Source organism: Mobula hypostoma, chromosome 8, assembly GCF_963921235.1.
Source record: "Mobula hypostoma chromosome 8, sMobHyp1.1, whole genome shotgun sequence".
Lineage (NCBI taxonomy): Eukaryota > Metazoa > Chordata > Chondrichthyes > Myliobatiformes > Myliobatidae > Mobula > Mobula hypostoma.
The window spans coordinates 130,546,085-130,663,068 of NC_086104.1; the positions used below are offsets into that span (position 1 = coordinate 130,546,085).

Genomic DNA, 116,984 nt, shown 5'->3' on the forward strand with positions numbered 1-116,984 from the left:
AGGCAACCAGAATTCAACACAATACTCCAAGTGGACTAACCAGGTTTATAGAGCTGCAACACTACCTCACAGCTTTTGAACGCAGCCTCCAGACTAATGAAGGCTAACACACTACACGCCTTCCTTAGCACCCTATCAACTTGCATGACAACTTTGACAGATCTATGGACATGCACCACAGATTTCTCTGTTCATCCGCACTGTGGAGAATTCTGCCATTAACCCTGTACTCTGCCTTCAAGTTTGATCTTCAAGAGTGTGTGATTTCACCACACTTATCTGGGGATGGAAGTCTATCTGCCACTTCTCAGCCTAGCTCTGCATCCTATCAATATCCCGTCGTAACCTGTGGCTAACTTGTACTCTATCCACAACACCACCAACCTTAGTGTCATCTGCAAACCTACTAAGCCACCTTCCCACTTCCTGAACCAAGGCATTTATTTTTTTAAAAAGTCACACAGTAAGAGGTCCCAGAATCGATCCCTGCACAACTCCAGTGGACTCTGATGTCCAGGCAGAATATGTTCCATCTACTACTACCCCTTGCCTTCTGTGGACTTTATGCATCCAAATTTCCCTGGATCTCATGCCTTCTGACTTTCTGATTGAGCCTCCCGTGTCAAACACCTTACTAAAATCTATATACACTACACCCACTGCTCTACCTTTATCAATTTCTTTTATCACTTCCTCAAAGAATCCTGACCCGGATCTGGGCCGTACCTTCCAAATATCTGGACCTGCCTCTTGAGTTTTTTGCCCTACCTTACTTTCCATTTTTTATTTTCTATTTATGATTTATAATTTAAATTTTTAATATTTACTATCGATTTGTACTCCAGGGAGCAGGAAGCGCAGAATCAAATATCGCTATGATGATTGTACGTTCTAGTATCAATCATTTGGCAACAATAGAGTATATGTAGAGTATATACGTAAGAATTCAGTCATTGTAAGGCATGGTCTGGCCCTCACAAATCCATGCTGACCATCACTAATAAGACTATGCTTCTCCAAATGCTTGTAAATCCTGTCTCGAAGAATCCTCTCCAATAGTTCGTCTACCGTTGATGTCAGACTAACTGGTCAATAATTCCCAGGATTGTGCCTATTACCCTTCTTGAATAAAGGAATAACATTTGTTACCCTTCATTAATCTGGTAATACTCCTGTGGCCAGTGAGGTCACAAGGATCATCGCCAAAGGTGCAGCAATCTCTTCCCTCACTTCCCACAGTAACCTGGGGTATATCCCCTCGGGCCCCACTGATTTATCTTTCCTAATGTTCCATCTTTCTTTTTCTAAATGTCAACATGTTCCAGCACATTAGCCCATTCTGTGTCGAAGTCCCTCTCACTGGCAAATACTGAAGCAAAGTATTCATTACTGACCCCACCTACTGTACCTCCTCTGGCCCCAGGCACTTTCCCTCATTCATCCCTGACTGATCCTACCATCACTCCAGTCACCCTCACGTTCTTCACGTACAAGACTAACGTAAGACTTTGTTAACCATCGGTTAGACCACAAATGGAGTACCAGGCACAGCTCTGAACACTGGGAGATCGGAAGGACACTAACTGTATTGGAGAGGCTGCAGAGTACACGAACCAGAACATTAGCAGGGATGGAGTGTTTCAGTTATGAGCAGAGACTGCAGAGGCTGGATTTGGAGTGGAGGAGGTCGGGGGAAGACCTGATAGAGGTATACAGCATTCTGAGAGACATTGGTAGGGCAGACATTATCCAGAGCTAGAGAACACAGGTTTAGAAAAAGAGAAAAGGGTTTGATAGGGTTTCTGAGGAATGTATTGAACTTGGGAACTTGGGAAGGTAGGGAAAAGTCTTCTCACTACATTTAAGAGAAATCTAGATGAACATTTGAATCGACAAGGCATTGAAACTACTGATCTAGAGCTGGTAACTGAAATTAATATAGACAGGTACCTCACTATCTGAAGTCTGAAGAGCCTGCTTCTGTGCTATTTGTCTCTATGACTCTACAATTCCGGTCACCGCGTTACAGGAAGGACATCGAGGCTTTGGAAAGGGTGCAGAAGAGTTTGTCAGGATCCTGCCTGGATTAGAGGGCGTGTGCTAAAACGAGAGGGCGGACAAACTTGGGTTACTTTCTCTGGAGTGGTGGAGGCTGAGAGGGAGATCTGACAGAAGGTTATAAAATTCAGAATCAGAATCAGGTCTAATATCACCGGTATATGCTGTGAAATTTGTTCACTTTGCAGTAGCTTTACAATGCAATACATGATAATATAGAAAAAAAAGGCAATTACAGTAAGTTTATATGTATATCAAATAGTTAAGTGAGTAGTGCAAAAACAGAGGTAGTGTTCAACAGTTCAATGTCCATTTAGGAATTGGATGGCAGAGGGGAAGAAGCTGTTCCTGAATCGCTGAGTGTGTGTCTTCAGGCTTCAGTACCTCCTTCCTGATGGTAACAGTGAGAAGAGGGCACCTTTTTAAGGCACCGCTCCTTGTACACGTCTTCGATACTATGGAGGCTAGTGCCTGTGATGGAACAGACTAATTTTACAACTCTCTGCAGCAGCCCCCCCCCACCCGCCAGAGCGGACAGTGAGGCAGTCAGTCAGAATGTTCTCCACGTACATCTGTGGAGATTTTCGAGTGTTTTAGGCGAAGTACCAAATCTCCTCAAACTCCTAATGAAATATAGCCGCTGTCTATGCCTTCTTTATAGCAGCATCGATATGTGGTGGGTGCCTGGAGTGGTGTTAGAGAGACAGATACATTAGGGACTTCTAAATAGGCACATGGACGTGAGGGAAATGGAGGGATATGGACATGGTGTAGGCATAAGGGATTAGCTTAGCTGGCTCTTTGATTACCAGTTTATTTGGTTCGGCACAACACTGTGGGCTGAACAGCTTGTTCCTGTGCTGTACCATTCTATGTTCTAAAAATTATTTTGAATTTTGATATGTTCCACTCCCACGTCAATCGCTGCACAGCACTTCATTCATGTGGGTTGCTAATGAGAAAGGAAAACAAAGTGTAACTCCAGATCAGGAGTTCTTCATCTTTTCTCTGTCATAGACCCCTTTGTCAGTCTGGTCAAGTCTTTGGACTCTTTCTCAGAATAATCTATTTAAATATATAAAATAAAATCCATAGGATTACAAAGGAAACCAGTTATATTGAAATAGAGTTAACAAAATCTATTTTTAAAATCTAATTTGTGCTATATGTGTTTTATTAATGCTTTAAATAACAGGACTACACATTTCAAATATAGACAAGTTAAAATTAAATTTTTATTTGTAAGAGTCATTTCGGCGTGAAGGCTGTTGTCGAATAAGAACTTTAAACTGCGAGGTGGTCTTTGACAAAGCAACACGCAGGTCATGTTGGGCATCCAACTGCGGGGCTGTCTGCCCGGTAAATCACCAACTTAGTCGCACAAGCATCTGCAGACAGAAAGACTGCGATCACGTTTGATCTAGCACCTGGTTCTGTAACAATCGTAATTTCGAAGTCGTGGTGATATTTTGAGATATTTGTAACAACTGTAATGCGATAATGAAAACACTGCTAATACTACTGAGGTCTGTTGCCAACATTCATAAATAAAGGAAATGCTAAATTTCATTTGAAGCTTGGTGAAAATAAAGATGTACATTTTTTTTCCTCATCCAAGTTCCGAAACCCCCCGGAATCCGTGGACCCCAGGTTAAGAACCCCTGCTCCAAAAGGGCAGAACTCACGATACATATTTGCAAATACACAGGAGAACAGAAACAATGAATTCGCTAGCGTTCGTAATCAGTGAACTGAAAGAAAATTAATTCACAACTTGGCATCTGCCTACCAACAGTGATCCCATTCTGAGGGTGGATGATTATGCTGCTTGCTGCTGTTAGATTCCAATTTCTTTAGAAGCTGCACCGTTCAGGTCGCTTTTCCTCTCTCTGCTCTGCTTACCCAGAACATGGTGTGGTTGATATATATTTCGAGGAAAACAGTTTTAACATGCTTACTCAAATTAACCAATCCAATCACAAAAGAAACACCGAAACTGACAAAACTTGTTCCACCAGCTGACATTGAAAAGGGAGATCGATCGCCTCAGGCGAATGAACGAACGGGGGGAGCAACGAATCACGTGACCGAGTCTAGTCAGCTGCGATCGGGATGCCGCAGAGAGTGACGGTGGCCTGTAGAGGACAGACGCCATAACCTGCTCTCAGGTACTGTGCATTGCATATTCGGGAAAGTTTCCAATACAAACAAAAACTCTGGCTGTTTCCTGAATACTTTAAGAAGATAAGCTGTGGTTTGAATTCAGCGTGACTAGTTTACTGTTCCAACTCCAGTAAGAGGTGTTTATAGCACGCATAATCTCATGTGATATCTGTTAATGCTTATTATTCAGTCAAACACTTGACCTTTGCTGCCAAGAAGAACAAGATCATTCGGTGCCCGGGAACACCACTACACGGCATAAGGAATAGGAGAGTGAGGCCACTCAGCCCATCGAGTCTGGCTTATTTTCCTTCTGAATCCAATTCTCTCCCCGCTTTCCCCATAACGTTTGATGCCCTGAGTAATTCAGTACTTATCAACCTCTGCTTTGCGGATGAGACAAGGATAGGCGGAGGGGCAAGTAGTGCTGAGAAAACAGGGAATCTGCAGAAACGCTAAGACCGGTTAGGAGAATGAGCAACGAAAAGTGGCAAATGGAATACAGCGTCGGGATACAGTGTGTGGGGTTGTATCTGTGACCGTTTCACCAGTCCGTTCTGTGCTTTGCAGAGACTCTAGAGAAGTTCTTCCTACCCCCCCCCCCGATAGAACACGAAGCAAAACATGTTTTCCAGCACAGCATGTTACTTGTCAACTTCGGTGGGGAACGAGACATCCGTCTCTGAGAGTGTCCCTGACGAGGGAAAACACGCACAGTGTCGTTAGTCAAACACTGGGGTGGGTTGGTAGTGTATCATTACCACAGGACCAACAATCCAGGATCAACTCCCGCCACCCTCTGCAAGGATTTTATCCGTGCTCCCCGTGACCGTGTGGATTCTTCCGGGTGCTCCGGTTTCCTCCCGCATTCCAAAGGCGCACGGGTTAGGGTTTGTGAGTTGTGGGGCTGCCCCTCCCGCCCTTCAGTCTTCACCCCGCTGAGGATCGGCACTGGCGCACCTCACGGGTGTGCGCTTCGCCCACTGCCCTACCCATGACCGTGTGGCTGGGCACGGCTCAAATGCCACCGGTAAATGTGCCGACATTGTTGGCAGAATCTCAGATGGTAGCGAGAGCGCGTACAGGAGCGAGATATACCACCAGGTCGGCATTGATTTGCCACCTCATCAATCGTAGTACAACATAGAAACTGGGCCCTTCAGCCCATCAAGTCCTCCTTGCCCTTTTACACCCGCCCAATTCTATGCTCCCACATTCGCTTCAACTTCCCCCAAATTCTACTAATCGGCACAGACGCTGGACTTCTGGTTAGGAAGTCGAGGATGTAACAATGATAAACAGTTCACGTATTTCCGCTGCAGATAGACAATGCAGGGTAACGTTCACCCTTGATTAAGCCTCGATCAGATGCAGGCACATGAGACTGAGTGCACTGTGCGGCCAGTGCGGGCCACTCTCAGGAAAGTGCCAGCTGCGGAGCCCAGTCCGTCCTGTTCAAGGACAGACTGAGCAGTGAGCACTATGGTGCGCTGGGACGTTGTCCACCCATCCCATTTCAAAATGTCCAGTGGCCTTGGCGTTCCAATATTTTGCTCTTGACCCGCCCACTGGTTGCTCCGCCCCTCCCCTTAGAGAAAGCAGCCGGGGTGGGGGTGGGGCTGACGGCGGGGGTGGGGATAGGAGTTGGGGTTGGGGGGGAATTGGAGGGGGTGACCTCTGGATTCACACAGCCAGAGATCAGGGCATTCTGCTCAGACGGACTGGGAGAAGGAGTCTGAAGGCAGTGAGAGGACTTGAGCACTGCCATTACTTCCCACGCTGGATGCGCATTGTCCTGGCATAAGCTGGCACCATGCTCCTACCAGAGTGAGAGAGGGCAGTCAAGGCGAGAAGGAATCAATCGTTCTCAGTCAGGGTCAGTGTTAGACGATCCATAGTGAACAGCACAAACAAGATGCTGAAGGAACTCTGCAGGCCAGGCAGCATCTACGGAGAGGAATAAACAGTCGACGTTTTGGGCAAAGACCCTTCTGAAGGACTGATGAAGGATTTCCAGCATGTGAAGAATCTCTTGCGTTCATGAGGAGTCCTGATGAGTTAAGCAATTAAGCAGAGTTCCTTCATGATTGGAGGCCCCCTCTTTGAAAGGAGACGTGTCGAACATTACAGTGGACTTAAGTCACTTATATTGACCTACGTTGACCGCACCTTTTTCCATAGATGCTGCCTGGCCTGCTGAGTTCCTCCAGCATTTTGTGTGTGTTGCTCAGATTTTCTCTTGTTTGTATATTGACCATGCGTTAACCTGCATTGGCAGTCGGAAAGTGGTGGGAGTTCAAGTAAATCAGAAACTGATTGATGGTCTGAATTAGTTCACAGTGATATTAGATTAGATTATGAGAACACTCAGACCTCGTTTATTGTCATTTAGAAATGCATGCATTAAGAAATGATACAATGTTCCTCCAGAAAGATATCACAGAGACACAGGACAAGCCAAGACTAAAACTGACAAAACCACATAATTATAACATATAGTTACAACAGTGCAAAGCAATACCATAATTTGATAAAGAGCAGACCATGGGCACGGTAAAAAAAGTCTCAAGTCCCGATAGCCCTATCATCTCACGCAGACGGTGGAAGGGAGAAACTCTCCCCGCCTTGAACGCCCAGCGCCGCAAACTTGCCGATGCATTGGAAGCACCCGAGCACAGCCAACTCTGAGTCCGTCCAAAAACTTTCAGCCTCCAATCAGCCCTCCGACACCGAGCACCATCTCTGCCGAGCGCTTCGACCCTGCCCCGGCCGCCAAGCAAACAGGCAAAGCCGAGGACTCGGGGCCTTCCCCTCCGGAGATTCTGGATCACACAGTAGCAGTGGCAGCGAAACAGGCATTTCAGAAGTTTCACCAGATGTTCCTCCGTGCTCTCACGTCCGTCTCCATCAAATCAGGATTGTGCACAGCACCCTACTTGACAGATTACAGATATCATTCACCGGAGTGGCCACTGCGGCCTGCGTCGCACCGCCATCTTCTCTGACTTACAAACCGAACTACGTGTGGAACAGTACATAGTTAATAACAGGACCATATGCTACCTCGCCTTCAAGGAAATGAATCTCAAGGTAGTAAATGGTGAAATATTCATATTTTGATAATACATTTACTTTGAACTTTGATTAACAGTGGTTAAAACAGCAGAAGGGATCGAAACACGAGGAAGCCTGCAGATACTGGAATTTCAAGCAACACACATCAAAGTTGCTGGTGAACGCAGCAGGCCAGGCAGCATCTATAGGAAGAGGTACAGTCGATGTTTCGGGCTGAGACCCTTCGTCAGGACTAACTGAAAGAAGAGATAGTAAGAGATTTGAAAGTGGGAGGGGGAGGGGGAGATCCGAAATGATAGAAGAAGACAGGAGGGGGAGGGATGGAGCCAAGAACTGGAAAGTTGATTGACAAAAGGGATATGAGAGGATCAAGGGACAGGAGGCCTAGGGAGAAAGAAAGGGGGAGGGGGGAAAACCCAGAGGATGGGCAAGGAGTTATAGTGAGAGGGACAGAGGGAAAAAACAGGGGGAGAGATAGATAGATAAATAAATAAATAAGGGCTGGGGTACGAAGGGGAGGTGGGGCATTAACGGAAGTTAGAGAAGTTAATGTTCATGCCATCAGGTTGGAGGCTACCCAGACGGAATATAAGGTGTTGTTCCTCCAAGCTGAGTGTGGCTTCATCTTGACAGTAGAGGAGGCCATGGATAGACATACCAGAATGGGAATGGGATGTGGAATTAAAATGTGTGGCCACTGGGAGATCCTGCTTTCTCTGGCGGACAGAGTGTAGGTGTTCAGCAAAACGATCTCCCAGTCTGCGTCGGGTCTCGCCAATATATAGGAGGACGCATCGGGAGCACCGGACGCAGTATATCACCCCAGCCGACTCACAGGTGAAGTGTCGCCTCACCTGGAAGGACTGTCTGGGGTCCTGAATGGTGGTGAGGGAGGAAGTGTAAGGGCACATGTAGCATTTGTTCTGCTTACAAGGATAAGTGCCAGGAGGGAGATCAGTGGGAAGAGATGGGGCGGATGAATGGACAAGGGAGTCACGTAGGGAGCAATCCCTGCAGATAGCAGAAAGGAGGGGGAGGGAAAGATGTGCTTAGTGGCTTCCCGTGGTAGTAAATGGTGAAATATGCATATTTTGATAATATATTTACGGGATCCTACCAGAAGTTGGTGAAAGTGCTCTTGGGCCATTGTGCACAGTTTTAGTTGCCCTGTTATAGGAAAAAATGTTATTAAACTGGAAAGATGGTGGAGAAGATTAATCATGTTGTTGCCAGAACTTGAGGGTCTGAGTTTCATGTTCCCCGTAAATATTTCACCTTTCACCCTTAACCTGTGACTTCTAGTTCTAGTCTCATCCAACCCCAAATTTTCTCCATAGGTATATTCTGTGGGTTAACAGAACTGAACACAATATTCCAAATCAGGCCTCACCAACGCCTTATGCAACTTCAATGTAACATCTTAACTCCTGTACTCAATACTTCGATTTATTTATTTCCTGTTTATTAGTACTACTTACTTATGAAGGCCAATGAACCAAAAGCACTCCTGAAGCTCTCAAAATGTCAGAAGCAGATATCTCTGTGCCCAAATCATCAGAGAAAACTCCTTTGTGATGTAGGCATTTCCCACGAGGTCAGAATTGATTTACCACCTCATCAGCTGTAATATAGCTTGGCAACGGGCCCTTCAGCCCGTCAAGTCCACCTTGCCCTTTTTACACTAGTCCAATTTTATTCTCCCCACATTCGCTTCAACATCCCCCAGATTCTACCACCCACCTTCTGCCAAAGTGCATGGCCGTACACTACGGCTATATTCATTAGGAGCTGGAGGAGATTTGGTATGTCACCATAAACACTCACAAGTTTCTACAGATATTTCTACATTCTGACTGGCTGTTTCACCATCTGTTATTCTAGTATGGCGGTGCTTCTGTAAGGATCGAAAGAAGCTGCAGAAAGTTGTAAAATTAGTCAGCTCAAACATGGGTACTAACCTCCGTAGTATCCAAGACATCTTCAAGGAGCGGTGTCTCAGAAAGGCGATGTTCATCATTAAGGACCCCCATCACCCAGGACATGCCCCTCTTCTTGTTGCTACCATCAGGTAGGAGGTACAGAAGCCTGAAGGCAGACACTCAGTGATTCAGGAACAGCTTCTTCCCCTCTGCCATCCGATTCCTAAATGGACATTGAACCCGTGAACTTTACCTCACGATTTTTTTATTCCCTGCTTTTTGGCACTACTTATTTAATTTAACTATTTTAAATTATATATATATATATATTTACTGTAATTCAGTCTTTTTTCTCTCTCTATATTATCATGTATTGCATTGAACTGCTGCTGTAAAGTTAACAAATTTCACGACATATGCCGGTGATGTTAAACCCGATTCTGATTCGGATGTACCGAGGTACAGTGAAAAAAGGTGTTTTTCATGCCTTCCATACAGATTATTTCATCGCACCAGTACATTGAGGTACTACAAGGGGGAAACAGCAAAGGAATGAAGAATGAAGTGTTGTAGTTACAGAGAAGTTCAGTGAAGGCCTTGACTAAGTGGATTGTAAGATCAAGAGTTCATTCTAACATGTAAGAGGCCCTTTAATGGGGCACCAAGAATTGAATGCAATATTCCCATTGCGACCTAACTAGAGTTTTATAAAGCAGCAAAATAACTCATTGTAACACCAGAGTATTTATTTATTTTATTTTTTAATTTGAGATACAGCGTGGAACGTCCCTTCCAGCCCTTCAACCAGCAACCCACCTATTTAACCCGAGCCTAATCGCAGGACGATTTTACAACGACCAATTAGCCTACTAACCCGTACGTCTTTGAACTGTGGGAGGAAACCAGAAAAAAGCCCACGGACGCGCAGGAATGAACTCCGAACTGCAAAGTTGTGCTAGCGTATTGCCAATTGCTCCGCTACTGTGGCGCCGCGGTAGAAGCTGTCCTTGAGCCTGGTGTTGTGGCCTCCCAGGATTTTGTACCTCCTGCCTGATGGGGGGGGGGGGCGAGAGAGGTGAGACCGTTCAGGTTGATTATGATGGTTGCTTTGAGGAGGCAGCAAGAACTACAGACAGAGTCTGTGGCTAGGAGGCTGGTTTCCGCGATGGGTCGAGCTGGAGCTGTGGTTTCTTGTTGTCGTGCTCAGAGCAGCGGCCACGCCGAGCCGCGATGCATCCAGATAAGGACGCTGTCTATGTTGCGTCTGTTTGGGTGGATATGCCCGCTTCGCTGCCACTGCTACTGTGTGGTAACCGGAATCTCCGGAGCAGAAGGCCCTGAAATCCTCGGCTTTGCGTGTTTCAGCGGCCAGGGCGAGGTCGAAGGCACTCGGCAGAGGATGGCGCTCGGGAGGCTGTATCGGAGAGGCTGGTCGGAAGCTCGAAGTTTTCGGACGGATGGACTCAGGGTTGGCTGCTTCCAAGGCATCGGCAAGTTGATGGTGCCTGGAGGTTTATGGCAGGGAATTTCTCCCTTTGCCGCCTGCTATCGGGGACTTGGGAGTCGATCGACTCAGGGACTTTTGAGACTTTATTTACCGTGCCCATGGTTTGTTCTTCATCATATTATGGTTTTGTTTTGCACTGCTGTAACTATATGTTATAATTATGTGGTTCTGTCAGTGTTAGTCTTTGGTTTGTCCTGTTTTCTGTGATATCACTCCAGAGAAACATTGTATCATTTCTTAATGCATGTATGCATTTCTAAATGACAATAAAAAGAGGACTGAGTGTTCTCATAATCTAATATGTGGGTGTGAATACAAGTACACAAGGGCAGCATGGTGGCACAGCGGATAGCGTTGCTACCCTACTCCGCCAAGAGTTCCAGGTTTAATCCAGATCTCTGTCTGCATGGAGTTTGCATGTTCTCCCTGTGGCTACATGGCATTCCCAAAGATCTCCTGTTTCCTCCTGTCATGTATTTAATAGAAACATTAAAAACCTACAGCACAATACAGGCCCTTCGGCTCACAAAGGTGTGCCAAACATGTCAGTGACATTTGAGTAATCTTGTATGTGTTTGTGTGTGTATGTGTGTATATTTGTATACAGGGAGGGGAAATGCTGATGAGAATGTGGGGAGAATAAAATGGGATTGGTGTAGGAATAGTGTAAATGGATGGTTCATGGTCAGCACAGAGTCAGCGGGCCAAAGGGCCTGTTTCTGTGATGTATCCCTATGACTCTCAGTTCACCTTTTCTTTACCGATTAACGCCCTCCCAGAAGGCGCCAACAGGAATTGTCAGACTAAGGAAGAAGAAAGAAAGATTAGCTTCCCTTGTCGGGTGCACATCGAAACATACGGTGAAACGCATCGTTTGGGTCAACGGCCAACGCAGTCCGAATACGTACTGGGGGCAGCCTGCGAGTGTCGCCGCGCTTCCTGCACCAACGTAGCAGCCCCACAACTCACAAACCCTAACCCGTGCGCCTTTGGAATGCGGGAGGAAACCGGAGCACCCGGAAGAATCCACGCGGTCACGGGGAGAAGGAACAAACTCCTTGCAGACAGTGGTGGGAGCTGATCTTGGGTTGTTGGTCCTGTAGTAATGATACACGACCACCCCACCCCAGTGTTTGACTAACTGACACTGTGCGTGTTTTCCCCCCATCAGGGACACTCTCAGAGATACTCCCACCCCGGCTGCTTTCTCTAAGGGGAGGGGGCGGAGCAACCAGTGGGCGGGTCAAGAGCAAAATATTGGAACGCCAAGGCCACCGGACATTTTGAAATGGGATGGGTGGACAACGTCCCAGCGCACCGTGGTGCTCACTGCTCAGTCTGTCCTTGAACAGGACGGACTGGGCTCCGCAGCTGGCACTTTCCTGAGAGTGGCCCGCACTGGCCGCACAGTGCACTCAGTCTCATGTGCCTGCATCTGATCGAGGCTTAATCAAGGGTGAACGTTACCCTGCATTGTCTATCTGCAGCGGAAATACGTGAACTGTTTATCATTGTTACATCCTCGACTTCCTAACCAGAAGTCCAGCATCTGTGCCGATTGGCAGAATTTGGGGGAAGTTGAAGCGAATGTGGGAGCATAAACTTGGACGAGTGTAAAAGGGCAAGGAGGACTTGATGGGCTGAAGGGCCCAGTTTCTATGTTGTACTACGATTGATGAGGTGGCAAATCAATGCCGACCTTGTGGTATATCTCGCTCCTGTACGCGCTCTCGCTACCATCTGAGATTCTGCCAACAATGTTGGCACATTTACAGGTGGCATTTGAGCCGTGCCCAGCCACACGGTCATGGGTAGGGCAGTGGGCGAAGCGCACACCCGTGAGGTGCGCCAGTGCCGATCCTCAGCGGGGTGAAGACTGAAGGGCGGGGGGGGGCTGCCGCGCTTCCTGCACCAACGCGGCAGCCCCACAACTCACAAACCCTAACCCGTGCGCCTTTGGAATGCGGGAGGAAACCGGAGCACCCGGAAGAATCCACACGGTCGTGGGGAGCACGGATGAAATCCTTGCAGAGGGTGGCGGGAGTTGATCCTGGATTGTTGGTCCTGTGGTAACGATACACTACCAACCCACCCCAGTGTTTGACTAACGACACTGTGCGTGTTTTCCCTCGTCAGGGACACTCTCAGAGACGGATGTCTCGTTCCCCACCGAAGTTGACAAGTAACATGCTGTGCCGGGAATTGTTTTGCTCCTTGATCTGTCAGGGAGTAGGAGAAATGATTCCAGTGCCTCTGCAGAGCAGGGAATGGACTGGAAAACTGCTACAAGATCCAGCCCATTAGGACTGTGCTGTACTTCAAGGGGTATTGTTAAAACCTCCAGGTTGCCTTTTCCTTAAGTTCAATGAGGAATGGCGGTTGTCCGTCGCAGCTGTGGAAAAGCCATTGCACTCGACCTTGGAAGTCCAGGTCCAGTGGAGCGTGTAGTCGTCACAGACTGGGGTCTTCCTTGTTTGCATGGCTTCTGCGCCTTGTCATGCCCCTCGTTCTCCACGAGGTGTTGCAGTTCCATCTTCCTGGCCGTTGGATCTCACTGTAGATCTCATCCACGCAATCAGCTGATTTTACACGCTAGGTCAGGGATCTCCCTGTCTCACCGGGGTGTGCAGAGACCGGCCACCCTCACCTGGTTTAGCCCACCTGTCGAAACAATGTGTCAAGGTGTGTGAAGGTACCGCATGCAGCCACTGATAGACGCAGGTGAGTTGTGAGTGTCCAGTGGGAACCAAAGGCGAGTGAGCTGCCCCAGACTGGATGTGATGAGTCCCTTCACCAGAGGTGCTACCCCTCCCTGGACAACCCATCCACCCCTCAATCAGGAATACAGAGAGAAAGACACACACACACATCACACATCACACACACACACACACACACACACACACACACACACACACACACACACACATATGCATACACATACACACATGCACGCACACATTCTTGTGCTAGACTCTACCAGTTCAACGCACTAGTTCCATCTATCACCACTAATCGTTTGGATACTCAGAGGCTTTTTCCCAGGGCTGAAATGGCTAGCACAAGAGGACACAGTTTTAAGGTGCTTGGAAGTAGGTACAGAGGAGATGTCAGGGGTAAGTTTTTTACGCAGAGAGTGGTGAGTGGTGAGTTCATGGAATGGGCTGCTGGCGATGGTGGTGGAGGCAGATACAATAGGGTCTTTTAAGAGACTCCTGGATAAGTACATGGAGCTTAGAGAAATAGAGGGCTATGGGTAACCCAGGGTAATTTCATAGTCATAGTCATACTTTATTGATCCCGGGGAAAATTTCTAAAGAAGTACATGTTCGGCATGGTATTGTGAGCCAAAGGGCCTGTATTGTGCTGTAGGATTTCTATGTTTCTAATCCCAGGCCTAATAGAGTCATAACTCCATTGTCACGTATATATTGAAACATACAGTGAAGTGCTTGTGTTAATGACCAACACAGTCCGAGCATGTGCTGGGGTCAGCCTACAAATGTCTCCAAGTTTCTGCCACCAACATAACAGGCCCACAACTCAGCAACCTTAACCCGAGCACCCGTGGAATGCAGTAGGAAACTGGAGCACCCAGACAGTTTCACACAGTCGCAGGGAAAAGGTGCATACTCCCTTCAGGCAACAGTGGGTATTGAACTCCAGTCAGTGATCACTAGCGTGCTTCCTCATCTATGCCGCCATGGTCCTATATACCTCTGTCAGGTCACCCCCCCTACCCCCTGTTCGCCTGTGCTCCAGGGAATAAATTCCTATTCTATGCAACCTCTCCTTGTAACTCAGGCCTCTGAATCCACGCAACATCCTGGTAAATCTTTTCTGCACTCTTTCTAGTTTAATAGTTTTCTTTAATGTGTTCGTCCATCGTCGACGTCGATGAGGACCTCGACACCATTATGATGGTGTCGAAACTAGCGAGTGATTTGGATTTAAGTGAGGGAGAGTTGCGCAGCGTCAGCCTCACTCTCTCTTCCCAATTCCCATCTGGGTCCAGTGGCAAGACGGCTGGAGGTGGGACTAGGCGCAGTGGATGACCAGGACGTCTTCTGTGTCTTGTCCTGCTCTACATGTTCCATGACACTTGCAGAGACCGCCTTCTTGACCGTTGGACCTTCCATTGGTCTCATCCGCTCAGTCTGCCAGAGTCTGTCTTCACATGCTGGGGTAGGCAACTCCCTATCTCACCGAGGGTTTGAGACCCGTCGGCTACCCTCACCTGGTTTAGCCGGCTTGTCGAGGCCGTTGCCCAGGGTATGGCCGTTGTCGCATGCAAACAGCTACGGGGAGCCACAGGTGAGAGCTGAGTGCCAGGTGGGGACCAAAGGTGTACTAACTGCCTTGAAAAGGACGCGACATGTTCCCCCACCAGAGGTTCTACCCCTCCCTGACACCCCATACACCCCTTCTTTAATGTAACAGGGTGACCCAAACGGTACACGATACTCCAAGTGCGGCCTCACCAACATCCTATATAACGGTGATGTAACTTCCCAACTCACGTTCTCAGTGCCCCAGCAGAAGACTAACATGCCAAACACTTGCTTCACAGACAGAAACTCCACTGCAGCAAACAAGAAGGCTCTACAGCGGGTAGTCAAACCTGCCCAGTGCATCACCAACACCAGCCTACCTGCCGTCACGGACATTTATTCAGAAAGGTGATGGTAAAGGGCCTGTAATAGCACGAAGGATCCCACCAACCCCATTCATGGATTGCTTGACCCACTCCCATCAGGGAGGAGGCTACATAACATCCACACCGGGATCACCAGACTCCAAAACAGTTACTTTCCCCAAGCAGTAAGACTGATCAACGCGGCCACCCGCTAACTCACCCCTCCGCACGTCAGCTGTGGTGGTAGTTAATAGTGTTATTCCTAGGCACTTAGTTAGTCACTCCCACATGGGAGGAGTTCACATACTGTACAAACAGAGTTATCAGTAAATTTCAGTTGAATATCCTGCATGCTGGTGTGTTAGTGTGCTCTACACCATCCCTCAAAGTAAAGGCATCTGTTAGTCTTGCGAGACCATGGATCTGTGCCTGGAAAGTCTTCACTCTCCAGGTCGCAGGACTGGGCAAGGTTGTATGGAAGACCGGCAGTTGCCCATGCTGCAAGTCTCCTCTCTCCACGCCACCAATGTTGTCCAAGGGAAGGGCATTAGGACCCATACAGCTTGGCACCAGTGTCATTGCAGAGCACTGTGTGATTAAGCGCCTTGCTCAAGGACACAACACGCTGCCTCGGCTGGAGCTCGAACTCACGACCTTCAGATCGCTAGTCGAATGCCTTAACCACTTGGCCACGTGCCCACAACCCTCAATAACGAACACAACATGGTGTCAGGAGTGGTTGATTGTTGATTAACTTGGGCTAAAGACCCAGTGAGATCCCAACAAAAAAGAAATCCCCCCCCCCAAAACTGTTCTTGTTCACATATATCTATGAAAAATATCCAGAGATTTAACAACCTAAACTGCCTATGCTAGTTGTATGGACCATGAGCTGAGAACTGGCAGGTTACAATAATCTGTGGACGACTAGCCTGGGGAAGTGTACAGAGACACAGACGCAGCAGAGAAGTCAGTCAAACTCTCAGGGAGAGGAAAGAAGACTTTGTATTCTGAACAAATAAAATAATAAATGCGCAAACAAGCAAATGGGAAAATGGAGCAAATACTTGCAGTCCCTACAACTACTTACCCAAGACATTTGATTTGTCTAAACTAGAGGACCTTGGGAGATGGCTCTGACACTTTGAGAGATTTAGGGTTACAAGCAATCTCACTCAGGCTTCAGAAGAGCACACTGATATACTGCATGGGTGACAAAGCAGATGACATCATGGGTGGATTAGAACTGACAGATGCTCAGGAAAAGTAGTACAAAACTCTGCAGGACAAATTCAAAGACTATTTCACAGGAAAGCAAACTGTCACATATGAGAGGACAAAGTTTGGCATCAGAAAACAGGAGACAGATGAAAGTGTAAATTACTTTATCACAGCATTGAATGCTCAGCTAGACAACTGTGCATATGGAAGTCTGAGAACTGAGCTCATTAGAGGCAGGATTGTTGTCGGGCTACTAAACATCAAACTGTCAGAGAGGCTTCAGTTGCAGGCAAATCTCAGAAAGGCAGCGTCCATTATTAAGGACCTCCAGCACCCAGGGCATGCCCTTTTCTCACTGTTACCATCAGTTAGGAGGTACAGAAGGCTGAAGACACACACTCAGCGATTCAGGAACAGCTTCTTCCCCTCTGCCATCCAATTGCTAAATGGACATTGAATCTTTGGACACTACCTCACTTTTTTTTACTATACACTATTTCTGTTTTTGCAGGTTTTTAAATCTATTCAATATACGTAATTGATTTACTTGTTTATTTATTTTCTTTTCCTCTCTTCTAAATTATGTATTGCATTGAACTGCTGCTGCTAAGTTGACAAATTTCACATCACATGCTGGTGATAATAAACCTGATTCTGATTCTGATTCCAAAATCTCGCATTAGAGAAAACTATCACTATGGTCAGGCAGAGTGAGAATGTTTGTCAGCAACAGGCAGAACTCAGGCATGAAAACGATGCTGAGGTAAACCGAGAAGTTGTGCAAAAAGAAGGATACAAACAAAGTGCTGGAAGAAAGACTACAGAAAGAGTTGACAGTAGAGCTCAGCTCAAACAAAACAGGTAAGTGAAACAAAGGGCAGGCAAAATGTCCAACTGCAGGAGATGCAGCAAGATTCCATTCCACATCAAAGAGATCTGTTCAGCAAAAGAGTGAAATGCTACCAATGCAATAGAGTTGGCCATGATAAAACCAGTATCATTCAAAAACAGTTCTTCTGGAGGTCAAAGAAGACCATGATTCAGACCCCGAAGAGAGAGCTTTCCTTGGGGCTCTGGATTCAAATAGACAAGGCTGGTGTACCACGGTTCAGTTGCAAAAGGAGGCAGTGACGTTCAAAATGGACACTGGGCCAGATGTCACAGCCATCCTCAAATGTTCAGAAAACGGGCGTTATGCTAAAGCCAACAAATAAAGTGCTCATGGGCACAAGGGAGCATAAGATCAGTGTGGAAGGAATGTTTACTCCTTCCATCCGTAAAAATGAGAAGCAGTTCAAAGAGGTTGTCAGAATCTCTTCTCACCACTACTGGGACGACATGCCATCGGGAAGCTGAAGCTCATTGCAAGAATGGATTCACTAAACAATGTTCGGGGGCAGGAGAAGTACCTGGAGTCGTTCACAGGGCTGGCGGCACTGAAAGAAGAGTACTTATCCAACTGAAGCCAGGAGTGACACCCTACTGTCTGACCACAGTGAGGCATATACCTATCCCATTGATTGACAAAGTCAAAGCTGAACTTGAGAGAATGCTGGCACCTTTCTGGCGTTTCAGGGATGGGTATGTTTGCCCCCTTGCCACCTCCCACTCCTGGCACTCATTCTCTGCCACCTGTCCCACACCCCACTCACTGTGTTCAATCCTCGCCATTCCCATCATTTTTTGTACGACTCTGAACAGCTTCATTCCTTCTGTTTGAGGCAGTGCCATTGGACAGGGAATTCCAGGATTTCGACCCAGCAATATATTTCCAAGTCGGGATAGTGTGCAACATCCTACAGGTGATGGTGCCCCACTGTCCTTTCCCTTCTTAGTGGTAGAGGTCACAGGTTTGAGAGTTTCCCTTGGAATAATCCAGCAAGTAATGACAGTGCATCTTGTAACACATCACAGCCTCTGAGTACCAAATGCAGAATGAATGAATGTCGAAGGTGGATAATGGGCACCAATCAAACAGGCTTCTTTGTTCTAGGCAGCATTGAGCTTCACAAGAGTTGCAGGAGCTGCACTCGCTGCTGGCAAGTAGAGTTCCGCCTTGTAGACAGGGGAAGGCTTTGGGGTCGTAGTCATAGTCATTATTGATCCCGGGGGAAATTGGTTCTCGCTACAATTGCACCATAAATAATTAAATAGTAATATGTAAATTATGCCAATAAATTATGAAATGTCCAGGACCAGCCTATTGGCTCAGGGTGTCTGACCCTCCAAGGGAGGAGTTGTAAAGTTTGATGGCCACAGGCAGGAATGACTTCCTATGATGCTCTGTGTTGCATCTCGGTGGAATGAGTCTCTGGCTGAATGTACTCCTGTGCCCAACCAGTACATTATGTAGTGGATGGGAGACATTATCCAAGATGGCATGCAACTTGGACAGCATCCTCTTTTCAGACACCACCGTCAGAGAGTCCAGTTCCATCCCCACAACATCACTGGCCTTACGAATGAGTTTGTTGATTCTGTTGGTGTCTGCTACTCTCAGCCTGCTGCCCCAGCACACAACAGCAAACATGATAGCACTGGCCACCACAGACTCGTAGAACATCCTCAGCATCATCCAGCAGATATTAAAGGACCTCAGTCTCCTCAGGAAATAGAGACGGCTCTGACCCTTCCTGTAGACAGCCTCAATGTTCTTTGACCAGTCCAGTTTATTGTCAATTTGTATCCCCAGGTATTTGTAATCCCCCACCATGTCCACACTGACCCCCTGGATGGAAACCGGGGTCACCGGTACCCTAGCTCTCCTCAGGTCTACCACCAGCTCTTTAGTCTTTTTCACATTAAGCTGCAGGTAATTCTGCTCACACCATGTGACAAAGTTTCCTACCGTAGCCCTGTACTCAGCCTCATCTCCCTTGCTGATGCATCCAACTATGGCAGAGTCATCAGAAAACTTCTGAAGATGATAAGACTCTGTGCAGTAGTTGAAGTCCGAGGTGTAAATGGTGAAGCGAAAGGGAGACAAGACAGTCCCCTGTGGAGCCCCAGTGCTGCTGATCACTCTGTTGGACACACAGTGTTGCAAGCACATGTACTGTGGTCTGCCAGTCAGGTAATCAAGGATCCATGATACCAGGAAAGCATCCACCTGCATCGCTGTCAGCTTCTCCCCCAGCAGAGCAGGGTGGATGGTGTTGAACGCATTGGAGAAGTCAAAAAACATGACCTTGTGCTGGGTGGTGTGGCGATATTGAGTGGGCTCATTATAGAATACTAAACTTAAGTCAAAACCTTAAGCCTTATCAGTGATAAGTGCCTTCTAATACTCTCACTTTAAGGAGATTAAACAGTATCAATGTATTTCAAAGATTAAATTACTTAACTGTTTTATTCTCTTTCCTGAGCTGTCAATTGTCACTATTCCAAGGAGGTGATTAGAGAGATTGAGGTGAAGGAACCCTTAGGAGGCAGTGATCATAACATGATTGAGTTCACTGTGAAATTTGAAAAAGAGAAGCCGAAATCTGATGTGTCGGTATTTCAGTGGAGTAAAGGAAATTATAGTGGCATGAGAGAGGAACTGGCCAAAGTTGACTGGAAAGGGACGCTGGCAGGAAGGTCGGCAGAGCAGCAGTGGCTGGAGTTTATGCGAGAAGTGAGGAAGGTGCAAGACAGGTATATTCAAAAAAGAAGAAATTTTCGAATGGGAAAAGGATGCAACTGTGGCTGACAAGAGAAGTCAAAGCCAAAGTTAAAGCAAAGGAGAGGGCATACAAGGAAGCAAAAATTAGTGGGAAGACAGAGGACTGGGAAGTTTTTAAAAGCTTACAAAAGGAAACTAAGAAGGTCATTAAGAGGGAAAAGATGAGCTATGAAAGGAGGCTAGCAAATAATATCAAAGAGGATACTAAAAGCTTTTTCAAGTATATAAAGAGTAAAAGACAGGTGAGAGTAGGACCGATAGAAAATGATGCTGGAGAAATTGTAATGGGAGATAAGGAGATGGCGGAGGAACTGAATGAGTATTTTGCATCAGTCTTCACTGAGGAAGACATCAGCAGTATACCGGACACTCAAGGGTGGCAGGGAAGAGAAGTGTGCGCAGTCACAATTACGACAGAGAAAGTACTCAGGAAGCTGAATAGTCTAAAGGTAGATAAATCTCCCCGACCAGATGGAATGCACTCTTGTGTTCTGAAGGAAGCAGCTGTGGAGATTGCGGAGGCATTAGCGATGATCTTTCAAAAGTCGATAGATTCTGGCATGCTTCCGGAGGACTGGAAGATTGCAAATGTCACTCCGCTATTTAAAAAGGGGGCAAGGAAGCAAAAAGGAAATTATAGACCTGTTAGCTTGACATCGGTGGTTGGGAAGTTGTTGGAGTCGATTGTCAAGGATGAAGTTACTTTAGTTTATACTTTATCATCACCAAACTATTGGTACTAGAACGTATTTGATTCTGCGCTTCCCACTCCCTGGATTACAAATATTAAATATTAAAATAGTAAAATTAGTAAATTTTAAAAATTTAAATTATAAATCTTAAATAGAAAATAGAAAAGTGGGAAGTAAGGTAGTGCAAAAAAACAGAGAGGCAGGTCTGGATATTTGGAGGGTACGGCCCAGATCCGGGTCAGGATCTGTTCAGCAGCCTTATCACAGTTGGAAAGAAGCTGTTCCCAAATCTGGCCGTATGAGTCTTCAAGCTCCTGAGCCTTCTCCCAGAGGGAAGAGGGACAAAAAGTGTGTTGGCTGGGTGGGTTGTGTCCTTGATTATCCTGGCAGCACTGCTCCGACAGCGTGCGGTGTAAAGTGAGTCCACGGACGGAAGGTTGGTTTGTGTGATGTGCTGCGCCGTGTTCACGGGTTACAGAGTACCTGGAGGCGTGCGACAATATAGGCAGAACTCAGCATGGTTTCCTTAAAGGAAAATCCTGCCTGACAAACCTATTACAATTTTTTGAGGAAATTACAAGTAGGCTAGACAAGGGAGATGCAGTGGATGTTGTATATTTGGATTTTCAGAAGGCCTTTGACAAGGTGCCACACATGAGGCTACTTAACAAGATAACAGCCCATGGAATTACGGGAAAGTTACATACGTGGATAGAGCATTGGCTGATTGGCAGGAAACAGAGAGTGGGAATAAAGGGATCCTATTCTGGTTGGCTGCCGGTTATCAGTGGTGTTCCACAGGGGTCTGTGTTGGGGCTGCTTCTTTTTACGTTGTATATCAACGATTTGGATTATGGAATAGATGGCTTTGTGGCTAAGTTTGCTGATGATACGAAGATCGGTGGAGGGGCCAGTAGTGCTGACGAAACAGAGAGTTTGCAGAGAGTCTTGGATAGATTGGAAGAATGGGCAAAGAAGTGGCAAATGAAATACAATGTTGGAAAGTGTATGGTTCTGCACTTTGGCAGAAGAAATAAACGGGCAGACTATTATCTAAAAGGGGAGAGAATTCAAAGTTTTGAGATGCAACGGGACTTGGAAGTCCTTGTGCAGAATACCCATAAGGTTAACCTCCAGGTTGAGTCAGTAGTGAAGAAGGCGAATGCAATGTTGTCATTCATTTCTAGAGGAATAGAGTATAGGAGCAGGGATGTGATGTTGAGGCTCTATAAGGCGCTGGTGAGACCTCACTTGGGGTACTGTGGGCAGTTTTGGTCTCCTTATTTAAGAAAGGATGTGCTGACATTGAAGAGGGTACAAAGAAGATTCACTAGAATGATTCCAGGAATGAGAGGGTTAACATACAAGGAACGTAAGTCCACTCTTGGACTGTATTCCTTGGAGTTTAGAAGAATGAGGGGGGACCTCCTAGAAACATTTCGAATGTTGAAAGGCATGGACAGAGTGGATGTGGCAAAGTTGTTTCCTGTGATGGGGGAGTCTAGTACGAGAGGGACGGACTTAAGGATTGAAGGGTGCCCATTCAGAACAGAGATGCGAAGAAATTTTTTTAGCCAGAGTGTAGTGAATCTATGGAATTTGTTGCCACGGGCGGCAGTGGAGGCCAAGTCATTGGGTGTATTTAAGGCAAAGATTGATAGGTATCTGAGTAGCCAGGGCATCAAAGGTTATGGTGAGACGGCGGGGGAGTGGGACTAAATAGGAGAATGGATCAGCTCATGATAAAATGGCGGAGCAGATTCGATGGGCCAAATGGCCGACTTCTGCTCCTTCGTCTTATGGTCTTATGGTCTTATGGTCAGTGGGATCCCAGGAGCAGATACTTCCAGCTAACAAAGCAGATTAAACACAGTAACTTTATTTTAAATGGATCATACTTACCTAGAGAGAAATCCTTCTGTGTGTCCTCATTTTTATAACATCTAACTTCCCCTCTTGCCTTCTGATAATTATTTTGTTTTTTTTCCTTCTGATTATTCACGTAGTAAGATCTCCTCTGCTGATTAGATAAACAGGATAAGCACCTTATTTAATGACAAACGTCCTAATCCTTGGGCCATTTTCTTCTGCTGATGGTAATTGCTTTCTTTTGAGGGCAAGCACTCTAATCCTTGGTGTCTGCTTCTACTGATAAGAACCTTCATCCCTGGGTAGTGAGTTGCTAAAAAGATGAGCTTAGCTGTAAGTGTCCTGGGCCAGGGCAGTGAGTATCTATCACGGGATTCCCATCCTCTGATCTGCTCCTAGATAGAGTCTCGGCCCGAAATGTCGACTGTACAGTCCTGCCTGGCCTGCTGAGCTCCCCGAGAATTTTGTGTGCATTGCTTGGATTTCCAGCATCTGCAGATTTCCTCTTGTACGTGGTTAGTCCACTTGTACTTCTGGTCAATGTCAAGCCCTCAGGATTTTGATGGTCAGGGAGCTGGCAATGGTCATGCCATTGAATGCCAGGAGTATGAAAAGCAAAGTGAAGTGGTAAGCCCCTGTCTTGTTGGTGACACCCATTGCCTGACACTTCCGTGGCATGAATAATAATTGCCAGATATCAGCTCTGACTACAGGAAACATAAACTGTATACTGTGCTGAACAGTTCAACTGGGACCGAACATTGTGCAGTGATCAGGAAACATCCCCACTTCCACATTATTACCAATTGAAGATCACCAATGAAGCATCTGAAGATAATTAGGCACAGGGCTCTGCCCTGAGGGACTCCTTCAGTGATATACAGATGAGTGCATACATTTTTTTAAAATTTCTTTAGTAATACAGCATGGAACAGGCCCTTGTGTCCAATGAGCCATGCCCGCCCAGCGACCCAGCCTGATCACAGGACAATTTACAATGAGAAATTAACCTACTAACCAGTACAACTTTTTTCACTGTGGGGTGAAACCAGAGCACCAGAGGAAGCCCACACGGTCACAGGGAGAACGTAGAAACTCCTTACCAGCAACAACAGGGATTCAACCTGGGTTGCTGTCTCTGAAACAGCATTACCCCACCACGCTGCCCCTACACTACCACGCCGTAACTGAGAGATCTTAGGCATACTGGTGCACAGATGGGTCTTATTGCCAGAAGGTGAGAGTTAAGAAATATGGAAGTATTGTTATAATTGTACAAGGTTCTGGTGAGACCCCACACTGTGCAGAGCTTTGGTCTCCTTAGGTAAGAAAGGATATTCTAACATTGAAAACGGTCCAAAAGAGATTAACAAGGGTGATTCCTACGATGAGGTTAACACGCAGCTAAAGAAAGTAATCTAAACTCTTTGGAGTTCAGAAGAATAACAATGACCTTATTCAAACATACAAGATCCTAAAGAGGCTTGTCAAGAAGGATATTAAGATGCTTCTACGAGTGGGGGAGCCTGGTAAGAGGAGAGGTCCTCATGTAGGGAAATATCATTACTAGATAATGGTGTGGTTGGTTAAACTGGGCTGCAGAAGAATTTGTTTTTATAGAGGATAGTGAATCTCTCTGGAATTCTATATCCCAGAGGGGTGTGGGGGAGTAAATAAAGAGGAAGTAGATAAAACTTTTGAAAGATAAGGGATTTTAAGGCCCTGTGGCAGAGCAGGTGGGAAGGCGGAGTGGCCTACTCCTGCTCCTATTATGTTCTTATTTTGACCTTGTATAGGCTTTCACCTCAGTGTTGCAAAGGTTTACAGAAGTCAAGTACTTTTGAACTATAGTCATTGATGTAAAGTAAGAAACACAATACCAGCGTCTATACAGCAAGTTCCACAAATATCAATGGGGTAAACGAGCGGATAAACTTTATTTTCAATTATGTTGACAGAAAGGTAAATCTGGTCACTAGGGGAAGCTCCCTGCTCCCACATAGTATAATGGGATCTTTTGATTCAAATGTTATATCTCATCAGAAAGTCAGCATTTCCAACAGTGCTGTACAAATGTGGCAGTGTTGATTTTTTCACTCAGTTCACTGCAATGACCTTTGATGACACATGAAATGAATAAAGGATTATCGCTGAGGCAATACTCGCTCCTTACTGAGTGAACAACATTGCCACAGGACACCCTAAATTCTATTCCTAAAGTGAACCATTCAACAGTCTGGATGGAATGTATCCTCAGTGCTTCGGGAAGAAAGATGGAGAGATATTTCTGTAATGTTGAAGGATTGATGGTGGATATGCAATGGCAAGCATTTAAAGGTTGCATGGATGAACTACAACAATTGTTCATCCCAGTTTGGCAAAAGAATAAATCAAGGAAGGTAGTGCACCCGTGGCTGACAAGGGAAATTAGGGATAGTATCAATTCCAAAGAAGAAGCATACAAATTAGCCAGAGAAAGTGGCTCACCTGAGGACTGGGAGAAATTCAGAGTTCAGCAGAGGAGGACAAAGGGCTTAATTAGGAAGGGGAAAAAAGATTATGAGAGAAAACTGGCAGGGAACATAAAAACGGACTGTAAAAGCTTTTATAGATATGTAAAAAGGAAAAGACTGGTAAAGACAAATGTAGGTCCCCTGCAGACAGAAACAGGTGAATTGATTATGGGGATCAAGGACATGGCAGACCAATTGAATAATTACTTTGGTTCTGTCTTCACTAAGGAGGACATAAATAATCTTCCAGAAATAGTGGGGGACAGAGGGTCCAGTGAGATGGAGGAACTGAGCGAAATACATGTTAGTAGGGAATTGGTGTTAGGTAAATTGAAGGGATTGAAGGCAGATAAATCCCCAGGGCCAGATGGTCTGCATCCTAGAGTGCTTAAGGAAGTAGCCCAAGAAATAGTGGATTCATTAGTGATAATTTTTCAAAACTTGTTAGATTCTGGACTAGTTCCTGAGGATTGGAGGGTGGCTAATGTAACCCCACTTTTTAAAAAAGGAGGGAGAGAGAAACTGGGGAATTATAGACCGGTTAGCCTAACGTCGGTGGTGGGGAAACTGCTGGAGTCAGTTATCAAGGATGTGATAACAGCATATTTGGAAAGCGGTGAAATCATCGGACAAAGTCAGCATGGATTTGTGAAAGGAAAATCATGTCTGACGAATCTCATAGAATTTTTTGAGGACGTAACTAGTAGAGTGGATAGGGGAGAACCAGTGGATGTGGTATATTTGGATTTTCAAAAGGCTTTTGACAAGGTCCCACACAGGAGATTAGTGTGCAGACTTAAAGCACACAGTATTGGGGGTAAGGTATTGGTGTGGGTGGAGAATTGGTTAGCAGACAGGAAGCAAAGAGTGGGAATAAATGGGACCTTTTCAGAATGGCAGGCGGTGACTAGTGGGGTACCGCAAGGCTCAGTGCTGGGACCCCAGTTGTTTACAATATATATTAATGACTTGGATGAGGGAATTGAATGCAGCATCTCCAAGTTTGCGGATGACACGAAGCTGGGTGGCAGTGTTAGCTGTGAGGAGGATGCTAAGAGGATGCACGGTGACTTGGATAGGTTGGGTGAGTGGGCAAATTCATGGCAGATGCAATTTAATGTGGATAAATGTGAAGTTATCCACTTTGGTGGCAAAAATAGGAAAACAGATTATTATCTGAATGGTGGCCGATTAGGAAAAGGGGAGGTGCAACGAGACCTGGGTGTCATTATACACCAGTCATTGAAAGTGGGCATGCAGGTACAGCAGGCGGTGAAAAAGGCGAACGGTATGCTGGCATTTATAGCGAGAGGATTCGAGTACAGGAGCAGGGAGGTACTACTGCAGTTGTACAAGGCCTTGGTGAGACCACACCTGGAGTATTGTGTGCAGTTTTGGTCCCCTAATCTGAGGAAAGACATCCTTGCCATAGAGGGAGTACAAAGAAGGTTCACCAGATTGATTCCTGGGATGGCAGGACTTTCATATGATGAAAGACTGGGTGAACTAGGCTTGTACTCGTTGGAATTTAGAAGATTGAGGGGGGATCTGATTGAAACGTATAAAATCCTAAAGGGATTGGATAGGCTAGATGCAGGAAGATTGTTCCCGATGTTGGGGAAGTCCAGAACGAGGGGCCACAGTTTGAGGATAGAGGGGAAGCCTTTTAGGCCCGAGATTAGGAAAAACTTCTTCACACAGAGAGTGGTGAATCTGTGGAATTCTCTGCCACAGGAAACAGTTGAGGCCAGTTCATTGGCTATGTTTAAGAGGGAGTTAGATATGGCCCTTGTGGCTACGGGGGTCAGGGGGTATGGAGGGAAGGCTGGGGCGGGGTTCTGAGTTGGATGATCAGCCATGATCATAATAAATGGCGGTGCAGGCTCGAAGGGCCGAATGGCCTACTCCTGCACCTATTTTCTATGTTTCTATGTTTCTATGTTCTAGTTCTCCCTCCGTACAGGGGAAATACCAGAAAACTGGAAAATGCAGAAAGTGTGGGCAGTTTTGTTCAATCTCTATGGTAGGACAGCTTTTAGAAACTGTAGCTCACTAAACCGCACTTGGACAAGTTTGTGTTACTAGAAAGGGAGCCAGCGCAGATTGCAATTGGTTTCATTAGTTAATAGAAAAGGATTAAAGATTAACTTTACTTGTGAAATGTGTTGTTTGCATCAGTGACCAATGCAGTCCGAGGATTGTCCTGCGGGGTTAGCCCACAAGTGTCAACACTGCATGCCCGCAATTTACTAACCTACATGGTCTCAGAGAGAACGTACAAACTCCTTACAGGCAGTGTCAGGAATTGAACCCTGATCGTGATCATTTGCAATGTAAAGCATTACATAAGACCATAAGACAAAGGAGCAGAAGTCGGCCATTCAGCCCATCGAGCCTGCTCCGCCATTTTATCATGAGCTGATCCATTCTCCCATTTAGTCCCACTCCCCCGCCGTCTCACCATAACCTTTGATGCCCTGGCTACTCAGATACCTATCAATCTCTGCCTTAAATACACCCAATGACTTGGCCTCCACTGCTGCCCGTGGCAACAAATTCCATAGATTCACCACCCTCTGACTAAAAAAATTTCTTTGCATTTCTGTTCTGAATGGGCGCCCTTCAATCCTTAAGTCATGCCCTCTCATACTAGACTCCCCCATCGTGGGAAACAACTTTGCCACATCCACTCTGTCTATGCCTTTCAACATTCGAAACGTTTCTAGGAGGTCCCCCCTCATTCTTCTAAACTCCAAGGAATACAGTCCAAGAGCGGACAAACGTTCCTCATATGTTAACCCTCTCATTCCCGGGATCATTCTAGTGAATCTTCTCTGTACCCTCTCCAACGTCAGCACATCCTTTCTTAAATAAGGAGACCAAAACTGCCCACAGTACTCCAAGTGAGGTCTCACCAGCTCCTTATAGAGCCTCAACATCACATCCCTGCTCCTATACTCTATTCCTCTAGAAATGAATGCCAACATTGCATTCGCCTTCTTCACCACCGACTCAACCTGGAGGTTAACCTTAAGGGTATCCTGTACGAGGACTCCCAAGTCCTGTTGCATCTCAGAACTTTGAATTCTTTCCCCATTTAAATAATAGTCTGCCCGTTTATTTCTTCTGCCAAAGTGCATAACCGTACACTTTCCAACATTGTACTTCATTTGCCACTTCTTTGCCCATTCTTCCAATCTGTCCAAGTCTCTCTGCAGACTCTCCGTTTCCTCAGCACTACCGGCCCCTCCACATACCTTCATATCGTCAGCAAACTTAGCCACAAAGCCATCTATTCCACAATCCAAATCGTTGATGTACAATGTAAAAAGAAGCGGCCCCAACACAGACCCCTGTGGAACACCACTGGTAACCGGCAGCCAACCAGAATAGGATCCCTTTATTCCCACTCTCTGTTGCCTGCCAATCAGCCAATGCTCTATCCACGTATGTAACTTTCCCATAATTCCATGGGCTCTTATCTTGTTAAGTAGCCTCATGTGTGGCACTAACTGTTCCCACACCACCAGGTCAAAGGACAGCTACTTCCCTTCAACCATTGTGTTCTTGAACCATCGGCATAACCCTAATCACTGCAATTTAATGAGACCATGACCACTTTGATCACTCAGGTGGACTTTGCTTTTTGCTCTAATTATGTTCTGTCATGTGAAAATTGTGTTTAATTTAATGTTTATCCTGTGACTGCTGCTCATATGATGCAACATGCTTGTGACACTGCTGCAAGTTTTTCATTGCACCAATGCATACAAGCTTCACTTTGACTTTGACCTTGAAGGCTGCTAAAGAGAATGCAGTAGATATCATCTAAATGATCCTCAAGGGGGGATATTGGGACAACTCTTTTATTATATATTAAGTTAACTTATATGATGTGTACTTCACACAGATGTGCAGGATAAAATTTCCAAATTTTTCATTAACACAAGGCTTGGCAATGTGCGAAACAGTGAAGAGGTGAGTAGAACAGCAACCATTGGGACCCAATGGTAACACAGCATTAGAGCTTTCATAACATTGGCTACAAAATCTGTAATGCTCTGCGGTCATCACAGCTGGAAATTCCATTTCTCGGAGTTCAATTCTGGCACTGTGTGCAGGGTGTTTGTACGTGTTGTGTATTTAATATTACAGTATTATTGGAGTAATATTGTAAATATATTGTTTGATTGAGCATTCTTTGTTGTTTACATAATGCATTTTAGGTTATTTGTTAAAATAGGTAAATGGCGTATGTCATCATGCCACCAGGTGATATGCGCTCATCTCGCTAAAAGTAAAAGAGAAGTATGCACGTTTATCTCCTACACTCCCTCATTTTCTTGCAGACATTTGATTTTTTTTTAAAGTGCAGCATAAATGGCTGAGTAATAAAAATCAGTACAGCAAGGCTACCTAGGCACTCAGTGTTACCTGGATGACGTCATTGTTACAAGGAACATCTCCAAACTCTCAAAACAGTGTTAAAAACATCAGAAGATTATGGACTCAGAGCACGACACAAGTGTGAATTCTTTAAAGTAAGCATAATTTATGACCTGAGGCCAAAGGACATGTCACAATTGGCATTCTTTTTAGGATTTGGCCATTATTATAACCGGTTCCTGCCAAACCTGGCTACTGTGCTCCACCACTTGAATTCATTACTGTAGATCGAGATCGGCAGTGTGGGATGGATTTCAAAACGGTAAAGGAAATGGTGATGTCGGACACTGTACTCACACATTATGATCCACACAGCCCAGTGAAGCTTGCCTGTGATGCCTTGCCTTATGTTCTAGGTGCAGTTATGTTGTGTACTGTGAGTGATGAAAGTGAAAGCCTCGTAGCCTTTGCGTCACGTTCCCTTACCGCTGCAAATAAAGATTGACCTTGAGTCTGGTTTGGAGTGTAAAACATTTCAACCAGTACTTGTATGGGAGAGAGTTTATCCTCATTACTGATCATCGATCACTAGTGTCCATTTTCAATACACAGAAGGGTGCTCCACGAACAGCAACAGCACAAATCCAGAGATGGGCTCTGTTTCTTGGAGGACACAATTACAAGATTGAATTCAAGACTATAACTAATCATGGAAATGCTGATGGAGTGTTCCATTTACCCTTGGAAAAGGAAATATTGGAATAATTTACAAAAAAGGGCACTCCTCTTGACATACAGCATTCTCCCTAATGCAAATCGAAAGTCTCCATATTACGGCAGAGATGACCCAAAGGGAAACTAGAAAAGACCCCACACTTCCTCAGATCTACGTGGCCACCCAAAATGGCAGGAATATGCAGCAGAAACTCCAGTTCCCCCATTTTCTTTTACCAGTACCAGTATGAACTTTTTGACAGAGCCTTCTTTTTGTGGGGATAGGGTGTTGTTGTACCATCCAAGCTGAGAGCTAAAGTGTTGGAGGAGCAACATGCTGATCATCCAGACCTGGTTAAAATGAAAGTATTGGTTCGAAGTTTTATCTGACTCGGGATGCTAACATGTCCGGAAGCTGCCAAGGGCAGTGCCTCTCCATCCCTGGTAGATGATTCACGTAGATTTTGCCAGACCATTCACGGGCACAGATTTCTTGGTAGTAGTGGATACAGTTACAAAGTGGGCAGAAGTCTTCCCAATAGCCCCTATAACAGCCTCGCACACTGTGGATGTGTTGTGAAGCCTCTTCTCAAGGGCTGGAGTTCCAGAACATTTAATCAGTGACAATGGACCACAGTTTGTTGCGGGGCAGTTTCAGTCATTCCTAAAAATGAAAGGAATACAACATATTACATGCGCACTATATCATCCAGTTACAAATGGCTTGGTGGAAAGGTTTATCCAGAGTCCAAAAAAACACACTGCCAGCAATGTCAGCAAAACACACTACACTGACTCTGAATCAGAAGTTCACTAATCTCCTCTTTGCATATTGCAATGCCATACACTCCACGACCAACAACTTGCCAGCTGTGCTGGTCCTGGGTCATCCCTTGCGTTCACGCTTGGATCTCCGCAATCCCAATTTTGGAAGGAATGTGTAGAATAAACAGCTGAGGCACATTGAGAGCACCTCAGACAACGTTCGACTCCTGGACAAGCAGTCCCGGCGAGATGATCAGAAGTGGGTTCTCGGAAAGATTGAGGACAGAACTGGACACTGCCGGCTGGTGGCGCAGTGGCATCAGCGCCGGACTTCAGAGCGAGGGCTCCCGAGTTCGAATCCAGCCGGCTCCCTTGCACGCTTTCCATCCGTGCTGGGTTGAGCGTCGAGCTAGCAATTGGGCCTCATAAAAATAAGGCAGCCTGCTAAAAAAACACCATCATGACGGCGTCCCGATGACTCCACTCGGAGTTAAGGGTTTTCTTCTTCTTACTGGACACTCTCTTACACAGTGGAGATTGTGTCTGATATCATCTGAAGATGGCACATCAATTGGTTGGCGAGAGCAGAGGCAATGGTTCGAGAAGAAAGGTGGCCACAGCTATCAGAACCACTTCCTGCAGTCCCAGAGCCAACTCCTACAAACACCATGGAGCAGGCCCCTGAACCTGAGATTGTTTCACGGCCACAAGTCTCACCCATCAAGCAGAGTGATCCCCCTTGTCAGGAGAAACATTATCCCACAAGAATAAGAAAGCTTCCACAGCGATTAAACCTTTAGACTTGAATGGGACAATTTAAATATTACTATGCTGTAGATGTCTGCATATAGTAGTTGTATTATATAGTACACTGTACATATAGCTGAGATGCATTCTCTACTGAGTTGGAGTTTGTAGCTAAGCAGGGAGGAGTGCTGTGTATTTAATATTTGATTAATATTGTAAATATATAGTTTGATAAGCATTCTTTATTGTTTACATAATGCATTGTCGGTTATCTGTAAAAGTAGGGAAGTGACATATTTTATCATGTGTTACATGCGTGCCTCGCTTAAAGTAAAAACTAAATTAGACTTCTATTCCCAGCTCCATCTTTTTCTTGCAATTAGATTTGTTTTTGAGTTACAAAACGTAACAGTACAGTCTCCGCGTAACCGCATGGGTTTCCTCCAGGTGGTTCAGTTTTCTCGCACAGTCCAAAGATGTACCGATTAGTAGGTTAGTCGGTCGTTGTCAATTGCCCTGTGATTAGGTTAGCGTTAAGTAGGAGGGCTGCCGGGTGGCGTGGCTCATCAGGTCAGAACGGTCTGTTCAACACTGCAGCTCTATATAAAATTTAAAAAACACACCGATAAACTCTGAATGGGCAGAGGGCCCAGACAGAGTTCAGTACTGAGAAATGGGAAGTGAAACCTTTGGCGGTGGGTGAAAATAAGGAAGGACAATATGAACCAAATAACAGATTTCTAACAGAAGTGGGAGGGCTTTCGGTCTGCATAACATCTTGAAATTAGAAAAGCACATGACAGGCTGGTTAATAAAACAAATATAACTCAGAGATTTATAAATAGAGGTGTCGGGTACAAGGCCAGGAAGTTATGTTGAAGACACAAGAGACTGTAGTGTACTGGTTAGCACAATGGTTTACAGTACAGACGACGGGGCTCAATTCCCACCACCGCCTGTAAGGAGTTTGTACGTTCTCCCCATGATTGTGTGACTTTCCGATTGCCAGTTTCCTCCCAAAGACTACTACCCGTTAGTAGGTTAAGTGATCATTGTCCCAGATTAGGCTCAGATTAAATCAGGAGAATGCTGAGCAGCATGGTTCAAAGGGCCGATAGGGCCTATCCTACTCTGTATCTCAATAAGTAGATAAAGAAATTTGCTGGAAAGACTCAGTGGGTCGAGCAGCATCCGTTGGGGGAGGAGGAACTGTCGATGTCAGGACTGAGAGCGGAGAGAGGTGGTGGTAAAGTGAATAGTGCGTGTGGTGAGACAGGGCCAGACTGGGGGTGAGGGCTTCCTGAAGGATGGCAGACAGACGGAGCCGGATAGGGAAGGGAGGGGTGAAGTTGGGAGACAGAATCCGGTGGATGATAGAAGGAGGAAAACAAAAGGGAAGATGGATCCAGACAGGGACTGAAGAAGACAAAGGATGTTGGATCTGCTTAGACCGCAAGCAGAATCAGGTTTATTATCATCAGCGTGTGTCGTGAAATTTGTTAACTTAACAGCAGCAGCAGTTCAATGAAGTACATCAGATAGAAGAAGAAAAAATAATTAATAAATAAATAAATAAATAGATTACAGTATACATATATTGAATAGATTTTAAATTGTTCAAAAAACATAAATTATATATATTTAAAAGTGAGGTGGTGTTCACAGGTTCAATGTCCATTCAGAAATCAGATGGCAGAGGGGAAGAAGCTGTTCCTGAATCGCTGAGTGTGTGCCTTCAGGCTTCTGTACCTCCTACCTGATGGTAACAATGAGAAAAGGACATGCTCTGTGTGCTGGAGGTCCTTAATAATGGACGCTGCCTTTCTGAGACACCGCTCCATGAAGATGTCCTGGGTACTTTGTAAGCTAGTACCCAAGATGGAGCTGACTAGATTTACAACCTTCTGGAGCTTCTTTCGGTCCCCACCCCCCCATACCCGACAGTGATGCAGCCTGTCAGAATGCTCTCCACAGCACATCTATAGAAGTTTTTGAGTATATTTGTTGACATATCAAATCTCTTCAAACCCCTAATGAAGTATAGTCACTGTCTTGCCTTCTTTATAACTGCATCGATATGTTGGGACCAGGTTAGATCCTCAGAGACCTTGACACCCAGGAACTTGAAACTGCTCACTCTCTCCACTTCTGATCCCTCTCTGAGGATTGGTATGTGTTCCCTCGTCTTACCCTTCTTGAAGTCCACAATCAGCTCTTTCATCCTACTGACGTTGAGTGCCATGTTGTTGCTGTGACACCACTCCACTAGTTGGCATATCTCACTCCTGTACGCCCTCTCATCACCGTCTGAGATTCTACCAACAATGGTTGTATCATCAGCAAATTTATAGATGGTATTTGAGCAATGCCTAGCCACACAGCCATGTGTATACAGAGAGTAGAGCAGTGGGCTAAGCACACACCCCTGAGGTGTGCCAGTGTTGATTGTCAGTAAGGAGGATATGTTATCACCAATCTGCACAGACTGTGGTCTCCCGGTTAGGAAGTCGAGGATCCAATTGCAGAGGGAGATACAAAGGCCCAGGTTCTGCAACTTCTCAATCAGGATTGTGGGAATGATGGTATTAAATGCCGAGCTATAGTTGATGAACAGCATCCTGACATAGGTGTTTGTGTTGTCCAGGTGGTCTAAAGCCATGTGAAGTGTCATTGAGATTGCATCTGCCATTGACCTATTGTGGCGATAGGCAAATTGCAATGGGTCCAGGTCCTTGCTGAGACAGGAGTTCAGTCTAGTCATGACCAACCTCTCAAAGCATTTCATCACGGTAGATGTGAGTGCTACCGGGCGATAGTCATTAAGGCAACTCACATTATTCTTCTTAGGCACTGGTATAATTGTTGCCTTTTTGAAGCAAGTGGGAACTTTTGCCCGTAGCAGTGAGAGGTTGAAAATGTCCTTGAACACTCCCACCAGTTGGTTGGCACAGGTTTTCAGAGCCTTACCAGGTACTCCATCGGGATCTTCTGCCTTACGAGGGTTCACTATCTTTAAAGACAGCCTAAAATCGGCCTCTGAGACAGAGATCACGGGGTCATCAGGTGCAGCAGGGATCTTCAGAGCTGTAGTTGTGTTCTCCCTTTCAAAGCCAGCATAGAAGGTGTTGAGTTCATCTGGTAGTGAAGCATTGCTGCCATTCTCGCTATTGGGTTTCGCTTTGTAGGAAGTAATGTCTTGCAGACCCTGACAGAGTAGCGGTACATCCGATGTCAGCTCCAACCTCGTTCAAAATTAAGTGGGACATTATTTTCAATCATGGTCTTCAGGCAGTGGAAAAATGTGAAATTCTGGAAGAGGTGAAGAAATGGATTACAGTGATGATTTGAGGGATTTCACAGCGACAGATTGACAGAATTCACAGACCAGAAGGGAGAAGGTCACAGTGAGAATTAGGATTGTGGGGAGATTTGAAAGAAAACTACAAGATCACAGGTGGTTTGAGCAAAGTAAATGGAAGTTCAAGGACTAAACGGTCTCAGGTTTAACGTTTTGAGCAAAAGGTACAAAGAATGTGAGGGTTTTTTTTACAGAGAGTACTCAGGAGCAGGAATTTATTGCTCATGAAGGTGGTTAAAAGCATTCCCTCCCATTAGAGTTCTCAAAGGGGAGTTGGATACTTGAGAAAGAATGATTAGCATGGTATCGGGGAAGGAGAGGGAAGTAGAACTGCTGTTCTCAGAGCAAATGCAGACCCAGTGGCCCGACTGGCCACCTCTGTTGAGTTCTCAGTCGACATAATCTCTTACTAACTCTTCCTTCAGTTAGTCCTGACGAAGGGTCTCGGCCTGATACGTCGACTGTACCTCTTCCTAGAGATGCTGCCTGGCCTGCTGCGTTCACCAGCAACTTTGATGTGTGGTGCTTGAATTTCCAGCATCTGCAGAATTCCTCTTGTTTCTGTTCAGTTCTGATCTGTGATTCCAAATGTTCTCTGAGGAGTAATGTCAGAATAAATGGGATAAAGGATATCAATTGGCTGGTCAGTGGTGGTGTCAGCTCATTGGGATGGTGGCAATAGAGTATGGGTCGACTGACTTCTATTTGGTTTGCAGATAAAAAGTCATTCCATTGGCTTCAGGTATCCTCTGCCTCGCCATATTGTTTATGAGATCATTAATTAATTCCAATCTCACTGTCCTCAGTTCCTAATCATTGCCATTCTCTGCACGCAACAGTCCTACCTCATGCCTACCCCAGGTACCTCTTTCCCTGATAAGCACCCTCCTCAAGAACAGTAAGGGCATGACAACTGTCCTTAACATCACCAGGTTATGGGCAGCCATGCCAGTTATACTTCCTAGTGGGGTACCTTTGGGCTCTGACAGTCTTGGTTAGCGTTCATTGGTGTAAGGTTCACACGTGAAGAATTGACATGGAATGATGAATGGAGACCTTTTTTTATTTAAAAGAAGAGATTGTTGTACAAAAATATTAACTTGGCTTGTGGAAATTTTTTTCCAAATGGTTATGGGTATCGGCAGTCCCGAGTCTGATGACTGGAAGGCAGACAGACCACTCCTTGTTCCTGAAGGACCCAGATACCAACGTTGACGTGTCGTTTCAGAGCAGGTTGGAACATCTGTTGGTTGACGCTCCTGGTCGGACAGAGTAAAGCAATAGGGTGGCATCTTTAGTCTGGTTCTGCTCATTAATCAGGATCAGTGATTTCTGCTGATAATACTCAATCAGTTCTGGAAGGTTGTTAAAGATCTAAAAGCAAAAAAAAAAAAGAGTGAGTTAGAATAGGAAAGCTGGTAAGACTTCCTAGGAAAGACCCTGGCCTCGAGATGCAACATCTAAAACATACTGAGGAGACTCTAACCAGATGGTTTTGCTACTTTCAGAGGTGCCCTCCCTTCGTGACTACTTGTAGAAAGGAGGATTGGGAAGGAGACTGAAACCAAGAGATGAGTGGTGGGAATGACTGAGATGGGGAGAATTTCATCAACAGGGAGCAGGATTGAAGAGGTGAGAAGATCAGGAGAGGTGATGGTGCGAGGCAAAAAGAGGCCATGAAGTGTCCTTGGCAGGTAAGGTTAAAGAGGATCCTAAGTTATACATACAGGAGCAAGAGGGTAGCTCGAGAAAGAATGGATTCCTTAGGGATAAAGATCTATGTGTGGAGCCAGACAATGTGGGAGATGTCCTAGATGATTATTTCTCATTTGTATCCACAAGGAGAAAGAAGTAAAGGATAGTGAGTTCAGGGAGAGATGCATTATTAGTCTGCACTATGTCAGTATTAAAAAGATGGAAGTGATATATGTCTTAGAATGTATAAGGGTGGTCGAATCCCCAGAGCCAAGTAAGATTGATCCTAAAGTGGTATGGAAAAACAAGGAAGTGGAAAGCTCCAGTCCTGATGAAGACCAGCCATAGGTAAAGCACCAGAAGATGGAGGAGAGTGAATATTGTTGCTTTATTTAAGAAGGGTATAGTTGTAATGCAGTTTGATAAAAGGAGGGCAGGAGATGTCCATATGGACGTTCGTAAGGCTTTAAACATGGTCCTGCTTGGTAGGCTGGTCTAGAATGTTAAAATACATAGATCTAAATTTGGCTTTGCATTAGGAGACATAAAGTAGGAGTGGAGGAAGTCAAAGTTCAAAGTAAATTTATTATCAAAGTCCATATATCACCATATACAATCCTGAGGTTTGTTTGCTTGTGGGCATACTCAGTATATCCAAGAACCATAGCAGAATCAATGAAGGACCACACCCAGCAGAGTGGATAAACAAACAATGTGCAAAAGACAAAACAGTGAAAATACAAAAGGGAAAAAAGAGATAATGATAAATGAATAGGCAATAAATATCAAGAACATGAGATGGCAAGTCCTTGAAAAGGAGTCCATAGGTTGTGGGAACATTTCAACGATGGGGCAAGCAAAGTTGAATGAAATTATTCCCATTGTTTCAAGAACCTAATGGCTGAGGGGTAATAACTGTTCCTGAACCTGGAGGGGTGAGTCCTGAGGCTCCTGTAGAAGAGAGCATGACCTCGGTGGTGGGGGTCCCTGATGATGGATGCTGCTTTCCTGCAACTGCACTCCATGTAGATGTGCTCAATGGTAAGGAGGGCTTTACCCATGACGGACTGAGCTGTATCCACTACTTTTTGTAGGATCTTCCACTCAAAGGCTTTAGTACTTCTATACCAAGTGGCAATGCAACCAATCAGTATATAGAAGTTTGTCAAAATTTTAGATGTTATGCCGAATCGTCATTAACTTCTAAAGATCTGAAGGCACTGCTGTGCTTTTTCTGTAATTGCACGTACGTTAGGGCCCAGGACAGTTCCTCCGGAACGATAGCAATGAGGAATTTAAAGTTGCTGACCCTCTCCACCTCTGACTGCCGGATGAAGACCTCTGGTTTCATCCTCCTGAAGTTGATAATTAGCTCCTTGGTCTCGCTGACATTGAGTGAGAGGTTGTTGTTGTGGCACCACTCAGCCAGATTTTCAATCCCCCTTCTATATGCCGATTTCTCACCACCTTTGATTCAGCCAACGACCGTGGTCTCGTCAGCAAATACAAATATGGCATTGGAGCTCTGCTTAGCCACACAGTGGTAAGTGCAAAGCGAGCAGAGCAGGGAGCTAAACACACTGCCTCGTGGTGCACCAGTGCTGTTGGAGACTGTGGAGATGTCTTTGCCAATCTGAACTGACGGGGTTCTGCAAGTGAGGAAATGGAGGATCCAATTGCACAGGGAGGTATTGAGGCCAATGTCTTGAGTCAGTAGTGTACCACAGGGGTCAGTGCTGTGTACAACATTGTTGCTTGTGAATTCAACTTACCTGTTAATATAGAAGTTATGATGAGCAAATCTGTAAATTACAGGAAAGTCAGTGATTTATGGCAAGGAAGGCTGTCTAATTCTACAGTGGATGTAGGTCAGAAGGAAAGCCGGGCAGATTTGATGCATTTTGGGAAATTAAGTAGAGGTAGGACATATACAGTGAACGGTAGGACACTAGGGAATCTAGATGAGCAGAAGGAGCTCGTAGTATTAAGTTCATGATTCTGTGAAAGGAACAACACAGGTAGATAGGGTGGTGGTAGGCTGATAGCCGTATTCTGAGGTCAGGACATAGAATATAAATTTGGGACTTCATGTTGCATCTATAGATAATTCCTGTCTAGGCCGCATTGGGACATTGGGTGCGTTACAGGGTGCCACACACTGTAGGAAGGAACGCAATTGTGCAGAGGAGATTCCACCAGGATGCTGCCTGGATATTAGGACTTTAAATATGGGAAGGGACAGGATAGACTGGACTTGCTTTTCCTGGACTGAAGGAAGCTAAAGGCTGATCTGATCATCGTATATAAGATTGTAAGAGGCATAGATAGGGTAGATACTCAGAGTCCATTGGTAGGGGTATCAAAATCAAGCGGGCATAGGGTTAAAATGAGAGGAAGAAGATTTAAATGGGACCTGAGGGATAGGTTTTGTTATACAGAGAGTAGAACGTGCTGCCAGAGGAGGTGGTGGAACCAGATACAATCACTATGTTTGGGATGCATTTAGACATTCACTCAAATAGGGAAGGCAGAGAAAGATGGTCCTAATAGGGGGAAATGGGACTGGTATAGATGAACAAAATGGCTGACATGGACATGCGGACCGAGGGGCCTGTTTCTGTGCTGTACAACTAGACTATATAACTTGGAATATCTCAGCACCTGAATGATTCTAGACCACAAGAAAGGCAACAGTCTCCCCAGCATATTTTCCAGTCCATAGCCATGCCTTATTGTTTCATGAAACCAGGCATGCTGATCATTTCAACAGGAATTCTGCAGATGCTGGAAATTCAAGCAACACACGTCAAAGTTGCTGGTGAACGCAGCAATCCTGACGAAGGGTCTCGGCCTGAAATGTCGACTGCACCTCTTCCTACAGATGCTGCCTGGCCTGCTGCGTTCACCAGCAACTTTGATGTGTGATGCTGATCATTTCAGCCAGTTTGCTAGAACTCAGCTATTGTTTGCAGATTAAAGGTTGCAATGCGCGTTGCCGCTGCAGCAAGGTCACCACGAGAGGGACGGGCAGAATCCATGTTGTAATTCAAGGTCACTTTTCATACTGACGATGAACTCATGGGCAAACCTACAGAGGCGGACATCAAGAGAGTCCCATTACATTGAACAAAGGCCGGTCGTGGCTAGATCAGTTCATGATATAAAAAGAATGAGCTACCAGTGGAAGAGATAGGTACAATAACAGCATTTTAAAGACACTTAGGTAGATATATGGATAGGAGAGGGAATGGGCCAACCATGGTGAAATGGGACCAACTCAAGCAGACAACCTGAGTTGGCATGGACAATCTGGGCACACCTGGCATACAACTTTCCATGCATATTAAGATGAGGAACAGCCTTGGTGTTCATCTTCTACTCACCTTCTCTCCTGCCTTTGCCTTGCCAAGAATATAGTGACTTCTGAATTCATTAGAGCGAATGGGAATGTTGAAAACTTTTCTCCGGTACAACACTGCCAAAGTGTAGGGTTGGTTTCTGTTCCCTCTTGAACTGGGTCGCACTAGGAATGCACCATCCTTAGGTTTACAAAAAAATATGCGTTATTCATTACAAGATACACTCTTCTTTCATCAGCTGATTTCCATTGACTCAATTCCCTTTTGGTTAAAACGAGCAAGGATGTAATGCTGAGGCATTGGTGAGACTGCACTTGGAGTATTGGGAGCAGATCTGGCCCCTTATCTAAGAAAAAGTGAGCTGGCGTTGGAGAGAAGGTTTGTGAGAATGAAAGGGTTAACATACGAGGAGCATTTGATGGATCTGGACCTGCACTCACTGGAATTTGGAAGAATGGGGGGTGGTAGTGGAATCTCATTGAAACCTATCAAATATTGAATGGCCTATAAACAGTGGACGTGGAGAATGGACCTATGGTGGGGGAATCTAGGACCAGAGGCTACAGTTCCTTCTAAACTCCAGGATATCCCTTTAGAACAGAGATGTGGAATTTCTTTAGCCTGAGTGTGGTAAATCTGTGGAATTCATTGCTGCAGATGGCCATGGAGGCCAAGTCATTGGGTATATTGAAAGCAGAGGGTGATTAGTAAGGACATCAAAGGTTATGAGGAGAAGGCAGGAGAATGGGGTTGAGAGGGATAATAAATCAGCCATGATTGGAGGAGAAACTCATGGGCGGAATGAGTTAATTCTACTCCTATGTCTTATGGGCTTATGGAAAGTGCAAAAACCCACCAAACTTGAAAGAAGTATGCAAGATGATATGTCAGTACTGGAAAAGTGTACACGTTATGTAGGGGTTGTGAGAAGAAAGGCTATAGTTGCTCCCTCACCATTGTTGGATCTAAATCCTGGAACTCAATACCTAAACAAGAGAAAACCTGCAGATGCTGGAAATCTCAGCAACACACACAGAACACTGGAGGAACTCAGCAGGCCAGGCAGCATCTATGGAAAAAAGTACAGTCGACGTTGGGCCCAAAACGTCGACTGTACTCAATACCCAACAACATTTTTGGAGCAATTTTCCCAATAATGACTGCTGCCTTTTGAGAAGGTGATTCATAGGCCAGTAAATACTGGCATTCCACATATTGTGAATACATAATAAATATTTTATGGGTATATTGTCCTGAAGGTGATTTCAAGTGCTATTGTGATTCTACTATTCAAACCCCTCTGGTGAAACAAGAGAAAGGACAGAATGGTCTCAGAAGGCATGGTGAAAAGCTGCCAGAGTGTATGCGTTTTTGCTGTGTTTGTGTGCTAAAGGACCATTGAGCTTAAGGAAGCAGAAGGAAGAATAAAGAGGAATACCAGAAAAATCTGCAAGTGCACAACTATATTGCCAAGCAACATTAGGGTCATAGTCAGTAACAAAATCTGGAGTCCAAGTGAGAAAGTCTGAGAGAAACAAACCAACATGAGAGCCAGTGAAGCCATTTTTTTTTTACAATACATGTTGAAAGAAGATTGACAGTATTGAAAATCCTGTTGTACAATTCATCAGAGCTCAAAAATATTTCCTGTCTTCACCAAGTGAGCTCAGCCAGCCAAGTGCAATTTTTGAAAGTGGAATGTTTTGAGCAGAAATGGGAGGTGAATAAATCTGACACCTACCTTGCCGTTTTCAAACAATGCAACTTCTGCTGTCTTTCGATCACACTTGCTTGCAAACCAGGGTTTAGCTTGTAAACAGGCATTCTGTGGAGTATGATAAAAAGATTTTTTTTTAATTTATTGCATCTGGTGGCGTAGCGGCATCAGCGTCGGACTTCGGGACAAAAGGTCCCAAGTTCGAATCCAGCCGGCTCCCCTACACGCTTTCCATCTGTGCTGGGTTACAGGCTGGTGAACTCTTTGGAAACTCACCCGGCAGAAGGCAATGGCAAACTTTGCCTCGTACGCAGTTCCCCACTACGTCAGAGAGAGGCGTGGAGAGAAATCATCCGCTAACCGGAGAAACTCTGGATGCGACGTGCCTTTCCTTTCCTATTGCACGATATTAGGTTTTCTGTATCCCACCCGACAAGCACAGTGAAAGAAAAGTAGTCACGGTGCAAGGGAGCGGAAGATCCGGCAGCACTTCCCTAATGGCCCTGCTGCATCCTTACTTTGTGAGGAAGAATTAAATCTAACCATCTTAATGAATCACATGAGCTGCAGTGCACAGCTCCTAATCTATACATGCATCAGGGATTGGGAAGATGACACCGCTGATGGGGTTACCACTCAATATTTTAAACTGGAAAAGTTCAGATGGAGGGTAGTACTTTGAGGAATTTTGCTTCTAGAACCATGGGAAAGAAGAATGTAGACTATCTAATCACTGACCTGGTCTCTACAATGGTAAGATCTCAATAACTTGAAAGCAGCAGCTTTTTAATCTTACTTACAAGAATTGAATTGACTTTATTTCTTTATTTCTTACATCCTTCACATACATGAGGGGTAAAAATCTTTATGTTATGTCTCCGTCTAACTGTGCAACGTGCAATCATAGTAATTCATAATAATTTATAATAAACAGAACAGCCAATGTAATATGAAGTACACTCAAATCAGCGTGAGTTAATCATTCTGATGGCCTGGTGGAAGAAGCTGTCCTGGAACCTATTGGTCCTGGCTTTTATGCTGTGGTATCGTTTCCCGGATGGTAGCAGCTGGAATAGATTGTGGTTGGAGTGAATCAGGTCCCCAATGATCCTACAGGCCCTTTTTTCACACCTGTCCTTGTAAATATCCTGAATCATGGGAAGTTCACAACTACAGATGCGTTGGGCTGTCTGCACCACTCTCTGCAGAATCCTGCGATTTAGGGAGGTACAGTTCCCATACCAGGCAGTGATGCAGCCATCCAGGATGCTCTCAATTGTGCCCCTGTAGAAAGTTCTAGGGATTTGGGGGCCCATACTAAACTTCCTCAACCGTCTGGAGTGAAAGAGGCACTGTTGTGCCTTTTTCACCACACAGCTGGTGTGCACAGACCACATGAGGTCCTCGGGGATGTGGATGCTAAGGAACTTGAAGCTGTTCACCCTCTCAACCCCAGATCCATTGATGTCAATAGGGGTCTCCATTCCTCCTGTAGTCCACAACCAGCTCCTTTCTTTTTGCCACATTGAAGGAGAAGTTGTTTTCTTGACACCACTGTGTCAGAGAGATGATTTCTTCCCTGTAGGCCACCTCGTTATACATGTACAGTGGCATGCAAAAGTTTGGGTACCCCGGTCAAAATTTCTGTTACTGTGAATAGCTAAGCGAGTAAAAGTTTGAGTTTTTGTTTAAGTTCATTATCCTGTTGTAGAAGCAATTCTCTTTTCATCTTCGGCTTTTTTACAGACGGTGTGATGTTTGCTTCCAGAATTTGCTGGTATTTAATTGAATTCATTCTTCCAGTAAATGTTCCTCATGCCAGCGGCTGCAACACAAGCCCAAAGCATGATCAATCCACCCCCATGCTTAACAGTTGGAGAGGTGTTCTTTTCATGAAACTCTGCACCCTTTTTTCTCCAAACATACCTTTGCTCATTGCGGCCAAAAAGCTCTAGTTTAACTTTATTGGTCCACAGGACTTGTTTCCAAAATGCATCAGGCTTGTTTAGATATTCCTTTGAACTTTTTGAATAGAACTTTTGCTTTGGGCCCTTTTCCTTTTTTGTTATTTTGAAAACGTAAAAGATGGAAATAAAAAAGTTTTCTTGCTTAAAATATTAAAGAAATGTGTCATCTTTAACTTTACGCCTTTTGGAAATCAGGTCATCTTTTACTCACTTAGTTATTCACAGAAACAGAAATTTTGACCAGAGGTGTCCAAACTTCTGTATGCCACTGTATATAGTTAAATGGAAGTAAACTTGACTTGACTTAATATTCTCAATGACATATTCAGGAAATGTGGTGTGTTCAGGTAAAGAAATGCAATATTCCCAAAGAAATCTAACATTGACTAAATTAGTAAGCTTATCCACAGTGTCTTATTATCTCATGTGCCTGTCCTCTTCCAGGCTTTTCACTCCTCTGGATGTGACTAACCCAATGCTTTCCAGCCACAGTCCCAGCTTCCACTCTATATAAACAAGTTTTTCTACTGATATTCTAAATCATATCAAGGTATCACCAATCACCTTTGCCATTAGTTCTGTATATTTCTCATCCCTCTGTATATGTCATAGTCATAGTCATAGTCATACTTTATTGATCCCGAGGGAAATTGGCTTTCGTTACAGTTGCACCATAAATAATTATATAGTAATAAAACCATAAATAATTAAATAGTAATATGTAAATTATGCCATGAAATAAGTGCAGGACCAGCCTATTGGCTCAGGGTGTCTGACCCTCCAAGGGAGGAGTTGCAAAGTTTGATGGCCACAGGCAGGAATGACTTCCTATGACGCTCTGTGCTGCATCTCGGTGGAATGAGTCTCTGGCTGAATGTACTCCTGTGCCCAACCAGTCCACTATGTAGTGGATGGGAGACATTGTCCAAGATGGCATGCAACTTGGACAGCATCCTCTTTTCAGACACCACCGTCAGAGAGTCCAGTTCCATCCCCACAACATCATTGGCCTTACGAATGAGTTTGTTGATTCTGTTGGTGTCTGCTACCCTCAGCCTGCTGCCCCAGCACACAACAGCAAACATGATCGCACTGGCCACGACAGATTCGTAGAATATCCTCAGCATCGTCTGGCAGATGTTAAAGGACCTCAGTCTCCTCAGGAAATAGAGACGACTCTGACCCTTCTTGTAGACAGCCTCAGTGTTCTTTGACCAGTCCAGTTTATTGTCAATTCGTATCCCCAGGTATTTGTAATCCTCCACCATATTATCCCACTATCTTTCTAAAAACTTTTCTCTCTCTCCCACTTTCTCCCACTCTCTCTCACTCCCTCTTCCTCTCTCCCTCTCTCTCTCCCCGTCTCCCTCTCTCTCTCCCCCTCTCTTCCCCTCCCTCTCTCTCTCTCCCTCTCCCTCCCACTCTCCCTCCCCTCTCCCTGTCTCTCCCCCAGTCCCTCTCCCTCACAATCCCTCACCGTCTCCCACTCTCTCTCCCTCTCTCGCCCTCTCCCTCCCTCTCCCACTGTTACCCCTCTCTCTCCCCTGAACTGCACTGCAGCACACACGAGCCAAAACGTCTCAATTCTTCCTGACAATTTGTGATCAGGGCCTTACAACCGGACCGCAGAGAAGTAAATGACCGGGGGTCCACTGGACCAACACCCACCTCTCCACCAGAACCCTGCGAAGAAGATGCCATGCTGCCGCTCGTGTTCCCTGGCAATAGAAGACACAACAGATGAGAAGTATGACATGACAAATCTGCTGAAGTTTCCGTTCTAGGACGTTCACCACTTTTGGCCCTCTATTCTTGTTCATCATTTCTTTATCCTCTATCAACCAGTTAGTGAAGTTAATAACAATTGGAAGAACTATGGAAACATCGAATACATGGTGGTAGCATGACGGTTAACGTGATACTATTACAGCTCGTGGCGTTCCGGAGTTCAAAGTTCAATTTCGATGACGACAGTATTTTTCCCATTTAAGTTATTTTCCTGTTTGTGTTTGTGGGGGAGAGAGAGAGAAGTGGGGGAGTAAGGAGAGAGGTTTATTTAGAATTATTGCTGAAATTTGAAATAATTATATGGCGTTCTTCCCTGAGAGGTAACCACAGGGGATAGCAAACCTTCAACAAATGAACACATTTTGCAGTGAAATTCAAATAAGTTCCTTTGTCTATTTCTACTTATGTTGATTTGCCATCTTGCTAAATTAGCCACCTTTTCTATATAATAGCTGTCACAGCGTTGCTGATGAAAATCTAACTACCTTCAGGATATATATATATGTATGTATATATATATATATGTGTGTGTGTGTGTGTGTGTATGTGTGTGTGTGTGTGTGTGTGTATGTGTGTGTGTGTGTGTATATATATATATATATATATGAGATGTATATGCAATATAAATGAATATTCTGTTTAGATTTATGAATGTTCTGTTTGGATTTGGGCCCATCTCTAAGGTATCTCATTATATAGATGCAAATATCCCAAAATCCAAAAACATACAAAGTTCAAAACATTTTGCATCCGAGGTACTCAACCTGTAGTATCACTTCCAGTGAGACGGCAGTACGGTCACAGCAGCTTCTCCAGGTCCAACCAAGGGTATAATTGTTTGTCCTTTATGTTTTTTTGTGCAATCACAAGACACTGCTGGGTACTAAGAACATGAACTACTGCAGTCTACACCAGCAAGCTGCTGGAGAGTGATGAAGCTAGACTTATTCCATACCACATTGTCTCCTGGACTTGGTACATACTGTTGTTGTGCAGAGGCAGTGCGCGGTCCAACAAACACTGCAAGTCATTGTCTTAGGCATTTTTATTGTGATGACAAGACTCTGTTGGACATTGATGATGGAGAGTACTGCAAGTCCGATTCACCTGTTCATTGGAAAGACCGATGGTGGGGGAGCTGCATTTCCTCGGCTGTGGTACAGACCAGGCCCCCTTGCCGCAGTGGTGTCTGTTGCAGCCGTCCAGGAGAGGAGATGCTTGGACGCAGTGTAGGAGAGAGCAAAGTCCTCTGTGTGCGCTGTGGAATCTGTACTGGGTTTGGGGTGCCCTCCAGTGTTTGTTGGGCACGTGGCCAAGTGGTTAAGGTGTTCGTCTAGTGATCTGAAGGTCGCTAGTTCGAGCTTCAGCTGTGGCAGCGTGTTTGTGTCCTCAAGCAAGGCACTTAATCACACATTGCTCTAGTGTCTGTGCGAGGAGTGGTGCCCCACACAGACTTCCAATCTGCGCCTTGTAAGGCATGAAAAGCCCGATGCAGGCCTCTCATGGTCTGAGTCGACATTCCCTCCCTCCCCTCCAGCATTCGCTCAGGGGAAGTCAAGCTGGCTCAGAACAACATTCCATCAACGTCAATCTACAGGCCACGTCACTCAGGGACTTTGGCTGTATTATTACTTTTTTGCGACTGCATGTTTTTCTGCTATTGTAACTATATGTGCTACTTGTGCTGTGTGCTATTGGCACTGTGTTTTGCACTTTGGCCCCGGAGCAATCCTGTTTCATTTGGCTATACTCATGTGTATGGTTGACTGACAATTAAACTTGAATGTAACAGGGAGAAGGGGCTTTCAGTGTCTGAGTTAAACTCAAGTTTGCTAGTGAGAGGAAAAAGGCAAGTGCATCCTTTCACAGCCAGTGTTCATTGTCTGCTCCTACACCTGTTTTTCAGATAGCTATCTAATGTCACTTACCCATGTAGCTTTCCTGCATTCTTGGGAAGGATCCACTGCAAATTAAAGCAGACGGCGTTAGGGTTAACTGAGAACAATAAATGCAGTAAGTTGATGCACCACAAAAAAAAAGTGTTGGAACTACCCAGAAATCATGCAACATCTGTGGAAAGAGATGACATTTCAGGTCAAAACCCTTCAACTGCTGAAGTGAGAAAACAAGCCAGTTTTCATTGTGGAGAAGTGGGGTGGGTATAGCGGACGATAAATAGGTACATTAGTTTACTATTGTCATTACAGTGGAAAACTTTGTTTTGCATGACATTCTTACAGGTCATTTCATCACAACTGTGCGTTGAGGTGGTATAAGGGAAAACAGCAACAGTGTCTCCTGTTCTTGAATGACAACACAGTCATGATGTTCTGCAGAAGATGCAGGAATGGACAAGGATTGTCTATATTTGTTTACTGAGATACATTGTGGAATAGGCCCTTCTGACCCCTGAAATTGCCCCACCCAGCGACCCCTGATTTAATCCTAGCCTAATCAGGGAACAATTTACAATGACCATTTAACGTATCAGCCGGTATGTCTCTGGACTGAAGGAGGAAATCGGAGCACCCAGAGAAAACCCACACAGTTACAGGGAGAGCGTACAAGCTCCTTACAGGCAGTGGTGACAATTGAATCTAGTTCGCTGGTACTGCAAAATGTTGTGCTAGCCACTACTCTACCCCGCCACTCCTATTCAATCTCTCAAAGCAGCAGCCTGGGCACAATGTGATAAGAATGCAATGAAAAGCCCCTGTTTCCATCAATAGATCTCCAATAATGCACACCGCTACTTGTCCCCTGATCAATACTATCATAGAGCACTACAGCACAGAAAAGGCCATTCAGCCCATCTAGTGTGTGTCAAACTGCCTAGTCCCATTGACCAGCAGCAGGACTATAGTCTTAGACATCCCTCCCATCCATATACTTATGCAAGCTTCTCTGTAATGTTGGAATCGAACCCACATCCACCACTTAATTCCATCTGGGCATCTGGGCCGAGATACTAGATGAACTGCTAATGACTAATGGATCCATCAACTGGTCTGTAAACCTCCATCAGTCCCCACATTGCCATGGCTGCTTCAACAACAGGTTTGCTTTCCCAACTAGTGAGATAAATAGAGAACAGATTTCTCCAGAATCAAGCCAGGATACAGTCACTCACCTCTGAACAAATGGAGTTGGCACAAGTAGACCAAATCTAGTTTGACCCTGTGAAATTCCCATTGTAGGTGTCCTTCGAACTTCTGTATACAAAGAATGTAATGTCTTGTACAGTAAGAGACTTGTATTTATAGGATAGACTCAACAAGATCAGACCTCTCTCTTATACTGTTGAGAGGATCATTGACATGACACTGCACACACAGCTCAACACTCCCATTGCAGCAGGGGAAAGGAAAGAGCTTCAGAGAAATGCTGTTGATACTGAGAATCCAGCATCTTAGGTCATGCTCTACGTCCATTACTTTTAAAAGCATTTTGATTGAATTATTACTTAGGCTTCCCACAGATCTTGAGATTGTCACATTGGAAATTTTTGTTACGCATTGAGTATTGTGCATTTAGATACACAAGCTAGCTTGTGGTATTCCTAGGCACAAAGGTTATGGTAACTGTTATTGTTTGCTAGTGAATATTCTATAATCGTTGAATGAATTTTAGGAGTTAGATGCTTTAAAATTAATTTGATCTACCCTGCACATTTTTAACAGACAGTACTCTGATGACAAGAATTAAAACATATAAAAACTGTTAGCAATTGATCGGTTGTAGATGGAAAGGATATGGTGTTGTGAGATTGGGAATAAAAGAGAAATGCAATATATACCTTCTGAAGGTAAGGCAAGTTTCCCGGGAATCTGGAAAAAAAAAACTTACATTCTAAGTTTTGCTTTTAAAAAGGTAACTATGATTTAATTTAAAAATTATCCCTCCTTTTTTTTCTTTTGCATTTATACTTTATACTTTATTGTTGCCAAACAATTGATACTAGTACGTACAATCATCACAGCGATATTTGATTCTGCGCTTCCCACTCCCTGGATTACAAATCGATAGTAAATATTAAAAACTTAAATTATAAATCATAAATAGAAAATAGAAAAATGGAAAGTAAGGTAGTGCAAAAAAAAACCGAGAGGCAGGTCCGGATATTTGGAGGGTACGGCCCAGATCCGGGTCAGGATCCATTCAGCAGTCCTATCACAGTTGGAAAGAAGCTGTTCCCAAATCTGGCCGTACGAGTCTTCAAGCTCCTGAGCCTTTTCCCGGAGGAAAGAGGGACGAAAAGTGTGTTGGCTGGGTAGGTCGTGTCCTTTTGCATTTAAATCCTTTACTTCCAGCTTCTTTCGGTTAAGACTTACAGTTTTTTTTATGTGTAAACATATTATAGCTCGGGTAGTTGGCAATATACATTATTTTTATAAATACAGCTCTGTGGTGATAAAAGTTCTTTTCTATATATCGTAAGGTTGGCTTGCAGTTGGGTAGTGAGAGGGTGGGGTGGTAACTAATTTTATACGATTCTACTATGGGTGCTTTTCCTTAACTGTTATGAACTGTACATTTGATATGTTTGTTTTGCGCTGTATAAACCGCTTTTTTTTACTGTTTTTTGTTGTTGCATTGTAGAAACTTATAAAAAAATTAACTAATTATTTTTAAAAATCTATGTTTGCAGCAAGAAGATTGATTTATTATTATTCACATTAAAAGTACGTACCCCCGCAAACAATAGCAGTGACTATGGTCAGGAGCAATCTTGTTAGTATTGTCCCAACCAGTCTTATCCTGATACGTTGTGTTTGAATGGAAAATTCCCAGATTCCTTTCCTGATATGAGTGGAGTCAGGCAAGGCAGCAAATCCATTTCTTCACATTCTTTAGTTAGGTCAGGAATAAACCTTCAGCTGTCTGCTACACTTTGTACTAAGACAGTTATGGTTATATATCCCACAGACACTCAGTGTTCAGGGCTCAGAAATAAGGATGAACCATGTATAAGGTAAAGGCACCTGTGGATTCAAGCACCAGGGAACTTAAAGGGAATAAAACTGGAAAGTTGAAATTTTCTCATATGATTTTTAAAAAACTATTTAACACTCTTTTGACACAGGAAGTGTGAAATAGGTAAGTAAGAAAATGTTGCTAGACTTTGGGAAGAATTCAATTGAAAGCAAAAAACCTGCAGATGCTGGAAACCTGAGCAACACACACAAAATGCTGGAGGAACTCAGCAGGCCAGGCAGCATCTAGGAAAAGAGTACAGTCGACATTTCAGGCCAAAACCCTTCGGCAGAGCTCTTTAGAACGTTTTTACACTCAGCTAATCAGGCAACGTCTTTGGAAAGAGGAAGTTTCAGGATGAAAAACCTTTGTTGGAAGTAAGAAAAAGAGGAATTAGTTTGAAGGTACTAGCAGATGGTAAAGAGCTGATCTTCCCTGGGGAGACCTCCCCTGTGTGCAGCTTTGGACTGCAGACCTAAAGGTGCATATTCAGATTGCCATTCTCAGAAAGGGGAATTGAATAAAATCGGTTTATATTTACAGAAGGTTAGAAGACTGAGAGATAATCTCACAAATTCTGAATCTAGATACCCAAGAGACTGCAGATATCAGAATCTGGAGCAAGAAGTGACCGGCTGGAGGAGCCCAGCAACCTGTCCTGATGCAGGGTTTCGGCCCAAAACACCAACTGTTTCTCTCCTCTCACAGACGCTGCTCGACCTGCTGAGTTCCTCCAGCAGATTGGAGGCGCCATGGTAGCTAGCGGTTAGCGCGGCTCGTCGGAGATCGGAGCTCATTTCCGAAGCCGCCTGTATGGAGAGTGTAAGCTTACGTCCTTCCTGTGAACGTGTGGGTTTCCTCCACATGCCCAGTTTCCTCCCACATTCCAGTGACATTCCAGTTGATAGGTCATTGTAAATTGTCCTGTGATTAGTCTAGGGTCAAATAGGTGGGTTGTTGGGCTCGTTTGGCCGGAAAGGCCTGCACTCTAAAATAAAAAGATCTTTTGTTGCTCTGAGAAGGATTGATCGGGTCTGTGCTGAGAGGCTGACTGACTCATGACGCTGGAAACCCAGTGGCTGTTTCGGAATAAGGGAACACCCATTAGGACTGAATGAGGAGGATTTCTTTCCAGTCAGAGAGTTGTGAGGCTTTGAAACTTTTGAACTCCCGTGAGAGTGGATTTGCATTCACTGAGTGTATAGGATGTATAAGACATTGAGAGGCGTTGATCGTGTGGATGGCCAGAGGCTTTTTCCCAGGGCTCAAATGGCTAGCATGAGGGGGCATAGTTTTAAGGTGCTTGGAAGTAGGTACAAGGGGGATGTCAGAGGTAAGTTTTGCACACAGAGAGTGGTGGGTGCGTGGAATTCACTGCCGGTGGTGGCGGTGGTGGAGGTGGATACAATAGGGTCTTTTAAGAGACTCTTAGATAGGGACATGGAGCTTAGAAAAATAGAGGGCTATGCAGCAGGGAAGATCTAGGCAGTTTCTAGAGCAGGTTATGTGGTCGGTACAACATTGTGGGCCGAAGGGCCTGTAATGTGCCATAGATGTCTATGTTCTATGGTCTATAAGTGTGTTTGGGGAGAAGTGAAGAAAATGAAGGAGTGAGGACACTGTGGCAGTGGATCAATCAAGATACGAAATAGAGGAGTATGTTTATGGGGAAGAGTGACATACTCTTGCTTTTATTCTGGTCTTTACCATCTGCAGGCTTGGACTGAATACAGAACACGGCATAGAAATGATATGTAGGAATTCTGAAGGAAAAGCAGGGAATGCTGCAGCTACAGAACCAGATCCACTGGATCTAACAGGGAGATGTTGTGAATACTTCGGGAAGACCCTCTATTGTTTTACCTAGTGTATCGTAAGACAATAAGGCCACAAGATATAGGAGCAGATTTAGGCCATTTGGCCATCAAGTCTGCTCCACCATTTAATCATGGCTGATCGATCTTCTCTCTCAGCCCCAATCTCCTGCCTTCTCCCCATATCCCTTCGTGCCTTGACTAAACAAGAATTTATCAACCTCTTTCTTAACTATTTCCAATGACTTCTGATTCACCACTCTCTGGCTAAAGAAGTTCTTCCTCATGGCCATTCTAAAAGGACTCCCCTCTATTCTGAGGCTGTGTCCTCTGGTCTTAGACTCTCCCACCATAGGAAACATCCTCTCCACAACCGCTCTTTCAAGACATTTCAACATTTGATAGGTTTCAATGAGGTCACCCCTCGTTCTTCTGAATTCCAGTGAGTACAGGCCCAGAGCCATGAAGTGCTCTTCATATGACAAGCCTTTCAATCCCAGAATCATTTTTGTAAACCTCCTTTGAACCTTCTCAAGTGCCAGCACGTCCTTTCTTAGATAAGGAGCCGAAATCTGCTCTCAATACTCCAAATGAGGCCTCACCAGTTCCTTATAAAGTTTCAACATTACATCCTTGCTTTTATATTCTAGTCTTGTTGAAATGAATGCTAACATTGCATTTGCCTTCCTCACTGCTGATTCAAACTGCAAATTAACCTTTAGGGAATCCTGCACAAGGACTCCCAAGTCCCTTTTCACCTCAGACTTTTGAATTTTCTCTCATTTAGAAAATAATCCAGGCTTTTATTTCTCCTACCTAAATGCATGACCATACACTTCCCAACACTGTATTCCATCTGCCACTTTGTTGCCCATTCTCTGTCTAAGTCCTTCTGTAGCTTCTCTACTTACTCAAAACTACCTGCCCCTCCATTTATCTTTGTATCATCTGCAAATTTGGCCACAAAGCCATCAACTCTGTCATCCAAATCATTGACATATAACTAAAAAGAATCAGCCCCATCAGAGACCCATGTGGAACACCACTAGTCATCGGCAGCCAACCAGAAAAGGCTCCCTTTAATCCCATTCTTTGTCTCCTGCCAATCAGCCACTGCTTTATCCATACTAGAATCTTTCCTGTAATACCATGGTTTCACAATTTGTTAAGCAGCCTCATGTGTGGCACCTTGTCAAAGGCCTTCTGAAAATCCAAGTACACAACAACAACAACAACCAATTCTCCTTTGTCTATCCTGCTTGTTATTTCTTGAAAGAATTCCAAAGATTTGTCAGCCAAGAATTTCCTTTAAGGAAACCCATGCAAACTATGGCATATTTTATCATGTGCCCCCAAGTACCCCAAAACCACATCCTTAATAATTAACTCTTACACCTTCCCAACCACTGAGGTCAGACTAACTGGCCTATAATTTCCTTTCTTCTGCCTGTCTCTTTTCTTGAAGAGTGGAGTGACATTTGCAATTTTCCACCCATTACAACCTCTCCAGTATCATTTTCCAGTGGTCTGATATATACTCTTGCCTCTCTTTTACACTTCATATATCTGAAGAAACTTTCAGTATCTTCTTTAATATTATTGGCTCACTTACCTTCATACTCCATCTTTTCCTTCACTTTATGACTTTTTTAGTTGCCTTCTGTTAGTTTTGAAAAGCTTCCCAGTCCTCTGACTTCCCACTAATTTTTGCCCTATTACATGTCTTCTCTGAGGCTGAACCTCACATCACAGCGCTAAGCAGTATTGCGCCCATATTGTACTGTCTCAGTACTTTTATATTTGTGTGCTGTAGCACTTACTTTTTATTCGCAGTTATTTTGTAAATAACACTATTCTTTGCATTTCTGGTTAGATGTTAACTGCATTTCATTGGCTTTGTATCTGTACTCGGCACAATGACAATAAAGTTGAATCTAATCCAATCTAATTTCTCTCACTTTGGCGTTGGCTTTGACTTCTCTTGTCAGCCACAGTTGTGTAATCCTGCCTTTAGAATACTTCTTCATCTTTGTACAGTATATATCAAAAGCTTTCTGAATTGCTCCCAGAAATTCCAGCCATTGCTGCTCTGCCATCATCCCTGCTAGTGTTCCTCCCCATTAATTTTGTCCTGTCTCATTCCTCTGTGATTCCCCTTACTCCACCAGCATCAAGTTGTCCTCTTTTCCTTTTAGATCTTCTTTGCAGTTTTCCAATTTTTCTAGCTGGTATGGAAGATACAGTATGTGTCATAAATGGCACGTGCATCGTCATGGACATAACCTGTTCCATCACAGGCACAGACCTTCCCCACTTTTAGCAGCATCTGCAAGAGCTGCTACCTCAAGGAGACAGGTGCTCTCCTCTTGCTTTTACCTTCAGGCTGGAGGTGCCTAATGGTGTGGCCTGAGGCCCCACACCACCAGGTTCAGTACGAGCTACATGTGCACAGCCATCGGATTGTTGAACTGACCTGCAAAACCTTAACCTCGCCTCAGCAGTGGAACACTAGAAACCACCTCTTGCACTACTCATCTCTGACTGCTTCCTTTTTTTTGCAATCTTTTATTTCTCTCTTGTATAATTCAGTATAATTTATGTATAAAGGGTTGTCTATACCTACACACACGTGATGCTGCTGCAAGCATGTCTTTTATTGTAGCTGTATCTCACCGTCCTTATGCACATGGTAATGCTGGACCATTTCCCCAGCAATGGAAAAGAGACTAGAAGCAGTTGAATTATGGTTCTACAGGAGAATGTTAAAAATACCATGGACCACACACACATCAAATGAAGAAGCTCTCAGAAGAGCCCAAGCAGTTCAATCACTCATACCGACAATAAGAGAAAGACAACTCAGATTCCTAGGACACATCATGCGGAAAGATGAACTAGAAAAAATCATACTCTCTGGAAAGATTGAGGGGAGTAAACCTAGAGGAAGACCTCGGCTTATGTACATCAAAAGCATAGCCAGGTGGCTACACATTGAGGAAATGGAAGTCATCCAAAAAACGAAGGATAGCTCTATATGGAAAACCATGGTCACCAAAGTCCGCATCGGATATGGTACCTAGACAGACAGAGTAAATTTGACTTGACCTTATCCATCAGCAAGGTAACTGCTATTTCCAATGTTAACATCAAAATTTCAACAAAAGTTTTAATTCATCACTTAGATGCAACTTTACTCTTGAGGTCATGGGCTGTCGTTACATTTCGCTGTAACCTCAGCTACGTTCTTCATTCAGTTGTTTTCTGCATACAGTTCAGCGACAATACTCACTGATTTTCCGACAGGAACGGCAGGAGTTCCCCTGAAAGATAATACAGTTTTATTAATTCACGACCTAATGCTCTAGGAGAAACACAATCCTTGGAAAGCAAAGGGAGAGGGACAGAGGGATACTTCAATCCAATATGATCACAGGAATCCTGAGAAAATGTCCAGGGCCATGCTAAAGAAGAGAGTGCAGGAAGGCATAGGGTGGTGGGGGGGTGGGGGGGAGGGTTGTGGCAAATGTGGTGAGAGAGGACCGCACAGAACTGCCATTGGACACAGGAGTAAAGGCAGGCATGTCTTGAACCAAAGGAGATTAGCTTCACTTACACTGGAGGTAAAATTCCTCCCCGTGGAGGAGTTGTCAGTGATCTGGGACCAGATATAGGTTTACTTCCTTTCCCTGCGAGAAAGAAAGAAGAGCTGAAATGTAGACTATGTGAAGGACACATCAGAGTTTTTCAGTCAGCACAGACAGGAAGAGTTGTTACTCTGCCACTCACTAATATAATGCATTGAATTTACCAATCCACCTGATTTTTCTTCCCACTGCTGCTGTACCTTTCTGCTTCCCCAAAACCCTTTAACATTAGAGTTCCAAAGTCTAGGTAGGAGACATTGGTGGATATTTACCTTAGGGGCTGGGGCCTGCCTTGTCATTCCACTTTAGCCTCCAATATTGGCCGCTGCCTTTCTATTTAACCACAGGAGTGGCAGCTTCACAATCGAACCCAACTCTCACCAAGAAATAGGTGGACCCGGTGAGCATTGTGGCAGGAAGGACCACTCAAAGATAAGATGAAGGAACATGTGCTTGGAGGCAGAGGATGTGAGCGGGGGTGCTATGTGAGCGCTTTCCATCTGCATTTGCCAAAGAGAAGCACATGGAGGATGGTGAGATCGGTGCTAATATGCTAAAGCTTTTTGAGATAAAGAAGGAGGCAGTGTTGGGTTTCCTAAAGTACCCAGGGCCAGGTTATTGAGAGAGGCAAGAGATGAGGTTGCTGGGGCATTGATCATATCTTCTCTAGTCACAGGCAAAATCCCAGAGGACTAGTGAGCAGCTAATGTTGTTCTGTTGTTCAAGAAAGGGAATAGAGATAATTATAAGATTATTAGGCCATTTGGCCATTGAGTCTGTTCCAACATTCCATCGTGGCTGATTTATTATCCCACTTGGCCGTGTTCTCCTGCCTTCTCCCCTTAACCTTTGACACCCTGATTAATCAAAAACTTACTAACCTCCGCTTTAAGTATACTCAAATCCTGGAAACTATAGACCAGCGAATCTTATGTCAGTGCTGGGGAAGCTACTGGGGGGGATTTGCGGGGTTAGGATTTATGAGTATTTGGAAAGCCGTATCCTAATTAGAGGCAGTCAGCATGGCTTTGTGAGGGGCATAGTACCTTGATTGAGTTTTTCAAGGAGGTGATGAACATAATTGATGAAGGTAGAAGTCTGGATGTTATCAACATGTATTTCAAGTGAGGCATTTGTCAAGGTCCTTCATGGTAGGCTCATCCAAAAAGTTAAGGTGCATGTTATCTATATTAACTTGGCTATTTGGATTCAGAATGGGCTTAGCCATTGAAAATAGAGGGTCGTGGGACTTATTCTGGTTGGAGGTCTGCGACTGGTGGTGTTCCACAGTGATCGGTGCTGGGACCTCTGCTGTTAGATATTAATATGACCTGGATGAAAATGTAGATAAGTGTGTTGATAAAAATGCAGATGGCACAAACATTGGTGGGGTAGAGTGGAACATAGATGAGCTGCAGATATGAGAGGAGAAATGGCAGATGAAGTTTAATCTGGCCACGAATGAGGTGTTGCATTTTGGGTGATCAAATGTAAAAGGGCCAGTACACTGTTAATGGCAGGACCCTTAATGCTGCTGCTGTACAGAGGGACCTTGGAGTTCAAGTCCAGAACTCCCTGTACCTGCCTGCACAGGTTGACTGAGTGGTAAAGAAGGCATGCAACATACCCATCTTTATTAGTTGAGGAACTGAGTTCAAGCATCAGGAAGTTGTGTTGCAGCTTTACAAAACTCTGAATAGGCCACATCTGGAGTACAGGTATTGCATTAAATTCTCGTCACTCCATTAGGAGGATGTGGGGGCATTGTAAAGGATGTAGGAGAGATTTACCAGGATGCTGCCTGGATAAGATGGTGCTATAAGCGATTGGTTGGACAAACCTCATTTGTTTTCTCAGGAGCTGTGGAGGCTAAAGGAAGACCTGATGAGGTTAATAAGATTATAAAAGGCATAAACAATACAGCCAGTATTGTTTTCTTCAGGGTGAAAATGTCTAACACTAGATAGCATGAACTTAAGCGAGAGGTGTGAGCTCAATGGAGATGTGAGGGGCAAGTCTTTCTGAACAGAGTGGTGGGTGCCTGGAATGCACTGTCAGGGATAGAGGTGGAGGCCAATGTAAAAGAGGCATTTAGGAGTCTCTGAGTAGAATGTGCAGAGAATGGAGGAAACCTGCAGATGCTGGAAATTCAAGCAACACACACAAGAAGTGCTGGTGAACTGGCAGCATCTATAGGAAGAGGTACAGTCGATGTTTCGGGCCAAGACCCTTCGTCTCAAATCTTCCTACAGATGCTGCCTGGCCTGCTGCATTCACCAACATTTTTTGTGTGTATCACAGGATAAAAGGGCCAGTTTATGCACTGTGCTGTTCTATGTCCTACGATGATTAGAAATAGCTTTAATCATTCAGTCCCTGCTCAAATTCCATTGTGGAAAATATGGCACCTGGGAACAATTCTGGATTCAGGAGTCAACAGAAAGTCTAAGAGACAGGACTAGTACAGAGAGGCTCCAAAGCAAGGACGAGAAGACGAGTCTGAGAGTGATAGTTAAGATAAAGCAGAAGGCGGGGCTGAGGCTGCCAGAGGAGGTTTGGAGGAAGCCAATGGGGCCAATGTTAATCAAGGAGGCAGAGGGGCCATTGCATAGAGGAGTCAGAACATGAGCAGATGGGACGGTCGATGGAGTTGGACCTGAGCCTTGGGGTGAGGTCACAGGATGCTGAGAGGCTGGGGAAGTGCCTTACAGGGTTTCAAGGTGATGGAGTGGAGGGGGTGGGGAGGCAACAATCTCGAACTTATGTCTCATCTCGCCTGGAGTATGCTACAGTTGGAAAGGGTCATTCTGGCTCACCCGCGATCACTCCTGGGGCAACCTAGCCTAGTTTTGCCCTTGATGCTCCAAATGGAAAACTGCATGGGGAATTACATCATTCTATGCATGATCACATCGCTTGTACCATGGGTGTGTCACCCCACAAGTGTCCGATTGTTGTCCTATTTTGCCCCATCTAAAATCCATTTCAGTCACATTATGAAGTGGAAGTTCTAAGCACTTATTCTAATGTAAATTCACACATGCACATTTTCCTTCCTGTACTCTTTCCCCCAACCCGATTGTCTCCTGTCTGGGGTCAGTCGCACGAACCTCAGAGCCTTAGTCCCAACCGGAAAGCGCTTGGTCCCTTGGGAAATACTGTATGCAACCAACTATTTTTATAGAGTGCATCAATGATTGTTTTTCCAATCTTTGACATTAATATGACGATCAACAGTCAGCAGGATGTGAAATTCCTAATGGAGAACGGGTTGAAAGTGAGAACAGATAAAAAAGAGATGGATGAATGGCAGGAATATTATGGGAGGGGGAGAGATTGAGACAGAGATAGAGAGCGTGGCGGATGCAGGCTTGATTGCAACATTTAAGAGACACTTGGATAAGTACGTGGATGAGAGGGGGATGAGAGGGGTATGAAGGGGTCTGGTCCAGGTGCAGGTCAATGGGACTAAGCAGAATAACAGCTGGGAATGGACTAGATGGGCTGAAGGGCCTGTTTCTGTGCTATCATGCTGTATGACTCTAAAGAGGAGACAATTTGAAAGGGTGATGTGATTTGAAGCCCAGTTGTGTAAGAAAACGGCGTGCACGAGTGGAATGAAATGGACTTACTTTCTATGTTGTCAAACTCCAGATACTCAGCACTGTCAGCGTCCTGTGCAAAAGCAGAGCGCACTGTAACCGATAAACTCAAATGCACTGCTCGGCCATCATGTCAAACTACAGAAAATATTGTGTACCTCTGTGGAAACGGGCATTGGAGGCCGGGTTTGGCTTGGTGGAGGAGGCACTGGTGTGGAACCTTGAAAGACGTTATTCATCATAGGATCAGAGAACAGAAAATGTTAGATGTACTGGTTCTAATTCCCTGTGCTACATTAAGTGAGCAGGTACTGTACATACTGGGAAAACTAGATACATCCCTCATCCCTGCAGCAAACTCCGGTCTTTGGGCACCACCTTCATCCTTCTCTTTGGCAACAGGCGGATGCTGAACCAGGCTGTCCAGAGACTGTGTGTCATATTTGGCCCCAGGATGAGCTTACCCATGCTTTAACTAAGATGCTGTTCTTATTTCAGCAACCTTGCAGAATCTGATTTATTATCACTGACTTAGATGACGTCCAATTTGTTGTTTTCCCGCACCATAAGAGCAGAATGAGGCCATCTGGTCCATCGAGTCTTCTCCTCCATTCCATCATGGCTGATTTATTTTCCCTCTCAGCCCCACTCTCCTGCCTTCTCCCCGTAACCTTTGACATCCTGACTAGTCAAGAACCTAAAACCTCCGCTTTAAATATACTCAGCGACTTGGCCTCCACAGCTGTCTGTGGCAATGAAATTCAACCCTCTGGCTAAAGAAATTCCTCCTCACCTCCGCTCAAAGGGAATGTCCCTCTGTTCTGAGGCTGTGTCATCTGGTCTTAGACTCCCCCACTATAGGAAACATCCTCTCCACGTCCACTCTATCTAGGCCTTTCAATATTCAGTACCTTCCAATAAGATCCTCCCTCATTCTTCTAAACTCCAGTGAATATAGAGCCATCAAACGCTCCTCACATGTTAACCCTTCATTCGCATGAACCTCCTCCAGACGCTCTCCAATGCCAGCACATCTTTTCTTAGAAATGGGGCCCAAAACTGCTCACAGTACCGCAAGTGCAACCTGACCAATGCTTTATAAGGCCCCAGCTTTACATCCTTACACCAGTACCATGTGAAAACATAAAATTGTTAGAAATTAAAGAAATAAATAGTGCAAAAAATAGGAATTACAAGGTAGTGTTCATATGTTTATGAACATTTCACTAATCTGATGGTGGGTGGGAAGAAGCTGTTGTTAGGTCCTGTCCCATCTCAGAATTCGTTCTACCAATGTACCCACCACTTATATCAGACTACTGGCCTGTAGTTTCCTGCTTGTTTTTCCTACTTTTCTTAAACAATGTTACCACACTAACCGCTCTTCAAAACGTCACCTGTGGCCAGAGATGGAGGAAAAATCTCTGCAAGGGTCTCTGCAATTTTTTCTCTAGCTTCTCATAAGGTCTGAGAATGCACCAGGTCAGGCCAGAATCAGAATCAGGTTTACTATCACCGGCATGTGACATGAAATTCGTTAACTTTGCAGCAGCAGCTCAGTGCAATACATAATATAGCAGAGATTTTAAAAAATAATAAATAAAATAAAAATAATAATAAATAAACAAGTAAATCAATTACAGTATACGTATATTGAATAGATTTTTTTAAATGTGTGAAAACAGAAATACTGTATATTAAAAAAACAGTGAGATAGTATCCAAAGATTCAATGTCCATTTAGGAATTGGATGGCAGAGGGGAAGAAGCTGTTCCTGAATCGCTGAGTGTGTGCCTTCAGGCTTCTGTACCTCCTACTGATGGTAACAGTGAGAAAAGGGCATGCCCTGGGGCTGGGGGTCCTTAATAATGGACACTGCCTTTCTGAGACATCACTGCCTGAAGATGTCCTGGGTACTTTGTAGGCTAGTACCCAAGATGGAGCTGAGTAGATTCACAACCAACTGCAGCTTCTTTTGGTCCTGTGCAGTAGCACCTCCCTCCCATACCAGACAGTGATGCAGCCTGTCAGAATGCTCTCCACAGTACAACTATAGAAGTTTTTGAGTGTATTTGTTGACATGCCAAATCTCTTCAAACTCCTAATGAAGTATAGCCGCTGTCTTGCCTTCTTTATAACTACATCGATACGTTGGGACCAGGTTAAATCCTCAGAGACCTTGACACCCAGGAACTTGAAACTGCTCACTCTCTCCACTTCTGACCCCTCTATGAGGATTGGTATGCATTCCTTCGTCTTACCCTTCCTGAAGTCCATAATCAGCTCTTTCATCTTACTGACATTGAGTGCCAGGTTGTTGCTATGGCACCACTCCACTAGTTGGCATATCTCACTCCTGTATGCCCTCTCGTCACCACCTGAATTCTACCAACAATGGTTGTATCGTCAGCAAATTTATAGATGGTATTTGAGCTATGCCTAGCCACACAGTCATGGGTATACAGAGAGTAGAGCAGTGGGCTAAGCACACACCCCTGAGGTGCGCCAGTGTTGATCGTCAGCGAGGAGGATATGTTATCACCAATCCGCACAGATTGTTGTCTTCCGGTTAGGAAGTCGAGGATCCAATTGCAGAGGGAGGTACAGAGGCCCAGGTTCTGCAGCTTCTCAATCAGGATTGTGGGAATGATGGTATTAAATGCTGAGCTATAGTCAATGAACAGCATCCTGACATAGGTGTTTGTGTTGTCCAGGTGGTCTAAAGCCATGTGGAGAGCCATTGAGATTGTGTCTGCCGTTGACCTATTGTGCCGATAGGCAAATTGCAATGGGTCCAGGTCCTTGCTGAGGCAGGAGTTCAGACTAGTCAAGACCAACCTCTCAAAGAGTTTCATCACTGTTGACGTGAGTGCTACCAGGCGATAGTCATTAAGTCAGCTCACTTTATTATTCTTAGGTACTGGTATAATTGTTGCCTTTTTGAAGCAAGTGAGAACTTCCACCCATAGCAGTGAGAGGTTGAAAATGTCTTTGAATACTCCTGCTAGTTGGTTGGCACAGCTTTTCAGAGCCTTACCAGGTACTCCATTGGGACCTTCCACCTTGCGAGGGTTCACTCTCTTTAAAGATAGCCTAACGTCAGCCTCTGTGACAGAGATCACAGGGTCATCAGGTGCAACAGGGATCTTCACAGCTGTAGTTGCTTTCTGTCTTTCAAAGCGCGCATAGAAAGCATTGAGCTCATCTGGTAGTGAAGCATCACTGCCATTCATGCTATTGGGTTTCACTTTGTACAGGTAATGTCTTGCAGACCCTGCCAGAGTTACCGTGCATCCGATGTCTCCTCCAACCTCGTTCAAAATTGTCTCTTCACCCTTGAAATAGCCCTCCGCAAATCATACCTAGTTTTCTGATACAGGCTTGGGTTGCCAGACTTGAATGCCACAGATCTGGCCTTCAGCAGACAACGTACCTCTTGGTTCATCCACGGGTTTTGGTTTCAGAATGTGCAGTAAGTCTTTGTAGGCACACACTCATCACACAGGTTTTAATGAAGTCAGTAACAACTGCAGCACACTCATCCAGGTTTGAAGATGAATCCCTGAATACAGTTCAGTCCACCAATTCAAAGCAGTCCTGTAGGTGCTCCTGTGCTTCCCTTGTCCATACCTTCTTGGTCCTCACCGGTGGTGCTGCATTCTTCAGTCTCTGCCTCTACTCAGTGAGTAGAAGTACAGCCAGGTGATCAGAGCATGGGGATCTATCCACCTTAATGCATTTTAAGCCTCCATTATCTCCTCCCTGCTATTCTGTATGTGGCCCAAGACAACGCCACTCATTTCCTTAACTTCCATCATTTTCTTCACAGTAAAAACTTAAGAAAAACTTTAGAAATCACATAGATTTCCTTTGTTACACACGCATAGACATGCTGGTCTTTAAGGAGATCTAATCTCTCCCTAGATACTTTTATATACCTATCGAATCTCTTGGCATTTTGCTTCATTTTGCTTGCCAACTTCTTCTCATATCTTCTTTTTGTTCTCCTAATTCCTTTCTTTAGTGCATTCCTACATTTCTTGCAGGCAACAGAGATTCACTAGTTCCCAACAGCTTATACACAACAGCTTATGCCTTCCCTCTTTTTCTGAACAAGAGCCTCAATGTCTCTTTAGTCAGCCAGGGTTCCCGAAACCTACCAGCCTTACCTTCGACCTAATAGGAAGGTGCAGGCCCTGAAATCCCGACATCGTACTTTTAAAGTCCTCACACGTGGCAGACTCTCCTTTTCCTGCAAACAATCTCACCCAATCGACCACACTGCTTGATCCCTCCTAATATCCCCAAAACTTGCTCTGCCCCAGTTCAAGGCCTTAAACAGAGAACCAGTGATACTCTCCTCCATAACTCTTTTAAAACTAATAGGATATGGTCACTAGACCCAAAGTTCTCAATGACAGACACCTCCACAGTGTTGCGCCCTCCCTCTATATATCAATCAAGGAAGCTTTCTTTAACATATTTTCACTATGGCTAGTCCAGTCAATATTAGGGAAAAGGATCTGGTGTTTTCCTGACCTACATGACGAATAAACTCTTCTCAGACTTCCAGCTGGGTACAGGTATCGATTATAACCAACATTTCGATGACAAACTCTGCCATCTTCATGAGTTAAAATCTCCCATTAATACTACCTTATTATGTATATAATCTGCACTTAAGGGAAAGGATTTTGCCTTTCTTACTTGGGATGCTCCCACTTGAAAGGCAAATTTGTTTTTTCCTGCCATCTCTACCATCTCTCTATTCAGACACTGCCAGCTTGTACATTTAATACCCAATCTCATCTCCTCTGTCATGTCAGACAAAAGAAGATCAGATAGAATGGAAATTGCTCACAGATCTGAGGTAAATTTTGGCTAATTGGAAGTGTAGACCGGGAAAGTACAAGACTTGACTTTTATTGTGTGAGTAGCAGACCCTGTCCTGACCTTTTGACAACATTCCCAACAGATTTTATGGAAGGGAATGGTTGTCCTGGTTACTTTATCATGTTTGATAAAGATGAACTTTTGATCTTCCAATCCATCTCACATGGTCCTTGCACTTTAGTTGCCTGCCCGCACTGCACTTTTCCCTGCAAGAGTAGCTCTATATTCTGCCTTGTTGTTTTCACCTTTCATACTCCTGTTTGGAATGATCTGACTGGATGGCATGAAAACAAAGCTTTTCACTGTATCTCAGTACGTGTGACAGTAGTAAACTAACTCCCAATAAAATAACCAAAGTCACCTCCAAAGGATTCCTGCACCTTTCCCAGGACTGCCATCACCCATCTCATTCTGGCCTTCTCCTATAATCAATGGCAAGTTACTCACTATTTCTTGAGTGATCTTCCCTGTTGCACCTTCCAGGTGGTCATGCGTCAGCAACTTTTGCCTAGATTTATCAATAAATACTTTAAAAAACCTGTCCAACATGGGGATTGGTGCCTACACCATGCACTCAGGTAGCCTTACCATTGAGTTTATTGTTCTCAACCTGCAAAAGGAAGATACAAAAACTCGAAGCTTACAGGAACTAATGTATCATCAGCTGAGATACAGTTGGAGTACAGGAAGACGCAGGTAGGTGAGAGGAGGGGAGAGGATGGGCCACAAGTTTGGAGTTTGCAGAAGTGTAGTGAGAGAAGCATTGTGAAAGGAGAGCAGAGGATTTTGCATTCAATAAGTTCTTGATGAAAAGTGTGTGAATTGTTCTCAAATGTTTCCCTCATACAGTAAGGTGGTCTCTTGGCCTCAGAGTGTGACTTGTTAGGATCTGTACTCTATTGTCTAGTTATTGCACAGTACTTCATTGCACAAATATTGCACTCTACTTTCTCTGTAGTTGTTGCACTTCCCTCTGCAGTCTGTGGTGGTAATTGCCATGTAATACTTCAGTGCGCTGAAATATGAACAGTATACGAGACAAGCTTTTCACATGAGACCATAATAGACCAACACCAATTCCAATTCCATGGTCATTGTTGTGTTTGGTAGGGGTTATAGTGTGAGCAACAGAATATTGGATTTAGGTCAATATCTTGCCTGCTGAATGCCCTTGGATTCTTCAGCTACATTCTTTCTCTCACTCTCCTTTTTCTCCCTCTTTCCCTCTGAATATACCCCTTGCTCATCCTCTGGGTTTTCCCCCTCCCCCTTTTCCTTCTCCCTGGGCCTCCTGTCCCATGATCCTCTCGTATCCCTTTTGCCAATCACCTGTCCAGCTCTTGGCTCCATCCCTCCCCCTCCTGTCTTCTCCTATCATTTTGGATCTCCCCCTCCCCCTCCCACTTTCAAATCTCTTACTAACTCTTCCTTCAGTTAGTCCTGATGAAGGGTCTCGGCCTGAAACGTCAACTGTACCTCTTCCTAGAGATGCTGCCTGGCCTGCTGCATTCACCAGCAACTTTGATGTGTGTTGCCTGGATCCTGATTGTTCCTTGTGTTTTGTACCACCAAACAAAAAGACTGGACTAGTGATGCAAACTCGTGTGTGTGTGTGTGTGTGTGTGTGTGTGTGTGTGTGTTGGGGAGTCATGTGTCTGTGTGTTTCTGTGTTGGGAGCTGTGTGTGTGTTGGGGAGTCATGTGTCTGTGTCTGTGTGTTTCTGTGTTGGGGGCTGCGTGTTGTGTGTCTTTTGGGGGGTTGGTCACAGCTGGGCTCCAGCATCCTGTACCCCAATCCCATTGTCTCATCAAGTTCCCGATGACCGTGCTTCTTCGCTGACACGCCTGTGAGTTGTCCAGCGACAATTTATCACATTAAAGACACAATAATATTATCACGGTCCTGTGTTAGTCATTCTCAGATAGAGCACTCGTTCGGGATGCTGTGTCTGTCCTCACCCCCCATTGGTACAGAAACAGGATAAGAGCCAGCTGCTGGGGTTGCTGCCAATCGGTATTCAGTGACTTGGAGTGTGTGTGTGCACGGAATGGGAGAGAACCAGCTCAGGCGTCATTGTGCCGTTTAGCCTGGGGGCAGGCACAGCACGGAGGATGTGATAAAAGAGAGCTAGCTACTGGCGGGCATGGGACTCTAATCACCAAGAGCCTTTGGGACTACTAAAACCAGCAAGAGTGCGTGAAGAAAGTCCAGTGCCAAATGAACTCTCCCGTTTGTTTACGTTCCTTCCATTGACACTTAACTGACTGTAGATTCTGCACTGCGGCATTCTGTACAATCTGCACAGCGGAAATAACTTTACTGAATATTTTCCTGCTTCTGTGACCCTAGTGAGTAAGAGCAATGTTCAAGTTACCGAGTGATGGGACTGGGGGTTGGGGGGGGGGGAGTTTGATAGTCAGCAGGTATGCACACTTTGCAATACAATTCAATTACACCCGTACAAGGTAAGTTAGCTTTTTCTGCCAGAGAGGTTCTCAGGTTAATGACGCTTTGACAACATCCACACAGGGAAAGGACGGAGTACGTTGGGCATGTGCGTCTGGAATGTACGAGGGAACGTTTGCCAAGCAAGGTGAGGTGAAGACGATCCTGCTATTAACTACGAGGGGATACGTGGGAAGAAGGTCCTTGAGGATGGGCCAGTTCCCACTGCTGTTGACAGAATGACCAAGTCCCTTACAGGCAGTGGTGGGAATTGAACCGGGGTCACCGGTCCTGAAAAGCATTGTGCTAACCATTACGCTACTGTGCCACTGTCCCCACTGCAGAATTTGTTATGTTTAAGGTTTATGAAGGAAGTTTTTTTTTACGCCAAGACTGACTGATGCCTGAAATCCACCTCCAGGAGATGCAGATACAACACAGTGCCGTTACTCAGACATATGAACCGATGGAACAGAAGGATATAGGCCATGTGCAGGCAGATTTACAGTTCAAGTTGGCAAATAGATCAGGGCTAAGCACTTGGGCCCATGAACTTTTGATGCCAGTCCATAAGACCATAAGATATAGGAGCCATTCGGCCCATCGAGTCTGCTCCGCCATTTCACCACGGCTGATCCATTTTCCCTCTCAGCCCCAATCTCATGCCTTTGCCCCGTATCCCTTCATGCCCTGACCAATCAAGCACCTATCAATCTCTGTCTTAAACATACCCAAGGACTTGACCTCCATCTGTGCCAACAAATTCCACAGATTCACCACTCTCTGGTTAAAGAGAGTCCTCTTCATCTCCGTTCTAAAAGGACACCCCTCTATTCCTCTATTCTCAGGCTGTGTCCTCTGGCCATCAAATCAAAAAGCACGTTTTGTAATTCCGTGTTGATAAATAAAATGGAAGCATGCGGATAATCGTCCATGCACTGACCCTGCCATGTACGGTGACCCTCTGGTCAGCAAACGCCAAGTTACTGAGCTCTCGGGAATCCAAAGTGTCCAGAAAAGCAAAGTCATGTTTTGAATTATCTTAAGCACCTTCGGGAGATTCATTTGTAGTTCAGTCATGGGTTTGGGCAATGGTGGCGTGCTCAAGACTGGTCTTTGTGAAACAAGACTTATTTCACTCAGTCGGAGATCACTTTGTTACCCACTTTGGACTAACTGAAGTGATTTTCCAGAATGTGACGTGGGATGAAATGAATTAATCTCAGCTTTGCCAGAGACATGATGTCCCAAAAATAAATGTTCGAATTATTTTTGAATTATTTTGAAAGAACACCAGCTGTTACTTGACCATATCACCCAGCATAATTTTATCTTTACCCTGCTATCTTGCAGGTGTCACTGAACAGTGATAAGGAACTGAAATCTTTGTTGATTTTCTCTGGCTCCTGCCTTGGTTGACATCAGATGTGCTCAATGTTGGCAGCAGAAAGGGCAAGTACCTCCATTTCCGAACTCGTGGTTCACTAACCTTTGTCAATTAAGCTACGGGTGAGTTGTTTATTTTGATATAAATATGATAGTACACGTGGGAAACAGATGCAGTTTGGTTAATCTTTACCTGGGGTGAGATTTAAATTTGAATCATTAACCAGTGTGATTTGTGCTGAGCACCGTTAACTGTTCGCAAACGTTTTGCAGACCATTTCTCTGCACACTTATCGATAACAAGCAATAAAACTCAAGGCGCCCGCTATAGATAGCAACTGGAACTTGCTGAACTATAGACGATTACAAAACAGAAATGGGGATTTTATGACAGTTTTCTCAAAACCCATCTCCGGAATATAGTCCATAGCAGCTGGTACTTTTTCTTTAAGAGCTCAGTCTTCCTCGGGGATGTGGGCATCACATGAAAGATCGCCATTTATTGCTTGTGGGTGTGTGAGCCGCTCCTTAATCCACTGCAGTCCTGGAGAAGATTCCCACAGAAGCTGCCAAGGGGAAGGTTGGGGTTGGTGCCTGGATTTAGACTGATCTACCCCAAGTGAGGACTGGATTTAAAATGATGTACCCCAACTGAGGACTGGAGAGAAATCTGTAGGTGCAAAGTCTTTCCTTGCACCAGATGCCCTTGACTTTGTCTGTGGAAAATCTCATGGCTTGTCGGGGTGCTGTTAGCGTAGCCCAGCTGAGTTACCGTATTTGAATGTCAGCAGGACCAAGGATGCGACTGTGGCCTTCAGGAAGGGGAAGTTGGAAGAAAACCCGCCACTCCTCGTTGAAGGGCCTCATTGGAAAGGGTGAGCAGCTTCTAATTCCTGGGTGTCAGCACCTCAGAGACCCAGTCCTGGGCCCAGGATATTGGCGTTACCACGAAGAAGGCATGCCAGCAGCTATACATCATTCGGAACGCAAGAGATTCTGCAAGTGTTGGAAATCTAGAGCAACACACACAAAATGCTGGAACTCAGCAGGTCAGGCAGCATCGATGGAGGGCAATAAATCTTTCTGGCGGAGACCCTTCATCAAGAATTGGTCATTAGGATGTACACTCAGAGGTCACTTTTTTAGGTACACCTATATACCTGCTGGTTAATGCAAATACTGTATCTAATCAGCCAATCATGTGGCAGCAACTCAATGTGTAAAAGCACGCTGACATGGCCAAGAGGTTCAGTTGTTATTCAGAGCAAACATCAGAATGGGGAAGAAATGTGATCTAAGTGATTTTGACTGTGGAATGATTGTTGGTGCCAGACGGTGGGGGGGCGGAGGTTGACTATCTCAGAAACTGCTGATCTCCTGGGATTTTCATGCACAACAGTCTCTACAGTTTACAGAGAATGGTGCAAAGAAACAAAAAATATCCAGTGAGCAGCAGCTCTTTGGGCAAAAGCACCTTCTTTTTGTTTTAATACTTTATTTTCAAGATTTTCAAAAACCAATGAAATCAACAAGAACGTACCAGCTCTGACATGTATAAAAATGAAATAAGCAAAAAAAAAGAAAGCGACATAACATTAGAGGGATGCCTATTGTACAAAGTGCTCAAAAATACTAAACATTAAATCTCAAATGAGGGCCATGAGAAATCAGCTGGGGGGAAATTGCTCATCCGCCCCCCGGCCTCATCCGGGTAGGCAAGAAATGGATCCCAGATAGCCGAAAATGCTTCAATTGAATTGGTTCTCAAGAACCTAAGTTTCTCCATCTGTACGACTCAGATCATATCAGCCATCCATCTCCGAAAGGAAGGGGGAGGCAAAAGCACCTTCTTAATGAGAAAAGTCAGAGGAGAATGACCAGACCGGTTCAAGGCGACAGTAATTCAAGTAACCACCCGTTACAGCAGTGGTGTGCAGAAGAGCATCCCTGAACGCACAACACATCGAACTTTGAAGTGGATGGGCCACAGCAACAGAAAACCATGAAACATACACGCAGTAGCCAGTTTATTAGGTACGGGAGGTTGAGGGGATTTGGTACGTTACCGAAGGCTCCAGCAAGTCTCTGCAGATATACTGTGGTGAACATCCGCACAGGTTGCTTCACTGCCTGGTGGAGAGGCTTCACTGCACACAATGAGAGAGGCTGCAGGTGGTTCCGGACTTAGCCAGCTCCATCACAGGTACAACCCTCCCCACCACCGAGGACATCTTCAAAAGGCTGAGCCTTAACAAGATGACGTTCATCATTAAGGACTCTCGCCACCCAGGAAATGCCCTCTTATCAGTACTGTCATCAGGGTGGAGGCACAGAAGCCCGAAGACCCACACTCAATGTTATAGGAACAACTTCTTCCCTCTGCCATCAAATTTATGAGCAGTCCATGAACCTATGAACAATACTACCTCAATATTTCACTTTTGCACTAGGAATTTTTTTTATTGTAACTTGTAGAAATTTTTTATACCTTGTAATGTACCGGTGCCACAAAATAACAAATTTCACAGCATACATCAGTATTAATAACCAGATTGCGAATCAGTAAGTGGTACACCTTGCAATCACAACATTGCCTGTGGTGGAAGCAATGGATATTTTGGTACCAGTTCAGTGGGCAGCTTTGTCCTCGACTGTGGCACAAGAGGGCTGCGGGTGCTGCGAGCGAGCTGGAGCAAAAAATAAACTGCAGGAAGAGCACAGCGGGTCAGGCAGCATCTGTGGAGGCAGAGTGGTAGTCGATGATTCGGGCCGGCACTGGTAGTGCCGACACAGCCAGTACACAGAGGTGAGGCAGGGTCTGGCAGGTGATAGGTGGAACCGGATGAGGAGGGGTGTTGGGCAGGTTGACTCCAGTGGGGGACGGGAAGGCGAGTCGAGGGATAAAGGCTGGACAGTGAGAAGTGGAGCCACAGGAGACTGCAGATGCCAGAACCTGGTAAGTAAGATTCAGGATTGCTTAAAGTGATTTCCAGTACACAAGTGTAAAGGAGAATGAAATAATTTTTGCTCCCAATCTAATGCAGCACAAAAAAATGCAATAAGAGAAAGAACAAAATAATAATAAAGAAACATAATTAATATTAATACATAAGGTAACTTATATACATAGATTGATTGTGTGTCCATAAAGTAACACTAAGCTCTATAGTCTCTGTTTATCACGTGACTCTGACAGGAAATGATAAAGTGGTGGTGGTGGGGGTGTGGATGGGTGGGTTTGTGGGTGGAGGTGTTGATCAGCCTTACTGCCTGGGCAGAGTAGCTGTTTCTGAGTCTGGTGGTCCTGTTGTGGATGCTACCTAGCCTCCTGCTTGATGGGAGTGGGACAAACAGTCCATGAGCAGGGAGGGTGAGATACTCAGTGATGTTACTGGCCCTTTTCCCGTACCTTTCTGTTTATATGTCCTTGAAGGCAGGTAGGCTAGTGAAGGACGATGATTATTGGTACCAACTGCCCACTGCATGTCATTTCAACTCCTGTCCCCATTCCCACAATGATCTGTCCGTCCCCAGGCCTCCCCACACTCCTGTTCCCATTCCCACACTGATCTAGCTGTCCTCCAGCCTCTCCACACTCCTGTTCCCATTCCCACACCGACCTGTCTGTCCCCAGGCCTCTGCACATTTCTGTTCCCATTCCCACACTGATCGCTCTGTCCCCAGGCCTCTCCACACTCCTGTTCCCATTTCCACACTGATCTATCTGTCCCCAGGCCTCTCCACACTCCTGTTCCCATTCCCACACTGATCTATCTGTCCTCCAGCCTCTCCACACTCCTGTTTCCATTCCCACACTGATCTCTCTGTCCCCAGGCCTCTTCACGTTCCTGCTCCCATTCCACACTGATCTATCTGTCTCCAGGCCTCTCCACACTCCTGTTCCCATTCCCACACTGATCTATCTGTCCCCAGGCCTCTTCACATTCCTGTTCCCATTCCACACTGATCTATCTGTCTCCAGGCCTCTCCACACTCCTGTTCCCATTCCCACACTGATCTAACTGTCCCCAGGCCTCTTCACATTCCTGTTCCCATTCCCACACTGATCTATCTGTCCTCTAGCCTGTCCACACTCCTGTTCCCATTCCCACACTGATCTCTCTGTCCCCAGGCCTCTTCACGTTCCTGCTCCCATTCCACACTGATCTATCTGTCTCCAGGCCTCTCCACACTCCTGTTCCCATTCCCACACTGATCTAACTGTCCCCAGGCCTCTTCACATTCCTGTTCCCATTCCCACACTGATCTATCTGTCCTCTAGCCTGTCCACACTCCTGTTCCCATTCCCACACTGATCTATCTGTCCCCAGTCCTCTCCACACTCCTGTTCCCATTCCCACACTGATCCATCTGTCCCCAGGCCTCTCCACACTCCTGTTCCCATTCCCACACTGACCTGTTGGTCCCCAGGCCTCTCCACACTCCTGTTCCAATTCCCACACTGACCTGTCTGTCCCCAGGCCTCTCCACTGCTTGAGTGAGGCTAAGCACAACTAGAGAGACAGCACCTCATTATTTGCCTAGTTAGTCCATAACCCAGTCGTACGAAAATTGAATTTGCCGATTACAGGGGACCAATGCCCCTTGTGATTCTTTCACTCTTCTTCTGGTCCACACAGTTTCTATATCCACCCCGTCTCTTTCTCCAGCCACCATTACCCGGTCTGGTCCCCCTCCACCACTGGTTCCATTGGCCCATCATTGCCCCATTTCACCTGGTTTCACTTATCACATTCCACATCTGCAGTCCCTTCCACTGACCATCTTCCAGACTCCACCTCTATCCCCCCACCACCCAGCTCCCTCTGCCCCCATTTTTCTCTCACCTCTCTCCACCTATCACCCATCAGCTGCTCCCAGCCCCATCCCTCCATCTTCCCAACCTGGCTCCACAGGCCCATTGTCTCTCTCCTCACATATATCTGCCAGCTCCTACTTCACATCCCCCTCTCCTCTCTGTACGGGCTAACCCCCAATACCCTCTTTGTCCCGATGTGGTGAGGGGTCTCAAGTTGAAATGTCGCCCATCCTGCTGCCTTCATAGACGCTGCCTGACCCACTGAGTTGTCAGGGATGGTGTTTACCTTCCGAAGAAGTGTTGGGGCTGTAAGTGGAGAGTATTCCAAACAACTCCTGATTGGTGTTCTGTAGGTTATTTTAACGGCAAGAACCAGGTATTTGGATTGAGTGGGATGTTAACATTTTTAAGCCTAATTGACCATGTTTCAGACTTAAAATTCATCACATTACTTCCAAATTTCTTGACCAGAATTCCTCGCAACACCTTAGAAATTTTACCCCCGTAAGGAAAGGAGCAATTGAAATACTAATGCTTAAACGTTGAAAGATTCAAGTCCTTACCTACATAAACATTATTACCAATAGATTTGATTGTCCCTGGACTTATCTTGGGCCTTTCAGTTGGAGGCGGCTCATAGGTAGCTCCGTCCTCAGATCCGTAAGTCTGAAATGAAGTACAACAGGATCCCTGTTAAGTTTTCTCCCCATCATCTTATCACAACTGCAGTCCTTGAACGTTTACCACTCAGAAAAGCCAAAGGCTTCTCAGTTTGGCATCCCATCAGAAAGGCAGGCAGTCCCAACAGTGCCGCATTCCCTCGGCAGTACACAGAGTACCAGCCAAGATCTGAACCGCCCCTTCATCTGCAGTGGAATTGGCATTGGAGCAGTTCTTGTCAGGTCACCTGGAAGCTAGGTGACATAGAAACTTCACGGCTTCTATTTTATAAACTGTTAATCAGCGAAAAGCTTGATAAGATATTTTATTACACCCTCTCAGAAATCCCATTATGATAGTAACCCCCCTGTTTGCTGGAGAAATTGTGGAAATCAAAATGCAAACCATTATCATATTTTCTGGGAATGCCCCGTTATCAAAGACTGTTGGAGTGGGATACAAGACATTTTTTAATGTGAAATTCCCTTTGAGAGTAAGACCATATATTTTGGGTATATACCTCAAGAATGGCTGAAAAAAGATAAATATTTAATGAATGTACTGCTGGTGGCTGGTAAAAAGACCCTTACCAGGAAATGGTTATCACAGGAGAGCCCAACTCTAAATGTATGGATGGAAATTACAATGGACATTTACAAAATGGAGAAGATAACAGCATCTGTTAATCATAAACTGGAACAATTTTATTCATACTGGAAAAAATGGTTTAACTACATAACACCTCATAGGCCTGATCTTATTCTCACAAGTCAATGAACATGTTGTAAAAAAAGATCACTCTCTACTATGTACATAGTTTGCTTCTTTCGATTGTTCTTTCTTTCCTCTCCTTTCTATAAATGTATACAGTACCTCAGATAAATATTATGTGGAGATTTGTGACAAATATGATTATATGATATAGATGTACAGTATCTGAAATACATCTTATGGAAATGTTTGTTTGATGATGAAATTCAGTAAAAAATAAATTACAAAAAAAGCTACTTCTACATATCCATTACAACTTATCTTCTCTAATTGGCAAATCTAAATCCATTTCTGCCTCGACATTTTTATTCTTCTACCCTTTTGCACTTTAGCCAAAGTAAGCTGGGAAACACTTATGATCAACAGGAGCTCAGCAGGCCAGGCAGAATCAATGGGAAAGAGTAAAGAGACAACGTTTCGGGCTGAGACCCTTCTCCAGTCCTGATGGAGGGTCTCAGCCTGAAACGTCGACTGTTTATCCTCCGTAGATGCTGCCTGGCCTGCTGAGTTCCTCCAGCACTTTGTGTGTGTGGCTTGGATTGCCAGCAACACTCACAACACGCTGGAGGAATTCAGCAGGTCGGGCAGCATCCATGGAAAAAGATCAGTCGACGTTTCGGGCCGGAACCCTTCGTCCTGACAAAGGGTTCCGGCCCGAAACGTCGACCGATCTTTTTCCACGGATGCTGCCCAACCTGCTGAGTTCCTCCAGCGTGTTGTGAGTGTTGCTTTGACCCCAGCATCTACAGATTATCTTGTGTTTTGGATTGCCAGCATCTGCAGATTTTCTTGTCTTTGTGCTACCATCAACAGGAAGTAAATACAATTTTATTGCAAACTATTTTGGTTCACGACTGTTCCCAAAATTGAGGTCAAACAGATAAAGGTGACTTAATCTTAAACACCACACTGCCATTTGAAGGGCAATGAATATAATCTCAGAGCCAGCCAATAGTAAGATCGTTATGGATGAGAACCCAGTGCCCTTGGCATATTTCAGAAGGTTAAAATTTTACCCATACTTCTCCCTTCAGAAAATTTGCTGTTTCGAGTATTTTCAGTTTTCTAAAATCTATAGAACTTTGGGTTTTTTTGAGTCTTTACTTTGCCTCTGCTAACAGTGGAAAGAAAGTTGCTTTAGCAGACAGCGTTCCCTGTCCTTTCGGAGGTAAGGCTCTGCATTTGTGGCAGTGCAGCTATTCACACTCAGTGGCCACTTTATTAGCACCACCTGTCCACCTGCTCATTAATGCAAATATCTAATCAGCCAATCATGTGGCAGCAACTCAATGTATTAAAGCATGCAGACTTGGTCAAGAGGTTCAGTTGTCATTCAGACCAACCATCAGGATGGGGTGGAGATGTGATCTAAGTGACTTTGCCCATGGAATGACTCTTGGTGCCAGATGGGGTGATTTGAGTATCTCAGAAACTGCTGATTTCCTGGGATTATCATGCACACGTTTACAGAGAATGGCACGATAACTCAAAAAAAAAACCAAATGAGCAAAAATTCCCCGTTAATGCGAGAGGTGAAAGGAGAATGGCCAAACTGGTTCAATCTGACATTAGCTCAAGAATCCATGCATTACAACAGGGTGGACAGAAAATCATCCATGAGTGCCCAACATATTAAACATTGACCTGGACAGGCTACAGCAGCAGAAGGCCATGAACATACAGGAGGTACCCAATAAAGTGGGCGCTATGTGTAGATAGCATTGTCTCAACTGCATGAGTGGGTGCTGCTGAGAATTTTCTTATTCTCTGTCTCCGCCCAGCGTCTTTATGTAGTCTGTCATGCAACCCCAGCAGCACACTGGATAACTTCTATTTGTCTAATCCCTTCCTTCTACTGCAAAGAATCTATAAACAGATTCAAATTTTTGTCATGCAAATGAAGCATGAGAAAGAGACTGATATTTAGCAGTGACTGGTATGCTGGGCTATTCCACAATGTCCACTACTTACTGCACCAACAGACAGGCCCAATGGGCCTTTCACAGTCAATAAAATACCTTCAGCAGTTTGGGCAGGCTGAACAGAATGGTCTAAAGCTCTAAAAACAAAATCCTATGGGTTTATGCAAACTGAGGAGGGGTGAGAGGGGATCCAGAATAGGAAATGGAAAATGAGTGAAGTTGGAGGGGGAGGAAATTGCCAGAAGTTAGCAAAATTGGTGTTCTTGCCTCCCAGTTGGAGGCTACCCAAACAGAATATGAGGTGATGCTCCTCCAGCCTGATTTGGCTCATTGTGGCAGTAGTGGAGGCCATGGACTGACATGTTGGAATGGGGTTGGAAGGTGAATTGAAAGGTGTAGCCACAGGGATATCCTGCACGTTGCAACGATGGAGCAAAGGTGTTTGGCAATGCCGACACCAATCCGCGTCAGGTCTCACCAGTGGAGAGGAGGCCGCACCATGAGCACCCGAGCTTAATGATATCTTTCCTAGAACAAAAGCTGTACACAGTACACCAGACACTGCCTCACCAACGTTCTGATCCGTTGCAATAGAACCTTCCAACAATGGGGGCAAACACAGAACTTCTGCTAAAGAGGAATTTGAGTGAGGAATGGACCAAAGTATACTAATGGGAATTCATAACAAAATGCTTGGTGCATTAGGAAGCCTTCCAGGAAATCTGGTTTGATTATCAAGGAATGCAATGGAGTCCAATTTTATTACAAATTATTCTGGCTCATGACTGTTCCCAAAATTGAGGTGAAGAAGAGGAAGGTGAGTGAATCTTAAGCACTGTGCTGCCATTTGAAGGGCAATGAATATATTATCATAGCCAGCCAGTGGTAAGACCATTATGAATGGGAACCCAGTGCCGTTGGCACATTCCAGAAAGTTAAACTCAGCACAGGGGCTCTGGCTGGTGCTTGGACATCGTGCTTTCTGTATGAAAGTGGTGACCAGTTCTGTGCACTGTTGTAATGTTCAACGCCTGCTGAAAAATCCATTCCAAATTCGCGCATGATTAGCTTGCTAAAATATGAATTATATCTGCAAAGGCTGTCACGGTAATTCAGAAATTGTTCCTTCTTCTGCAGCCCTCTATTTCTTCTGCCTAACGCCTTCCAACTTCTCACTTCATTTCCCCCTCTTCACCCCCCCACTTTCCCCCTCACCTGGTCTCACCTATCGCCTGCCAGATATCCTCTTTCCCCTCCCCCCCCACCTCCTTATTCTGGCTACTGCCCCCTTCCTTTCCAGTCCCGATGAAGGGTCTCAGCCCTAAACTTTGACTGTTTATTCTCCTCTCTAGATGCTGCCTGACGTGCTGAGTCTCTCCAGCATTTTGTGTGTTTTGCTCTGGATTTCCAGCATTCGCAGAATCTGTGGTTTTCAGGAATAGGTCCCCCAACCCTGATATTCTCACAGGATGACAGTGTTTGTGCTCTCACCCCTGTTATTCCAATATCTGTTGGGTTAAAGCATATCAAAAACATTAAATGTCTTGAAGCTGTGTAGGCACAGTGTAAATTTTTTTCCTTTCTCTGATGATAAAAAGTTACATAAAGTTGGTTGGTGGATTGGGTAGAGGGAAGTTTTGGAACTTGACACAAAAGGAAGCAATGAAATAATTATAACAGATTCCTTTTGATAAAGTATAGTTTTGCATTTTTCAAGGAACTATAAACACAAGCATATATTTAAAACAAAATACTTACCAACTCATTGTCAGACAAAGTTCTTTCCACTTGTTGGTCTATTATCAAAATGAAGTATGTTAAAAATTAAAGTAAAAATGAAAAAGAGCTGAGAATTGACAGTAAGCCATTCAACAGCAGCACTTATATTACTGAGAAACTGGTTCCATCCATGAGAATTTCAATATTGATAACATACAGCGGTAGATCAGATTAAAAGCCCCAAGATGTTGCCTTTGAAAGGTCCAATCTCTTTGTCATTCTTTGCACAAATCTGTTGTAACAATTTACATTTGATTCCGTCTGTCAATTTATATAAGTATTGTTGGATTAGGGTGTATGATTTTAATTCTACAAGCATTTACCTCGCAGTTTAGCTTTCCTATGCTTGCTTATAATTTTTATATAATCACCATATAATTGTTCAGTGAATGTTATAGTAATTGTACTACAGTATAACTGTTCATAGCTGTATTTTCTCGAAGCGGCTCAGATTTTCTGCAGCACTGTCACACTATTTAATAGGCTACTTAATGGGTTAATTGTTATCACTGGAATGTTGCTTCTTCTGAAGAGGGGATGACCACTACCCCTTTGTCTTTTCTTTGTTCTTGCAACACTTAATAGAACAGCCATAACCGCCAAGTTTTAGGCCTCACTCTCGACTTCCGAAGAAACTCCGGGTCAGTGTCACCAGATCCAAGAGTATGTTGCTGACTAGTAATCCGCACTAGCAATCCAACAATGCAAGAACAAATCCCTGTACAATAGCTGGGGAGTTTAACTTTCTTTAATTAAATAATTTGGAATAACAAGCATGATGTTAGGGATGTTAAGCTATCCTGATGACTGTCATAGTAACCTGTCTAGTTCATTAATGTTTATTGTGGGAGGAAATGTGCTCTGTTCTCCCTGTTCAGTCTAAGTCCAATGAGTCTAACTAAATTGCCCTCTTTTAAGGGTAATTAAGGTTCCATAAAAGGATTTTAAAAATGCACCAGTGTGTCAGCCGTGAGTAACAATTGGTCTTGGCCAAAAAGGGAACCCTCAATGAGGGGATCCCTCACATCTCATCACTAATCATTGAGCCCCATTCTCCAGTGCAATGCAGGGGGAAACTCTATGACAGGGGTCCCACCCTTTGGTTATGCCATGAACTTAACCGAGGGATCCATGGACCCTTGCTGTAGGGTGTGAGTCTCACCAGTTCAATGAAAAAATTGCAGTTGTGGAGGAACTTTTGCAAGGTGCCACAGGGTAAGAAGGAAAAATACTTCACTTTAAGAGCACCAGCAAAGAAATGCAGCCTCGTCAGAAGATCATCAAAGCACAGGAGGGGAGGCCATGGAGTTCCTGCCTCCTTTGCTGCTGAACAAGGGGAGCACTATGTGAATTCCTGAGGGGGCTGGAGGACACAGGATGGTCACTGTCTGCTGTACGGTACAGTACGCCCATGGCAAAGCTTCAGCAGGCTGCCCAGGTCTCTCACCTCTCCCTTTGTGGAAATTCAGCAGAATCACGGAATGTTACACTCACCCTAATGCCACTGGGCTGTCTCTGTATAAATACAGTATTTTCCAGCCTGTTCTTTCCCCCATGGTACAACGGATTTTCCAAAGCACTGAACCAATTTGTTTCCAAAAGTCCTGCTGTGTCACATTTCACCATCCTTGGGGGGGGGGGCGGGCGGGGGGACGGCATTGCATTCCTGGTTCTAACCTCCCTTTGCGTTTCCACACTTCACCTCAGATTCTTGTCTGTCATGTTTCTTTAAATCTGCAGCCTCTGAACACCAGCTTTGGGGTTTCATTTCCTTATTAACGATAGAACTGTCACAGAGTTCAACCCTTGATACATGGAGGAAACAACCATTTTAGCACGGAGATTCAGTTTCTCGCGGGCATACTCACTAAATCCACAAAAGAATAATGACCATAATAGACTCAATGAGAGGACAACCAACTTGGGCGTTCAACCAGTGTGCAAATACAAAAATAAATAAACAAACAAACAAACAAACAATAAATACTGAGAACATGAGATGAAGAGTCCTTGAAAGTAAGTCCAGGTTATGGGAGCAGTCCAGCGATGGGGCAAGTGAAGTTATCTCGTTCACTCAGATGTGAATTTCTTAATTTACTTCAGTGAACATCATTCTGGTCCTGGAACCTGAAATATCCTTCAAGGATCAGGTATTTTTGCCATATACGTGTACACATATCAGGAGTTTGCTGTGGTGTGCTGGTGTGTTGTTGCAACATAAACAACAACATTGAACAGTTATAAAGAACAAAGAATTATATAAAATAAAGTTAGAAATACGGATATGAAATAAAATGTGCACAAATACATAAATATCAGCCTGTAAACAGCATTATAGAAAGTGGCTTAAAGTATTTACAGAGCAGTGTAGTGACAGGTAATAGATAGAGGGTGTGGGAGGGGCTAATGAGAACAGTTGATCAAATCAACTGCTTGGGGGAAGAAACTTCTCAGATGACTTGACATTTTTGCTTTAATAACCTGTAGCACTTTCCAGAAGGGAGCTTTTGGAAAAGGCAGCTTTCCAGTTTGCAGAACAGGAAGAATCTAGACAGGCTAAATAGGCAAAGAGGCTTCCTTCATTCTTGTGAGCACATTCTTCTATGTGTGGGCTTTATTGTCTGTCTTCCGGTTTAAGGTGGCACTACTGAAGGCAAGCAACAGCTCACCGGTAGTTCAAAAGTCAAGGAATTTGACTTAAAATATTATTAGTAACACCTTTTCTGAAGTAAATTGTGGCAAATTATCTCCGCAAACAATGAAGAGGCGAGCGAAGGCGAAGCTGATTGGAGGGATGAGCTGTGTGGGTGCTTTGCAAAGCCGAACAGGTTCGAGAAGGGGTCACAGATGGAGTTGGAGTGAGCGATTTGGAGAGGTGGAGGAGTTTCGATGATCGTCCAACTAACCCAGGTGCAAGGTTGGATCGCTCTAGGCACCAAGCTGATTTGGAGGAGTCAAGAACGGCTTCAGGTTGGGTGGCGAGGTCTAGGCGCAGAGCATATTGCCGCAGAGGGACCCCGGTCCTGTTGCAAAGCACAGTCCACTGTTTGGACAATTTAAATGCCGGCCCAGATAGACTGGAAAGGCAGGATGTCGGAACCAGAGACGAGGGTGGGGCTGTTTTCGCACTGATGCTGTGAGACTGCCCCAGCCGCTGTGCTTCATGTCTGCGAGCTTCACGGCGATTTGCCCCGCTAATATGATGAACTGAGACTGAGGCTTTGGGCCTACTCTGGGCTGCTCCGGGGATTGGGATCTGAGGACCCAATTTGGTTCGGAATGCTGTTGTCTGCTTCAATTCTCTACGAGATTTGTGTTATTTCTCTTCCTCTGTTCATTGGGTGTTGGTCTGTTTTTTAAATTGGGTTCTTTCAGGTTTCTTGCTTTGTGGCTGCCTGTAAGCAGACAAATCTCAAGGTTGTATAATATATACACACTTTGACAATAAGTGTACTTTGAGAATTTGAATCTTTAGTTGCCCCTGAACTCACAAGGCAGTTCGAGACAATCACAAAAATGCATTGTCAAATCACATATATGCCAGCCCAGGTATTGACAGCAGATTTCCTTCCCGGGGGGATTTTCAACAACAGTCTAGTAGGGATTACCATTACCAATGTTGGCCTTTTGTGTTAGATATTCTAAATTATATTTAAATTGCCTAGTGGCTTTAGTGAGATTGAAATCATGTCTCTGGATCAATGGACTGGATTGCTAGTTGCATGTCCAGAAATTTAGCTTCAGAAGAGCTGCCTGGGATTAATAAGACCCAACCACTGAAAACTGGATACTCAATGGTAATTTGCAGAAGGCCTTTCTACATCCCTGTAGTTAGCCTGACTACAATGTTCCACACTCATGGTCTTCAAAGTTCAAAGTAAATTTATTATCAAAGTACATATACGCCACCCTGAGATTCATTTTCTTGCAGGCATACTCAATAAATCCAATAACCATAATAGAATCAATGAAACACCCCACCAACAGGGCCAACAACCAGTGTGAAAAAAGAAACAACAAACTGTGTAAATACAAAAAGGAAGAAAATAATAATAATAATAGGAAATAACCAATAAATATTGAGAACATGAGATGGAAAATCCTTGAAAGTGAGTCCAAGGCTGTGGGAACAGTTCAGCGATGGGGCAAGTGATGTTGAGTGAAGTTATCCCCTCTGGTTCAAGAGCCTGATGGTTGAGAGGTGATAGCTGTTCCTGAACCTGGTGATGTGAGTCCTGAGGCTCCTGGACCTTCTTCCTGATGGCAGCAGCTAGAAAAGAGCATCATTTGGGAGGTTGTGCCCCTGGTGATGGATGCTGCTTTCCTGCAACAGTGCTTCATGTAGGTGTGCTCAGTGCTGGAGAGGGCTCTACCCATGATGGACTGGGCTATATCCACTACTTTTTGTAGGATTTTCCATTCAAGGGCATTGGTGTTTCCGTGCCAGACTGTGATGCAGCCGGTCAATATACTCTCCACCACACACCTATAAAAGTTGGTCAAAGTTTTAGATGTCATGACAAATCTTTGCAAGCTCCTAAGGAAGTAGAGACACTGCTCTGCTTTCTTCATAATTGCACTGGCATGCTGGGCCCAGGACTGGTCCTCTGAAATGATAATACTGTCGAATTTAAAGGCACTGACCCCCTCCACCTCTGATCCTCCGATAAGAACAGGCTCATTGACCTCTGGTATCCCCCTCCTAAAGTCAGTCAGCCTCTTGGTCTTGCTGACATTGAGTAAGAGGGTGTTGTGACACCACTCAGCCAGATTTTCGATCTCCCTCCTATACACTGATTCATCAACACCTTTGATTTGGCCAGCGACATTGGTGTCGTCAGTAAATATGACACTGAAGCTGTGCTTAGCCTCATAGTCATAAGTACAAAGCCATTAACTGTAGTAACGTTAATTTCTCAGTTTACTTACTGGGTCTTTTGGGTCGAGCAGGCAATGGAGGAGCAATACCAGACCTGTGGGACATAGCAGAACATTGGTTTTAGTATTGGTATTAGTTTATTGTTGACACAGGTACCAAGACCCAGCAAAAAAAGCTTCTCTTGCATTCCGTTCACACAGATCATAAACTATGCACTGAGGTAGAATGCAGAGCAAAGTGTAACAGCTACAGAGAAAGTGCAGAAACAATAAGGTGCAAGAACATAATGAGGTATATTGTGAGGTCAAGAGTCCACTTTTTCATTCAAGAGGTCCATTCAATTGTCTGATAACAGCAGGATGGAAGCTGCCCTCGAACCTGGTGGGTCTTGTCAAAGTATAACGTTCTTTAGAGAATTAACGGCAAAGATGGCAGAGTAACCGGTGAGTCTACCTCCTTGGGTTCAGCAAATTATTTCTTTTTGGGCCCCAGAAGACTGTGTGCCTTCGTGTACCTGCAGAGGGAAGTGTGTCATTCACCTTACATTTATCAAACTGTGCCAGTGAGTTCTGACAAAGAGTCTCCAACCTGTTGGCTCCTCTTCCCACAGACGTGGCCAGACCAGCTGAAGATTTACAGCACTCTCTTCTGTACACTAATTTTTGCCTGATGTACACTGCACACAATACTTCCCCATAGGGAGTTCAGTAAGAGCAGTTACATACACGTTACGCAGGAGGCCCTACGTTGTCCGAGGTTGACCACGGATGTTGCATCCTATCTGTCTGCATAAGCTAGAACAGTACGATATGGAAAGCAAACTGCTGTCCATGTACAGGCTCCCTCTCTGCCCTCTGCATGCAGCTGATGAATCCAAAGAAACGATGAAGACCAATACAGCTTGTCTGTCAGTGTTGAACTCAATGTTGGACTGTCTTAGGGACTCCAGTTCTGGATTTTTGGATGCGTGACTGAGGAGTTGGTGCAGGGAGCAGGGTTTTAGATTTTTAGAACATTGGGATCTCTTCTGGGGAAGGTAGGACATGTACAGATTGGATGGGTTGCACCTGAACTCGAGGGGGAGCAATCTCCTTGCAGGTAGGTTTGCTAGCATGGTTCAGGAAGGTTTAAACTAATTTGCGAGAGGGATGGGACCCAGAGCGATAGAGCAGTGAAAGAATTGCATGGAGTAAAGCCAGATCGAACATACAGAGAGGCTCTGAGGAAAGAGAAGCAGAATAAACGGTGTGAAGACTGTAAGGTAGAAGGGCTGAAATGTGTGTACCCCAATGCAAGAAGCATCAGGAGCAAAAGTGATGAACTGAGAGCTTGGATACATACATGGAATTATGATGTAGTGGCCATTACGGAGACTTGGCTGGCACCAGGGCAGGAATGGATTCTCAATATTCCTGGATTCAGTGCTTTAAAAGGGATAGAGAGGGGGGAAAGGGGAGGAGGGGTGGCATTACTGGTCAGGGATACTATTACAGCTACAGAAAGGGTGGGTAATGTAGCAGGATCCTCTTTTGAGTCAATATGGGTGGAAGTCAGGAACAGGAAGGGAGCAGTTACTCTACTGGGGGTATTCTATCAGCCCCCTGGTAGCAGCAGAGATACCGAGGAGCAGATTGGGAGGCAGATTTTGGAAAGGTGCAAAAATAACAGGGTTGTTATCATGGGTGACTTTAACTTCCCTAATATTGATTGGCACCTGATTAGTTCCAAGGGTTTAGATGGGGCAGAGTTTGTTAAGTGTGTCCAGGAAGGATTCCTGTCACAGTATGTGGACAGGCCGACCAGGGGGAATGCCATACTAGAACTAGTACTAGGTAATGAACCAGGTCAGGTCACAGATCTCTCAATGGGTGAGCATCCAGGGGACAGTGACCACCACTCCCTGGCCTTTAGCATTATCATGGAAAAGGATAGAATCAGAGAGGACAGGAAAATTTTTAATTAGGGAAAGGCAAATTATGAGGCTATAAGGCTAGAACTTGCGGGTGTGAATTGGGATGATGTTTTTGCAGGGAAATGTACTATGGACGTGTGGTCGATGTTTAGAGATCTCTTGCGGGATGTTAGGGATAAATTTGTCCCAATGAGGAAGATAAAGAATGGTAGGGTGAAGGAACCATGGGTGACAAGTGAGGTGGAAAATCTAGTCAGGTGGAAGAAGGCAGCATACATGAGGTTTAGGAAGCAAGGATCAGATGGGTCTATTGAGGAATATAGGGAAGCAAGAAGGGAGCTTAAGAAGGGACTGAGAAGAGCAAGAAGGGGGCATGAGAAGGCCTTGGCCAGTAGGGTAAAGGAAAACCCCAAGGCATTCTTCAATTATGTGAAGAAAAAAAGGATAACAGGAGTGGAGGTAGGACTGATTAGAGATAAAGGTGGGAGATGTGCCTGGAGGCTGTGGAAGTGAGCGAGGTCCTCAATGAATACTTCTCTTCGGTATTTACCAATGAGAGGGAACTTGATGATGGTGAGGGCAATATGAGTGAGGTTGATGTTCTGGAGCATGTTGATATTAAGGGAGAGGAGGTGTTAGAGTTGTTAAAATACATTAGGACAGATAAGTCCCCGGGGCCTGACAGAATATTCCCCAGGCTGCTCCACAAGGCAAGAAAAGAGATTGCTGAGCCTCTGGCTAGGATCTTCATGTCCTCGTTGTCCATGGGAATGGTACCAGAGGATTGGAGGGAGGCAAATGTTGTCCCCTTGTTCAAAAAAGGTAGTAGGGATAGTCCGGGTGATTATAGACCAGTGAGCCTTATGTCTGTGGTGGGAAAGCTGTCGGAAAAGATTCTTAGAAATAGGATCTATAGGCATTTAGAGAATCATGGTCTGATCAGGGACAGTCAGCATGCTTTGTGAAGGGCAAATCGTGTCTAACAAGCCTGATAGAGTTCTTTGAGGAGGTGACCAGGCATATAGATGAGGGTAGTGCAGTGGATGTGATCTATATGGATTTTAGTAAGGCATTTGACAAGGTTCCACACGGTAGGCTTATTCAGAAAGTTAGAAGGCATGGGATCCAGGGAGGTTTGGCCAGGTGGATTCAGAATTGGCTTGCCTGCAGAAGGCAGAGGGTGCTGGTGGAGGGAGTACATTCAGATTGGAGGATTGTGACTAGTGGTGTCCCACAAGGATCTGTTCTGGGACCTCTACTTTTCGTGATTTTTATTAACGACCTGGATGTTGGGGTAGAAGGGTGGGTTGGCAAGTTTGCAGACGACACAAAGGTTGCTGGTGTTGTAGATAGTGTAGAGGATTGTCAAAGTTTGCAGAGAGACATTGATAGGATGCAGGAGTGGGCTGAGAAGTGGCAGATGGAGTTCAACCCGGGGAAGTGTGAGGTGGTACACTTTGGAAGGACAAACTCCAAGGCAGAGTACAAAGTAAATAGCAGGATACTTGGTAGTGTGGAGGAGCAGAGGGGTACATGTCCACAGATCCCTGAAAGTTGCCTCACAGGTGGATAGGGTAGTTAAGAAAGCTTATGGGGTGTTAGCTTACATAAGTCGAGGGATAGAGTTTAAGAGTCGCGATGTAATGATGCAGCTCAATAAAACTCTGGTTAGGCCACACTTGGAGTACTGTGTCCATTTCTGGTCACCTCACTATAGGAAGGATGTGGAAGCATTGGACAGGGTACAGAGGAGATTTACCAGGATGCTGCCTGGTTTAGAAAGTATGCATTATGATCAGAGATTAAGGGAGCTAGGGCTTTACTCTTTGGAGAGAAGGAGGATGAGAGGAGACATGATAGAGGTGTACAAGATAATAAGAGGAGTAGATAGAGTGGATAGCCAGCGCCTCTTCACCAGGGCACCACTGCTCAATACAAGAGGACATGGCTTTAAGGTAAGGGGTGGGAAGTTCAAGGGGAATATTAGAGGAAGGTTTTTTACTCAGAGAGTGGTTGGTGCATGGAATGCACTGCCTGAGTCAGTGGTGGAGGCAGATACACTAGTGAAGTTTAAGAGACTACTAGACAGGTATGTGGAGGAATTTAAGGTGGGGAGTTATATGGGAGGCAGGGTTTGAGGGTTGGCACAACATTGTGGGCCGAAGGGCCTGTATTGTGCTGTACTATTCTATGTCTATGTCTATGTCTATTTTTCCCTTGGGATTCACTCCCGAAGCCTTCCCCATGAGCGGGTGTAGCCACAAGGCAGTGGAGGTTTGAGATCAGAGTTTTCCTTCTCCTAGATGAGCTGTCAGCTATGACTGACAAGCCCCACCTGCCCGAAGCAACTGGTTTTAAGGCACCAGTAACCCGCCTTTGCCCCTTCTCCTGTCAGTAGAAACAGTTCTGCCGGGCTTAGTAGGTAAGCCACACGTGAAGACCAGGAACTGGACTTAGTTGTCAGAGGGTATTTGAGGCGCACGCCATTGCGAGCATTTAATAGATTATGGGAGCGTATCTCCACTACCCTCTCCCCCAGCTACAACAGCCATATCAGCCTTAAGGGACATACACACAGAACATAGATAAATAAGGACAGGAGTTGGCCTACTGGGCTTTTGAGTCACCAGATTCAAGCTCAAAGTTCAAAGTAAGATTTATTATCAGAGTACAAACATGTCATCACATACAACCCTGAGATTCATCTTCCTACAGGCTTACTTAGCAAAGCTATAGAACAGTAACTATAAACAGGATCAATGAGCAAAAAACTGTACAAGTGCCAATATAAATAAATAGCAATAAATAACGAGAGCGTGAAATAAAGAATCCTTAAAGTGAGACCATTGGTTGTGGGAACACTGTTATCCTCTTTTATTCAAGAGCCTGATGGTTGAGGGGTAGTAATTGTCCTTGAACCTGGTGGTGCGAGTCCTGAGGCTCCTGTACCTTCCACCTGATGGCAGCAGCGAGAAGAGAGCATGGCCTGGGTGGTGAGGATCTCTGATGATGGATGCTGCCTTTCTACGGCAATGTTTCGTGTAGATGTGCTCAATGGTTGGGAGTGCTTCACCCTGACAACAAGCTGTTCCTCGATTTCAGTGCAGTATTCCTGCTCTTCCTGCATGCTCTTTTAATGTATTTTGTGCCTGGAACTAAGTCTACTCCATCTAAAGAAATGGCCTCCATAGCTCTCTGTGGTAGAAAATCCCTAGTTCACCTTCCTCTTCTCATTTCAGCCTTAAGTGTCTTCCCTCATATCCTGTGAGTGTGACCCTGGTTCTTGACTTGCCTGCTGGAAGAAAGATCCTCGCTTGTGTGTGTGTGTGTCTATATATATACCATGTCTGATTGATTGGCCAATACTTGCCAATACTCATCAACCAACCAGACATAGTAATACTAGAGAAGGAACAGAAGAAAGCAATAGTAATAGATGTGGCAATCCCAAATTACAGTAACATCAGGGAGAAAGAATATGAGAAGCTGGAGAAATACCAGAGCTTGAAAGAGCAGATAGAAAGGATGTGAATTTAAGCAGTAGGATTAACAAGCTTGCAAAAATAAGTGGTGGTGTGGTTAGTGAGGAATGTTGTCTGAGTCTACTGCGGGATGCACTGTAGATCAGATAGGAAGTTGGGCATAGAAGTGGCAGGTAGAGTTTAATCCTGACAAAACCAGGGGGATGGATTTTGGCATGTTAATTTGGAGTAGGACTGGTACAGTAAATGGTATGGTGCTGAAAAATGTTGGTGAACAGAGACATCTGGGAGTCAAGTCATGGGAATCTTGGTCTGCATGGGCCAGTGGGGCTGAAGGGCCTTTTTCTGTGCTGTATGACTCTATGATTCTATGACTTGATATCTATAAGTTCCCAGAGGTGGAAAGGACAGGGTGGTGAAGAAGCCTTATGGAATCCTTGCCTTCATTGGGTGGGGCATACAGCAGAAGACATTACGTTGCAGCTTTACAAAATACTGCATTTGAACAATTGTGTGTGGTCCTGTTCACCACACTAGGGGAAGTATCTGATTGTGCCATTGAGAGTGCAGAGGAGACTCACCAGGACATAGCCTGAAGAGAAAGGACTTGTTTTTCCCGGAGGAAAGGAGAAGGAAGGGTAACCAGCCAGATGTCTATAAGATTACGGGAGCTATAGGTAGAGTAGATGGTAAAAATAATTTTTCCCATGGTAGGGGTATAGAAAAGAAGGATGCACAGGTTTAAGGTGAGAGGAAGGATTTTTAAAGGGAATCTAAGGGGTAGGTTTTTGTAAAAACATAGAGTAGCTGATCCCTGGAACGTGCTACCATAGGAAGTGGTACAATCAAATACAATCATTATGCATTTACTTCGCTCCCCACAGGAGGCCACGTCAGGCCAGAGGTCAGAAGGTCATGTCGCGGTGGATGAAGACCCCACAGAAGGACTGAGTTCAAGCTGTCGCTCTCGTTGATGCTGACGGAGGGTGTTTTCAAAATTCTGAGACATATGTAATTATCGGTGTGAAATGTAGTTTATATTGATCCCCTTCAGTTTTTTGGTGTTTTCTATCTTGTTGCCCATTGGCGGGAGGGAGATATGTTACTTTTTTTTGAGTGAGGGAGGGATTGGGTGTTTGATGTTATTGTCATTGTTTTTTTGTGTATGTGGGAGAGATTTGGGAGTTGGAGGTTTGATGTTTTACCTGTCTCTTCCGGGCGGGCAATATGTTAACTTTTGTGCGAGGGAGGGGTTGGTGGGGTTGGGATTTGAGGGGTTTTTTTTCTTTTTCGTGTGGGAGTGGGGTTAATGTCCTTTCTTTCAACAACCGTCATGGTTTTTCTGTATCTTATGGCTATCTGGAGAAGACGAATCTCAGAGTTGTATTCTGCATACATAGTTTGATAATAAAATGAACATTTGAATTAGGGAGACTCTTGAATTGGCAAGGGGATACAGTTCTAATGTAGGCAAATGGGATTAGTGTAGATGGATCAAGATGGAAAAAGATCAGGACAGCTCCAGTCAGCCATAAGACATACCGTATATCTGAGCTGTGTGACTCCATGACTCAGTGTCTATGATTAGCTTGAGGAAGAAGCTAAAATATTGTAATTAACTTTTCAAAATAGTGGCCTAGAAACTAATTCGCCATAAAAGGTATGCTATGTTTTGTTATAGAAACATAATTTGTGAGCCCCTTCATGAAATATACTGTGACATTTTGCACACCCTACAGAGTAGGTATCTTTTCCGGTTTGGAAGTATTTCTAGTCCTATATACAGTCTTTCAAATTAATTATCTGGGGGAGTGATAGTTCACATGCTACAAATAAGTAATTTTAACTTAGAACATTATTAAAATGTTAAGCAGAGGCAGAAAGCCTGCTGAAAGACCTGGGCAGAGAGGGAGAGTGGAAAAGAAGTGGCCAATGGAAGACAGCACAGGGATGTCGGGGGGTGGGGGTTGGGGGGGAGGGGTTAGGCACTTTGGTAACACCAATAAAGGAGTAGGGTATTTTTTAAACGGGGAGGGAATTCAGATATCAGAAGTGCAAAGGGACTTGGGAACTCCCACAAGGTTAAATTGGAGATTGAGACAGTGGTAAAGAAGGCAAGTGTAATATTAGCATTAATTTCAAGAGGAACATCCAAAATATGCAAAGAAGCAGTACATGTATAGAGTTCAGTTCTAGCAGGAAAACTTCAAAAATAACTTGCTCACTCCATTTCACTGATTTCTGGGCTTTCTGTTACAGGGGTCACAATAGTACAAGGAATTATTAGTAGCAGCTACTAGGTTTCTGGCTTTAACTGCATGCGAACTCCAGCAATTGCTGCTGGTTTCATTCTGTGATATTGCTCTCTGTCAACCCTATATCTATAATACAACTGCAAAATCTAAACCTCCATTCCCTTCCTCCAGGAACCTCTTCACACGAAGAATCATAGGCTAACGTTTTGCAAAACTTCGTAACAGTATACTCACATTATTTCCAGACTCCAAGGGCTTTGGGAGGATTCTAAAAAGGAAATAAAAATAAGTATTGTTCATTAAGTAAATGATAAAGGGGATAAAGTCTCTGAGCCAAACTCTGGCCGCATTTCATTCACAACAAAACTGAGAAAATGCCCTTAGAACAAATATAAAACATAAAATACCATCCCCCCCGCCCCACACACACACACAAAAATAAGTCTGTTCACCAAATTCGGAAGGATGAAGAAACCCATATCATACATAGAACAAAGTGTAAATTAATTCATGCATGGCTTAACTTTATTGGACATGTTTTTTTTCTCAGATGTGTGTTAAATGTGGTGCTTGGGAGCTAAAAATTTTGAAGGTAGGTAAGTCACGTGGATCAGATGTTCTACACCCCAGGGTTCTGAAAGAGGTCACTGAAGAGATCATGGAGGCATTAGTAATGATCTTTCAAGAATCACTAGATTCTGGAATGGTTTCTGAGGACTGGCAAATTGCAAATGTCACTCCTCTCTTTGAGAAAGGAGGGAGGCAAAAGAAAGGAAATTATTGGCCAGTTAGCCTGACTTCAGTGCTGGAGAGATGTTGGAGTCTATTATTAAGAATATCAAAAGGATGGTATTAAATTAAAACATTCCCAGGGTAGTTTACCCTGCTCACTTTATGTTTGAAAGTTTTGAGCACTTGGGCCAGCCTTTTGCACAAAACTTATAGAAGTTTTCTGTTCATGTAAAGTTTTGGCCGCAGGTCCAGTTGACTTTAGTGCTTTAGTAACTGGAATATTGATATTAACACTATGTATATGCATTTATACTCTGAACCAAACGAGTTCTTCATATAATTATCTATATATTTTTTTAATTTCTTGGATTACTTGGAGGCACATGATAAAATGGATCAAAGTCAGCATGGTTTTCTCAAGGGGAAATCTTGCCTGACAAATCTGCTGGAATTCCTTGAGGAAATATAAGGCAGGATAGACAATGGAGAGTCAGTGGATGTTGTTTATTTGGATTTTCAGAGGCCTTTGACAAGGTGTTGCATGTGAAACTGCTTAACAAAATAAGAGCCCATGGAATTACAAGAGGTATCAGAATGGATAGAAGATTGGCTGACTGGCAGGAGGCAAAGAGTGGGAATAAAGGAGGCATTTTCTCATTGGCAGCTGATGACCAGTGGTGTGCTGCAGGGATTGCTGTTAAGACCACTTCACGTTATATGTCAATGATTTGAATGAAAGAATCGATGGCTTTGTAGTCAAGTTTGCAGACGATACGATGAAAGGTGGAAGGGAAAATAGTGTTGAGATTGCAAGGTATCTGCAGAAGGACTTAGACAGATTGGGCAAAGTAGTGGTAGATGGAATATAATGCAGGGAAGTGCATGGTCATGTACTTTGGCACAAGAAATAAAGATGTGCACTATTTTATAAATAGGGAGAAAAATCAAAAATCAGTGGTGCAGAGGAACTTGGGAGTCCTCGTGCAGGATTCCCTAAAGGTTAACCTGCAGGTTGAGATGATGGTAAGGAAGGCAAATCAAATGTTAGCATTCATTGCAAGAGGACTAGAATACAAAAGCAAGGATGTAATGCTGAGTCTTTATAAGTCAGTACTGAGACCTCATTTGGAGAATTGTGAGCAGTTTTTGGCTCTGTATGTCAGAAAGGATGTGTTGTCATTGGAGAGAGTCCAGAGGAGGTTCATGGGGATGATTCTGGGAATGAAGGGGTTAGCATATGAGGGGCGTTTACCATCAGTGGAATTTGGATGAATGTGTGGGGATCTCATTGAAACCTACTGAATGTTGATAGGGCTAGTAGGGTGGATGTGGAGAGGATGTTTCCTATGGCGGGGGTATTCAGAACTAGAGGGCACAGCCTCAAAATTGAGGGGCAACCCTTTACAACAGGTAAGGAGGAATTTTTTTAGCCAGAGAGTAGTGGATCTGTGGAATGCTCTGCCACAGACTGCAGTGGAGGCCAAGTCCATGTGTATATTTAAGGTGGAAGTTGATCGCTTCCTGATCGGTCAGGGCATCAAAGGATATGGCGAGAAGACAGGTTTATGGGGTTGAGTGGGATCTGGGATCAGCCATGATGGAATGGCGGAGCAGACTCGATGGGCTGAGTGGCCTAATTCTGCTCCTATGTCTGATGGCTCAATGGTAAGGCACAGCTTCAGAATTGAGAGTCATTCATTTAGAGCAGAGATGAGGAAAGATTTCTGCAGCCAGGGGGCGGTGACTCTGTGGAATTACTTGTCACGGACGGCTGTGCAGGCCACATCATGCTCAAGGCAGAAATTGATAGGTTCTTGATTAATCAAGACATCAAAAGTTATGGGGAGAGTGCAGGAGAAAGGGGTTGAGACTGATAGTAAATCAGCCATGATCGAATGGCGAAGCAGACTCAATGGGCCGAGTGGCCTGATTCGGCTTCTGGGTCCTTATGGTCTTAAATGAAATTATTATGCCCTTGGATAAAAATGCCATTGCTGAGCAACTTATAATGAAGTGATTTCTCCATTCATACCCAAACCAGTTGAAAATGAACTCCCAGCTTTATACCACTCTCCAACATCTACCCCGTAACCCTGTAGGCCACTGCCATTCAGGTGGGCATCCAAGATGTGAAGGGAGCATCTGCATCTTCCACCCTTTCAGGTAATGATTTGCATTACCATAGTCAGAAACAAAGTCCTCATCTCTCCTTAAACCGCTCACCAATTACTTTACAAACGCCTTGGGTCCTAAGCATTTGAACCATTGCTATGATGTATTCTCATTCAGATTTCCCGAGTTATTTGCCAAAAGTGGTTAGAAATTGTTTGGGATAGTTGGAAGGACTGAACTGATGGCACTGGCCAAGATTGCAAATGATACATAGATGGTGGGACGAGAGGTATTGCAGCCGCAAGGGGTCTTCAGAAAGACCTGGACAGGTTGATAGAGTGAGAGAGTGTGTAAAGAAGTGGCAGATGGACTACAGCTTAGGGATGTGTGTTTGGTAGTAAAAATAAAGGTGTAGGCTATTTTTTAAACGTGGCGAGAATCCGGATATCAGAAGTGAAAAGGAACTTGGAATCCTAGCTCAAAATTCCCTCAAGGTTAACTTGCAAGTTGAGATAGTTGTAAAGAAGGCAAATACAATATTAGCATTAATTTCAAGAGGACTAGAATATCAAAGCAAGGAAGTACCTCTGAGAATTTATAAGGAGCTTATCAGACCACATTTGGAATATTAGGAGCATTTTTGGGACCCACATCTCCAGGGGGTTCACAAGAATGATCCCCTCACATTCAGTAGCAGGAACATTTGATGTCTCTGGGCTTGTACTCAGTGGAGATCAGAAGGATGTGGGGGGATGAAAGGATAAAATGGAAAGGATTCCTCCATTAGTAGGAGTGCCTAGGATCCAAGAGGTCAGCTTCAGAATAAAGAGGCTTGCCTTTAAAACTGAGATGAGGAGGAATTTCTTCAGTCAGACAGCGGCAAATCTGCAGAATTCGTTGCCACAAAGGACAACGGAGACCTAGTCATTGGGTGTCTTGAATGCAGAGGATGATAGGTTCCTGATTGGCAAAGGGGTTAAAGTTTATTGAGAGAAGGCAGAAGAATGGGCTTGAAAAAAGCTGCCATGATTGAATGGCAGGGCAGACTCAATGGGTGAAGTGGTCTATTTCTGTTCCTATATCTCTTGATCTTATAATATTGTTGTCTATCCCAAGTTACCATATGTTACCATATACTACACTAAAATTCATTTTCTTATAGGCACCTATAATAAAATCAAGAAGTACAATAGATTTTATGAAAAACTATGTATAACCAAAGACTGACAAACAACCAACATGCAAAAGAAGACAAATTGTGCAAAAAAATAATAGATAATACTGAGAACATGAGTTGTAGAGTCCTTGCAAGTGGGTCTGTAGGTTATGGAACAGTTTGGAGTTGAGTTGAGTGAGGTTATCCACCCTGTTTCTGGACCCTGATGGTTGAAGGTTAGTAAATGTTCCCGAACCTGGTAGGCTTCTGTACCTCTGGTAGCAAGAAGAGAGAATGGCCTGGATGGAAGGGTCTTTGACGATGGATGCTGCTTTCTTCTGGCAGTAGTCCTTGTAGATGTGGGAGGGTTTTGCCTGTGACAGATTGCACTGTATCTACCACTTACTGTAGACTTCTCCATTCCTGGCCTTTGGTGTTTCCATACTAGGTTGTGATGCAACCAGTCAAGGTAATCTCTACTGTGTATCTACAGAAGTTTTGTCAAGGTCTTAAATGACATGTCGGATCTGTGCAAACTTCTAAGAAAGTAGAGGTGCTGTCATGCCTTCTTGGTGCTAATTCATGTGCTGATTCCAGGACAGATCCTCTGATATGACCCTCTTCACCTCCAATCCCTTAATGAGGACCAGCTTCTTCCTTCTGTAGTCAATAATCAGCTCGATGAATTTTCTGATGTTCTTTGACAGGTTGTGGTTGTGGCACCATTCAGCTAGATTTTCAGTGTCCCTCCAATCTCCCAATTCATCATCACTTTTGATTCAGCCTACAGCAGCGTTGTCATCAGAAACCTTATATACAGGATTGGAGCAGTACTTAGCCACACAGTCATAAGTGTGAAGTAAGGAGAGCAGGGGGCTAAGCACACAACCTTGTGGTCACCTATGGTGATTGTGGAGGAGATGTTGTTGACAATCTGAACTGACTGGGGTCTGCAAGTGAGTAAATCAAGGATCCAATTGCACAAGCAGGTATTGAGACCAAGTTCTTTGAGCTTAGTGATGAGTTTCGAAGGGGATGATGGTGTTGATTACGGAACTCCAGTCAACGGAGAGCCCCCTCATATATACACCTTCACCATCCTGAAATGGAAAGTCTTTGATAACAAACCACATAAGGAGGCGTTGGAACGGGTGATGAAAGATTTGGACAAGAAGTTAAATTTTAAGGAACCTTTTTAAGGAGAGATTGGTGGTGGAGTGGCAGAAAGGAATAAAGAAATTTCAGAGCTGAGGCTCTGAAAGTGAAAGACACGGGCACTGATGTTGTGGGAATCCGTGGGACAGAAAATAGGGCAGGAATTTCCATAGGGTTAGGCCAATGCTGATTACAGAGAAAAATTCAAATTTCAAAACATCACAAGCTACATAGCTTATTCACAATAATATGCTTCAGCACAATTTAATTTGCTTATATATGAATACTGATCATATCATCACACTGGCCTGTCAGGTAATTCTGGAAAACAATCTGCCAAACCTTAGAGAAAAGGTGGCAGGAACAAATTAAATAGTGAATCTTCGCCTCATTTTCTGATCGTCCAATATGACACCTACCTAGCTACCCTGTGCTATACAACTGTGCTGAACATATAAAGTCAAAGTTCAAAGTAGAATTTATTATCAGAGTACTTACAACCCTGAGATTCTCTTCCTGCGGGCATACTTAGCAAATCTATAGAACAGTAACTGTAAACAACAACAGGAATTCTGCAGATGCTGGAAATTCAAGCAACACACATCAAAGTTGCTGGTGAACGCAGCAGACCAGGCAGCATCTCTAGGAAGAGGTGCAGTCGACGTTTCAGGCCGAGACCCCTGAAACGTCAACTGCACCTCTTCCTAGAACAGTAACTGTAAACAAGATCTGTAAACTGTAAACATCGGGAACCATAAGCTGTAAACCAGCTACACAAATGCAGATAGTAAATAACAAGCATGAAGCAACAAGATGAAAGGGTCCTCAAATGATATAGAACGTAGAACAGTACAGTACAGAAATTGTACTGTTGCTTGGTCCTCCAACACTTTGTGTGTGTTGCTCGGTCTGCTGAGTTCTTCCAGCATTTTGCGTGTGTTGCTTGGATTTCCGGCATCTGCAGATTTTCTCTTCTTTGCGATTGGACTACTACCTTGTGAAGTCTCTTCCAGGAATGCCTACCCTGAAGAAGTTTCGTCCTTCCCTCCCCCCGACCTTCCTACTCTGAGCTTGATAGTTTCTTGATTGGACACAACAAAGGTCATGAGAGCAGGCCAGGGAGTGGGACTGAGGATCGGCCGTGATTGAATGGTGGAGCAGCCTCGGCGGGCCAGATGAGCTGACTCTGTTCCTATGTCTCATGGTCTTTATCTGTGCCTAGAGAGGACATGAAAATCTTGGTCAAGATCTCATCTCTCACCTCTCTCAATAAACTGGGGTATATATCACCACCCCAAACTCAGTCCATTTTAAAGTTCTTCAAGAGAACCAACTACCTCTTTTTATATCTCAAAATGCCATAGCATATTAACATACTCCACATTATTCTTCATGTCCGTCTCCTTGGTAAACAATAATGTAAAGCATATATGCCACACCTCCAACTACATATTCCTCTATTTATCCTTGAGTGGTCCTGCCCTCTCCCCAGTTATCCTCTTGCTCTTGATGTAGGTATAGAATACCTTGAGATTCTCCTTAATCCTACTTGTCAAGTATTTTTCATGGCCTCTCCTAGCTTTCCTAATTCTCTCTTGAATTCTCTTCTGGCTTCTTGATAATCCTCGAGGATTAATCCTCTGTTTAATTTTAGCTTCCTAAACTTTACACACCTTCCCTTTTTCTTGTTGACTCAATTCATCAGCTCTCTTGAATCCAAGGTTCCCTTACTTGCCAACCTTTTTCTTTCTTCTAACTGGAATATATTCACTCCCCGCCCCCCCCCCCACCTTGGAAGTTTTCATATTTTATTGTTTTACGACCTTGAGTTACAGTGGATTTAATTTGGCTTTTATTGACACTGATCAACAGAAAAAGGCACTTTTGTGTCAAAGTGAAAACAGATCTCTACAGAGTGATCTAAATTAATTACAAATATAAAACACAAAATAATTTATTGCAAGAGTATTCACGCCCTTTCAGTCAGTATTTAGTAGATGTACCTTTGCCAGCAATTACAGCCTTGAGTCTGTATGGATTGATCTCTGTCAGCTTTGCACATCTGGACACTGCAACTTTTCCCCATTCTTCTTTACAAAACTGCTCACGATCTATCAGATTGTATGGGGATCGTGAGTGAACAGCCCTTTTGAAGTCCAGCAACAAATTCTCAACTGGATTGAGGTCTGGACTCTCACTTGGCCACTCTAGGATATTAGCTTTGTTGTTTTTAAGCTATTTGTGTGTAATTTTATCTTTATGCTTGGGGTAATTTTCTTGATGGAAAACAAATCTTCTCCCAAGTCACAGTTCTCTTACAGACTGTATCAGGTTTTCCTCCAGGATTTCCTTGTATTTTGCTACATTCATTTTACTCTCTACCTTCACAAGCCTTCCAGGGCCTGCTGCAGTGAAGCATCCCCACAGCATGATGCAGCCACCGCCATGTGTCACAGTAGGGATGGTGTATTTTTGATGATGTGTGGTGTTTGGCTTATGTGAAACATATCATTTAGTCTGATGGCCAAAAAGCTCAATTTTGTTTCCATCACACCAGAGAATCTTGTTCCAGCTATCTTCAGAGTCTCCCACATGCCTTCTGGCAAACTCTAGCCGAGATTTTATGAGAGTTTTTTTCAACAATGGCTTTCTCTTTGTCACTCTCCCGTAAAGCTGCAACTGGAGAAGCACCTGGGCAACAGTTGTATAGGCAGTCTCTCCCACCTCCGCCACTGACGCTTGTAGCTCCTCCAGAGTTGTCATATGTCTCTCTGTGGCCTCCCTCACTAGTCCCCTTCTTGCACAGTCACTCAGTTTTTGAGGACAGCCTGCTCTCGGCAGATTTACAGCTGTGTCATATTCTTTCCGTTTGTTGATGATTGACTTAACTGTAGTCAGTGACTTGGAAATTTACTTGCATCCATCTCCTGACTTGTGCTTTTCAGTAACCTTTCGTCGAGTTGCTTGGAGTGTTCTTCTGACTTCATGGTGTAGTTTTTGCCAGGATACTGACTCACCAGCAGTTGGACCTTCCAGATACAGGTGTATTTTTACTACAATCAATTGATACACCTTGACTGGAGACTAGTGATCACCATTTAACTAATTATGTGACTTCTAAAACCAATTGGCTGCACCAGTGATAATTTGGTGTGTCACATTAAGTAGAAGTCCCCTATGACAACAACCCTAGTGTTTTTACAGCTCTTCTGAATCTGCCTGCATGTCTGTTCCTCAATGTCCTGGTAGCCATTGGGGTGTGATGGCACCCTTCCCTTTTTTTTTAGTTCTGCCCATAAAGACCCAGTCAATGGATAAGTCAACATTACATCCTATTTGAGTCCAGCTGTTAAACTGTCCCTAATTAATAGTGCAACCCCCCTCCCCACCCCTCTTACCCCCTCTCTATCACTGATAAAACGCTGGAACGTTAAGCATCCAGTCCTGACCCTCTCTCAACCAAGTTCCTGAAATGGCTACAACATCATAGTTCCATGTACAGTACTGATCCTGCTCTACATTCGCCAACTTTGCCCTTACTTGTCTTTGCATTCAAATAAACACGCTTCAACCCACCTGTCCCATTGCCTTACCCCTGCCTGTTCTTCCTTACAGACTTGCTGGTTGTGGCATCTACCTTCCTCCAATTTCCCTGGTTCCCATTTCACCCCACTCCCAGCCCCTGTAAAGCTGAACACCTGACAACTGTTACCTGTTTGCTTCTCCGATCAGTTCTTACTTACTAACACAAGAAAATCCGCAAGATGCTGGAAACCCAAAGCAACCCACGCAGCGTGCTAGGGGAACTCAGCAGGCCAGGCAGCATCTATGGAAAAGAATAAACAGTCAACATTTCAGGCCAACACCCTTTTTTATTTGCTGTTCATTTTTCTTCTTCTTCAGTCGTTCCTCGGGATTGAGGATGACCTAATTCCAGTTGGGTACTGTAGGTTTTCAGGAAGCTGGTGAGGCTGTTGTGGGAACCATCGATTTGTCCACTGTCAGGGCGAGTGGTGAGTAGCTTGTGAGGTGGTCTGCCATGCCTCCATTACAGAGTGCCTCTGTGTCCTCCCAACACGTGCTTTGGCACTCCCAGCGCCACCCAACAGTTTTGGATTAGAAACTCAGCAGAGACACTGCATTGCTTCGAGGAAGCATTGAGGGCATTCTTGGCTTTTCCCAATAATTTCAGACCACGAAGAGTGTCTGTTTCGGGAGTTTGGTGACAGGCAGTTGAACAGCGTGGTCTGTCCAGCGTAGCTAGCTGAGAGTAACGGGATCGTAGTGCTGGCGATGTCAGCATAGAGACTTTGTTCCACGTAACCTTCCAGAGAATTTGGAGGATTTTGAGAAGACAGCACGTTTTTCTTACCCTGTACCTTGATGCGCCTGCTGCGGGTAGTCCGACTCTCTGAAGTGCGAACAGTATGTAAGAAGGCAGGGGTTTGGACCCCACTTCTTTTGAGCCACTTCTGAGGTTCGGTGACGCTTGGAGCGGAGCGTTGGCCTGGAAGCCCGGAGAAGAGGCGCAAGCCCGCGATCCGTTTCTCGTTGATCTCGCTGATTAAGGCGTTGAGCAAGATTGAAATCAACGAGGGCGAGAGCGCAAGGTCAAGCGGGAGTTCTGTGCCGTCTGCCTGCATTTGACTGGTCTCCCTCTCCCTCTCGCTGGCTGCTTCCGGAGTCTTGGGTCCCGGGCAAGGTTTGACTGGAGCGGTTTGTGGACTGGGCTTATTTTAGTGGTCTCTATCCTTCATGTTACATGTGGTTCTGGTTACTCCTGTTTTAATTGCTCTTTTGCATGATTTTGATCAGAGCATACTTGATCTACGGCCTGCAGTCAATGAACAGCCCAGCGCTATATTGAAAGGAGCTGAACTAAACTGAATATTCCCAGACTGTTTCAAGGACTCTGCAGTTTGATGTTTTATATCCTGTGCGTTATTCGCTTTTTTTTGCCGCTTGTTTGATTTAGGTTTTTTTTGCGTGTTGTGTGTTTGATGTTTGAACGGGTTCCATGGTGTTCCTTTGTTTTGTGGCTGTCTGCAGGAAGACAAATATCAGAGTCTTTGGCTCGAGTCTTCGGCGAGGAGGCTGAGAGAGGAGACTATGCCACAGTTGAAGTGGTGAAGAGATGACCGCTAGGCTGATGTGGGATGTGGGATGCATGATGTGGGAGGTCAGGGACACTGATAGTGCCTCTGGCTCCTACACCTGTGGAAAATGTGTCCAGTTTCAGCTTCTGAAGGACCGTGTTGCAGCACTGGAGAGGCAACTGGAACACCTTCGGTTCATCCGGGGAAACGAGAGTTTTCTGGACAGGACCTACAGTGAGGTCGTTACACCGAAGATACCGGAAGAGAGAAGGGGGGCGACGATGAGGAAGGGATGGATGATTAGAGTACAGGAGACCCCGGGAGATGTGCCTCTCGTAAACAGGTTCACCCTCTTGGAAGCTGTCGGGGCAGAAGATGATGCCAGCCTGAGAGGCGGTCAGGTCTGCGAGTCAATAATTGGCGCTGAAGCAAAGCCGAGGAGACAGACGTCAGGTAGAGCCGTGGTAGTAGGGGACTCCATAGTGAGAGGTACCGACAGGGGTTTCTGTGGCAACAGGCAAGATTTAAGGATGGTGTGTTGCCTCCCTGGTGCTGGGATCCAGGATGCCACGGACTGATTGCAGGGAATCCTCAAGAGTGAAGGTGAACATCCGGAAGTGGTGGGGCATGTCGGCACAAATGACGTGGGGAAGAAGAGGAAAGACATTCTACAGCGCGACTTCAGAGAACTCGGAAGAAGGCTGAAAAGCAGGAATTCCAGGGTGGTTATCTCCGGTTTGCTTCCAGTTCCCCGTGCTGGAGTGGTCAAGAACAGGGAGATAATGGATCTGAATGTGTGACTGAGGAACTGGTGCAGGAAGCAAGGATTTACATTCTTGGACCACTGGGGTATGTTTCGGGGTAAGGATGAATTGTACAAAAGGGATGGGTTGCACCTTAATAAGCGGGGCACCAGCATTCTGGCAGGCAGGTTTGCCTCTGTTTAAACTAAGTAGTGGGGGGGAGGGGACGAACTGGAAATATAAAGATGGAGATAAAGGGAAAGTGAGAATAAGGAAAGTTAAGAAAGACAACAGAATCAATGGAGCAGAAAGCTCAAGAAGGGATCGTACAGTTTGGCCAAGTGAAATAGGAATTGATATGGGAGGCGAGGGGAGTAATGAATTAAAAGTATTGTATATGAATGCACGGAGTATAAGAAATAAAGCGGACGAGCTTGAGGCACAGTTGGAAATTGGCAAGTGTGATGTCATGGGAATAACAGAGACATGGCTTCAAGTGGACAGGGCCTGGGAAATGAATATTCAAGGTATACGTCCTATCGAAAGGACAGACCGTTGGGCAGAGGGGGTGGGGTGGCTCTGTTGGTGAGGAATGATATTCAGTCCCTTGCGAGGGGGGACATAGAATCAGGAGACGTGGAGTTAATATGGATAGAACTGAGAAATTCTAAGGGTAGAAAGACCCTAATGTGAGTTACCTACAGGCCCCCAAACAGTAGTCTGGATGTAGGGTGTAAGTTGAATCAAGAGTTAAAATTGGCATGTCGCAAAGGTAATGCTACAGTTGTTATGGGGGATTTCAACATGCGGGTAGACTGGAGGAATCAGGTTGGTGCTGGACCCCAAGAAAGGGAGTTTGTGGAGTCTCTCTGAGATGGATTCTTAGAACAGCTTGTACTGGAGCCTACCAGAGAGAACACAATTCTAGATTTAGTGTTGTGCAATGAACCAGATTTGATCAGGGACCTCAAGGTAAAGGAGCCATTAGGAGGTAGTGACCATAATATGATAAGTTTTAATCTACAATTTGAGAGGGAGAAGGGAAACTCGGAAGTGTCAGTATTACAGTTGAACAAAGGGGACTATGGTGCTATGAGAGAGGAGCTGGCCAAAGTTCAATGGAACAATACCCTAGCAGGGATGACAGTGGAACAGCAATGGCAAGTGTTTCTGGGAATAATGCGGAATGTGCAGGATCAGTTCATTCCAAAGAGGAAGAAAAATCCTAAGGGGAGTAAGGGGAGGCCGTGGCTGACAAGGGAAGTAATGGACAGTGTGACGAAAGACCAAGTTATCAGAAGATTGATGCAAATAAGAGAGATAAGGGAGAAGCGTTCAAAATGTTAATGAGAGATGAGAGAGATTAACGAAAAGAGACACAGTTCCGAGTATTGACAGACCGGTTGCTTTGAACCTGAACTGTTTGAAGCTGATGGACAGGGGATACCCCAGCAGGGGGATAAAAGGAACAGGTTCGCTAAGGCACGAAAGACACCACGAGATCACGAGATAATGAGACCCTGGAAGTGCAGTGTGCCCCCACAAGTTGGTAGGAGTTTTGGAGGTCTGGTCGTGGGAACCGACCATAGATGCACAGGGTGAAAAGGTACGATTGGCGGGAACCTGGTGTGTGTGTGTCCGCCCTTGCCTGGGTGCCGAGTTCACCGCGGAAGAATGATCATATCCAGAACGGAGGGGTCACAGTCGGTGACCTCAGAAGACAGTAAAAAGAACTCGCCCGAAATCTAACCGCGAGGAACATCCAAGGTCTATTTGAATCAGAAATTTGCATATTCGCTCTCTCTCTCTCTCCAACGGCACAACAGCGATTACTGCGAACTGTACTGAGCTGAACTGAACTCTGCGTCATACTGATCATTGAGATTGATCATTTTACCCCTAGACTGCAATGGAGCTTAATTGATTCCTATTATCCTGGTTCTGTGTACATGTGTGTTTTATCATTGCTAACCTGTTGCATTTATATCCTTGCGATTAGAGTACTGTGTTACTTATTTCTTTAATAAAACTTTCTTAGTTCCAGTAATCCAGACTCCAACTAAGTGGTCCATTTCTGCTGGTTTGGCAACCCAGTTACGGGGTACATAACATAAGTGGGGGCTCGTCTGGGGTTTTGAATGCCAAATTTGGGACTGGGTAAATTGATTGTGTTAAAATTCCCAAAAGAAAGAAAGGGCAAACAGCAGAAATAGAGATTGAGGAATTTCTAAAGGCGCCGACCTTGGAGGCATTAGAGGATGCCAGGAAATCAGAATTGGCAGCTGTGGCCAAACGGTTGAATCTTTTTAAGGGGAAGTCGACAATGAGGAGAGCGGAGATGCACAGAGCTATCATAGAGCATTATGTATCTAAAGGTGTGTTTCCCCAAGGGGAGCTGGAGGTGGTATCTATGGGCAAACCTGGTGGAGAAGCAGTACAGCTGCTGATCGAAAAATTGAGACTCAAGCACGAGTTCCGGGTAAAACAGCTGGACCGAGAAGAGAAGCAGTTAGAACGCAAAGAGAGAATAAAACAGTTGGAGCAAGAAGAGAGGGACAGGCAGTTGGAACGAGAAGCGAGAGAGAAACAGAGGGAAAGGGAATTTGAGCTGGAGAGGTTAAAGATGATGGCAGTGCAGGGGCCCATGGCGAACCAAGGTGGAGGGTTCAGGGTGACCCAGGAGGTTAGGCTGGTTCCCCCGTTTGACGAGACCGATGTTGATCGGTACTTTCTCCATTTTGAAAAAGTTGCTGCGTCAGGACTGGCCGAGGGATAAGTGGGCTGTTTTGCTTCAGAGTGTACTTAAAGGAAAAGCCCAACAAGCTTATTCGGCTTTGTCTGCAGAAGATGCCCAGAGGTATGATGTGGTAAAAGAGGCCATACTCAGGATTTATGAGTTGGTCCCGGAGGCATACCAGCAGAGGTTCCGGAATGCGAAGAAGCAGTGTATTTAGAGTTTGCCCGTGAGATGGAGATGTATTGTGAGAGTTGGTGCGCCTCGAAAGGGGTCAGTGGGGATTATGACAAACTGCTACAGCTAATCCTGATTGAGCAGTTTAAAGGTTGTGCCCCTGAAGGTATGATGAGAAAGATGAGAAAGAGGCAGACACCTTAGCCGCAACTGCTAAGTTAGCAGATGAGTATGCGTTGACGCATAAAATGAAGTTTATTCCGAGTAAAGGCTACCAGAAGGGTAGTCAAGACGGCGGAGAGAGTCCACCAGAAAAGTCAGAAAGTAAGCCGGGGACTAGTGAGAAGGATAAGGTAGACCAGGAGCAGTTTGGTAGGAAGTCTCCTGGGGTCGTATGCTATAATTGTGGGAAAGTCAGACACTTTGCGTCCAGGTGCTTTGCCCCAAAGAAGGAGACGGGGAAAAGGAAAACGACGGTTCCGACTGGCTGTATTGAGCTGGTAAACAAACCGCTAGGAAAGAAGAGGTCTGATAAAGTTCAGGAAGGGCGCAAGAGGTTTATCTCGGCCGGATTGGTGTCGGTGAAGGAGGGGTTAAACCCAGTTCCAGTACGGATCTGGAAAGACACTGGAGCTTGTCAGTCATTGATATTAAAGAGTGTGTTAGACTTTAGTTCAGAGACCCAGACTGGGGAGGTCAGGGTCATCAAAGGCATTGGAAAAGGGACTGAAGCAGTACCTTTGCACCAGATACATCTAAAAAGCGACTTGGTCTCCGGACCGGTCACGATCGGGGTGAGGCCCGAACTACCGATGGAAGACGTGGAGGTCTTACTCGGTAATGACCTCACCGGCGGAGAGGTGTACCCAGCAGTAAGATTGACAAGCCAGCCTGCCAGCATTGAGGCCCCGCCCATGGACTCACAGGTTTATCCTGTTTGTGCAGTGACTCGGCACATGTCCAGAAAGGCTGCCGAAGTGAATATAGATTTGGCTGAGACGTTTTTACCAGCCTTGTATCAGAAGGAGTCAGAAAGTGAGAAGCAGCGTAGTGAAATGGAAGTTAAGGTAGATTTATCATTAGCAAGGAAGGAATTTGTACAGGCACAGGAGCGAGACGAGGAGCTGATGGTTTTGGTGGAGACAGCTCTCTCTGAAGCAGAATTAAAAAGGTAGCCAGTGGGCTATTATGTGAAGGAGGGAGTACTAAGGAGGAAATGGAGACCAAGTACCATGCCCGAAGGTTCTTGGAGATGGTGGGGTATTACAGGAAGTTTTGCAAAAAAAAACTTTGCGGATATTACCCTCCCTCTTACTAAGCTCTTGCCAAAGCATGCTAAGCTGGTGTGGGACGACCCTTGTTATCTTTGTCCGGGACGAAAACCACTGAGAAGTTACACTGATCACAACTCATTAGTGTTTTTGGCCACTATGAAGTTTGCTAAGTTGGAGCCTGGTCTTAGAGGATTATTAAAATAACACATATGAAAGGAACGGAAAGGTGATGGCTGTCTGTCTGTCAAGGTGTTGACAACTTTAAGTTCTCTGCAATAGCCAAATAGCTGATGACCATGTATATTTGTGTGTATCTAATAATGTATTCATGCCTATAATTTTTACCCTGGTAAAAATCCTTTGAAGGATAGGGGTGTGACGAAAAACCAAGTTATCAGAAGATTGATGCAAATAAGAGAGATAAGGGAGAAGCATTCAAAATGTTAATGAGAGATGAGAGAGATTAATGAAAAGAGACACAGTTCTGAGTATTGACAGACCGGTTGCTTTGAACCTGAACTGTTTGAAGCTGATGGACAGGCGATACCCCAGCGGGGGGATAAAAGGAACAGGTTCGCTAAGGCACAAGAGACACCAGGAGAAATCATGAGATAACGAGACCCTGGAAGTGCAGTGTGCCCCCACAAGTTGGCGAGAGTTTGGAGGTCTGGTCGCGGGAACCAACCATAGACGCACAGGGTGAGAAGGTACGATCGGCGGGAACCTGGTGTGTGTGTCCGCCCTTGCCTGGGTACCGGGTTCACCGCGGAAGAACGATTGTATCCGGAACGGAGGGGTCACAGTCGGTGACCTCAGAAGACAGTAAAAAGGGCTCGCCCGAAAGCTAATTGCGAGGAACATCCGAGGTCTGTTTGAATCAGAAATTTGCATATTCGCTCTCTCTCTCTCTCTCCAACGGCACAACAGCGATTGCTGCGAGCTGTACTGAGCTGAACTGAACTCTGCGTCACTTGAGACTGATCATTTTACCCCTAGACTGCGATGGAGCTTGATTGATTCCTATTATCCTGGTTCTGTGTACATGTGTGTTTTATCATTGCTAACCTGTTGCATTTATATCCTTGCGATTAGAGTACTGTGTTACTTATTTCTTTAATAAAACTTTCTTAGTTCCAGTAATCCAGACTCCAACTAAGTGGTCCATTTCGGCTGGTTTGGCAACCCAGTTACGGGGTACGTAACAACAGTATAAAAATGAAAGAGAAGAAGTATAACATAGCAAAGACAAGTAGGAAGCCGAAGGATTGGGAAACTTTTAAGGAGCAACAGAAGGTAACTAAAAAGGCAATACGCGGAGAAAAAATGAGATACGAAGGTAAACTAGCCAAGAATATAAAGGAGGATAGTGAAAGCTTCTTTAGGTATGTGAAAAGGAAAAAAAAATAGTTAAGACCAAAATTGGGCCCTTGAAGACAGAAACGGGTGAATTTATTATGGGGAACAAGGAAATGGCAGATGAGTTGAACAGGTACTTTGGATCTCTCTTCACTAGGGAAGACACAAACAATCTCCCAGATAGAATAGTGGCCAAAGGACCTAGGGTAATGGATGAACTGAAGGAAATTTATATTAGGCAGGAAATGGTGTTGGATAGACTGGTGGGTCTGAAGGCTGATACGTCCCCGGGACCTGATGGTCTACATCCCAGGGTACTTGAGGAGGTGGCTTTAGAAATCGTGGACACATTGGTAGTCATTTTCCAATGTTCTATAGATTCAGGATCAGGTCCTGTGGATTGGAGGGTGGCTAATGTTGTCCCTCTGTTCAAGAAGGGAGGAAGAGAGAAAACAGAGAATTATAGTCCTGTTAGCCTGACATCGGTGGTGGGAAAGATGCTGGAGTCAATTATAAAAGATGAAATTACGACACATCTGGATAGCAGTAACAGGATCAGTCTGAGGCAGCATGGATTTATGAAGGGGAAATCATGCTTGACTAATCTTCTGGAATTTTTTGAGGATGTAACTATGAAAATGGACAAGGGAGGGCCAGTAGATGTAGTGTACCTGGACTTTCAGAAAGCCTTTGATAAAGTCCCACATAGGAGATTAGTGGGCAAAATTAGGGCACATGGTATTGGGGGCAGAGTACTGACATGGATTGAAAATTGGCTAGCTGACAGAAAAGAAAGAGTAGCGATTAACGGGTCCCTTTCGGAATGGCAGGCGGTGACCAGTGGGGTACCGCGGGGTTCAGTGCTGGGACCGCAGCTGTTTACAATATATATTAATGATTTAGATGAGGGAATTAAAAGTAACATTAGCAAATTTGCCGATGACACAAAGCTGGGTGACAGTATGTTATGAGAATGCAGGGTGACTTGGACAGGCTGGGTGAGTGGGCAGATGCAGTTTAATGTGGATAAATGTGAGGTTATCCACTTTGGTGGTAAGAACAGGAAGGCAGATTATCATCTAAATGGAGTCAAATTAGGAAAAGGGGAAGTACAACGAGATCTAGGTGTTCTTGTACATCAGTCACTGAAAGCAAGCATGCAAGTACAGCAGGCAGTGAAGAAAGCTAATGGCATGCTGGCCTTCATAACAAGGGGAATTGAGTATAAGAGCAAAGAGGTCCTTCTGCAGCTGTACAGGGCCCTGGTGAGACCACACCTGAAGTACTGTGTGCGGTTTTGGTCTTCAAATTTGAGGAAGGACATTTTTGCTATTGAGGGAGTGCAGCGTAGGTTCACAAGGTTAATTTCCGGGATGGCGGGACTGTCATATGTCGAAAGATTGGAGCGACTGGGCTTGAATACTCTGGAATTTAGAAGGCTGAGAGGGGATCTTATTGAAGCATATAAGATTATTAAGGGATTGGACACGCTGCAGGCAGGAAGCATGTTCCCGCTGATGGGTGAGTCCAGAACCAGAGGCCACAGTTTAAGAATAAGGGGTAGGCCATTTAGAACGGAGTTGAGGAAAAACTTTTTCACCCAGAGAGTGGTGGATATATGGAATGCTCTGCCCCAGAAGGCTGTGGAGGCCAAGTCTCTGGATGCTTTCAAAAAAGAGATGGATAGACCTCTTAAAGATAGCGGAATCAAAGGTTATGGGGATAAGGCAGGAACTGGATACTGATTGTGGATGATCAGCCATGATCACGGTGAATGGCGGTGCTGGCTCGAAAGGCCGAATGGCCTATTCCTGCACCTATTGTCTATTGTCTGTTGTATACTGCATACGTCCTTTGATAATAATTGTCCCTGCGCAAAAAAGGCCACAGATATCTGAGGAAGGGCATTTCCAGGACAATATGATCTATTTTTCCTGCAATTTTCCAAGAAAATCCAGAATGCTACATACATTTTCAAGGATGACACCTGCCTGGAAGTATTGACTTGAAACTCCATTCACCCAAACAACATAAAAAAATCTCATTATCTCATTCCTTTTCTGGAAAATAACAGATTTTCAACCCCGTACTATTGCGATAAATGAGCAATTACATAGCTAGGCAATGTAAGAGAAATGAAAACAATTTAGTAGTTACTTCCTGCTATTAAATCATCCCACTAAATTCAGCTTTTTCATAGTTAACTGAAGTATTAAAAACCATTCATTATGCCATCTTGATATCCTACACTCGATCCTGCTGACAATCTCCTTGGCAGTTCCTGCACCAACGCTAAGCCAAACCCTTTGTTTCCAGCACAGCAGAAAACTTGAACCCAACATCATCAATACACCTTTTAAAGCCCTGTTCTGTCCTGGTCTAGGTCACCATTTCACTAAAATAAATCAGAGAGTATAAAAAATCATTACCCTTTATGGAATAAACTGGTCAGTAAGCTGCGGTCCTTTCTGCAGTTCCTCGGTGACTGTATCAATCTCACAAGGACGCTGAGACAACAGGTTCTCACTTTAGTTTCCAGTCAGACTGTTGGTCATTTTAAATGCAAAAGCATGCAAAAATTGAGCTATTGTTCATCTACAGAGCACCTATGCCCTACCTCTACTCTGCACTTTGCATACGCTATGCTTTGTAAGGCAGCATCAGAGAGGGAGCTCAGTCCCTATCTGATCATTAGCTTTCATCAGGACGTGCAGCTTGGGGTAGAACAACTGGAGCATTGACAGGAAACAAATTCTGAAAAGCTGGAAAGGCTCAAGTGCCCAGGCAGCATTTTTTTTTAAATTAAATTTGATACCTCAACTGTAACGCATTCATTTACAACTGGTACAAAACTCGAACAAAGCTTAAGGTGGAACATTTTTATAACACATTTCTAAGGTCACACTTGGAATATTGCGTGCAATTCTGGTCATCTCATTGGAGGTAAGAGCTCAGGGCAACACACTTTTCACCCCTCTTCCCTCCAGGAGAAGGCTCAGGAGCTTGAAGACTCGTACGGCCAGATTTAGGAACGGCTTCTCTCCAACTGTAATAAGGCTGCTGAATGGATCCTGACCCGGATCTGAGCCGCACCCTCCAAATATCCGGACCTGCCTCTCGGTTTTTTTGCACTACCTTACTTTCCATTTTTCTATTTTCTATTTATAATTTATAATTTAAATTTTTAATATTTACTATCGATTTGTAATCCAGGGAGCGGGAAACGCAGAATCAAATATCGCTGTGATGATTGTACGTTGTAGTATCAATTGTCTGGCGACGATAAAGTGTAAAGTATATAGTATAAAGTACTTGTGTGCCCGTCTGAACGCCTTTTAAACTCCACTATCATGTCTGCTTCTATCCTCACCCCTGGCAGCCTGTTCCAAGCTCCTTACACTCACGGTAAAACAAAACTTACCCAGCACATCTCCTTTAAGCTTTCCCCCTTCACCTCAAATACAAGGCAAATCAGGGTGGATAACTCCGCAGGGACTGACAAGGTGTTCCCTCGGACCCTGCAGGAGGCAAGTGCAGGAATTGCCGGGGCCCAAGCAAGATACTTAAATCAACCTTAGTGACAGGTGAGGTGCTGGAGGATACCCTATGTTGTTCTGCAGTTTGAAAAAGGCTCTTAAAATAAACCAGGAAATTCTAGGCCAGTGAGGCTGACATCATTTGTGGGAAGGCTATTGGAAGGTATTCTAAGGGGTCAGATATATGAGTATTTGGATAGATATGGACTGATTAAGGATAATCGATATGGCTTTGGTCATGTTTCACAAATCTTATAGAGCTTTTGAAGGAAGTTACCAGGAAAGTTGATGAAGGCAAGGCAGTGGATGTTGTCTACATGGACTTTAGCAGTTGGTTAAGGTTCAATTGCTCAGCATTCAAGATGAGGTAGTAAATTGGATTAGACATTGTCTTTGTTGGGGGGGGGGCAACCAGAGAGTGGTGGTAGATGGTTGCCTCTCTGATGTCTGACTAGTGGGGTGCTGCAGGGATCGGTGCTGGGTCCATTGGTTGTTTCTCATCTATATCAATGATCTGGATGATAATGTGGCTAACTGGATCAGCAAGTTTGCGGATGACACCAAGATTCAAGGCTAGTGGACAGCAAGAAGGTCATCATGGCTTGCAACAGGATCTGAACCAACTGGAAAAATGGGCTGAGAAGTGGCAGATAGAATTTAATGCAGACAAGTGCAAGGATTTGCACTTCAGTAGGACCAACCAGTGTAGGTCTTACATATTGGACGACAGGGGACTGAAGAGTGCGGTAGAGTGGATCTGGGAACACGGATAAATAATTCCTTGAAAGTGGCATCACGAACTTTACACATACTAGAACAGGTTATTAAGAACGGGACAGAGACAATGGTAGTAGGATTAGACACTGAGAAAGCTTTTGATTCAGTTAGTTAGGTATTCCTATACAGAGTGTTAGGAAGATTTGGCTTTCAAGAAGCGTTTGTTAAAGGAATCCAGACTTTATATGACAGCTCGAATTAAGATAAATGGGGACCTCTTTGACTCTTTTATTTTAGAGAGAGGAACTAGACAGGGATGCCCAATTTCTCCTCTCCTTTTTGCTCTATACATTGAACCTCTTGCCCAACTAATAAGACAGAAATTGTAAAAGGTATCAAGGTGGCAGGAATTGAACAGAAGGTGGCGCTATTCGCAGATGACATTTTAGTCTATTTGAGTGAACCAGAAAAATCATTTTTAGGATTGGTTACACTGTTGGATGAGTTCGGGAAAATATCAGGTTATAAAATTAATGTAAAGAAAACGCAGGTTTTGTCCTTAAGTTATACAGCATCCAAGAAACTGCAGGATACATGTGATCTTAAGTGGGAAGCTAAATCATTAAAATATTTAGGAATAACCCTGCCAAAAGATCTTTCAACATTGTCACAGGTAAATTATGGGCCATTAATTTCAGAGATAAAAGCAGATGGAATCTTATCCCCTTTTTAAGTTTAAATTCAAGGATAAATACCATAAAAATGAATATTCTCCCTCTGTTACTTTACCTTTTCCGGACTTTACCTGTGGAGGTGGACGATAATCAATTCAGGGAATGGGGCAAATGGGTTTTCCACTTTATCTGGCGAGGAAGGAAACCTAGAATCCAATTTAACACCTTACAGTTAGGAAAGGAAGGAGGAGGTATGGCACTTCCTTGTCTAAGAAATTATTTTTATGCTTCACAGATAACCCCTCTGTTATATTGGTGCAATAGGGAATGCAAGGCTAGATGGAAGGAAATAGAATTTGGATTGATTGACAGTTTTCCTCTGCAGGCCTCAGTAGCTGACAAAGGATTGATGGCCCAATTGGAAAAGATTAAAAACAGCTGGATAAATCTCACATTAAAAGTATGGCAGAAGGTGGTTAATTCATGTGGAATCAATAACATGTTAAAACTTTTCAGATGGTGTGCTTATGATACCAAATTTCTTCCCAGCAGAGGAGATAAAAGATTTGAACTGTGGATAAAGAAAGGTCTTACAACCTGCCTCTCATTCACACATGAGGGTGCATTACAAAGTTTTCAATCCCTGCAGGATAAATACAGCTTAGAACACAATGATTTTTTTTTAGTATATATATAATTAATAAAGCTGAAGATAGCACATATATGGTTTTTTTTTCTTCAGCTTTATTAATTATATATATACTAATTTGTTGAATCTCTGTATTTTATAGCTGAAGATTAAAGATTTAAAATAACTTTTTTAGGTACTTTCAAGTACGACATTATGTTAACCAGAGTTGTAGATATACAGACTTAGCAAAAGTAGAATTAAAATTTTTCAAGATTCTGAATTCGGCTTACAGTTCAATACCAAGTAAATTAATTTCTCGATTATATAATGCTCTCTCTCATGCCAAAAATGAAAACACATTGTATATTAAAGAGAAGTGGGAGAAAGAATCGGGGTTGTTACTTTCAGAGGCAGCTTGGGGGAAAATGTGCGGCTTTCAGTGGACTTTGACTAACTCTTTGATTTGGAGAGAACATTGTTGGAAAAATATTATAAGATACTTCAAGACCCCATACCAGGGAAAATATAAAGACACAAACGTGGCGTGTTGGAGAAGGTGTGGCTCCAAGGAGGCAAATCATTTCCATATTTTTTGGGATTGCCCTAAATTAAGTTTAAATTGGGAAGGTATTCACAGAACATTAGTTATGGTATTGAAGACTCAGATACCTCTGAACTTTGAGACTCTCTATTTGGGGCACGTATTGTTTTTGAAATAGAAGAAAGATATAAAGCTGCTGCTGGCCCTTTTAGCGGCAAGTAAGAAATCAATCACCAGAAAGTGGTTAAATCCAACATCACCTGCATTAGAAGATTGGCATGAAAACATTTTGGAAATATTTAAAATGGAAAAGATGACCTATTCTCTGAGAATTCAAAAGGAAAAATTTTTATCAAATTTGGAATAAATGGATTGAATTTATAACCCCAGAGTGAGCAGACTTTAGATGACTCTCCTAATGGTTTATACTGTTTGTCTCACCAACATAGTAATGGCGTTAACGTAAGCATCCTTGGCTCAAATGTTTACTGTTTTTTTGGAAAATGTGGAATTAACACAAGTAGAGAAAAGATCTGGGGAAATTTTGGACCAGAAAGCAATGGACCAGAAGAGATACATGGAAATTAGTATTCAACCACTATTATTAATATTTTTATAGCAACAATTATCATTATTTAGTTTAATAGAGTGGAATTACAATTGCACATAAACATCTATTTGAGTGCCTAATTATTTTCTATATTATCTCAATGTGCACTTGTGAATGTACAAATTAATACAGATTTACTCACATAAAAAATGGAAAAGGTTATATATGTAAAAAAAAGTTTGTGTATTACTTGTGAATACCTTATCCAAATAAAAATAAAATTAAAAATAAGAAAGGAAGTAGCATCGCAGGTAGATAGGGTTGTAAATAAAGCTTTTGGCATATCGACCTTCATCAATCAAAGTATTGAGTACAAGAAACACACATCAAAGTTGCTGGTGAACGCAGCAGGCCAGGCAGCATCTCTAAGAAGAGGTACAGTTGACGTTTCGGGCCGAGACCCTTCGTCAGGACCCCGTCTCCCTCAGATCCCACTGTCAGCTCCTGGGCCCTCAGAGGCTCCATCTTCCTCTCACCCCAACCCTCCCCTCTCCACTGACACCCCCAGCCTCCCCCCTCCCCCCTCTGATCCCAGCTCTCATCCGTGCCAGGTCTTTACCATCCCCTCCGACCTTCAACTGTCTGAGGCAGAACGCTCTGTCCTCAGTAAGGGCCTCACCTTTGTTCCCCTTCGCCCACACCTCAGCGGGTTCCGTGTTCACCATGCTGCAGAACTCTTCTTCCGCCGTCTCCGTCTTCGAGCCTACTTCTTCGACAAGGACCCTTCCACCCCCACCGATGACCCCTTCTAAATTTTTTTTAAGTAGTCCTGACGAAGGGTCTCGGCCCGAAACATCGACTGTACCTCTTCCTAGAGATGCTGCCTGGCCTGCTGCGTTCACCAGCAACTTTGATGTGTGTTGCTTGAATTTCCAGCATCTGCAGAATTCCTCATATTAAGTACAAGAGATGAGATGTCATGTTGAAGTTGTATAGGACATTGGGGATGCCTAACCTGGAATATTGTGTGCAGTTTTGGTCCCCTACCTGACGTAAAATGGTGTAAACAAGGTTGAAAGAGTACAGAGAAAATTTACAAAGATGTTGCCGGGACTGGAGGATCTGAGTTATAGGAAAAGATTGAACAGGTTACGATTTCATTCCTTGGAGCATAGAAGATTGAGAGGAGATTTGATAAAGGTATACAAGATTATAAGGGGTATACAGTAGATAGGGTAAAAGCTAAAACTGGATTTATCACTATTACAGTGGAGCAAGGGGAATTACAGAGGAATGAGAGATGAGCTGACCAAAGTTGATTGAAAGGGGTCACCAGCAGGGATGACAGCAGAACAGCTGGTGCTTCGGGGGGAAATTCAGAAGACGCAGGAAAGATACATCCCAAAGATGAAGAAATATTCTAAAGAGAAGATAAGGCATCTGTGGCTTACAAGGGAAGTCAAAGAGAGCATAAAAGCAAAAAAGAGGCCATATAATATTGTAAAAATTAGTGGGAAGATATAGAATTGGAAAGCTTTTAGAAAACCAACTAAAAAGCCGCAAGGTGAGAAAAGATTAAATATAAAGGGAAGCTATCCAATAATATAAAAGAGAGGACAAAAGGTTTTTTCAGTTATGTAAAGAGTAAAAGAGAGATGAGAGTGAGTATCAGACCAGTGGAATATTTCACAGGTAATGGGGGACAAACTTAATAAATATTTTGCACCAGTCTTCACTGTGGAGGACACTGAAAGAATGCCAGAAGTTCAGGAGTGTCAGGGGGCAGGAGTGATTACAGTTGCTATTACAAAGGAAAAAGCATTTGAGTCACCTGGACCAGATGAACCACACCCCAGAGCTCTCAAAAAGGTAGCTGGAGAGATTGCAGAGGAATTAGTAATGATCTTTCAAGAATCACTAGAGGACTGAAAAATTGCAAATGTCACTCCACTCTTTAAGGGAGGGAGGCATAAAAACAGAATTATAGGCCAGGTAGCCTGATTTCAATGGTTGGAGAGATGTTGGAGTCTATTATTAAGGATGAGGTTTCAAGTTACTTGGAGGCACGTGTTAAAATAGGCCAAAGTCAGCATGGTTTTCTCAAAGACCTTACTACTTCATCGGAATTCTTTGACGAAGTAACAAGGAGGTGTCATGTGTGAAGCCAAGCAGAGCTGCAGAATGGATGCTGTTAATGAGAGAGAGATAACGAGAGACAAGGGAGAGCCATTCAAAATGCTAATAAGAGAGAAGAGAGAGATAATGAGAGAGAGAGAGAGAGAGAGAGAGAGAGACATAATTCAGTATGTTGGCGTCTGCCACGGACAGTTTGCTTTGAACCTGAACTGTTCATTAACAATCCTGCTGAGACAAGAGGAAGTGTGAAGTTTGATAGACAGGTGATACCCCATCAGGGGGAGGATAAAAATAGCAGGTTTGCTAAGGCATAGACACACACGCCACGAGACCCTGGAAAGAGCATTGTGCCCCACAAGTTGGTGGGAGTTTGGAGGACCGATTTGCGGGAATCGGTCAGAGGCTCACAGGGTGTAAAGGTACGACCGGCAGGAATCTGTTGTGTGTCCGCCCTTGCCTGGGTGCCTGGTTCACCACGGAAGAACGATCGCATCCGGAACGGAGGGGTCACAGTCGGTGACCACAACGGGATCAGAAGGCATCAAAAGGTTTACCTGAAACCTCAACTGTATCTCTCACTCTCTCTCTCTCTCTCTCTCTCTCCAATGGTACAA

The 116,984-nt window shown here is 44.5% G+C and overlaps 2 protein-coding genes and 1 long non-coding RNA gene across 3 annotated transcripts in view; 1 reads left to right on the forward strand and 2 right to left on the reverse strand.

Annotated features, from left to right (window-relative positions):
* LOC134350962 (lysoplasmalogenase TMEM86A-like) overlaps positions 1-4,132 on the reverse strand; it is a 21,775-nt gene extending 17,643 nt beyond the window's left edge. Inside the window, exon 1 of the mRNA XM_063056837.1 lies at positions 3,848-4,132. Within this exon, the coding sequence (XP_062912907.1) occupies positions 3,848-3,862 (15 nt within the window). The 5' untranslated portion in view covers positions 3,863-4,132. The remainder of the gene's footprint in view (positions 1-3,847) is intronic.
* A 32,248-nt stretch (positions 4,133-36,380) lies between these two features.
* si:dkeyp-117b11.1 (B-cell linker protein) lies at positions 36,381-110,354 on the reverse strand. Its single transcript, XM_063056836.1, has 16 exons — positions 110,015-110,354; positions 91,285-91,318; positions 83,452-83,495; positions 78,502-78,539; positions 73,954-74,056; positions 60,006-60,067; positions 59,878-59,920; positions 56,215-56,287; positions 55,891-55,921; positions 49,610-49,640; positions 48,944-49,025; positions 47,742-47,776; positions 45,694-45,743; positions 42,083-42,166; positions 40,366-40,521; positions 36,381-36,661 (listed from the first exon to the last, which is right to left on the reverse strand). Coding segments are annotated over exons 2-16 (984 nt in total). The 5' UTR covers positions 91,287-91,318; positions 110,015-110,354; the 3' UTR covers positions 36,381-36,511.
* On the forward strand, positions 66,895-89,978 carry LOC134350963 (uncharacterized). The gene is made up of 3 exons (XR_010019033.1): positions 66,895-67,088; positions 68,539-68,694; positions 89,680-89,978. It is a non-coding gene; the product is annotated as an uncharacterized LOC134350963 (long non-coding RNA).
* Positions 110,355-116,984: the final 6,630 nt, after the last annotated feature.

What these genes read in the sequence shown, in the direction of transcription:
- si:dkeyp-117b11.1 (XM_063056836.1), bottom strand. An exon ending in GGAGTTTGACAACATAGAAA is followed by an intron (nt 56,288 to 59,877) that starts GTAAGTCCATTT and finishes TCTTTCTCGCAG; the next exon opens with GGAAAGGAAGTAAACCTATA. An exon ending in CATTGTTTGAAAACGGCAAG is followed by an intron (nt 40,522 to 42,082) that starts GTAGGTGTCAGA and finishes TGTAAACCTAAG; the next exon opens with GATGGTGCATTCCTAGTGCG.